Source organism: Schistocerca serialis, chromosome 11 (genome assembly GCF_023864345.2).
Source record: "Schistocerca serialis cubense isolate TAMUIC-IGC-003099 chromosome 11, iqSchSeri2.2, whole genome shotgun sequence".
Taxonomy (NCBI): domain Eukaryota; kingdom Metazoa; phylum Arthropoda; class Insecta; order Orthoptera; family Acrididae; genus Schistocerca; species Schistocerca serialis.
In genome coordinates this window covers 191,301,545-191,445,723 of record NC_064648.1, presented here as the reverse complement: position 1 = coordinate 191,445,723, position 144,179 = coordinate 191,301,545, and the positions used below count along the sequence as shown (strand labels likewise).

The 144,179-nt window shown below is 40.9% G+C and overlaps 1 long non-coding RNA gene across 2 annotated transcripts; it reads left to right on the top strand.

The window, feature by feature from the left end:
- Window positions 1-24,857: 24,857 nt before the first annotated feature.
- On the top strand, window positions 24,858-142,471 carry LOC126427075 (uncharacterized). 2 transcript variants are annotated; one of them, XR_007576522.1, is made up of 5 exons: window positions 24,858-25,063; window positions 25,172-25,296; window positions 50,157-50,268; window positions 138,814-138,963; window positions 140,260-142,471. It is a non-coding gene; the product is annotated as an uncharacterized LOC126427075 (long non-coding RNA). The 2 variants fall into 2 exon arrangements; XR_007576521.1 differs by lacking the exons at window positions 138,814-138,963; window positions 140,260-142,471 and adding an exon at window positions 52,131-52,996.
- The last annotated feature ends 1,708 nt before the right edge of the window (window positions 142,472-144,179 follow it).

Genomic DNA, 144,179 nt, shown 5'->3' with positions numbered 1-144,179 from the left:
AGACCCTAAAATTGAGAAAAGAGAAGCATCTGTATAAATATTAAGAGCTCAGACGGCAAACCATTACCGGTCAAAGAGGGGAAGACTGGTCAGTGCAGGGCATATATACACAGTTTATGTCAGGAGACAAAACTACAAGATAATACTGTTAACCCAAAAGAGGAAGTAGGTAAGCATGAAGGAGGAACCTTGATACTTCAAGAATTTCACAGAGCACTGGAAGACCTAGGCTGAAGTAAGTGCACAGGAGTAGATCACGTCTCCTCTGAATTACTGGCAGCCTTAGTCAAACCAGTAAGAGATAGCAAACTGCAACAAAAATGGTTCAAATGGCTCTCCGCACTATGGGACTTAATTTCTGAGGTCATCAGTCCCCTAGACTTAGAACTACTTAAAGCTAACTAACCTAAGGATATCGTAAACACCCATGCCCGAGGCAGAATTCGAACCTGCGACCATAGCAGTCGCACAGTTACAGACTGAAGTGCCTAGAACCACTTGGCCACAGAGGCCAGTAGCAAGCTGGAACAATTCCATCTGTTATGACTTCAGCTCCTGAAAATATCTGGATTTTCCCCCCTTTGTGAATTTCTCAAATTTTGTACTTTCTCTAAATAGTATACATGTGGAAGGTGTTCGGATTCTCCAAAACATCAAATCATTTACCTCTTAGATTGATTGTTCAAGATAATATTTTCAATGTGCTTATTCTAATACTGGTCATAGCTTTACTGAGACCTCAGCTAAACACAGACAAAAATTCTAATACATAACATAAGAAAAACAAACTAATGTATTCCTGGATACAGTGATAACATTAGGTTTAAGGACTAGCAGTTCAACTTCTAAGTAGGCCTAACGTTTCCCATATTCTGTTAGACTCATTAATTTACAAGATATTCAATATCAGAAATAGCTGCATCTTCACTTGCAGACATTGCCTTGGGGCTTATAAAACTCCAACCTCTGTCTTCATTTCTTTAGGCCAGAATTTTATGTACTAGTTCACATACTTCATTAATAGATACATTAAGATCCCTAAATTGCCATATTTTTCATAATTTAAACTGCTGTCAGTTGTTATAGCCCATTGTTTTCTTCAATCCAAAGATTGGTTTGATGCAGCTCTCCATGCTACTCTATCCTGCGCAAGCCTCTCCATCTCCGAGTAATTACTACAACCTACATTATTCTCAATCTGCTTAATGTATTTCTCACTGTCTCCCTCCACAATTTTTACCCTCCATGCTTCCCTTCAGTAGTAAATTGGTGATCCCTTGATGCCTCAGAATGTTCATACCAACTTATCCCTTCTTCTAGTCAATTTGTGCCACAATTTCCTCTTCTCCCCAATTCTATTCAGTACCTCCTCATTAGTTATGTGATCTACCCATCTAATCTTCAACATTCTTCTGTAGCATAACATTTCGAAAGCTTCTTTCTCTTCTTGTCTATACTGTTTATCGTCCATGTTTCACATCCATACATGGCTACACTCCATACAAATACTTTCAGAGAGCACTTCCTGACAAATCTAAACTCGTTAACAAATTTTGATTTTTTTGTCCTCAAATGGGCAGAAATGGAGCACTAAGCAACAAAAATAACTGCTACTAGTTCCTCTGCTATCAGCAGATTTTCATAATCATTAGATATTTAATGTAATTGTGTCAAACAACAATATGCGTACACACATAGTAGCATGTATAAAAAAAATTATGCATCAGTAGGCAACAGGAACAACATTGCAACTTTCACACATTCACCCCATAACACTGTTTACAGTGCCTGGGTTGTTGACAGTAAAGCCGGATTCACATGCAACGCAAGTATTGAGACAGCTAGTGGCATACTGCAGTTGCAAGTGAAAACTGCCACTTTCTGTGGTGTAACTTTTCTTGTGCCACAAAAGTTCAACTTGGTTGTATATTGTTACCCCAACTTCCTTCTACCACTGCTCCCTGGTGGCTGTACTTCGAAACACAAGCTTTGTCACAGTTTGCATGGAGCAATTATGAAGTACTTCATTTGACTTCAATGTGTTCCCATTTTATTACTGAAAAAAAAAAAAGTTAGAGAACAGTGGCCAGTAGGTTCTGGAACGAGAACAGTAGGACAGAACTGTGTGTGTGGGCACGTGCATAGAGGGGACAGGGGGGAGGCATCTGCAATATTTGCAAACCACTAACGTAGGCCTATCCCACAATCTTCAAAGATGTTGGGTGGATAAATAAAGTTAATTTGTAGCCAAAAAAGTGAGTCATATAAACCGAGACCAGCCACTGGATAAGTTGTGGATTATTTGTGTGAAATAGCTGCTGTTAAACTGAAGATTGATTATTTTAAATGCTCACATCAACAAATGAAATGAGATCCTAAACTCTTGGAAGAGTGCCAACGTCTGCAGATGATATTTACATACCAGCTGTTCATTATGTTGCCACAGCAGACAGAATTCTAATTTTCGAGCATTATTCCTTTTATAAAAAAAGTGTTTGGGGCTCCTGACTTATTTCTGGATCTAACATTTGGGTTTGTGTTCCATGTATTTACCATAAATTGTCACAACTATAATGTCATAACATGCACTGTAAGTTTAATATCGATCCATATGATTTCAGTTTGCAACAGTAATATTTTGAATCAAGTTTACACATTCAAAGCATCAATGCGAGAAGTACACTAAGAAGGATCACAAATTTCTTGCAAAAATAATAAAATACAATTATTTGTATCCACCAGAACTAGACAATAAGTTACTTCAGGACAATTTCAAAATTTATAAAAAAAATTGGTAAGAATCTGCAAAGCCAAGAATATGCACAACTGGCAATTTAAATTTATTTCTGGAGAAGAATACTAAGGCATGTGATAAATCACTGCCAATCTATAAATAACCAACAAACACTATTCTGTACATATAATACAAAGACAAACCTAGAAATAGCATGAAGCCTAGAGAAGGTGCCAGATAGGTGTGGAAATGTCTTGTCATAGAAAAACATTGTTTTTCACAGAAAGAACCATTTATTCTGCTAAAGCTGTCAACAAATTTGAAGAAAAAATATATTTTTGCACTGCTGATCACATTCAACTGTTTACTCATCCTCAAAGGACACTAACATGTGTTCATATGTTTAGTATTACACGGTCTTACAAAGCACCATAAAAACAAATCAGAAATCACAAAATACTGAAAGCATCAATTTTATAAACCACACTAAAAAACCATTCAGCCTGACGTGGACATTCTGATTTCTAGATTCACACTGAAGAACAGTTCATTTTACCTGATTAATAAAAGCCGAATATCTTTAGCTAACAGACAAAATTAACTTTAATGTTCTGCAAAATGATTAATGTTTGATTTGCAAATAAGGTGGAAATAAAACGAAACCAGAAAACAAACTAGTAGTCAAGCACAATTACCTCAGTCACAGAAGACCATTGTTTTCATATGAAGTGAAGCTCTACAGAAAATAAAAACAGAAAACAGCAACATCACAAAATCAAGATAGGCCCGAGCTCACTTGCTCACTCAACTCAGCAGACAAACTGCATTTCTACATCTGTTAACTCTTAACTAGGCACGTACATACAAACGAGAATTTCACTGTACAAAATGTATGCGCCACAGCCCGTCTTTCTCTTAGGCCTCGATGTATGTAAATTACATTACTGGCCAGTAGCAGCCTTACGTCCTTTCAGATGTACGATATTGGTGAAGTGCTTGTTACATTTAAACATTTGCTTGGTGTTAGCTGACACAGGACATGGGATGTTAGGATAGACTGGCACGGAGAGTTGCATCAAACCAGTCTATGGATCTGAAGAGACACATCTCGCTCCAGCAGTTAATGCAGCACATTTTACATCATCACAGACTGCCATAGTTATGGGATAACACTTGCTGAACTTACACACATCACATATTCGACTACAATTCTCGAATCGAGAACTTCACAACATATCTGCTACACTTTGGCACAATCACCATAAATCCAACCCCCGTTCCCTATCTCCAATAGTACAATTTACTACAATCACCAAAAATTTAAATCGTCTAAAAAGCAGATGTAACGGTGGACAAGGAATGTTATACCATATCCTGCACTACAGCGCATTTAAAATTAGTTGCAGCTTGACGTTTGGCTGACCAGAGGGGGACACGACGCCGTTTTCCAGGTAACACCAATGGCGAGGCGGTTTTCCCTGCCGTGCCGGCAGCAGTCCGGCTGGTAAAGTGCCCCGGTTGCCAAAGCACAAGTAAAAAGTATTGAATGGCATCACACAGTAGATTCAGCAGTGTCAGCTCTTATTAAGTCTTATTTTATGGCACTGAAATGTTGTGTAGTCCTGTATTCTGAAGAAGTGTTTTGTATTTAAATTATAATAAATAGACACCCTAGCTGCAAAGAGGCGTTGATATATTTCATTGGGGACATGTTGAAAAATGTGTGCCCCGACCGGGACTCGAACCCGGTATCTTCTGCTTACATGGCAGATGCTCTATCCACCAGAGCCACTGAGGGCACAGAGGATAGTGCACCCGCAAGGACTAATCCCTTGCACGCTCCTCAGGAGACCCACTTTCCCAACATGTCCACACGAATGCAGTGGTGTGGACATGTTGGGAATGTGAGTCACTGTTCCCCGGTCAGGAAACACTGTGCTGCAAAACATTCCTCGGAATGACAACAGTAATGGGCAGAATGCCATACCACACTGCTGTTATGCATAAATCTCCAATAATGCAGTGGAGGGAAGGGATGTTTTGCTCTGTGTACAAAGAAATGTTGCCCGAGATAAAGTTGAACGTAACATGTATAAAGCAAAGTTAATGGAACTCTTAGTGCAGTATAAGTCAAAACTTCACACTACCAGGTCGACGAACTGGCTAAACGTGAAGGGCGTAGTTTAATCGGGCACCCTCCGTATCATGCCCGTGTAAATCCGACAGAGTATATGGGCCTAAGTGAAAAGTACACTGGCAAAAAGCAACAGGAAGTGTACGCTCACTGACATTGAAATGCTGACAAAAGAAGCCACTGCAAATGTTACACAACAGGACTGGTCTTGAGATGTCAGCCATACCAAGGAGGTAGTTGAGGGAACACTGATTCATGAAGGACTGTGGCAAGCTTTGAGGAATACGTAACTTCTCTTGTTGCCCTGTTAAAATCTGCTTCTTTTGTCAAAACATACCAGAGTGTAGAAATATTCATGTCACTAACTTTCTAATGCATTTGAAATTGTGACAGAATCCTGAGGTAGTGAATTATTAAACTAACAACTGAGTGCAAATCAGGTCAATAGTTAATGAAACAGCCCATGCTCAGTATAAAAATAAACAGTAACTTCTTCAGCTATACTGTTGCAAAAACAGCAGTTCTCGTTTCACCAGCTATCAATGGCCCTAAGTAATTACATTACATCACTGAAAAATCTGTAGTCGCTTTAATATCGTGGTAGATATGGATGTTTTGCATATTAATCATATGGCAAAACACTCATCTTTGCGTGCTGTCATTTGCCAAAATCTTGAGATATGAGGAATTTGTGAATATTTCATTCTACTTTTTTCCACCGACACCTGAGTTCGTGACTGAGTACTTTACATATATTGCATTTCCAGACAGCTTTCCTTCAAAATTTAAGAATTAATTCAATATATTGTCTACATTTAATACGTAGCAACACGCAACCTAACACACACAAAAAACAATTTCATTGCGGGACCTATTTTTCGCTGCAAACTAAGGATTTCTCTCTGGAGTTTACCTACTATGGGTATATCACAATAATTATGCCACCAACAAAATGATAGGGGGTTCACCATGAAGCCGATGAATTAAACTACAAGATATGCGAGAATCAGTTTTTTGTTACAGAATAGTTTCTTTAAAGTAATTTTAGAAAAATCGCAGATCCATCGGTTTGCTGTTCACACAAGTGAAGCGAGTCTGCCAGGTTACACACTGAGAAGGCCTGACAATATACTGTCGTCACCTGCCGATGCGCGCCGCACATGCTGGCAAATGCGCCTCCCTCCTCCACTCACTCTGTACTGAACTGTTAAAAGCCGCAACTCATTTTAAACGCACTATAACTCTTCCCCACATAACAAGAAACTGACTGCAGACAGCCTCATACCAGCAACACAATGCTAGCAGCTGGTATCACCTGCAATCTGTCAATGTCTCAGCTCCAACAAATGAGCCATTTACCAACCAATTTCAATAAGTATTTCTACCAACACCATTACATCGAGGTCTACAGTGAACAGCTACATTGACCAATAGGGGCAATGGCAGTTGATCTGTGGATATCAAACAATGACAAAAGGGTGAAATTTACTAATCTTATTCTGAGACACAGATCCTGCTAACTAAATATCTGCTATATTAGAGAATACATTTTTGATTAATTCCAAATGTTTTACATATATGTGTCCTCAATTCTTGTTACATCACAATTCCTGCTTAACTTCAAGTAGCACCTATTTACATTTGCACTTTCCAATCTGTTACCTCATATGTTACTATATCAATAGCAAAACATAGCAGGGACATTTGGTTCCCACAAGAGTTGTGAATCGTAGTAGAGTGAGATTATATCAGGCGAAAAGGGATGTGAGTAGACTGTGGCCTAACTGTAGAATATGTACCATTTTTATACTACCTGAATAACTACGAATTTCAACAAAGTTCTCACTACAAGTAACCATTCTTAAACAAAACCTAGCACACATGGGACACTACCACATCCTGCCCCCCCCCACCCCTCAATCCAGCAACACCGCATCCAGACATATTCGTGATAGTAATAATACTAGTAGTAACAGAATAATCTGTAGTCTAGCCAAATGTTTTTGTTTGTGCCATATTTAACACATTTTTCGTTACAAAAGAGTAAATTGCAAATTCAGGAAACCCATATTAAACACTGGATATGGCTTGACGAATATTTTTACGCATAACACGGGTCGACAGAAGCGTCCGATCCCACGCGTTGGCTTTGACCCGTGACGTAAGGGTGTTGTGTGTGACGTCATGACGGCGCGGAGTTTGGTTTGAGTGTGGCTGTCTCCAGTTCTGTTTTATCTTATTTTATTTACTTTTCTGATCTGTTCGTTCTATCCCGTGAGATTTTTTTTTTAAGACAAAAAACACTAATCAGCTACTGAAGCATCTTTATCTTCTAAGGGTTGCAGGGGTTACGACCCCTGGGGAGGTGGGTGGGTATTCATGCATGGCTCTCTTCACTTACACGTTGTAGCTACGCAAGGCGTCTAAATTTGTTTATATTTAGTTTGCCCCCCACCCAAAACACCCCATTTCCCGCGCTTGTCCCGTTAGTGTCATTAGGCTGCTTGTGGAAAGTGTGTGTGTCTGTTTTTGTTTCCGCCATATTTGTGAGGTCATGGGTCACAGCAGACGGGCGGGGTCGGACGCTTCCGTATTTCCCATAACACGTACACACACTGCACAAACTACAAAAATTCAATGGAGTCCATTACATAACATTTACTATTATTGTCTGTCTTATGAAACAAAAACTATTTATGAAAGCAATGCCTTACTGTAAACGCATTACAGCTAACTTCATTCTGTACATGAATAAATGAATTCTTAATCTTTACGAAAATCCGCCTAGTTCACATATTCAACCTCATTTCCGCTTAAGCGAAATTGAAGACCACATGCTGTTCGAAACCACTTGGCTGTAAAATTAATGATACCGATTACAAGTTTGCAAGGAAGGCCAACAAAATAACTATTGTTACCTACAAAAAAAATTCCATCAATATTACCTTTTCCGTATCCTACTATCAGGACGCACAACTTCCTTGAGCTGACATACATCACATCATCTATAGTAACTATTACGAGCGACAAAGCGCAAACACACTGTCTCGTTAATGTACCATAATCTTGCAGCGGACGAATCTATAATGTATTTCATGCAGAATACTAAAGTAAGTTCTCGCATCAGAGAAAAATCCTTTGTAGTACGACTACAAAAATTAGGACTCAACTGTTTCGAGCCGGCCGGTGTGGCCGTGCGGTCTAGGCGCTTCAGTCTGGAACCGCGTGACCGCTCCGGTCGCAGGTTCGAATCCTGCCACGGGCATGGATGTGTGTGACGTCCTTAGGTTAGTTTGGTTTAAGTAGTTCTAAGTTCTAGGGGACTAATGACCACAGATGTTAAGTCCCATAGTGCTCAGAGCCATTTGAACCATTTGAACTGTTTCGATGACTGACCAACTCAACCACCAGACAAATGAACGGCAAACAGTAACTAATTTTCGGCTACTCAAACCGAGTCCCAGAAGACAAACGAACACCGATGACTACGAAATGACAGCAGTGCCGGCAGCACCGCGAATTGTTTCAACTTCTTTCCGGTATGGTCGAACTTATAGGTACATCTTTGGTTCTTTGTTGCGGCCTAACTCTTAGTTTTTATTGGAATTTGCGCAGCTGAATAAGTATTAAGGAGAAAAAAAGGACATTTTACTAATAACTATATTTGCACATTCAAACAAACAAAATTTACAGCGAACACAACAGAATAATTAGCGCACACAAAGAGTGTTAGACAAAGTCAAAGAGGTCTATTTTACACAGTGCACTTTGCGCCGTCACACACGAAATATATTGTTCACACAATTCCAACACTCCTCCTTGAACTTATATTTTGTGTGTTGCTTCCACAAGATAAGCCAAATAGTCCCACAATCTTCTCAAACGTCTCCCTTTCCAAGGGTTTGGTCAGAAGGTCAGCTAACATGTCTTCTGTGCACAGATAGTCCACGGCAATGTTCTGTCGCTCTATGTGGTCCCGAATGAAATGGTGCCGTATATCAATATGCTTTGTCCTAGCACTAGTAACATCATTTTGAGCTAGGTTTATGGCTCCCTTATTGTCAGAGAAGATGGTTGTAGGTTCCTCAATTAAATTGGGTTCTATTTCACTTACTAATATTCGTAGCCATAATGCTTCCGGTGTGGTGTAAGATAGTGCCATATACTCGGCCTCTACGGTGCTCAATGCAACCGTTTTTTGCTTTTGACAGGACCATGATGTGAGGCCCCCCATTAATTTAAAACAGCAGCCAGGGGTGGAGTATCTGTCTCCCAATTCACTCCCCCAGTCCGCATCGCTATATCCCTCTAGTTTTGCATTATCATGTCTATGGTATTTTAACTCATAGTTTGAGGTTCCTCTTAGGTATCGGAATATCCTCTTTACATCTTTCCAGTGCTTTTCCTTTGGGTATCTGCAATATCTGCTCACTGCATTGGTGGCAAAAGCAATGTCGGGTCGTGACGTTTGAGACAAATATAACAGACTCCCTACTGCTGCTAAATAAGGAACATTCTTGTCACATTCCACATCAGTCTCATTTACACTTAACTTCATTCCTACTTCCATTGGAGTACTTATGGGTTTGCAATCACTCATGCCAAATTTCTTTAATATTTTTTCCGTGTATGATGATTGACTTATGCTCAATTCTTGTCTTTCTTCATCCTTAGTAATCTGCATACCTAAATAACGTTTGACTTCTCCCACATCATGCACCTTAAACTTGGTTTGCAGCTGTTCCTTGAAAATTCTCATTTGGCCTTCACTTTCAGTCAGGATAAAGAAATCGTCCACCCATATCGCCATTATTATTATTTCTTCTTTTCTCCCTTTATAGTAAATGCTGGAATCTGCCTTGGATTGCTTCATATTCATATTTATTAGAGTTTCATGTAGACATCGATTCCAGCAACGTCCACTTTGTTTAAGTCCATAAATACTTTTTCTCAAACGCCAAATCTTTTTACTTTCTGATCTGGTTTTTATGGCTTCCCTTGGTGGAATGACATATATCTCCTCCTCCAATTTCCCATTTAAATATGCCGTTTTAACATCCATGTGACGAATTATTAAATTTCGTTTTACTGCCAAGGCTAAAAGATATCTCAATAATGCATACTTGACTACAGGTGAAAAAGTTTCTTCGTAATCTACCCTTTTTTGTGAATATCCTTTTACCACAAGTCTTGCTTTGTATTTTGGTGAGGAGCTTTCAGGGTTCTTCAAATTGAATACCCACCTTGCCTGTAGTGGTTTCTTATCTCCTGGCATATCTACCCATTCAAAGGTTTCGTTCTGATATAAAGATTCTAATTCTCTCTTCATCGCTTCTTTCCATTCTTGAGAGTTTGGGCCACTCATTGCTTCTTCTGCTGTTCTTGGCTCATCATTAAAAGACTGTGCTGTATACATCTCAAAATATGGATATTCCTTCGGTTTTGGTACACGAGAAGAACGTCTTACATTGTTTTCTTCATTTTTTTCATCCTCTAACTCGTTGTCATCATAAATTGTATCCATTTGTCCTTGGTTGTCGTCTTCCTCTTCTTCACTTTCTATTTCCTCACACAAGGTTTCACCTTCTGAACTAGGTGCAGTTGACTTAGTGGTTTTGCTCTCTTTTGAGTCCTTTCTATTTTCAAAGAATATTACATCTCTACTTGTGACAATCTTTTTAGTCAATGGATCCATTAATCGGTAGCCCTTTGAATTTTCACAATAGCCTACAAAAATATACTTTTTAGTTTTCGGATCTCATTTTCCTCTTAGCTGTTTTGGAATATGTGCCATTGCAACACACCCAAAAACCCTTATATTGCTTAGATCAGGTTTCTTTCCTATCCATATCTCATTAGGGGTTCTATTCTTTAATGCTTTTGTAGGTGATCTATTGTTCAAATATACAGCTGTTGACACTGCCTCTGCCCAAAAATCTTTGGATAATTCAGCGTCAGTCATCATGCTCCTTGCTTTCTCAACAATGGTCCTATTAGCCCTCTCAGCAACCCCATTTTGAGATGGGCTGTACCTTATGGTAGTTTGATGCCTGATTCCCTTTTCTGCCAGAAGTTTCATCAATTTCTGGTTAATATATTCTCTCCCATTATCAGACCTGATGATCTTGATCATATTTCCCATCCACCTTTCAACCATATTGCAATATTCCTCAAAGATATCTCTCACTTGGTCTTTAGAACTAAGAAAATAAACATGAGTATATCGTGAGTAATCATCAATAAACGTAAGAAAGTAATTACTCCCACCTATGGATTCACACTCCATCGGGCCACATACATCTGTGTGGATTAACTGTAAGACTTCTGTGGATTTACTCTTACTAGTCTTGAAGGGTAACCTTGCTTGTTTTCCCTTTAAACATGCCTCACAAGGATCCTTGGACACACTAAAATTCTGTATTCCCTTTACCATATTCTTTATTATAGACAAACTCTTTCTATTTAGATGTCCAAGCCTCCGGTGCCATAAAAAACCTTCTGCTGAATATACTGAATCACTAACATTTTTATGTTTACTGTCAATGGTATCCAACTTAAAAATACCCCTTTCGTTTCTTGCTGTAGCTATAACTTCACCACTTTCACTGATTACTCTTGCACCCTGCATGTCAAAAGTGACTGTATTTCCTTTCTTGACAATTTCCCCTGCAGACAGCAGGTTAGTTGCCACATTTTTCACATAATGAACATTGTGTGCTGTACCCATATCTGATTCACCATTTACACTTGCATGTAGATCTAGTTTCCCAGCCAGGTAACACTGGAGCTTGTTGCCATCAACAGTAGATATTCCCATATGAGTCTTATCTTTGATGTCATAAAGAAGTGATTTATCTTTAACAATATGCACAGATGCACCTGAGTCTAAAATCCATTCCATATCACGATTGCTCATCCCACCAAAAGAATAAAAACATGAGAGTGCCTTACCTTTGTTATTGGACCTTCTCTCTGGGCTATCAGTAACATACCTCTTTTGCTGAGTGTCTGATCTTGGGCTTACTTTTTCTTTGCACTGAGACGCAATATGTCCCATCTTCTGACATTTATAGCACCTCACCAATTTCTTCTCTTTGTTTTTTGAGTAGAGAGCAGATGCACCTTCCTTCTCCAATGTACAACAGCTTGGAGCACTCTTTACGTCCTGCAGGATTTTCACCTTAACACTGTCGCCTCTGATTTGTATACCCGACCTTTCAAGTCCCATAATCATAGGTGCATACCTTTTGGGCAGTACTGCCAACAGCAATGTTCCTATCCATTCGTCAGCGATCTCGAATCTGATGTTTCTCAGTCGGTTCGACGTGGTTGTTATTTTGCTAACGTATTCGTCTACACTCTTACATTTGTCCAGACGAGTGGTAATTAACTCGCGTAATAATCCTACTTTTCTCGTAAGACCACCATCCTCGAATGCACTTCGTAAATTGTCCCAGACTTCTTTCGTTGTAGCAGCTTTTCCAACGTGAACATAATTCACCGAATCAATCAGTAATATCAATTTTGATTTTGCTTTCCTATCCTTACTTGAACAATTCTGATCTGTGAATTTCATTGTCCCATCTACCACGTCCCATAGGTCGTCTAAACGTAAATACACTTCTACTGCGAACTTCCAGGTTGCATAGTTTTCGCGACCTAAAAGTCTTTCAATCTGTGGAATTTGTGCCGCACTCATTCTTAACGGTAACTTGCTTTTTATTGCCGTAAAGAACACCGAAAAATAATGCGGAAAAAAACTGCGATCGTCTTGTAAGGATAACTCGCACTTCACGTAAATTGGAACTTTTCCAATACTTTCTCCCTACCATTTTATTGATATACTTATTCCAAATGCACACTGGGCCCATAACCTATTGGAATTTGCGCAGCTCAATAAGTATTAAGGAGAAAAAAAGGAAATTTTACTAATAACTATATTTGCACATTCAAGAACAAACAAAATTAACAGCAAACACAACAGAATAATTAGCACACACAAAGAGTGTTAGACAATGTCAAAGAGGTCTATTTTACACAGTGCACTTTGCGCCGTCACACACGAAATATATTGTCCACACATTCAAACAGTTTACCAGTGAGAGTATTGGATGCATCATGCAAATTTAAATACATGTCTCCTGACAGCATTTACCCTGCAATATTAAATCACGACTTTATATATATATATAATATACTTTCAGTTACAATATAGCCTCGAAGATTTAGTTCCATTTTAGCTACTTCCACATGTTATAGACATTTCACATTTCTCTCATAACTGATTTCAGTTGCTTATTAAAGAGTATTTTGACTGCTTCACCAGGTACACTCATCGTTGGTTTCACATTCATCTGTCTAGTGTAATAATTTCTCTATTAGGAGCCATAGTACTGAGATATCCAATTTATAAATGGAAACGTATTTTTCTTGCTGCAATCTTTATTTGCCTATACTCCACTACAGTTTCGCCTTTTAAGGAATCTTCAGTGGATTTATTCTCGAACTACACAGTTTTGCTTTTATACACGATACTGGTTGACCAGAAAATAGTAAGCAACACAATTTTTACATTAATGAATTGCTGCTTACAGTTGTACGTATTTCCAGCCGATATCTACGTCTCCTGTCATCTGATCACACTAAATGAAGTGATTGTTCCCCTAACGTATAACGAGGGCAGATAAAATGCAGATTTTTGGCTGGAAAACAAATTTGTTGGTGTGTCTTTAATCCACAACAAATATATACTTATTTGTCTTAGAAGTTAGAAAGTCTTTTTCTTGCGGTATCTACGTATATTTATGTTTAGACGCGTTTTACATGAATACATATTTTTGTGTCATATTTGCTACTGTAGGGTCTTGTACCATGGGAAGCAAGGAGAGGATGTTGCTTGGTAGCTGGTGTCCTCTTTCTATAACACAACTGCACACATATTTTAACAAGGTTCTTTATTCATAAGAAGAAGGAGCTCTTTAACCAAGTTGTTGTGGTACAAGCTCTTCTGTAATAATTCACATTAGCCTCACTGCTGGTGAAGTACAAGTCCCACTATAAATGGTAATGTAAAATGGCAGATGCGAACCAGGATAGTGACTGAGCTAGTAACTGAGCTGGTTGTGACTGACTGACTTGGTTGGCCGTCTGTGACTGACTGGGCGCGGCGGCGATCTAAATACTGACGGTCGAGAGGACTTTGACGGCGCATTGCTGGCGAGTCTGTTTTTCCCCTCTCTTCTGTTAAGTGCGCTTGATTCATCGCCTATTATCGATCTTCTTGCAAACTCTTTGCCGATCGGTGTGCTGGCGACAGCTTATGCCAGCAACACATAGTGTGTGTGTTGTCAAAATTCGGTGCTGGAACAAGACTGCGGCACACTCAGTGACAAGGTCTTTTTAATGATAAGTGAGATGATAGATAATTCATCACGGTAGCAGTATATGACAATAACTTCTGACCAAATAAAACACATATAGCACAGTAAAACGTGCCCAAACAGTCGCATCAATATGTGATCAAAAGTATCCGGACACCTGGCGCCCTCCATCGGCAATGCTGGAATTCAGTATGGTGTTGGCCTACTCTTAGCCTTGATGAGAGCTTCTACTCTCGCAGTCATACGTTCAGTCAGGTGTTGGAAGGTTTCTTGGGGAACGGCAGCCTATTCTTCATGGACTGCTCCACTGAGGGGAGGTATAGAAGTTGGTGGATGAGATCTGGCACAAAGCTGGCGTTCCAACACATCCCACAAGCGTCTATAGGATTCACGTCAGGACTCTATGCAGGCCAGTCCATTACAGGGCTGTTATTGTCATGTAAGCACTCTGTCACAGGTCGTGCTTATGAACAGTTGCTTTATTGTGTTGCAAGATGCAATTGCCATCCCAGAATTCATCTTCAACAGTGGGAAGCAAGAAGGTGCTTAAAGCATCAGTATAGGCCAGTGCTGTGATAGTGCCACGTAAAACAACAAAGAGTGCAAGCCCCCTCTTTGAAAAACATGACCACACCACTACACCACCGCCTCCAAAATTTACTGTTGGCACTACACACGCTGGCAGATAATGTTCACTGGGCATTCGCCATACCCACACCCTGCCATCGGATCGCCCCATTGTGTACCGCGATTTGTCACTCCACTCAACATTTTTTCACTGTTCAGTCGTCCAATGTTTATGCTCCTTACACCAAGCAACGTGTCATTTGGCATTTGCCCATTTGATGTGTGGCTTATGAGCAGCCGCTAGGCCATGAAATCCAAGTTTTCTCACCTCCTACTTAACTGTCATAGTACTAGCAGTGGATCCTGATGCAGTTTGGGATTCCTGTGTGATGGTCTGTATAGGTGTCTGCCTATAACACATCACGACCCTCTTCAACTGTCGGCAGTCTCTGTCAGTCAACAGACGTGGTCTGCCTGTACGCTTTTGTGCTGTATGTGTCCCTTCACGTTTCCATTTCACTATCACATTGGAAACAAAGGATCTAGGGATGCTTCGGAGTGTGGAAATCTCGCGTACAGACGTATGACACTGGTGACACCCAATCGCCTGACCACGTTCGAAGTCCGTGAGTTCTACAGAGAGCCCCATTCTGCTCTCTCATGATGTCTGATGACTACTGAGGTCGCTGATATGGTGGCAGCACAATGCACCTAATATGAAAATCGTATGTTTTTTGGGGTGCCCAGATACTTTTGACCAAATGGTCTACTGTACCCCTACCTGGTGATTGCACAGACGTGTACTTTTGAGTCCAAACCATCATAAAAGTGCCAAGTGATGTTCTGTGATAAACTGTCCTGAGCATCTTTTACCTTTTGTTGTAATCTGGCAATGGTTATTCCAGGCTCTGGAGAATGAGTAAGTTATTGCAATTGACTAGAGATGAGGGCAGTTGATGCACATGACGAAGAGCACATTGCACCAAAGCACTCATACATTATCCTGCTGAAAAGGCACATCACCTTCCTGTCGAAGAAATGGTCTATGCCTGTGCAATGTATTGGGCACTGGTTACTTTATCTTGCAGAAACACCAGATATGACCACTAACTTAAGTGATTGCCTCTCTCCCACCACTACCATCAACTCTGGAATGAGACGTATGTGTCATAGGTGAAGCACTCTAGAATAGGCAGTTCATCAGGTGTACAGCAGAAGTACGTCCATCGCTTGCATGTAGACAGAACCTACTCTCTAATCACTGAAGACAACAGCTCCATTCCACTCTACAGTCAACACTTTAACGACACCAGAGTGCTGGTAGCCATGATTAGTGGTGTCATGGAGGCTGTGGTATCCTGGCCAAAGATGCATGTGATCTTAATCCTGCTGCAAGCTGATGGTTCCCAATTATCCCTGACGACACAGCAGATGCAACATGAGCCCTGATTTCGATCCTTCATGATGTTCGGCCGGCCACCACTCTTCACTCAATGGGTCGACACTGACATTCATCTGTACTAAGTGAAAGTCCAGAACATGGCCTACAGACGTGGAAATGTTCCACAGCCCACTGATGAAAGCAGCGACGCATTACGAATACATTGTGCCCAACATGTGTAGCAATCTGTCCATCCATCTTCCTGCTGGCTGTAGCTGTTCAGCAAGAGTATGCCCTCTTTGGTGAGGTATGGTTGTACGCCAGAATGAATGTTTCAAACACTTTTCACCTCTAAACTCGACACAGTTATTGCATGCTTAGTCAGAACCCAGCGTCCTCAAATAGCCCTACCGAGCATCAAGAATCTCTAACACTACAGCCGCTCAGAATGCACATCTTATACGCTGTGTGTCTGAACACAGTTCTTGAGAGTGTCGGATTTTTTTTTCTGGCAGTGTATTATGCTGCACAAAGCCTTCCGTACATGACCATCTGTGCCATATTCTTTACAATTGCCTCACTGCTCTTTTATGAACTGCAAATATTCTGTTTTAATTTGGCAACATGTAGACTGCACTGAAGAGAATAGTTTGGGAAACATATGTCCACAGAACATTTTTCAGATAGCTTTGTCATAAACACACAGGCACGCTTGTCTAACACGTTTTTCAGAATATTGATTTAGTTCAATTATCAAAGCACTGACTAGTGTAGTGACATCGACGTTACACTGTTGCTAATTGGAAAAAAAAGTAGATCATCCACTTTCAAACTGTTAGACGTATCAGTGGACATATTAACACAGCCCATGGATGCTTCTGTTACAGGTACTATTCTTGTAGTTGATGCAATGATAGCATACTCGTTCTGAAGTACTTGTGCAGCGTTCTCTGCCTCTTGAAATGTCCTGAAACAAGTTTTTAAGCCTACGGTCTAATAACGTCACCAGCATATTAACAGTCAATGTGTTAAATGATTTCACTCTTTCACTGACTAATCAAGGAATCCAGAACACTTTGTCCTTCATTACTTGTCAAGTTGCTTTACAAGTCCGAAAATTTTGCAGCGACACCTCATATAAGAGGTAAAATTAAAGAAGCAGTGATGTACAACTCCCCCGAGATTGTTGTTGCTGCTATTTCAAAAGGTTCAAAAAGATCTATTATATTTTGTACAGCTAGGTAATTTTCTGCTCTGAGGGCAGTGCTTTTGAACTTTCATTGTTCACAATGCCAAGCTCACTTCGTACTTCCAAAATTCTTTTGAGCATGTGGCATGAGCTGTTCCATCGAATCAGCACCTCTTGCATCAGTCTCGCTTCTTTTTTGTTTGCTCTTTTTTGAACGTTGCACAGTTCGTCATTGGCTAGTTTAGAGCTATGAAGGAAAGTCACAATAGCCTTTATTTTCAATAAAATTTTGGAAAACGTTTCTGTTTAGAAACAATCTTCACTGTTACATCTACATCTACATCTACCTCCATACCCCGCAAGCCACCTGACGGAGGGTACCTTGAGTAGCTCTATCGACTCTCCCTTCTATTCCAGTCTCGTATTGTTCGTGGAAAGAAGGATTGTCGATATGCCTCTGTGTGGGCTCTAATCTCTCTGATTTTATCCTCATGGTCTCTTCGCGAGATACACATAGGAGGGAGCAATATACTGCTTGACTCCTCGGTGAATGTATGTTCTCGAAACTTCAGAAAAAGCCCGTACCGAGCTACTGAACGTCTCGCTTGCAGAGTCTTCCAATGGAGTGTATCTATCATCTCCGTAACGCTTTCGCGATTACTGAATGATCCTGTAACGAAGTGTGCTGCTCTCTGTCGGATCTTCTCTCTCTCTTCTATCAACCCTATCTGGTATGGATCCCACATCGGTGAGCAGTATTCCAGCAGTGGGCGAACAAGCGTACTGTAACCTACTTTCTTTGTTTTCGGACTGCAATTCCTTAGGATTCTTCCAAGGAATCTCAGTCTGGCATCTGCTTTACCGACGATTAATTTTTTATGGTCATTCTATTTTAAATCACTCCTAATGCCTACTCCCAGATCATTTATGGAATTAACTGCTTCCAGTTGCTGACCTGCTATATTGTAGCTAAATGATGAAAGATCTTTGTTTCTATGTATTCGCAGCACATTACACTTGGCTACACTGAGGTTCAATTGCTTTTCCCTGCACGATGCCTCAATTCGTTACAGATCCTCCTGCATTTCAGTACAACTTTCCATTGTTACAACCTCTCGATATACTACAGCATCATCCGCAAAAAGCCTCAGTGAACTTCCGATGTTATCCACAAGGCCACTTACATATACTGTGAACAGCAACGGTCCTACGACACTCCCCTGCGGCACAACGGAAATCACTCTTACTTCGGAAGACTTCTCTCCATTGAGAATGACGTGCTGCGTTCTGTCATCTAGGAACTCTTCAATCCAATCACACAATTGGTCTGATAGTCCATGTGCTCTTACTTTGTTCATTTAACGTCTGTGGGGAACTATATCAAACTCCTTGCGGAAATCAAGAAACACGGCATCTACCTGGGAACCCGTGTCTATGGATCTCTGAGTCTCGTGAACGAATAGCGCGAGCTCGGTTTCACATGATAGTTTTTTTCGAAACCCATGCTACAGCGTAGATTTCTAGTCTCCATAAAAGTCATTATACTCGAACATAATATGTGTCCCAAAATTCTACAACTGATTGACGTTAGAGATACAGGTCTATAGTTCTGCACATCTGTTCGACGTCCCTTCTTGGAAATGGGGATGACCTCTGCCTTTTTCCAATCTTTTGGAACGCTACGCTCTTCTAGTGACCTACGGTACACTGCTGCAAGAAGGGGGGCATGTTCCTTGGTGTACTATGTGTAAAATCGAACTGGTATCCCGTCAGGTCCAGCAGCCTTTCCTCTTTTGAGCGATTTTAATTGTTTGTCTATCCCTCTGTCATCTATTTCGGTATCTACCATTTGTCATCTGTGGGACAATCTAGAGAAGGAACTATGATGCGGTCTTTCTCTGTGAAACAGCTTTGGAAAAAGACATTTAGTACTTCGGCCTTAATCTGTCATCCTCTGTTTCAGTACCATTTTGGTCACAGAGTGTCTGGACATTTTGTTTTGATCTTCCTACCTCTTCGAAGTAAGGATTTTCTGCCAAGTCAGTACATAGAACTCTACATTTAAGTTGATGCAGTGGGCAAAACAGGGTGAATGTCGAATCCTTAAAATGTAGACAGATTTTTCGTAATTGCAGTGTTGTCTGTAACCACTACTATTGTCTTATCATGGGTATTGTATTCTAGTAAGATTTGATCTGAAAATATGTAATGTTAATGTAACCTGCAGGTATGTCCGAAATTTTGCATAATATTGTCAAAAAATTTCTTTCTTTAGCGTCTTGTTATCTGAAAAATTACTTTCATACGTAAAAAATAATTCACATAAAAATTTGGCCAATATATTATTTGTCGATGTTACATCGAGCTTCAGAGTCTTAGAAGCATGGGGAAAACAGGAAGAGCAAGAGGAAGAAGAAGGTGGTCGTAAGGAATAGGGATGTGACAGGGGAAATGTTCACCGTTCAGCTACGCAATGTTGCTACCTTAGGTGTGCATGCTTGCTCATGAAGTGCAGCAGTTATGGTATAAACTGGACATTGGAATAACAAGGCTGAAACTGGGTTGAAGAGATCAAGGGTGGCTCCTTCACTCATGTTTTTTCTCTGTTGAGTTGACACTCAGTACGAAACAAAAGGGCCATCACTCTACTGCAGTGCTACAGCCACTACATCACAGAGATCGGTAGCACTTGTGATCTTAGTGCAGTTGACATAAAGCATGTAGCTTGTAGAAGTTTTGTTGGGTGTTTTGCCTTTCGTCGGGGGGAAACACACGGAGCGGTATAAAGAGCACGGTATTAATGAAGGATATGGTAAGGTGCAGCGAGAGACCGATGTATTCCTATAATATACCCGCGTTGCTCGAATTATACACTTGACAGAACCTGAGAGATAGCGTTTCGTCAGCTTCACTGCAGTGGCGATACGACAGCTTCCATTACTCAATAGCTCAGAGTTTACCATTACCACTGGTAAGTTTCGATTCGTTAGTAAGGCTTATATTTACAACTTGCTATGGTTAGTCTTTTATGGCAAATATATGTGTTAATTTTTGATGCCATTTTATAAACACCGAAAGTTTTAATTCTTTCCAATTCGCTGACATAAGGGAAACACTTCCACATAAATCGCCACAAAAGCAAGTTGTTTATATACTCAGAAGACAGCAACATTGTAATTGTAATGCCACTGCAGCTGATTTTTCTATGCTATATTAACTTTGGTTCAGATCGTGTTGGGGTTACCATTCATTTCTCACTTGTTAGTCTGCTATTGCACGAACTCTCAAGAGAAAACTATGGGCGTGGAAGTAACAATATTTTGAGAAAGCGCATTGCAGAGACATCTATGTTCAAATGTGTTGTTTATTTGTAGTAATGAATAAGAAAACATACTAAGCCTGTTGTAACACAATTACTCAATGATCTGTTGCAGCTGGCAGTGTCTAAACAGAACACAAATACACGATAACGTCAGATTTCTATCGACAAGATTGGCGAGTGTAGTGGGGGCGGGAAGGGGACGGGTGAAACTGCCAAGAAATATCTTACAAGTTACGCCGACTTGACTTATACCGACATGTACCGATCACAAGAACGAAACGAAACTCAGCATGGCATTGACAAGTTAAAGGAGGAAACGTTTTTAAAAAATGTTAGTTGCATGTGCATAGATTATGCCTTGTGTAGCCTGTAGTTTTTGTCACTTTTAATATGGGTGAAACTAATTTTTCGTTTATTATAGAGTGGCAAGTCAATGGCAGTATGAGTTATATGTGTCGCTTTTCCACATGTCTGTTATAACACTAAAAAATTACATTTTGTAAGGGCTTACTCCGATTTATTTTTTATCGCTTCTTATAGTTTTGAGATCGGTAAACATTTAAGTGTGGTTTTTATCCGCTGTCTAAGGCATAAACAATTTTTTTCAAGCATTGATGGTCGGAAGTTGTGTATGGCAGAATGTAGATAGCAGTCATTTGTGCATAAAGAGAACCAAGTTCTTTTTTTTACATTTGAACTGGCATCGTACAACTGTCTTGTGTTAAAATAATTGGTTGTAGAGGTTTTCGATGTTTTTGGTTGCACCTCTTGCACTTGATCTAGCTCACAACTCGATCCCTTCCCTTTCGCTTCTATTGCTAATTCATGGTTCCTAGTTTTCACCATGATTTCTTTTTAGTGGTCTCTTAAATTAGTCCTATTCGCTGATCATGTTTATTATCTCAAATGCAGATGGTACACTTTACAAACTGACTGTTATCCCTCGCTTTCTTGAAAAAATTCCACATGGATTATTGATTTTTACGGTTCATTTTCAGAACAATAAGACGCAGCTCTTACATAAACAAAAGCGCGGAATTTCCTCAGCCAACAGAGACTGTCGCTGGCACGCAAAAAGTACTGATCGCTTCATGTCGGCACCATTCGGAAAACTTCTTCGCTACTGTGCTCTTTGTCTCACTGCTGCCGACAGAGGTTGAACAGTTGTGGCACTATAGTTGCATGATCAATAATAATGTTGTGTGGCGTTTAAATAACGAAGTGAGTGACGAAGAAGCGATTGTTGGCATATTGTGGTCGCCCCCTATGGTACCTCGTAGAGCGAGAAGCTTAAGGGATAGAATTCTTTCTCGTGACGTTCGAAAAATTATTCATCAGGTTGCAGAAAGATGTAAACACGAAAAATGAAAAAAAATGGTGAGCTTATTCACCTGCTGCACAAATTTCAAACAAGGGGTTTCAGCATTAACGAGCAAGAGCTTAAGAAATATATACAGGATTTGGAGCTTTGCAAAAACAGCCGTGGACATTCAGTCAACTCTTGGCAAGAAGTGATTAGTTTTGTCTCACATCCACTAAAACATTCACATTTCGCCCGAATTACTTATGAATACGCCCTACAATGCTGTGAAAGCATATAGCATGTAAATACAGCTGTATATTTTAATGTTTGTGTCCAGCCATCACTTTACGTATTAATATGTACAACTGAAAACACTTGTAAGTGCATTGAGGACTCAGAAACAGAAGAGGGCAGTAGCAGGTGTGTTTACTTGATAACGACAATAATTGTATTTGTTTTAAAATGCATTACACGTTACAATCAGAAACACTTAAAAAATCTTTAAAATGTCATATTTTCCTCTACTAACTGCGTTGTATTACAACAGCATTATTTACATTTGTATTCCATTTTACAAGTAAGTAAGCCCACACATTTGAAGATGAAAATCAGTATAACGCACATTCACAATTACGTGTTATTTAGCTGTGTAGTTTTCGCCATAAGCATCTGATCGGTACGAGACACACGACCATGAGTTGTCATCATTGGAAGACAAACAAGAAAATTAAAATTCCCTTTTTCACGAACCCCTCTCCCACAGCGAACAATCCATTAACAACATAGCTTATAAACAACTTAGACTGGCTTAGGCGCCATCGTATTTGTTGTTGATTAAATAGCACCATACAGTCTACATTTCCTCTGCACTCCAAACGCCATGGAGGTAATAGGAACCAACAATTTTTCAGGCGCCAATTACATTATAAAAGATAGGACTAACGATAGTTAAACCAGACTACCGATAGCGCATATACTATCGATTAATCGATAGTCTGACGATGTAAGTAACACTGTCGAATGTTAAGATCATTCCCACCAGGATATTATGAAGGTATTCGTTACTCATTAGCTTGTTGTCGAAACGAACGGATAGGATTTTTGCAGACATAGGTAATTCATCTTTGGTCGCAAGTCCCCGTGGGATGGAAAGAAATGAATTAAATGTTATCAAGGCAACAGAAGAGTGGAAATTTGATTATTCTTTTTCTTGTGCCGCAGTATCTTTGTACACGTATGTTTGCGACAGGACCAAATGTGCATTTAAATGCATGCTTGTAGAATGTATTTAATGCGGAACTCTTAAAACTTGCCCACAAAAAGTCCAGGTCTAGTTTAGCAGGGGATACAACCCGTCGGCTTTGACCAATGGCTTCGGAATTGGCCAGAAATCATGTATTATAAAGATGAAAGAGCTGAGAAGAATGTTCAGAAACAAAGGAATGCAAGACAGAAAGACTGTACTTCACATATATAAGGGCTAGTAGTATTTTCACGTTAATGATATCGCGTGTTTGTATCTTAGTATTTCTCCGCAAAATACAATGGAAATACATGAATGAAATATATTACTAGCAAAGAAGACATCAAGTTACATGTACGTCAGTTGTATGTCGAAACTCTTTCGAACTGTATTGCTTAAGTGCAGTACGGGATACAAATTTAGCGTACGTCGATTTCTTAATTTCAACTAGCATTGCTGTCCTGTTGTTCACTTGAACTATGTATCCCCTGCTTCACTAACCATAAATGAAAAACCCGATACAAATTAAAAGCTCATCCGAAGTGTGTTGCTTAAGTACAGTACGGAATACGAGTTTGTCATAAGTCGATTTCCTCGTTTTCACCAGCATTACTGTCCTGTTCTTCACTTGAACGATGTATCCTCCTTTTCAGTAAACCCTAAGTGGAATACAGGATACAAATTGTAGATGTGTTGTTTATTTAGTCTATTACTAACAGTCTTTTCTTATGTACATATCAGTACCACTGATGACAGAAGGACCTACGTATGTAATATATGTATACCAGACTTCCGTTGACCTCTATATATGTACACTGGTGACGAAACGGTGGAAATAGACGTACGCTACATTCGCAACTGTACCTCAATTGTACTACACGGAGACAAGAAAACGACACATGTACAATTTGTATCCCGTACTTCACTTTGGGGTACAGTTTCCTTGTTGCCTTGGAAGCTAATGGTATCCCATTCGTTACTTGAGCTATATAGCTATACGCAACATTTGTATCTTGCTCGCCAATTGACATATATAGTGTCAGTTAAAGGCGAAGTGAAGGATGGGATACAAATTTTCGTTGTGTCGTCAGTGTTAATGCGAAGTGAAGTACATGATAGAAATTTTAGTTGTGCCGGGGGTTTAGCCTTTAATATAGCAAGTACACATTCGAAAATGTCGTACTGATACTAGTGCTGGGAAACGAAAGAAGATCGACAGCTGAGAAATTTCTATTACGTACTTTACAACACGAAAATACACATATTGGTGGAATAAAACAGTGAAATATGTCAAAATAGTGAAATACAGTGAAAGAAGCAAATGGAAAAGTGAACTTACCACACGGAAATATCGAGGAATAACCGAAGCTCACCTAGACAGACAGTAACGAAAGTTCCATACCCACAAACAAACAAGTCCATTCCTATAAACGAAAATAAGACACTAAAATTTTTTCTACAATAACAAACTAATACTCCAAATTACCTCAATATCATTACGAATAATTATTTTAATGTACAATGATAGCGCTTATCCGGGACACAGAACTGTTTTATTATCTATGCCTCGAAGTGAAGACATTACTATCTCTGACTAATGCATGACGATTGACGTTATTGGTCAAAGCCGACAGCGGACAGATTATATTCCCTGCTTCATTAGACCAGAAGTGCTACGCTCGTGACTGGCTTGACGATAATTTACGTCTTGTAAGCGTGTGTGGTCGGATGTGCTCGATAAAATTCAAAACAAAATTGTGATACTTAAATGTCTACTGGCAATTTATAGTTACGGCAGTTACATGAATTGGTAAGAATCGTGAATGATTTGTCATAACACACTAATTTGTGTTAAAATGTTCAGTTTACTTGGTGTATGTGGTAATGAAGATTCTAGTGCCTCTTCTTATGTCAACAGTTCCTGTGAACACGACCCTATTCCAGGAAGTGAACATTGGTGAACGTTAATTATTAGCCCATTTGTCGCTTCCTCGTGTTGCCGGGAAGGAAGACCCACTGGTTGATTTCGCTCCTGTTTATAAGGTGAGAACGCGTCCCTTTTCATTCGTTATTTTTTTCAACGTGTTCCCTAGCTCCCATCGAAAATGAGTTCCATCAGGGATGCAGAATGGACGAGATATATGGAACAAAAGCATGAGAAACCTAGAAACTGTCTGTATACAGTATTAACAGTAAGCTGACATAATATTTGAATGCTGTTCACACATATGACATCAAAACTTGGTCGAGTAAATTAGAAAGTGACTAGTGCCTATATACCAGTACTGTGAGCAAATCAGCAAATTCCTTAAGCTTATCAAGTAGTTCACTGCATATTTCATATTGCTAGTTTAATATTTGCGTGACAACACAGGAAGATAATCGTTGGCTTACAAATTTAGTTATCAAGTCACAATTTTGCAGTAGGGCAATTCCATAGTTACGGGTGTTACATGTACACACCTTAAAATTAGGAAAAATAATGTAAGGAATAATATTTATTGAATTTAATACTGAAAACTTTTAAGGCTTACATTATATTTCGTGTGACAAATGTTGATACTGGAATTGTTTTATTATTCTCCTGGTTATTAATCAAAAAAGTAGTGTTACGGGTGTTACCAAAAGTAGACCTGGCCCCTGTTATGAGTTAGGGAACTCTCTAATTTCTGCAAACTTGATGAAGCTTTTATTCTTGTAAAACAACTGTTAAGAGGTATTGCCCCAAATTTTATTTTGAAATATAAATTTTTATTTTTTTGGACATCATAACTCAGTATATATATTTTTTTCTGTTACGGGTGTTACATTAAATGTTACGGGTGTTACATAGATGCATCAGATTTGATTCTTGAGGAATAAATCTACCTCTTACAATTGCATCAAAGTAAAAGAAGTACTGTAGTTTATTTGGAATAAAAGTATGTGCTTAAGAAAACATATTTGAAGGATAAAGCTATTTATCACACAAAAAATTTTGTTACAATTTTATAGTACAACTAGGCCAAGATATCATTGCTTACATTAACCTAATTTTGTAGGCCTAATAAATTTATGACAAAAATGTTTTCTTATTATTGATAGGTTTAAAAACTTCATTTAATAATCTTTTTCAGCAACATCCAACTCAAAATTGAACTCAAAGTACGAACGGTTACCTTGTTGTTTGATTTCTGGTGTTACCTTAGATAGTACTTGACTGAATTTCACAAAACAAACATCAGTTTCATCTAGTTTAAAAAGTGTTTTAGTTTTTCCTACTGACTTCAGAAAGATTATTTTCACATCCTCCTCTTCATCAACCTCACTCTGGCAGATTCCCAAGTAACAGTACTGACTTTTGGATAGGGTTGGCTTCTTTTTATCACTTGCAATGTCAACCAAGACAAATAACCCAAATTTTAAATCAGACTTTTCAATTTTATTAGTTAGGCTTAACTCACAAGCACTTCCAATATTGTCTTGTGATTCAGATAGTGAAGCAGTCTCCTGATCAGAATCATCAGAACTGCACACTTCATAGAAGTTTATGCATCTTTTTGCATGTAATGTTTTAACTTTGGCGTCGTCAGAAATAATGACACCCTTGTCATTAATGACTCTGCTGTTTTTGAAACCAGCAAATCAGTTGTGTTATAAGGCCAAAAGTGATGTCAGCCCTGGATTTGAAGAATCGCTTGTAAATTTTTCCACCTTTCATCCAAAATAGGAATGTTATGCTCCTATCTTATCAACCCATAGTACCTTAAATTTAGAAAAATTCTTCAGAGTGTAGTCATAAAACTCAATTGTGTTGTTAATAATAATTTTCCTAGATCTAACAGCATGTCCACATGCTCCTCTTCAGCACACCTCCAATGCCATCCATGGCGCCTTTACCATGTGAACTGGCAAAAAAATTCCACTAGACTGTCAATCCAAAGTCTCTCTCAAAATAACATAGATTGGACAAAGTATATTTATTTTTGAACTGCCCAGCACAGTACATTGTTAAACATAGGCTCTTATGAATGACTAGAATTTGCCTCAATAAGCAGTTTACTGGGCCTATGTAAAATTTAAAACTGAGGTTATAAATATTGTTCTTGGAAAAGTTATAATGGAAAATATAAACTATATGTAAAGAATTTTGGGCTTAATTAACTTTTTAGGAGAACATCAGTTGAGTCAGGTTAATGCTCTAATTAACTTTTATAATGTAGGGTAGTGCTTAAAAAATGTATGCAGAGGAATAAAAATTTTAGTTTTCATGCTTAAAACTGTTTTCATATGTAATAAACATAGTTAAAAACTTTTTTCATTCATAATAATACCCTTTGGTTATAATTTAAATGTAGGGCCTAGGCCTACTAAAGATGAAGGTGGCATTAAACCTTCCAATTCAAATTACGGGTGTTATGCATGTGTTAAGTAACACCCGAAACGAAAATTAGTGACACCCGTAACAGCTCTAAGAGTGTTAAATAAGATTTCAAAATGCCATGTAATGGTATGATATTGTAAAACATGTGCATAACCTCACTTTTACAGAAAGGTATTGTACAGAACAAATTTACTAGATTACAAATTAAACTTTTGTATCATTTTTGTTACGGGTGTTACAAGCTGCATATATGTTATAAAACTAACAAAATAAAGAAATGCAATTAGCTTACTTCAACAAAACTAATTATTATGAGCTATAACAATGTTGACTTCAATATTCTTTGCAACAATAGAACAATCAGCCATAGATAACACAACTAATACTCATCTGGAAATAGCATAAAGCATACCTCTGTGGTGCCATAGAGTAGTGCACTTTAAACACTTAGTGAAGGTAGAAATTTATTTTTTTCATATTCATGATTATTTTGCAATGAACAAATGTACTTTTAACTTGGCATTTTTAAGGTTATATTTGTAATATTGTCATTTTAATTTTTTTGTCACAAAGTCTCTTTAACATGGAATGACCCAGTACATTATTACCAACACTCCGATGAAATATGTGATAGCAGTAGTTGGACTTGCGTATTCTATCAGGACGTGCAGTATCATCTTGGTACATAACTTCAAAGAGTTTGTATTTGTCATACATCCGTTTGACTTAAAATTAGTTGAGAAATTAACAAGAATGGTTCTTAGTTATGCAAAGTTCATACACATTTTCCTGTTTCCAGTCACTTTCTGTTGCTAGAGAAAAGTGACAAGTGTCGTGAAAACCTCAGGTTTCTGGTCATTTGGAAATATCTAAATACCATGGCTTTTTGTCGTTGCTAGAAGACATTCTTTGAAACGGTGTATTGTCTCAGCATTGACACTCGCCAGTAAGGTGGAGCTCTTTGTCACTAGTATACACAGGTGCATGGCAGAGGGTACCTCCTACCTTACCAGGTATCAGGCCTTCTTCCTATTCCAGTTGTGATTGTGGGAAGAATGCCTGTTTAAACACCTCTGTATGCACTGTAATTGATGGGCTTATCTCTTTGCTGTCCCTAAAAAAGCTGATGCAGTTTGTGCTCTAGTACATTTCTCATATTCTGATAACTGGTTGTTAACTAAGCTTGCGTGTGCCTAATTCTTTATTTCCTCTACAAATCCACCTGCCTCGAGTGTATTGTGAAATGGTCCACTGTGGAAAAGGTAGCTAAAAATAATTAACATAACCCAACATTATGGTGAACATTCTTTGTTTTATTTATTGGTGGATTATTGTTGCAAGGGTGTTGTACATGTACAGCAGTGCAGTTTAAGAACAACACCGTATAGGTTAGAGAGGCAGTTACGTTCTTACTGGTCTAGTTTCACAAGGATGGGGCAGGTGACTGGCCTTAGCCTAATAGACAAAACGAGTGTTCACATTACAAAAAAAAGCAATTAGGACCATTTTAAGTAGAAAGACCTAACTGCTTCAAGAAGTTAGGTATCTTAACTTCATCATTGTATATATACAAAACAATAATGCACATGACAAAAGGTAGTGAGGACTGGATTACAAATGCTAGTGTGCACACCCACAATACAAGAAGGAAGAATGAAGTACGGAGCATACCCCACCGACTGGCAATGCTAGAACAGGACCCCAGTACTCTGGTATCAGTCTACTAAGAAGTCTGTCTAAAAAGTGCAACGTAGTGTACTTGACAACTTTCCGAAGAAACTTACTCTCACATTGAAAAAGTTTGTTATTCATTATCAATTATGTAATAAAAGCTAAAGGGGTAGAAAAATAAGTGATAATGAATGTTACTACTTTGACACGTCCTGTATTACATGTACATTTACTGTACACAATGTAATCTTACAGGATCAGATAAAATTCAGTTAAATTCAATAGTAAATTGCAGAGCTTGGGAAACGAAGTGTCAAGTTCTAAATTTGAATGAATGAATGTACCCTTAAAAGAAAGGAAGAATGTGTGTGTGTGTGTGTGTGTGTGTGTGTGTGTGTGTGTTTCATTTGTTGTTTTAAGGAATTTGTGTACCATTTACTTTACTGCAGTGCCGTAATAAATAAGACACTTACGTCAGGTTTGTCATTCTTTTTGCTGGGGGTAACACTAATATCGTATTTTTCAGTTGATCTGTATAGGATACCAGTGTTAAGTGTCATTTTCTGCCCATCAGTTAATATTCATGTGACCGGAAATGAGATACTGTGTTTGTGGTTTCCTCCACAATAGGTAATGTCATCTGACCTACAGGATACCAATGGAAGAGTTATAGTTTTCTTCGCAATACTTAATTCGTAGATGAACTGAAGTACACGATACCAGTGTTAGGTATGTTCTTTTGGCTGTTGGTAATACCAGTGTTTGGCTGCTTGCTTACTTTTTCCTTCGTGGCTAACACTGGTATTTTCTTCCTCAGTTGAACAACAAGATATCAGTGATTAGATTAGATTGGTACTTGTTCCATAGATCATGAATACGACACTTCGTAATGATGTGGAACGTATCAGATTAATAAAAGGTGTCAATACAAGATATTACATTACACAAAATATTACATGACACTTAATCTTTTTATTTATTTATTTTTTGTGGCTGTTGGGGAAATTACCCACTTACTATATCCAAAATTCATCTACTGAGTAGGAGTTGCCATTAAGAAATTCTTATTTCCTTTTACATGCTATATGGCTATCTGTCAGACTTAAGATGCAAAGACTTTTGTGGCAGCATAATTTACCCCCTTCTGAGCCAAAGTTAGACTTAACCTTGAGTAGTGAAGATCATCCTTTCTCCTAGTGTTGTAGCCATGTACACTGCTATTACTTTTGAATTCGTTCGGATTGTTAATAACAAATTTCATAAGTGAATATATATATATATATATATATATATATATATATATATATATATATTGTGAGGCCACAGTGAAGATCTGTAGCTCTTTAAATAAGTGTCTGCAGGATGATCTCGGATGAGCTCTAGCAATTATTCTCATTACACGCTTTTGTGCAATGAACACTCTTTTACTCAGTGATGAGTTACCCCAGAATATGACGCCATACGAAAGCAGAGAATGAAAATAGGTGTGGTAAGCTAATTTACTGAGATGTATATCGCCAAAATTTTCAATGACCCTGATAGCACAAGTAGTTGAATTCAAACGTTTCAGCAGATCTCCCATGTGTTTTTTCCAGTTCAACCCCTCATCAATGCATACACCTAGAAATTTAGAATATTCTGCCTTAGCTACCAATTTCTGATCGAAGTCTGGAGTTATTGTGTCATTCCATTTACTGTGTGGAACTGTATGTATTGTGTTTTGTCAAAGTTTAATGAGAGCCCATTTGCAGAGAACTACTTAATGATTTTCTGAGAAACATCATTTACAATTTCACCAGTTAATTCTTGTCTGTTGGGTGTGATAACTAGAGTTTATCATTGGCAAAAAGTTCCAGCTTTGCATCTTCGTGAATATAGAATGGCAAGTCATTAATGTATATTAAGAACAGAAGACTCTTTAAAAATATCATCATTCCCATCTGTTAATTTTAAGGTAAGGTATAGAAGACTGGTAATAATTGTCATGGTCCAGTCTTTCATACCACCTAACAGTGATTGGCTCCAGGGTCTTATTTATGGTTTGAGTTCAAAACATATGTGACCAAAATTAATTACATTAAGAATTCCTATTGGAATTTTATGCTTGTGAATTTGGGTTCCAATGTCTGGTGTGGTCAGTAACTGGAGCACCTTCTTCCAGGAATGAGAACCAGTAGAAATTACAGGCGCAAATAAAGGGCAAAAGCTATAGAACCTGTCCAGGCAGGCAACTTAATGGCTGCCACAGCCAAACAACTTAGTGTGCCAAGGGTTGGTTTACAGAAATGTCAGATTCCACCCATCTGCTTTGACCAATGACGTCACCAATATGGCGGAAATGACCATTCACGACAACTCCCATATTGCGACCATGACGTCATTACATAAAAATGACAAACACAAAAATAGATCAAAAAACCATCAAATACATATTCCTCCAAAAGTATAATGAAACTAACAGGACAAGCGAGGGAACTTGGGGGTATTTGGGTGGGGGCAAACTAAAAATAAACACACGCTGCTAAACTGAACGACAAAAACAGTAAAATAAAACAACCACAACCTTCCCAAAATCAACTAAAAACACTGGAATCAAACACTTCCCTTGACCTATATAGGTCAACAGCAACTACTGACACAACATAAGTCTCAACTTTCACCACCACCACACTTAATCCTACAAAAAAAAAAAAAAAAAAAAAAAAAAAAAAAAAAAAAAAACTTAGAAAATTAAAATTGACCAATTCTCTTGACCTGTTATCCCTAAGACATCTCCACATATAGCTGTCCCTTAGCCGAGACACCAGAACTTTAGTAAGCCTGATTTCTTCACGAGAAACTGAACACTTCACAACATCAGCCAACAGGCCGAATAGCTGAAGTTTTATTGGAGACAATTCACTGTCCCCCATCATCGACGACAACCTAAACTGTTCACCTTGTCAGTCATATCAACACCTAGCAAAGACATAAACAAAGCGATTTACAAAAATTCACACACGACTAACAAAACTACAATAACATCGACATAACAAAACCAAAATTGTTCACTCACTGAAAAATATTCCGCTGAAAGCACAGTCACAACCGATACCACACATATGCAATGCTACCATGCAAATGAACCCCATATGCCGCATAACACGCTAACCGTAAACACACTACCAGAGAGAACCATCGACCACAACAATGCGCTGCCTATAAACACACACACTGAACCAAAAGCATGACCTAATACACAACACATAAACACACCACCAGAGAGCATCACCAATCATATCAAAACGAAACACATGCAAGCACGCCACTCTCACAAACTAAACTCTGCGCCATCATCTTTGTCATGGGTCAAAGCTGACAGGTGGAATCGGACACTTCGGTTAACCCCCAAGGGTGACAGTGCATTACAAAGTGGCAAAAGTACCAAATCACGAAGTATCAGTCCTTATGTTGAACTGACTGGGATCAAGAGAAATTGGTGTCAAGTGGCTTCTATAAACAGCAATAGTGCGCTACCTGGTAAGAAAATAAATGTTCTTTGGGCAGTTTCAGCAAATAAGGAAAGGGAACACACAAAATCTGTCATCACTGTTTGAGATGGTTTATTTAAATCAGGACCAGTTTTGTACGTATGCTGATATTCAAATGACTGTACATTCAGTTTCATGTTGTGACGTTCGATTAGATTTAATTGTTCACTGTTAGATGGAATATCCGTATCACAATTGAGCATTTCTCACCAAAGTATTCACTTGCACCGCCATATTCAGATTTCCACACATTAATGCCACTAAAAATGTTGTTACCTGCAGACGAGACATAAACTCACACATTCAAAATGTGTACTACATTTGAAAACAGAATTTATAACCTATAAGGTATGATTACTTAAAGATAGGCGTAAGACTGAAAATGGCTGCGATCTAAATAACCCACCTTTGATTGTGGCTGGTAGCAGATTTTATTCAACATGAGCTGTGCCCAGCATGCGTTGCGATGGCTCTTTTTCTTTTGGAGTATGTACACATGTGAAGCACACACATTTGCATGTGCAAAATAATGAAAGACGAGGATTCTTTGTGCAGTAATTAAATTTGAAGTTTGTTGGTATACTTTTGAACACAGAGCATTTTTGTCTTTGTCTTTCGCAATAACAATTTTTTTGGCAGACACTTTTGAGTGTGCGACATATAATTGACTCCAGAATGAGATCTTCACTCTGCAGCGGAGTGTGCGCTGATGTGAAACTTCCTGGCAGATTAAAACTGTGTGCCCGACCGAGACTCGAACTCGGGACCTTTGCCTTTGCCCGCGAAAGGCAAAGGTCCCGAGTTAGTCTCGGTCGGGCACACAGTTTTAATCTGCCGGGAAGTTTCATATAATTGACTGTTCGAAAAGCCTACATGTACCTAAAACGACTGACTTGGGATTCAATGGTCATTACGAATGCAAGATGAATAGGTTGCTCCAGTCTTTTGAAATCAAATGGCACGCTTCCTTTTTGACTTGCCATTCAGGATTGTTGCTTTGATGACATTTGGGATTGGTATTTTGACAATGAGCCTGGTTCCACTAGACAACTGTCATTTCTTCTCTCTCCAAAACCCTCGGTGAAGGTTCGCTAGGGATATTGTTACTGCCACAATTTTTCCAGGCAGCAAGCAATAAAATTACCAATCTCGATAGATGGTCCTTCAGGTGCTAGAGATAAATCAGAGGTAGGCAACAAGAACCTCGTAATTCTGTTTCATTAAATTTTACAGATGATGTGAAGAGGTTCTTAAAAAAATAATATTAAGTGAAATCAAACAATGGAAATTCCAGGTAGGAATATAAAGTCTCGGAAGAGAGATTGCTACTTACCATAATAACACACTAAGTTGCAGACAGGCACATTTAAGGGGAGGTATAATGGAAAAAAAAAATTGTTCCCACATTTTCAGATTTTTATCTCTTTATAAAATTTGCAATTTTCTGAATAAAATGATTTGTGTATCACTTATAAACTCACGTGGGAAGTATTTTATTTTCTAAATATAATGTACACTAGTTAAAATTTGTATGTGTATTACTTAAAGATGTAACAAAATCGGTAATTTTTTTTATATGGAAGGCTATGGATTGCTGTTATAAAGGTCATGTCCAGAAGAGGATGGGCCTATCTGTGCTTCAACTACATTACGAGGTTTGTCTGGAAAATACGTATAAAAGTTCAAGAATGTCTTTGTTAAAAGTTGCAGTCACCACCAGGTGGGACTACTGCTGTAATCAATCCCATCAACGCTCAGTCCGAGTCGGAGCACTCTGCGTGTGCGGCAGCTTGTTGTGACAGTCACCCTTTTTCACCTGTCGTCGGCCTGGAGCTCTCTCTGAGGAACAGCACGTCAACATCAAGTTTCTTGCAAAGCTAGGCAAGAATGGCTGTGAGATTTTTGAGTGTCTGAAACAAGTTTACGGAGACAAGTCTCCGAAGGAACCGACCGTGAACAACTGGTTAAAAAGGTTCCGGGATGGCCGAGAAGTAGTGAACGGTGGCCCTCGCCCGGGACGCCCGTAGACATCGAGTTCCGATGCAAATGTTGAACGAATTCGGGCTCGTGTTCTTAAAGACCGTAGATTGATGGTCAGAATGATTGCTGACGAGCTGTCAATCCCCAAAACAATCGTTCACGAAATCCTGGCACAAAAACTTGAAATGAAGAAATTGTGTGCGAAAATCATACCGAAGCTCTTGATGCCAGAACAGAAAGCGAAGAGGGTCGAGTGCTGTGAGGATTGGTTGGAAGCAGAGGAACGAGGGGACTTCCTCGACTGAGTCATCACTGGAGACGAGTCCTGATTTTACGAATTCGATGTGGAGCTCAAATCTCAAAGCGAGGAATGGAAACTAGCTGGAGAACCGAGAGCAAAAAAGTTGCGAAAATCGAGGTCCAATGTGAGGACTATGTTGATTGTTTTCTTTGATTCTAGGGACATTGTTTACAAGGAATGTGTCCCTCCCGGCCAGAGAGTGAAGGGACATTTTTACGTCAAAGTTATGACACGTCTCAGAGCTCGTGTGGCTGGAGTTCGACCGGAGTTGGCAAAAGGGGGCAGATGGATCCTTCATCACGACAATGCGCCCGCTCACACGTTGCTCATTGTGCGCGAGTTTTTGGCCCGAAGCTCAATCACCGTGACAGACCACCCACCTTATTCACCCGATTTAGCCTCGTGTGACTTCTTCACGTTCCCGAAATGCAATATGGTGCTTCGGGGGTGGCACTCGGGAAATGTGGAAGCCACCGAGCCGGAAGCGACACGGCAACCGAACGACAACACAACTGAAGACTTTCAGCAATGTTATCAACAGTGGAAACGCCGTTGGCAGAAGTGTATCGCTCTCAGGGTGGGCACTTCGAAGGAGACCATATTGTAATACCTGAATAATTGTAAAATAGTTATTATTCAACTTTTATACGTATTTTCCGGACAAACCTCGTACATGGCGAGTACCACCACAGCCTGCAAGACGGGAAGCCACAGAGAACGCCAGTTAACGTGAGACGAAACAGAATGTCGAGGTTTGGAGTCTTTCTCAAACTATTGAGTAAAACAGATTCTCTCTCGTCTAATCACCTCATTCGGCAGGTTCGTAATGAAGTAACGTCTGTCATTTTGTTAAAAACCAGAATTGTGATGTTTTTATATTAAGTAAACTATTGCAAAAAATTGAATAGTTTGGATGGGAAAACAAGGATTGCTATGAATTTGCGTTTTGTTTGTGTTGCATACTTTCTGCAAACGAAACGCAGCTAATGTATTGAACTAGTCTTTAAACTTGGGAGGAGATCTCGGCAAAATGGATTGTATGAAATGGACTTGGTTCAGATCGTGCCACAACATCTCACCTGTATCTTACAAACGGTTTGGGATATAGAAACAAAATTTTGGCAAAGGATAGCATGCAAAGAGAAGAGTATTTTTCCATATAGTTAAAATGCAAAACTTCCTTATCTTCATGATGTTTAAATAACTACAGATTTTTCAATAAAATAATATAAATTTTTAAGGGATGTTGGTAGGTGGGGACAAGTGAATTGTTGTGGGGTTTTGCAACAACGTAAATAAAGAAATTAAATGTTTCATGATGGACTGTTGTAAGCTCTGCTGTGTTTTGGTAAAAGGAGCAAAAGGAGTTAGGTACTGTCAAAACCAGCTGTCATATTTTCCCTGCCATGACAGTACAAAAAACAAGATGTGTTGACACCATCTTAGAAGACGAGTCATTGAGGATTGTACCTTATCTGGTACATTACATCAGTGGCAGACAAGGGGAGGGGGCTGCAAGTGGAGGGGGGCTGGGTTGTCTGTCTGTGGATGGAGGAGAGGGGGTGTCCTGATATTTTTTCTGAAAGCAGGTTGATTTTATTCAGAATTCTAGTACACCCTATTATTCCCCACTTGCTCAGCTGCAAAACACTATTATTCAACACGATCTCCATTCAGTGTGACAACCTCGTGTCACCTTACTGGAAGGGCCTATAAGCCCGCACGGTACAACTCTACTTGTCGACATCGGAGCCATTGCCTCGCTACATCCGTGTACCGCTTCCCGTGAAGTGCGTCCCCAATCGGACCAAACGGACGGAAGTCGGAAGGTGAGAGATACGGACTGTAGGGCGGGTGAGGAAGAACAGTCGAATGAAGTTTCGAGAGTTTCTCTCAGGTGCGTGGGCTTGTGTGAGGCCTCGTGTTGTCACGGAGATGGAAACAGTCCGTTACAGATGCCATTTTGAAGGCTATGTGTAGTGCTGCCAGCTATTGGAACTTCATGAAAATATAGGGGCTGAAATTCCGTGATGTCCTTCCCCAAATTCTGAATTCTTTTCAACCGATATTGACTGAGAAAAAGTGTTGCATTACTTATTGAACACCCCTTGTATGAGTGGAACAGGAAAGGAAATGATTAGTAGTGGTACGAGGTAAGCTCTGTCATACGTCATACCGTGTCTTGTGGCGTATGTATGTAAATGTAGATAATGAGCTGGATGCAGCTATTCTGCAGGAAACATTTTGATGACTGTACCATCTACACAGCTTTACTGTAATTACAGTTAAGCCAGTATAGAAGACACGATTGTGGAAGTTGTGGAACCCATCTTAGCTTTTTATTTATGTTGGGAAAGACTGCAGAGGATATGTGAAAATATATTCCACAACACCTGGGAAAAGATGGTCTGGATATTGCAGTGAATGGATGAAGGTTAACATGATGCCATGTCTGTCTGATGTACATGGAGAAGTGAAACAAACAATTCAGAAAAGTCAATCCACAAGCTGTGTTCAGTCTGTGTCAATTGTTTCTTAAATCTCTGTGGAGTTCGTGCATTCGCGTCTATTCCTGTTTTGGAACTGTAGAGAATTTCATTCTTTTTGTCATCTACTTATAGATTCGAATTACTTGTAAGGGAAAAAAAAATAGGGGACAGTTTGAAATAATTGCCTGGTATTTGCTGGAGTGCTCAATACTATTGTCAGTCATAACAGGAAATGTGAAAATAATTGTAAGCCCTTTGGAAGGTATGAAAGATCCATCTATGGCAAACCTTAATAGATGTCAGAGTTTGCTCTTTCCAGCTGCATGTGATATTTATCTTTATGACCTACATCAACTTTAGACGCACGGCACTGGAGGAAGTAAATTTAGTCCGACAATATGTGCAGTACCCAAAAATGACTTTGGATTAAAGACTTGTCAAATTTAAAACCCCGATTGAGTTTTTAGTGATGGAAAGAACTGTTACAGACAATGCTGTTAACTTTCAAAAAATTACTTGAGAATGTGCTTACAATGTTAATGTAATGAAAGTTAGATGATGTTATTTCTACTGAAGAAGACACCTGTAGTGACACTGAAACCCAGCCATTGCTTATTACAATAAACTTTATGTAACCAATTTGCTGTAAACATCATTTGTTGCAAGTTTATACACACTTGGTGCCGTCAGCCGTGTTTAAAATTGTAACAGTTCTGTCACTTTTTGCTTCAAAAAATGCAATGATATGGGCATTAACATTGACAAACAAGGAAGGGGGAAGGTAAATAAAAAAATACCATGCGAACTAGCATCATGATGCTACACGCAGGTCGACGATATAAAGTCAGTTTGTAGTAAAAATGTCTGTTACTGATAAATCGGATATATGCACAGTATGTGACAACCATTTTCTAAGCATTGCTGGTGATTTTAAATAAAAATATATTTTTTGCAGGGAGTCGTATAATACTCTTGGCAAATGCCTTTCTGAGGTTGTTGTCTGAAATACTCAGTGATACAGACAAGGGGGAGATTTAGTCAATAATTAAATCACTGAAGACTAAGGACTCTCCTGGTTATCATGGAGTGCCTAGCAGACTATTAAAGTACTATGCTGCACATGTTAGCCCTGTACTTAGCCTTATTTGTAATTTTTCCTTTAGGAATCGTCAGTTTCCTGAACGATTAACGTACTCAGTAGTAAAGCCGCTTTATGAAAAGGGAGAAAGGAATAATGTAGAAAATTTTGAACCTATTTCTATGCCATCAGTGTTTGCTAAAGTTATTGAAAAGGCTGTGTATGTAAGGATAATAGATCATTTTTTATCACACAGTTTGCCATCAAATGTATGGTTCGGCTTTAGAAGTCCTTTAACAACTGAAAATGCTATATTCTCTTTTCCCTGAGGTTTTGGATGGGTTAAACAAAAGGTTTCAGACGCTAGGCATATTTTTTGATTTAACAAAGGCATTTGACTGTGTTGATCACACAATATTGCTCCAGAAGTTGGACCATTACGGAATAAGGGAGTAGCTCACAATTGGTTCACCTCTTACTTTAGCAACAGGCAGCAAAACGTCATTATTCACAATGTTGATAATGGCTGTGATGTGGGATCTGAGTGGGGTAGGGTCAAATGCGGTTTGCCCCAGGGATCAGTGTTGGGGCCACTCCTGTTACTTATTTATGTAAATCATGTGCCCTTTAGTATTAAGGGTAACTAAAATATTTGTTTGCTGAGGACACTAGCTTGGTAGTAAGGGATGTTGTGTGCAACACTGTCTCAGTTTCAAATAGTGCAGTTCATGACATAAGTTCATGGCTTGTAGAAAATAAACTAATGCTAAATCACAGTAAGACTCAGTTTGTACAGTTTCTAACACAAAATTCAACAAATTCTGATGTTTTAATTTCACAGTATGGACATAAGATTAGTGAAACTGAACAGTTCAAATTTCTCTGAGTGTTCAGATAGATAGTAAACTTTTGTGGAAAGCCCACATTCAGGATCTTGTTCAAAGACTAAGGGGCTCCGGAACGCCCTATACTTGCAATGTTAAAATAACGCTTATAAATTACATCTTTCCTCACAAAGTATTGGAGTAGGAAGTTGAACTTTTTACAGATTATTTATTGGAATATGGGCTACAACTTAGCACAGGGATTTTACAAAATTTTAGTTCAGTTATTAAAGATGATTTTTTTCAATTGTAATGAAAATTCACAACATTTTTTTGCAATTTATTTATATATTCAAAAATATACAGTTTTTTGGAAAAAGGCTGTGTCAAATTATGCAGAAGGTACTGTGTAACGTTTACTGAAAGTTTGAAACAAATATGTTTGGAAGATCCTTAGAAAACATGTAATTAGTATGAGAAAATAAAAGTTTTGGGAATCGAGCGACAAAGATTGGATTAACTTTTTAGTGCATTCCAGGTCCATAGGACGGATTATCTTCATCCTCTGCAAACTCCTCCTCCAGCTTCCTCTTGTTCCTCCTCCTGTTTACTCTTGCTTGTATTTCTAGACTCTTTACAGCCCTGTCTGCAGCCCGAAGGTGTTCCTTGTCTAAAGCAAGCATCGCTCGTTGTTGTGTTCGTAGATTTTGCTACCATTTTCTTCAGTTGCAGTTACTGCAACACTGTTCCAAAAGGTGGTCATGTATGAACACTTATCACATTTCAGTTGTATTTCACTAGCAAGTCCTACGTGCTTTATTATGGAGAGTTCCAGACCAACTTCACTACAATGAATACATCTTACACAGTTTGCAAAAATTCCTTTGAGAACCGACATATCAAATAATTCATTCACATCCGATTCGCCCATAAAACATTCATATTTTTCACTCATTGAACCAAGCTTCTTCTGTGAAGTATTTTCTTTCCGACTTTGACTGCTATGGGCAGGTGTACTTGAGAGGTTAGGTTCACCCACTTGGTTATCGTCTTTATTGTTTACAGTAATAACACATACCTTTGGCTTTCCAACATTTCTCCTTTCCTTAAAAGCCTTCAGAGGATTTCTAATAACTTTACTTTTACTCATTATTATACTTCAACAAAACAGAGACTCAAGAAACAGAATTAATTACGAATATTTTCGAGATAACGACAGAGTAAATAAACATGAAACAATCGACAATCACACCAGCGATATATATTGAACCATCACAGGTTAGCCACAACACATACTTTCTCACATCACTAAAATGTACCTGATGAACACGGACGTTAATAATACCATTTGACAGCAGTTTAACAGCGCCACAGTGGGTCACGCCCATGTAGAACACATTTCAAAAAAAAATTTAAAAATAGTTGTACTCTTCGGAATTGAATAAATTATATATCTATTAAAAGGTAATAGTCTGCAGATTCAGAAAACGCAAAAAAGTAAAAATTGAACTTTTCATGATTTTGAGCCTTTCCGGAGCCCCTTAATGTTTCCATTTTTACTATTGAAATGGTATCCAAAGTAAGTGAGCATTCAACACGAAAATTAGTCTACTTTGCTTATTTTCATTCGCTTATGTCGTATGGTATTATATTTTGGAGTAACTCTTCCCATTCTTCTTGTTAACAATATTACCTTATTCCCAAGAATAAGCAGCTTTCACTCTGTTAATACTCGGCAAAAATAAAACCTGCATTTGCATTGGACTTCCTTAACTCTTGTGCGGAAATGTGTGCAGTATACTGCTGCACCCATTTTCAATAAGCTACCACAAGAATTCAAAAATCTTAGCAGTAATCCACGTGCGTTCAAGTCGAAACGTGAAGTTTCCTCATGCGTCACTCCTTCTATTCTGTTTAGGTTTTCCTTGAAAGCTTAAGCTGATTCTTGTTGTATTGTTGATTGCATTTACGTAAACTTACGGATTGACTTTTTTCGGTTTCAGAAACATTTTATTTTTATGTATTATTACTTTTGTTGTAATTTCATGTACTGATATGTTCCATGACCTTGGAGATTTGCTCCTCAATTTGGTCCTATGGAACTTGACTTGTAAATAAATAAAAATAAATAAATGCTGGATTATCAATTCAGGAAGTTCGTCAATCATCGATTAAATGCATTGACAGAATTATAAAGAAAATGTTGCAATGCTATTTAACCATGAAAAAATGGCCAAACTGTTCCAAATGGTTGAAACTAAATTTATGCTTGAAGCTGCTGATGTTCTGGCTGTAGCACTGGAGTATTTGGTAGAAATGTAAGAGATTGATAAGGAGCATGTGCTGAAAGAAATAAAGAGATTTTAGGCATCTCTGTACAAATCGATAAGTGTGTGGAAGTTGCTCTTAGATTGATGGCCTAGGAAACCTTCAAATTTATAATTAGATGGGACTTCCACGAATCATTACTCTGTGTGTCACTTACAGTGCAATACTTCTGGATCATTTATCTCTGTCGCATCATCCGAGAGCAGTTTCTCTGAAACTAATGATGAATCTAGAATGACTAGCCAGTCGAGCCATTTTATCAATTGAAAGGAGATGAATTTAAATGACATAATTGAGAATGTTGTTAAAATGAAGGCACAAACATACGTACAATAGCAATATTTATAACAACTAGTGTCTTGTACTGTGGTTACCAAACTGTTACTGTAATTTTACAGGCTTTGTTTTCAGGCATCAAAATAAAAGGTAATTTTCTTATTTTGTTGCTCTCTACCTGATAATTGCTGTGCTAAATGCTGATATACACTGCGAGTTTCGACCGATATCTTTGAGTGTGTATATTACTGTTGAGGCCAGTTCAGTTCAGTTACGGTAACATAAATATGTGGATGCTGGATACCACATTTGTATGGAAATGACATCTGTTGGACTCAAATGGTTTTCAGCTTGCAGGGATAGCTTGTATATTAGAGAAAGAAGAGAGAAGTGTGAAACAGTGCAGTGGGTCCAAAAAATGTTATTACGTGGTACAGAGGGGATTTCTCACTCTACAAAGAGCCTGAGGAAGAGGAATCTGCATTTTATAAATATTTTAGAAAGTTGAAACACAATTTTTTGTTAAAACAGACTGTTGTGACCTGCCATCACACCCTGTGAGAAACAATTTGTTCAAGGTTAAGTTTAGTTACTGGTTCGGTGCAAATTTTTGTGCAATAGTGATATTGTCCTCAATACCTTTCCCTTCAAGATTTAGAAATTTTCTTTACATTGTGTCTTTGGCTTTTAATAGTTAAACTTCATTGCAGTGAACTAGTGAAACCACGTAAATGTTGACCACTGATGCTTCCAAAACTGTTTCACACACAGTCCAGAGCGCTATTTTACAGTAAATAAGCCTGCCACAAATATGTATGTAAACAAGACTCTGATACATTAGTTGTTGTTATTGTGGTCTTCAGTCCTGAGACTGGTTTGATGCAGCTCTCCATGCTACCCTGTCCTGTGCAACCTTCATCTCCCAGTACCTACTGCAACCTACATCCTACTGAATCTGCTTAGTGTATTCATCTCTTGGTCTCCCTCTACGATTTTTACCCTCCACGCTGCCCTCTGGTACTAAATTGGTGATCCCATGATGCCTCAGAACATGTAAACCAACCGATCCCTTCTTCTAGTCAAGTTGTGCCACAAACTCCTCTTCTCGCCAATTATATTCAATACTTCATCATTAGTTATGTGATCTATCCATCTAATCCTCAGCATACTTCTGTGGCACCACATTTCGAAAGCTTCTATTCTCTTCTTGTCCAAACTATTTATCGTCCATGTTTCACTTCCATACATGGCTACACTCCATACAAATACTTTCAGAAACAACTTCCTGACATTTAAATCCATACTCAATGTTAACAAATTTCTCTTCAGAAACGCTTTCCTTGCCATTGCCAGTCTACATTTTATATCCTCTTTACTTCGACTATCATCAGGTATTTTGCTCCCCAAATAGCAAAACTCCTTTACTACTTCAAGTGTCTCATTTCCTAATCTAATTATCTCGGCATAACCCGACTCAATTCGACTACTTTCCATTATCGTCATTTTGCTTTTGTTGATGTTTATCTTATATGCTGCTTTCAAGACACTGTCCATTCCGTTCAACTGCTCTTCCAAGTCCTTTGCTGTCTCTGACAGAATTACAATGTCATCGGCGAACCTGAAAGTTTTTATTTCTTCTCCATGGATTTTAATACCTACTACGAATTTTTGTTTCCTTTACTGCTTGCTCAATATACAGGTTGAATAACATTGGGGAGAGGCTACAACCCTGCCTCACTCCTTTCCCAACCACTGCTTCCCTTTCGTGCACCTCGACTCTCATAACTGCCATCTGGTTTCTGTACAAATTGTAAATAGCCTTTCGCTCCCTGTATGTTACCCCTGCCACCTTCAGAATTTGAAAGAGAGTATTCCAGACAACATTGTCAAAAGCTTTCTCTAAGTCTACAAATGCTAGAAACGTGGGTTTGCCTTTCCTTAATCTTTCTTCTAAGATAAGTCGTAGGGTCAGTATTGCCTCACGTGTTCCAATATTTCTACGGAATCCAAACTGATCTTCCCCGAGGTTGGCTTCTACCAGTTTTTCCATTCGTCTGTAAAGAATTCGCTTCAGTATTTTGCAGCTGTGACTTATTAAACTGATAGTTCGGTAATTTGCACATCTGTCGACACCTGCTTTCTTTGGGATTGGAATTATTATATTCTTCTAGAAGTCTGAGGTATACTACACACAAAATACTTTGCCATTGTTGCAGCCAAAATGCTGCCTCACTGTGAATGTTGTTCTCCAACATGGAATTAATTGGCTGACATTCATACGCAGCTGGAAATCGTCCCGAGTATTGTCAAAAGATAGGCAGTTGCTGCGAAGCGGTGCGTCGGGAGAGCTGCCGAGAGCTGTGTACCTCCTATACTGGTACCGGAGGTACCTCAAGTACCGTCCTCTCCTGTAAGTCGAGTGTCCTCTGCAGAAAGTACAGGAGCTGCCATTACTTGTGCACTCAAATGTAAGTGGCACGTCAGTGGTAGATCTGGGCCTGCTGTACAACGTGGAAGGGGACCGGGGAGGACTCGGGGTGTCGTACCGATCCCCGTAACCGACGAGTTGGAGTTGAAGTTTTTCACTGAAACTGGAACTGACTCTGTGGGACTCACTTCACCTGTTTGTGGGGAAACCTGTTTTATCCGAGTCAGGAGGAGGCAAACGCAAAAGTGTAGGGGTCTACTAATTGTAGGCAGTTCGAACATACGGCGAATGATGGTACCACTTGGAGAAATGGCTGCAAGAATCGGGAAAGGACACCGGGAGCCCTCAGTGTGTCTGCCCGAGGGTGTTATTCAGTATGCTGAAGAGCCTATTCCAGAAGCCATTGAAGGGACAGCATCCAACCGACTGCACGTTATCCCACACTTTAGAACAAATGCCTGTCCGGGCTCTGAGGTCATTCTTGGGTCATTCCAGTGACTGGAATAGACAGCTGAGAAGACCCGACTTGTGCTTAGTTTGTAATGGAGTTCACCAATAGAGCCCATTTTTTTGTGAGACATTATACGATAATTAAAGTAGTTTTCGAAAACTGATCACTTAGTATGATCATAAGGTAGGTCTTGCGATCAATTCAAATTTGGAAGTATATTTAAATTAAAACTTTTATTATTTCTAAAAGTTTGACTTGCATTATTTATATGTACAATTTTCTCACTCTTATTATTATTGTCACTGAATTATCCTTTATGCTATTTGATATTTCACGCAACTTCAAACTGTAGTATCAATAATCGATACAGAAATTGTAAGTTCTTTGTCGATACAACTCTGAGGTCATTGGTCAGCAACGTGATTTTGGCCACTCGCGTTTTGGCTGCGGTCGAGAGTTGTTGTTTTTGTGTGTGTTTCTCGATAAATATGTGGTATCCACAGTGCACGTGGTACTTTATTTTTGTGATCAGAGATTTTCTAAACAAAAATAGTGGACTCCTGCTTCGTGATTTCGGTCGGTCTGGTAATAGTCAAAACCCACACCTTTTTCATGTGGAGCAGCAAAGGAATCGATCGTCGCCTAGACGACGAAGCCACGTGCACGGTGGCTATTCGGCAGCGTCGAGATAAGTGACATCGTGATTATCTCTACAGATTACTTTACATCTGTCAGCCACACCGTGACGGTGTCTTTACGGGAATAACTTTGCATCGTAGTAGTGAGGGTCCGTGATAAGTTTTAACGAAGCTCACAATTTGCTGCACTGTTCGCAGAACTGATCGTGGCCGCTCGTTTCAGAGTCGAGTGGATGACTGAACCGGAGACTCTGAAGATTGTGTGACAAGCTAGGCTGTCACTTCCTGGACCTGTGCTATAGGGCTGAGAACTGCAGGGTCCCCTTAAATGAATCAGGTGTGCCCTATACGGCAGAGGGCAGTAGTCAGGTCGCAGACTGTGTGTGGGGTGCGATTTTTAGATTAGACGGCTCTCCGTCCAGTCCAGACAGTGATACTTGTACGATACAGGGAAGTATCAGTGTAAGATAGAAAGAAATGTCTCCCGCAGGTGAGAGTATTAAAATCTTAACGGTTAACTCTCGAAGCATTTGCAACAGTGCCAGAGTTTGAAGTGCTCGTGAAATGCGGTGAAGGTTGCATAACACTAGGTACAGAAAGCTGGTTGAAAACTGAAATTGATGGCGGTTAGATTTTCGGGAAAAATTTGAGTGTATATTGACAGGATAGGCAGATGGGGAATGGAGGTGGTGTATTTGTTGCAGTAGAAAAGAGTCGTATCGACTGAGATAGAAATTGAAACTTCATATTGTTGGAGCGAGGCGCAGTATCGATGGTGGGTGTAAAATACTTTTATCCTTCTGTCACCCACCAGACTCGTCTCCTGATGTAACAGAAACCTTCAGAGAAAGCTTCGGTTCACTTGCACGTACGATTTCCCCGATCTTACTGTAATCGTCGGTGGAGACTTTAATCGTCAGTTAATTGGGAAAATTAGTTCTGTTTCTGGTGGGCACGATAAGACGAGCTGTGAAAATTTACTAAATGCCTTAACTGAAAACTACTAGAACAAATAGTTAGGGGCACCGCTCGTGATGGAAATGTGTTGGATCTATTGGCAACAAGCAGATCTGACTTCTTTGAGGATGTCAGCATCGAAACTAGTATCAGTGAGCGTGATGCAGTTGTGGCGACAGTGAGTACCAAAGTAAAAAGGACAACTAAAACAAGCAGAAACTAGATAAAAAATCAGTCGTGTCATATCTCACTGAAGAACTTCAAACTTCCAGCACAGTGCAGGAGTGTGTACAGGAACTACGGGTAAAGTTTAAAAGAACAGCTGACCATGTGCTGGATGGATACGTACCCAGTAGAACAGCTAATAATGAGAGAGAACCTCCACAGTATACAGCTACTGTGGAGAAACTTCTAAAGAAACGGAGTTTACTATGTAATAGGCATAAAACAAAGCGTCGGGCTACAGATAGAGAGATGCCGAATGAAATGTCAGCTGTTAAGAGCAGTGTGTGATGCCTTCAGTGACTGACAGCAGAATGTTGTAGCGTGATATTTCACAAAACCCAAAGAAATTCTGGTCATATGTAAAGGCTGACACCAAAGTTGTGTCCAGCCCCTAGCAAAAGAGCCAGGGACTGTAATTGAGGTTAGCAAACCAAAAGCTGAAATGCTTAACTTCATTTTCAAATGTTCTTTTACAAAGGGAAATCCAGGAGAATTACCCTAATTTAATACTTATAACACAGAAAAGGTGAATGGAAGCGAGTATTAATGGTGTTGAGAAAAAAATCTGAAATCCTTAAAATTGGACAGCTCTAGTGCCCTATGGAATCCTTCTGATTCTATACTGAATTTGCTGCTGAGTTAGCCCTCTTCTTACTATAATCTATTGTAGATCTCTCGAACAAAAGAACTCTGCCCAGTTCTAGGAAAAAAGCGCAGGCCACAGCCGTGTAAAAGAAGGGTAGAAGTGATCCACAAAACAACCGTCCAATATCCTTGACGTAGGTTTGTTGTAGAATCTTAGAATGTATCCCGAGTTCAAACATTATGAGGTATTGTGAACAGTGTGACCACCTCAATGCCAGGCAGCACGGATCCTGAAAATGTCATTCACGAGTAACCCAACTCGCACTTCTCTCGCAGACGCACTGAAAACTTTTCATTGAGGTAATCGGGTAGTTTCAGTATTTCTCCACTTGTGATAAGCATTTGACTCGGTACCACAGCTCAGGGGTGTCAAGTGAAATTTGTGACCGAATTGGGGACCTTTTCGTGTGGAGGACACAGTGTGTTATCTTGGGTGGAGAGTTGTCATCTGATGTAGATGTAACTTTAGGTGTGCCCCAGGGAAATGTGTTGGCACCACTGCTGTTCATGTTGCATATTAATAACCGTACAGACAATGTTAATACTAAAATCAGACTTTCTGCAGCTGATGCAGTTATCTGCAATTAAGTACTATCTAAGATAAGCTGCATATTCATATATTTATTCAGTCAGATCCTGAGAAGATTTCAAAGTGGTGCAACAATTGTAAACTTGCTTTAAATGCTCAGAAATGTAAAATTTTGCAGTTCACATAACGAAAAAAATGTAGTACCCTATGACTATATCAGAGTATCACTGCTGGAATCGGCCTACTCGTACAAATACCTAGGTGTAACACTTTGTAGGGATATGAAATGGAAAGATCACATAGGATCAGTTGTAGGCAAAGCAGGTGGTGGGCTTCAGTTCATTGGTAGAGTACTGGGGAAGTGCAGTTGGTCTACAGGTGAGACTGCTTACAAACCACTCGTCTGACTGGTTCTAGAATATTGCTCAGGAGTGTGGGACCCATACCAAATAGGACTAGCAGGGTATGTTGAACGTGTACAGGCCAGCACGAATGGTTTCAGGTTTGTCTGATTCGTGGTAGTGTGTCGCAGAGACTGAAGGAACCGAACTTCGAGACTCTGGAAGACCGATGTGAAATATCCCGAGAAAGTCTACGAACAAAGTTTCGAGGACTCGCTTTAAATGCTGACCCTAGGAATATACGACAACCCCCCTACGTATCGCTCAAATAGGGATCGTGAGGATAAGATTAAAATAATTACTGTAGGTACAGAGGCATTCGATCGTCTCGCACTGTGTACGTGAACGAAATGGGAAGAAACCCTAATACTGGTACAGTGGGACGTACACTCTGCCATGCACCTCACAGTGGTTTGCAGATGCAATGCCTGAAGGTTTCAGTCCATTTCTTTATCGAACATTATAAATGCCTGACCACTTCCAGATATATTCCACTTAATACCGGTACTCTGGTTTTAACCATAGTATCTCTTCCGCTTAAAGTTGCATGCATACTGCCATCCATTTCATTGTAAAATATTAAATAATATAGCGGTATGTATAGAAGTCCACTTTAGAAATGTAGTATAGAGCAAGTAATGAAGTACACTCGTGTTCTACAATTCATAAGCTACCTCACTGCTTCAATTAATCTTTTGTCATTCATTATAGAATTAAACATTTTAACAAAATAAACAACAAAATGGAACAAATTATACCAAATAACAAAAATAACTAATAGAAATAACACAAAATGTGACAAAACAAAGTTAGGAGATCCATATGTCACTGTATATCAGAAGGAAATGCGTTTCTGGATCGTGTGATAAATGCGTGATGTCGGCCATCAAAACTTTCTTCCTGAGAAACCTCGACAGTGATTTGATGGCCAATGTGGACGCCGCCATTTGAAATGCATTGTGGAATGTTTAGACGCGACACGACGTGAGGTGACGTGATGGGCAGTGAAAACTGACCTTCATTAGAGCATTGACTACATACATTATCAATACTTCACTCTTTTCTGAAGCATCCGACTCATTTTGTACAGAGTGGACACTACAAGCACATAAATTTGTAACTCCGACTGGGGACCTTGTTTATTTTTGCTGCCCTAGGCCTGCAGTAGTTTAACTTGCCACTGCATCTCAATATATAAAAACCTTGAACTAATGGCAGTTTTCATACCAAGTGTTGATGGAAAAGCACATCAGCCTCACACTGTCAAAATTAACAGATCCAGTGATCTTTCTAGCGATTATTGAACATTTCTTGTCACTTCAGATTTTGGTGATGCCTGCTTTGCTCCAGACTGCCGAGCAGAGAATGATTGAATGTAGTGTGGCACTGTCAATTACTGACTTTTGCTTATCCCTTGGGTAGCTGCCTCATTGTCATCATATGTATGCAATTGGACTGTATTTGGATTTAAATACATATTACTAAAATGTATTCAGTGTTGAACTGCTGTTAGTGTGTGACAGTGGATGCAGATGCGTAGAAAATGCTGTGCGTGTACTTGGCTTGACAATATTTTATATCTTAGAAGCATGTCCAGTTGTTTGTGCTCAATAAAAACAGAAAACAAAAAATGTGATGATTACATGTTTACTGGCAATTCATAGTTAAGACAACTATGTAAATTAGTGTGAATCTGTGTGTGAATGATAATTAATGTGAAATCAATCTGTGTTAAAATGTTCAATTTGCTGTTAAGATGTTAATGATTCAAATATCTGTTTACGAACAGTTCCCTGCAGCACAAACCAAATCGGAGAAGTTGACGCCTGTGAACATTAATCGTCAGCCTATTTGTTGCCGCAATGGAAGAATCGCTGGACGCTTCGTTGCCGGTCGACACGGTAAGAATGGATCCCTTTTCATTTCGTTCTTTATTTCATTAATTTGTCCATTGTGATCCGTAGATTTCCTCGAGGCCAAATTCCAGGTCGCTGTATACAGCAACAAACTCGATTGGTACCCTGATGCATTTTTCATAATTTATGTGCAACATACGTGAGTAATACAAGGTGTAAAACTTTGCTTCTGCCATTTTTTTCCCCCGGCATTTGAGGCTTTAATGAAACAAATTGGTTACACACGTATCATTCAAAGTATTTTCCATCGCTGGCCACTACGTTCTCCCATCTTCCGGGCAGTGTACGAATCCCACGTCGAAAAAATGGTTCATCTTTTGAAGTGATCCACGAATTGATCCAATTTGTGACTTCTTTGTGAGATCTGAAGTGTTGGTCAGCCAGGCCGTGCGCCATTGATCTAAACAGGTGATAGTCAGAGGGAGCAATGTCAGGACAATACGGCGGGTGGGGTACGACTTCCCATTTTAACGTTTCAAAGTACGTTTTGACCCTTTTGCAATGTGGCGTCGAGTGTTGTCATACTGCAAAATCCCTTTATCATACCTCCCATTGTATTGTGGCCGTTTGTCTTCGAACACTCTGCTCAAACATATTGTGTTTGATAACGAGCACCTGTGATTGTTTAACTTGGTTTTAACACCTCATTGTACACGACACAGAGCTGGTCCCACCAAATGCAGAGCACGATCTTTGAGCTGTGAATATTCAGTTTGTCCCCAGTCCCAATGCGATGCAGAAATCCCTTTCGTTTTTTGCCTCTGAGGCAACTGTTCACAAACGCCATTCAGTCTCTCTCGGTTTCAGCTCACACGGGACTCCAAGTTCCTTCTTTCTGAATCGTGCCCATAGCCTCGAGACGTTTTGAATAGGCTCGCTGTGTCACTCCCACTAATCGTGCCAATTCTTCCCGAGTTTGACTCGAGTGTTCACTCTGCAGTGTCTCCAATTCTGCATCTTCGAAAACATTCTCTCTTCCACCGCTATGCCGGTCTGCGAAGTTAAAATCACTCACGAAACGTTCTTTCACTTATACCGTACATAATAGATAGCGTTCAATAAGACTAACCTGCAGTTCTCTTCATATTGAAACTAAACAGTAACACCTCCCGCAAATGACTAGAATTAGGCTCGTAAACTGACATTTTCAATCCAGAACAACTTTATGGTGCAGACACAAATCGACTAATGTTTGAACGAGGTTATGTTGACCGAGGGCCGAGCTAACTGCCTGACATCTGCGATCTGTTTCTTTCGACCACTACTTCCCATTGTCGCCACCTATCGGTAAACGGCAAAAGCAAAGTTGTACACCTAGTACGTATTGGAATACGTGTCGCAGACGTGTCTGTTACGATACAGCTTTCCTGAATTTACTTTGCAGTTTCAGTTATTGTGATGAAACGTGCTACAGATCACTCCTGTTACCACACACTATATCCCGTATTCACGTTCGTTGGCTTCGTTAACTGCAGTCAGATTAGACCTCGTGCTATGCAACAGATCAGTCTGTGCACACCACCGAAAAACACCTAAAGGTTCAACTGTTAATGACTGATATTCGAGAGGTGTGAACACGAACTTCTGTTCGGAAAGCCCGAGAGATTTTTGAACAAAGTCAAAGGCAGTAGTTCAGGAAGTATCACGTGTGGAAGGAAGACAGTATGAGGAGGAGAAAGGGTGGGTGTGGAAGGGGGGGAAGAGGAGTGGATGCATATTTCAGTAATTTGGTGGCACTTGATGTGTGGCATACCAGTCTTTTGTTTTACTTACAGCATCGTATCACAGGCCTGCGTTACATGGCATGAATCCCCCTCAGAGTGTCAATTACTACCTTCCTGTTGTAGGCTATGGCGAGCTGGAGAGGTCTTCAGCAGCAGCAGCAGCAGCAGTCACCGGCGGCCGCGGACTCGACCACACCCACCCGCAGCGTCACTCCCACCGCGGCCGCTTCACCACGCGCCGCAGCGGTCTGCAGAACTGCCTGCCTCTCGCTGTCCCTCACATCTCTGTTCACTCTGGGGACCGGCAGGAGATTTGCGGCGCCCTGCCTGCTGTATCCTGCCGCTATGTGGAGGCTGCCCTGCTGCCACTTGTTCTGCATGTTGACATCGGCCCCCGACTGCGGCAGAATTCCGCTGTACAGTGCGGTGGAGTGTAGCCGCATTCGCGCCGGTTGCTCGCGTCTGTTCCCCTGGCAGAGACCTCGAGGACTTTGGCCGCGTCTCCGTTCCCTGTGCATTTTGAATCTGCTTCTCGATGTCTTGCTCCTTTGCCGTATTATTTTCCACGGAAATGTGTTGCCGCAGTGGAAAATCTGAAAGTCTTTATAACCGTGCCAATTACGTGCTAAAAACCCAGTTGCGTGAGCAGCGTGTAAGACTTGACAACTTGGTCCAGTATGGGGAAGGAGATTTTGAGGCTACACAGAATTACTTGACAACATTTGTAGAACTGAAAGTAATGTCAGAGGGTGGTGTTCCACATTACATCTGACTTGGGAAGCACCCTACAAAATCCCCTGTTCAGGGTTACCTTTGCTAACCCAGAAAACTAATTTTTGGCAGGCCACGTATTTGAGGCATATCCTGTAATTTTAATGTGCGGAATTTCAAATTGAACTGTGGCCTCGGGCGTAGATCCTTAAGCGGGGATTTGCATATTATTTAATATGATTGAAGATATCTGAGTAAAACAAATTTTCATTTCAACATGTAAATGTATTCACTAAAACCATCTATTAACTTCACGTACAAAAATTGATTGTCAAAACTGTTAACAAGTCTGTTGGTGTTGAAATTCTGTTTAATGACTGAGTGTATAGCGGTGTTACTGGTTCACCTGTGAATTTACACACTGATAAACCACAGTGAAAACTCAAACTTTGAGATGGGATCAAAAAATACCTGGAATGCTGCAGTTGGATGTGCACGCTTTGTTGTTACGTGTTGTGGTACTAGGTGGTGTTGGTTAGGGGTATTCCACGTGGCTCAGGAAGCTGGCATCAGTTGGAGTTCAGTGGTTTGTTTGTTGTGCTCTGTTGTTAGTGTTTCTGTTCGCTTCCCTTGGCATTTAATGACACGGTTGACAACGAGCAGAGAGTCTGCATGAAATTTTGTTTCCTGTCGGGGAAAACTGCAGCAGAGACTATTGGGATGCTTCGGCAAGCCTTTAGTGACGATGCTTTGGAGAAATCGCAGGGCTAAGAGTGGTTCTCTTATTTCAGATCTCGCAAAACATCGACTGAAAAGTGCCACACTGTGGTTGTACTTAGACATCAAGAAATGATGAAAACGATTGCCACAATCAATCAAACTAGCAATTCTCAGAGGACCATTGACCAAATTTCTCAAGAAAGAAAAGTGTCACGGAGCACAGTCCAGTAAATCTTAACTGAAGATTTGCACACGAGACTGAGTCTGCAAAATTTGTTCCTCGCTCACTCGCAGGTGACCGAACAGAAAACCACGTTAATGTTTGCCACGGTTCGAAGAGTGAAATGCAAAACTGTCCAACTGCCGGATGAGAGTCAGTACTACGGGTACAATCTGGAGTCGAGGAGTAAAAGCGAGTGCGGAGCCAGTGGAAAACTCGAACATTGCCACGGCCCGAGAAAGCACGTCGAGTGCCGTCTGACATGAAAACAGTGTTTATCTATGTTTTTGATATGAATGGAATTGTTTACAGGGAGTGTGTTGTTCCAGACAGTTTGTGAGCCGATATTTTTATGAGGATGTGTTAGGAAGATTCGAAGGTGTGTGCAGTGAATATGGCCAGAACTGGGGAAAAATGGGAACTGGTTGCTCCAGCGAGACAATGCTCCAGCTGTCACAGCTCCGACAGGCCGACAGTCTGTGGCAAAACGTGACACGGTGCTTGTCCCTCGTCCACCCTCTCACCCAATCTCACTCTGTCGGACTTTTTTTTATTTTCACGGACGAAGCGAAGTCCAAAAGGAAACTGAATTGGTGATGTAGATGACGTCAAAGAAAACGCACTGACGGCTTCGAACAGTATCCTGCCACGAGAGTTCCAGAACTGTTTCCGGCAGTGGCGAAAGCATCGGGCTAAGTGTACCGTTGCACACGGATGATACTTTGAAGGGGACTAAAATACTGTAAATGTAGGGTTCAATAAAATGCAAAATAAAAATTCCAGTTACTGTGCCCCCTAGTAAAATCGCAATTACAGACAAAGTAGTGATAGAAAGCTCGGTGTGGAACCTCAGAAATTTGCATACGACACGTGACTGTCGATCTCGAGACGGGCAGTAGCGTGTAATTCCACAGTGCCGCTTAAAATGCTCGCCGCATTTGCAACTGTGGTGTTCCGTGCCGTCATCTGCTGACAAACGGGCCCTCTGTGGACGGCATTCGGTCAAAACTCTGAGGTGCCGCAGTTTACGTCCCGACTCGAACTGACAGGTCCCACGTGGAATTGACCGTGACCCAATTCGGAGGCATTGCGTGCTCTGCCACGACTCGATGCCTAGTCCCCGATGTGGCCACCGCCGGTACGGAATGGCTAGTCTTCGAAATTTTGGTATTCTGTTCTACACTGCAAGAAGTGCTGGATGCTCCCCTTCACCTTAAAGGCGAGACGAGGGGACCATTTTCTGCCCGTTTCCCCGAACGTAGGGATTGGAGGAAACGAACTCACCACTGCGGCTGCCGAGGAGGCTCGCTCCCTTCAGACTCTCGCTCCCTGTAGATTCCCCCCCCCCCCCCCCCCCCCCGTGTACGCTGTCCCCCCATTTCTGACCGGGAAGGCCACATGTCGGCAGGACTTTCAGTTGTTGAAAGTGAGGAGTAATGAACTACGTTCTGTAAAACGTTCAGTGTGTCCTTGGGTTACTTCCTTCCACCTGGGAGGGTCTGAAGGAGTAACCGTTATACAGCTCGTAGTGGAACATTCTACATTGACACGTGGCTTCTTTTCAAGATGCAAGAGTGCCCCCAGCTTGTCACAGATGTGGGACACAGACATCAGCATGAGGTATTTTGAGTGTGTGTTATATGTCGATAGGAGTGTCTATCTGGCTCTCCCGTAGGACTTGCCCTCTATTGTAACTGATAATGAGGCGAGTAATGTTTGTGTTTTAAGATTTTGTCTGATTTCCGGAAATTTTTCCCAAATATAGAATGTCAGATTTTAACGTGTCACCGAGTGGCTCGGTCACTGATTATTTATAAGTAGTCACCTAGCGACACACACCTGACTCCTTGTTAATGATGTCTTTACTGGTACTTCATCCACTATTTCATCTAGTTGTCGTGCAGCATCTCGTCGGGATTTTACTACGGGCTTTCCTGCAGCTCACATTATTGTGGTTGCCTTACAGTTCTCGAAGGGGAATGCAACTCGGTTTTCCATTTTATTGCCGTTTTTTGAAATAAGATTGTTCTCTGTGCTCGTCGGTACATCATTAACACGAGAGCACTGACGGCCTGGCTGTTCGGTGCCTTTAGTCGTAAATAGTCATCTCATTCCCACCTGACAGTGCAGTTACCAAATTAAAGAACACTGCGGCCCAACAGCAACTGCTCCCCCCCCCCCCCCCCCCCTGCCGCCCCCAACTGGAGAATCTCGTCAAAAATAGCGCATCACGTCTGAGGTCAGTCGCAAAATAACTCGCCCCTACTACTAAAAACACTCTCCTCAGCTTTGTGTCTGACGTTCACTCTCTGATATGCCAATCACGCGTTTTCTGATCTATGTTGCTGGCCTAGCACCAGGGTTTTATCTGCAGCATCGTATGACAGAACTGTGTTACATGGGACAAGTCACCATCACTGTACCGGGTTCCACTGTCTGGTTGCAGACCAGGGAAAGCTGTTCATTGTACTGGCCACAATCGCAAAGGTGGATAACACTTTGGTGCACCCCCCCCCCCCCCCCCCAGGGGGGAGGGGGGGAAATAACGTCATTTCCATGAATAAATTCATAAAACTAGTAGTTTATTAACGAAAGTGAACGTATTCAGTATGCCATTATTCAGTATGTCTTAACAATCAAAATGTCCAAAAGTGTCTCTTTACTTTTTAAAGGTGACATCGGAAAGATGTGCTCCCATTCGGTGTTCACACTCTAACAGCCTGTTACGAAAACTCTGCAATGCGCGGTGTAGGAAATCTTGGGGAGTGGCAGTGATTTCATTTTCAATGTTCTCCTTCAGTTCATGGATTGTTGCAGGACGTGTACGGTACACCTCGCCTTTAAGATATCCCCACAGGAAGAAGGGATCTCGCAGGCCGTGCAATGTCACCGTTACGTGAAATAATGCGTCTTCCAAACAATTGACGAACTGCTGCCATCTATTGTCGAGCAGTGGGTGACGTGGCTCTGTCCTGCTGAAACCACACGTTTTCGACGTTAAGATTAAGCTCGTACAGTCTCGGTGTAATGAATGTTTGAAGCATTTCAGCATATCGAGCGGATGTTACTGTCACTGCACTACCATCCTCACGTTCAAAAAAATAAGGGCCGATAACACCGTGACATGATTCAGCACACTGTATTGTGACCTTGGCGCTATGTAGTGGTCGCTGTTGAAACTCACAAAGATTGTCCTGTGCCCGATAACGAAAATTCTGTTTGTTCACGAATCCGTTCAGGTGGAAATGGGCTTCGTCTGATATCCATAAGTTACCAAGGAAATTCGCGTCCTCGTTGATTTTAGCCAATATCTGGCTACTAAACTCCACATGTGTTCGTGTAAGTGTTGCGCAATCTGAAACTTATAGGGATGGAAGTCTAATTCGTGCAGTATTCTCCGTAAGCTTCATCGCTTAATCCCTAGCGAAGATGCGTGCTGTCGAACGGAGTGGCGAGGACTTCTCTCGATTGCAGCCCTAGCAGCTGCAATGTTCTCTGGGGTACGTACCGTCGGAATGCCACCTGGAGGTTTCTTTTCAAGGCAGATCCTGTTTCTTCAAAATTACACACCCACGTTGTAATCGCATGCGCAGATGGGACGCGTCTGTGACGTCCGAGCTGGCAATGCTGTCCGAATGTTCTCTGTGCGGCAGTCGAACCATCACCATTTTTGTAAAACGCCCTCACAGCTACTGCACGTTCCGCACCAGTCCAGTTCTCCACGATTACTAAATGGCAATGCGTTCACATCAGTTGTCGAAAGTTTCGAACATCTGCCGGTGCTACAGTGCTGCCAACTGTAACGTTCAAAATTTCCCGTTCCCCTGCGCCACCCTGTACAAACATAAAAACAGTGCATGTGCGAGATATACCTAGTGGCGACGTTAGTCAGTTTAGGAATATTAGTGTCTCTAGAAGGAAGCACAATGCTTCACGTTCGGATTTTGTCGGTGGAACTGATAGTCTCTCTCTCTACATGTCTATCCCATATCTGCATTAAGTCATCAGCACTATAGATTGTAAATCACGAGACTGACTTCAAAAATATTGCACGAGGATATGAAAATTTCAAAATACCTTCAAAGAAGAAATCATTTACGGAGTGTGTCTGTCGACAAAATACACGTGTATTGACGGTGCCGATTGTGGACCGTGTGAGATTTACATTACTGCATTACGGATGGAAGGAAACTTGAGGGTCGTCTCAAACCGTTACTTCGAAAGTGTGAATTTTATGCAAACTCGATTCTTTTTCTTCGACTGACTGCGAAACTAGTGCCGTCGGCTGTGGGCAGCTAGCCGCCCCGTCTCGTCAGTCTTCCGTTCTCCAGACGTCCGGGGAGCCCCCGGGAGATCGGCTCGACGGCGGTGTCCGTCAGGCGAGAGTACGCGTGCCGTGAGGCCGGCACTGCACGGTCTGCCACGTCCTCCGGTGTCGAACCCCGGACCGATTAGTCTTGACGAGCCTCCTTGTGGAGAGGGAGCTCACAATTGTCTGCAGCTGGCAGTAGTTTTGCCCACTCCCACTTCCCTTCCCCTGCGGCAGCTCGCCCGTGTACACTTCACGGAGGAGATGGTGCCTGACGACAACCTCAGTGTCCAGTATGTGGTCACAGTCTCTGGCAAATTGTGATGCACCGGTCTGCAGCCGCACGAGTGCGAAGGCGGGGCTGTTAATGACAAGCGGTGCTCTTACCTTGCCGTATCTGGTAATCATTTTATGGAACGTAACATCAAACTGCTGAATTTCAGGTGGAATTTTATTAAATTTAATCAGATACAGAGTAAGGAAATAAACATTTGAATTTATTACATTCTTACACATTCGAATGAATATTGGAGGTTGGCTACGTGTGAAACCACTGTGGCAAATCTTAGAGATATACACGGTGAGTAGAAAACGTACGTCACAGCCTTGTGTGTGTGTCTCGCTTCTGACTTTTTCTTTTCTGTCGGCACCTGTCGTTTGAATCTGTCGGGGTGTGGTGTATTACGTGGTAAACCTGTCACATTTCTAGTACTTATTTAACCAGTTAAAACATTAACTCTAAATTCCTAGTCATAATCTCATACCGGTATACATCGCAACTGATAAATGGACAAAATACAGAAACAAATATTAATCGCGGCCTTCACGATTTTCTGTCAGTTGTATAGAACGGTGTCAGCTTTCAGTGCATTCTGTATTTGCACGATATGTGTTAGCTGTGTCAGGATAAGAAATTTGCTTCATGCTGCCGTCAGTCTCGTTTCTGTTCACGACAGAAACGTCATCTGAAGAATTGATCGTAGTTAAAAAATTGTCCTTCCGTTCTTATACAGGATATTCCATCATTCCTTACTGGCCAATTAGATTCCGTTCTACTGAGTTCTTCGTGCTTCATTTGTGCCAAACCTTTGTGGTCACACATGAAGGTACCACAACTGTGTATCCCATGTTGTTTCAGCTTTCTGCTAGTGGCAAACTTGTAAGGCAGTTGTCAGAAATCGTGTGGTAACCTTCCGTTTCCAGACCCTAGCACAAGTCAGGTACAGCTCTTTGCCCTAAATTATCCTCAGCTCTATCTATTTTTGCAGTGTACACTTAAAAATCACAAACTATTCATCGGCCTGAAGCCTTACTGTAAATGCGCTTCTGGTGGGTTTTTTGGGCACGTATTATTTATAAATAATACTACCTTTGAATGTTGCCTTGCATTCGTCAACTGCTTGATGTGGTCAAACGTAGCTCTTACTTTATAAAAGTATACCATAATTTGTAGACTCTCTTCGTGGCGTCATGTTATCGTTGTTGAAATGGATGTGTGTTAGTAGCCCTCCAAAACTTTTTAGGGGCATGAGTGAACTTGTACAGTTGTCCCTCAACTCTTTACAGCAAGACCAAGTGTCACAGTAACTAAGGGGGCATTTTATTCCCACTACAATATTATTTGCTAGAAAAACACTTTGTTTTTGGTTACACGTGTGGCTTTTTAGGTAGCATGCAAGTTAGTTTGAAGTGTTAAATGTTCAATCAAATCATAACCGAAAAACAGAAAGCAAATTATGCTGTGCCATGTTGCTACCTTCATCTTCCAATTTGCCCATTACACCAACATAAACATTGAAGTTGGGACACTTTGTACTACCACAATAAATTTTACTCCATGTATTAGTGGCAAGCGAAGACAAAGGCAAGCCATCACCACTGCTAAAACTATGATGATCATAATCACTTCACTCTCAGAAATGATTAGGTCTCCCATTTTTTATATTTTTTCTGATCAGTTTTACAATGATTTTAGGTGTGTTATGTTGCAAATTTATACAGAAAGAAACAAATTTCTTGCAAATTTGTCATTTGTTCCATGAAATAATTCTGTAGTAACGTTTACTGATAATATTTTTGTTTAGTGATATATGATAGCCTGTGTTCATTTACACAGCAGTCTAGCACACATAGGGAAAGTCTACAACCTAATTGTTGTTGTTTTCTGACATACTGCTAATAATAATAATAATAATAATAATAATAATAATAATAATAATAATAATAATTACTACTCGTGTTGGCATTTAGTCCCGCCACGTTAGACGAGTAACCGCCGAGGACATTTTAATTCGGGTCCTCTACCGCACATCTTATACTGCCTGAGTCGCCCGTTGACCTGGAAAAAGGCGATAACCAGGGATAAGGTAGAAAACAGGCAGTTTTATGGGTAACTGCTGTGCGGTCTGCCAAGGGGCTCATCGTATCTCCCGCAGGAGAACTTGGATACTAGTTCACGCGTGAACCGACACCTCTGACTACTACCCCAGCAGCTACCCCATGGCTCCCTTTAAAGGGGTACTCGTTTTAACAAGATTTCTCTTGTCACATTGACGAGTTACTGTCAGAGGTCGCTTGCGCAATCCTCTACCACACATCTCCTGCATACCAGAAAGTGCCCGTTGCCCGTGGGTTCTACCTATTGAGGCGCGGGATTGGGTAGCTTCCGGCAGTTTTGTGAGTAAACGCCGTGTGGTCTGCCAAGGGACATCGCCGTTACCAAACAGAGTTCGGATACTAGTTCATGCCACCACGTGAACCGACACCTCAGACGGCTATCCCAGCGTTTACCGCTTGTTCGCATGGTCTTTTACCACCACGCTACTCGTGTTAGCGAGACTCCTCTTGCAGCGCGTGACGGGTTTCCGCCGAGGTCGCCGACGCGATCCTCTACTGCATTGACGATCTGCCAGTCTCGCCCTTTACGACCTAACTCGTGTGAGCTAGGGATCGGGTAGAAACGTGACAGTTCTAAGGGTCGTTGCCATGCAGTTGACAGGGTAACATCGTGGCCAAATGGCTCTCTGTTACTAGTGATTCCCACGTTAAAGAACGTGGCCCGACTCCTCTAACGATGGCCCTGGCCAACAACCCTTCAACCGTGGACTGGTCTGGCATCACCTGTTCGGCATATTCGGTAGCAACCCTCCACTACAGAGGGCCCCATAACAGTCTCTTATTCAACATATTCGTGACGGTCTCCCACCATATGAGACCGGACCTGGTTCCAACTCTTGTCTGCCCCCCGACGGCAGAAAAGGGGACTTACTACGAGGTCGGCCTGTAGATCCTGCGTGGCACTGCCTGTTCAGTATATTCAGCAGCAACCCTCCACTACAGAGGGCCCCCAGAGAAGCCCACGGGGCCTCGGTCCGGAGCTACCTATTGACATACATTCGGCAGCTACCTCCTATTACGGGAGGCGTTCCCCTATCCGCGTAGCGTGGCCAGCGCTCGGACCTGGTTCCGACACTTAGGTTGCCCTTCGATGGGTCTTACGGCCACAAGGTCAGTCCTCAGGTCCCGAATAATAATATGTGTAGAAGAACTGAAGACTCTTTTACTTCATCTATGTTAAACACACTGCATAGTAAAATTAGGACATTTATACATTATTGCAATTCTGAGTCTTAGTCTGCACGTTTTATTCTGTATTTTCAGCACTACACTTAGTTTTCTTTTTCCTTCTTTCAGGAAAATTAGACATTTTTGCGCATAACAGTTCGCGACTGGGAATGTTCAGTTTAGCTCACGGTTCTGTTGCGAACTAGGTCGCTCTTTTAGTTCGTTAGCTCCCATCTCGATTTCCGGAAAGACAGTTCACTCGCTTTGGTACCGCTACTGCACACGCTCTTTTATTTGTTATGCTGGTCTTTTAAATAATGACCAGTGGTACCAATGCCTGTATTATCACAGTTTTATGTCGAGTAATTAGACTTAGGAAGGGCAAATAAACTAGTTATTTATACAAATGGGTAAAATGGGGTAGTAAACCACTTTACTTTATGTACAGTGCACTTGTAGTATTTTAATTTTAAAAAATATTTATTTATTTATTAGTTCAGTGTAGGAATATTACTTACAGAATATGCTAAATGCTTTTTTTTAATCTTCTTCTTCTTCTTCTTCTTCTTCTTCGCGGATGGATCACTTAGGACCACGCGTAATCAACATTTGTTGGCCTTTCTTTTAGCCCAGTATTCCTTCATAAACAACGAATGGGCTAGCTTTCGTTGTGTAGACCATGTATGTCAGTTAGGTTTTTCTCTCTTCTTCCTCAAAACCCTGTGTGTTTGTGATTTTTCTGATTTCATTTCTATCATGTAGATTTGGAGACCCTAAATATCTGAGGTCTTTTTCCGTCTGTTTGTACCAGTTCGGTCTTGTAGTTTTGTTCTTTAAAAATGTATGGATTTTGTGCATTAACCTGTTTGAGTCCATTCTTTCTAAGTGCCCCATGAATTGGATTCTTCTCATGTGCTTTGTGTCTGTTATTTTGGAGATATTTTTATATATTTCTGCATTGGGTTTTGGATAATGTACCCCATCTTTAGTTCTTGGTCCTAGGATTTTCCTCATTATCGCACGTTCTTTCACTTCTAATTCCTCTTTTAGTATTCTGTGTTGAAAGTTTAGTGTCTCAAATGCGTAGAGAGCTTCGGGTCTAATTACTGTTGTATAGTGTCGTATTTTGCAGTTCCATGAGACTTTTTGTTGTAGGTGTTTTTTGTTAACTGAAACGCCGTCTCCATTTTCTGGACTCTTGATCTGACAGATTTCTTTTCATTACAATTTTCTGCAATCCATTCACCTAAATATTTAAATTCTTTTACTCGAGAGATGTAGTTATTACCAATTTTGAGATCAGAGGGCGCATCTTTGATGTCAGTCTGAAATTTTGTTTTTTCAAATGAAATTTGTAATCCTATTTTAGCTGCCTTTTCTTGTAATAATTCTAGCCGTTTCTGTGCATCGGTAATGTCTTGTGCAATCAGTGCCACGTCATCAGCAAATGCTAAACAGTCTAGTTCTATGTCGTACTCCTGTGTCTATTTCAAATTCTGTGCTTTTTTTAAATAAAAATACACTTTCATAAATAGACTTTTTTAAAGTTTTGGAAATAACCAACAAAAATATTTCTACTTTAGCTACAGGTTAAGTACTATATGGCACAAGCAATAATACTTTCATCATTAACAGAAGAAACACTAACACTTGTAATTTGCTACCGAACAATTAGACATAGAAAAAATAACTATGACCGACTGAGTGAGATTGTATTCTAAAGCATACATTTTGTGCTTTGCATTATCATTCTTTAAATAATCAGTCTTCTAATTTTCAAGTGAAATATTACAAAAATGTACATATTATTATGTAAAAACATTAATTTGGAAACTTTGTTCATTGATAATGTTATTCGTTCATTAAGGATTTTTTCCGTAACAGAAAAAACGCGTTCACAGGGCACTAATGTCTCTACTATGCAAAATCTCTTTAACACACATGCATGTACATGAGGATGTAACTGAAGACGCTCGTGCCACCACTCGAGCGGATCTTCTTTTCGATCTAAATACTCTTCGTTGAGGTATTTATAGAGTTCGCGAATACCGGCAGCAAGTTGGTTATCTGGTCTAGTGATTTTTCTTATTTCTTGGTGATACTCGTCCCATATAGTCTTTTTTTTATTTTCATTACTGCTGCTACTAGAATAAGACGCCAAAGGGTCACTAGCAGTAGGATCAGCCACTAAAATATCTCGATTCTCCCTCTGAGGTAACTGCACTCTACCAACTTTATTCTTGATTTCTAAGCACGTGATTTTTTTTTTTAAAGCCAACTGCGGGCTTTCTCTCCGTCTCGCTGTTGTCCGTCGGTCTTCGGAAAAGAGCAAACGAACTAAGGAGCTAGGTTATCCGTGAACTGTTTCGTGTACTTCGCCTGTGGGAATGCTCTCTCGAACTAGTTCGTTCACGAACTACATGAGATTAATTCCAAATAACATTTGTCCTATTGATTTGTCAGCAAGTACTGTTTCACCTTATACCAGCATCCAGAGATGAGGTGTCCCTTGAGTTTTCTTTTGAACATGCTTAGTTGCTTGATGCTCTTGATACTAGGTGGTAGTCTCTCTGTTTAGAGGTGCTGTACACTTTACCATTAGAAGTATTCTCTCATATATGTACAGACTTGGTACAGTTAATATTTTAAATTCCTCAAATTTGTTTTTGCAGGATTCTCGAGGCATTAGTTGAGCTGTGCATGTAATGGCTTTCTTTTGAAGCTTTAGGATTTTTTTATTCATGGACATCTGCTGCATCACCTCGTGTTGGGGTACAGTAAAATATGTGTGGGAAGGAAAGTCCATAGTACATATTAAGCAAGGTTTCTGTGTCCACTGTACAGCAATTTTTTTTTCATTACAAATATATTTGTACTTATTTTGGAACAGATCCTGTCAGTGTGGTTTCCACATGAGACATTTGTCCACATCTACACCCAGAAAACTGTTACAGTCCACTGATTCTAAGTGTACACCCCAATACACTCTGTAAATTCCTCTGATCTGTTGGTTTTGTTTGTTTCAAAATTTGTAAACATAGTCGTCTTCCTGTTGACCAATAAGTCAGTATCTGTAAAATACCCTTCTGCCATTTGTAAGTTTTTACTGGCTCTTTTTTCCAACTCCTTCACGGAGTCACTACGTACTAGTGAAGTTGTCATTGGCATGCATGATCACTTTATTTACAGCAGTGGGCATATCATTGATATAAAGATAGAGCAGAGATTGTAGTACTGAATCCTGACCTACTGCACAATTTACCTGCAGAAAATCAGAGTAAACATTTCTCTCTGTATTTCCAGATTTTTATTTTATTTCAGTACACTGTTGTCTGTTTCCAGCAGCTTTCTCTCTTGTGCCATAGCAGTCCAGATTCTGTAGGAGTTTAATGGCAGACACAATCAAAGGCTTTTGAACGGTCTAAATAGACACTAGATACTTTCTTTTGATGATCCATTGCCTCACTGATGTGTTTTACAAAGTTTGTCATCTGTAATCACTGCTTTTACCATTTAGACAAAACAGGTGTGACGGTTATTGGCCGACCGTTTCCACGGTCTCTTATATCCCCTCCTTTGAAAACTGGCACATCCTTACTTCAAACACTTTGGGAATACTCGTTGCTTTATTACTAAATGTATCAGGAATGCTATAGGTTTAGCAACATATCTAGCACAGTGTGTGACTGTTTTTTCTGAAATGCCATCCACAAGTCCTGTATTTTTATTTTTTAGTGCTACAATTTTTCAAGGTTCATCTGTAGGAAGGACATATCAACTCTCAGCCACATTTTTAGGACTTCCCAATCTTTTTGATGCTGATATGTTTTGTTTTAGAAGTTTCTCCAGTATAGCTATATAGTGCTGGTTGAAAATATTGCACACTATTTGTGGATAGGTCACTTATTTCCCTTCTCTTGTCAACTATATTTGTATTTTTCAAGGCATCCGATTCTTTTCTGTTTCCATTAATGTACTTGCAGACTGTTTTAGAGATGTTAGATTGTATTTTAGATTTTTTGTGGCTTGCCTTTGCTTCTCTTATCATCCCAGTGTATGCTTCCTTCTATACTTGTAAGCCTCAAGACTGACCTGACATTTTCCTTTCTGATATGTTTCAAAGAGTTAAATCAGTTCATCTCTTGCTTTTTAATTTTTGTAGTAAACATTTTTTTTGTGTGGTGTAACCCTAGTAGTTCTGTATATTTTAGGACAATCTGTCCCTATGTAGTGTCGTAATTCAAGATTCCCAGCTCTTTTTTGCACTCTGTTCTATGTACACATCGTACCACGCTATTCTTCTAGCAAAAATTCTAGCCTGCTCAGATTTCTAAGGTTAGTTTGTCTAAATTCAGCCACTTCCTTTTTCCTCTGTTTTTATGTGATCTCGCAGTTAAATTGTTTGTCCAAAATGGTCTGCAACAACAGTAGTAATAACCTGTCTGTAGGTATATTTGACAGATCATGGTCTATTAATGTGCCAGATGTGTCTGTAAGCCTTGATGGATTTGTCACATGAAACTGGAGGGTGTCTGTCCTTACGATGCCTTGAAAACTCCTTGTGTAGCCACTGACTTTAAGGATATCTACAGGGTGAGTCACTAACTGTTGCCACCATAACAACTCAAAGTATGACAGGAGCTGAAAAGTTTGTGGGACAAAAGTTGCCTGGGGCAATGGGGGCCATAATATGATGTTGGTTTTTTGTTGCTAGGTGGAGTTGTCATAGATATGAAGGTCAACTTTGCCATTTCAAATGGAATGCTATAGTTTGGTACTTATTTTCTGATAGTGGCTTTCGAGACAAATTCAATGGTGTGGAACAGTAAGGTCTTTGGAGATCAATGAAGGTCACAAAGTTGGTACGAACGTCCATTTACAGAAGGTGTTCAAAGCGATGACCGTCGGTATCAATGCAGTGCTACAATCTTCATATCGTGGACTGAGTGGTATTCCTTATCACACAGTCACAGGGGTTCGAGCACATTGTCGGCCGCTGTCGAGCACTCGGAACACGTGGAAAGTTCGTACTCGACGTAAAATGTTCGAATTCAGTTTTGTGCGCGAAAAGCGTTGTGTTGTTACGGAACACTGGCACAAGACTGCCGAATCACGTAAGATAACGGTAAGTTATTGTTCGTACCTGATACCAGCATTTGTGGCTGTGGGAATGCAGGAGCACTCTCCTGTCGAGTACTGCTGGTAGGTGTGTGCGGGAACTGCGTCGAACTATTGCGAACACAACGTGGATAGTTGGAAAACTGTGCCGACGCATCCGTTGGTCAACTTAGTTGGCACGTGTGTGGTGTAATGGGCGGCAAGCGATCCACTGTGTACTGCTCGACGGTACAAAAGTTTGTTGTAGCACTCGCGCACAAAATTCGGGGTCACCAGTATGGGTTTTACTGTTGTAAGACTGCTGAATTCAATGGTGCACACTATACCACATGTAATAAACACTATTTTATTTATCAGAGGCACACACATACAGTAGATACATTCGTGATTCTCTGTCCACGTGTGTAAACTTTCGCGCCCGGCAACAGAATGCCGCAAAGAGCTTGGCGAAACAGATATTACACGTGACTCAGTCGATAGTCGCCACACGTCTCTCTCCGTAACAGTCAGAGATAATGAACTAGAGACAGGGTAACCAACTTATGGGAACACAATGGCCAAAAATGTAACCACTGGCCATTACAGGCCTCCATTCCCTTCAATATATTCAGCATAAGGTTAATGGCCACATTTGTGCAAATATCCCTGAAGAGGTGAAAAAAACAGTGTACCTTCATATCTCTGACGTGATCCCACCTAGCAACAAAAAACCGACATCATATAATTGCCCCCGTTGACCCGTGCAACATTTGTTACACCAACTTTTCGGCTAATGTCATCTTTCAGGAGTTATCCTAGGTGGCAGTACTTGGTGACTCACCCTGTGTATTTGTCACCAGCTAGTATTACATAAGTGTATTGATTCGTGAGTTTAAGCAGTAGCATATCAATTTCCAGTGAAAATCTTTCAGTGCATGAAGTAGGTGGTGGATATATTCCTATTACAAGGCACCTTTCCTCGAGATTTTTACTCAAAGCAAAATTCTGTGTAGTTTATCCTCCAGGGAGTGCAATTCCTCTACTTTGCTGTCTACATATATTGCTACTCCCACACTTCTGTGTACAGTTCTGCAGTAATATGCTACATTTTTATATCCCATTAGACTGAAGACATTTAGTTCATTCTCCTTCAAACCGTGCGCAGTCATTATGAAAATGTTGGGCACTTCAGCAGGTAAAAACACTTCCAATTTTCTGATTTGTTGGATGCACATTAAATATTTGGATGCAGTATTTTTAAATTGAATTTCTTTGAATCTATTGTTCTACTTGTTATACTGGTTTTTCCCTACCTTTGGGAATAAAAAGTTTTGGGCCTTTTGTGAGGGCTTCCTGTTCCCTGTGGTTCTCAACATTGATCCAGGTGCTACTTCTGCTGTCAGAAGATTTGCAGCTGATGTTTGCACTGCTTTTGCTGTTGATGTTGGAAATACTACTTCCCTGGACACTGGTGTGATTGCCGTGTAGTATATAATGTGTGTAAATGCAAAGAGGTTGGGCAGAGATGTCAGTCTGCTTGTGTCTGTGTATGTGCGGATCGATATGTGTGTGTGTGTGCGCGCGCGAGTGTATACCTGTCCTTTTTTCTCCCTAAGGTAAGTCTTTCAGCCCCCGGGATTGGAATGACTCCTTACCCTCTCCCTTAAAACCCACATCCTTTCGTCTTTCCCTCTCCTTCCCTCTTTCCTGATGAAGCAACAGTTTGTTGCAAAAGCTTGAATTTCGTGTGTGTGTTTGTGTTTGTTTGTGTGTGTTTCGACCTGCCAGCATTTTCGTTCGGTAAGTCACATCATCTTTGTGTGTGTGTGTGTGTGTGTGTGTGTGTGTGTGTGTGTGTGTGTGTGTGTGTGTGTGTGTGTGTGTATATATACACTCCTGGAAATTGAAATAAGAACACCGTGAATTCATTGTCCCAGGAAGGAGAAATTTTATTGACACGTTCCTGGGGTCAGATACATCACATGATCACACTGACAGAACCACAGGCACATAGACACAGGCAACAGAGCATGCACAATGTCGGCACTAGTACAGTGTATATCCACCTTAAGCAGCAATGCAGGCTGCTATTCTCCCATGGAGACGATCGTAGAGATGCTGGATGTAGTCCTGTGGAACGGCTTGCCATGCCATTTCCACCTGGCGCCTCAGTTGGACCAGCGTTCGTGCTGGACGTGCAGACCGCGTGAGATGACGCTTCATCCAGTCCCAAACATGCTCAATGGGGGACAGATCCGGAGATCTTGCTGGCCAGGGTAGTTGACTTACACCTTCTACAGCACGTTGGGTGGCACGGGATACATGCGGACGTGCATTGTCCTGTTGGAACAGCAAGTTCCCTTGCCGGTCTAGGAATGGTAGAACGATGGGTTCGATGACGGTTTGGATGTACCGTGCACTATTCAGTGTCCCCTCGACGATCACCAGTGGTGTACGGCCAGTGTAGGAGATCGCTCCCCACACCATGATGCCGGGTGTTGGCCCTGTGTGCCTCGGTCGTATGCAGTCCTGATTGTGGCGCTCACCTGCACTGCGCCAAACACGCATACGGCCATCATTGGCACCAAGGCAGAAGCGACTCTCATCGTTGAAGACGACACGTCTCCATTCGTCCCTCCATTCACGCCTGTCACGACACCACTGGAGGTGGGCTGCACGATGTTGGGGCGTGAGCGGAAGACGGCCTAACGGTGTGTGGGACCGTAGCCCAGCTTCATGGAGACGGTTGCGAATGGTCCTCGCCGATACCCCAGGAGCAACAGTGTCCCTAATTTGCTGGGAAGTGGCGGTGCGGTCCCCTACGGCACTGCGTAGGATCCTACGGTCTTGGCGTGCATCCGTGCGTCGCTGCGGTCCGGTCCCAGGTCGACGGGCACGTGCACCTTCCGCCGACCACTGGCGACAACATCGATGTACTGTGGAGACCTCACGCCCCACGTGTTGAGCAATTCGGCGGTACGTCCACCCGGCCTCCCGCATGCCCACTATACGCCCTCGCTCAAAGTCCGTCAACTGCACATACGGTTCACGTCCACACTGTCGCGGCATGCTACCAGTGTTAAAGACTGCGATGGAGCTCCGTATGCCACGGCAAACTGGCTGACACTGACGGCGGCGGTGCACAAATGCTGCGCAGCTAGCGCCATTCGACGGCCAACACCGCGGTTCCTGGTGTGTCCGCTGTGCCGTGCGCGTGATCATTGCTTGTACAGCCCTCTCGCAGTGTCCGGAGCAAGTATGGTGGGTCTGACACACCGGTGTCAATGTGTTCTTTTTTCCATTTCCAGGAGTGTATATATATATAGATAAGTACAGGTTCATCACACCAGTGTCCAGGCAAGTAGTATTTCCAACATCAACAGCAAAAGCAGTGCAAACATCAACTGCAGATGTTCTGACAAATCTTGCTTCTAGGGCGGCAGCATCCTTTTCTTTGCTACGTTTGTAGAACAGTTCACTTGACTGCGAAAGTAGCTTAACCTTCCTTTTCTGTTTAGGTGCAGGGCACGGCTTGTGTAATTACCACGGTTCATTTCCCTAAAGTCTACCGATTGTACGTAGTTAAATTTGTCGCACAATTTTTTAGCTCACGATTGTACAATTTCACTTCATTTACACAGGACCATATTGGCAGATCATGTCGCACTGGAACAGTTGTGATGACGGCATTTGTATTAAACAATTTCGTCAATATGTTACGGAAAGATTGCAGGGCAGTCTTGCTTTCGTTTGTATATACATCGTTTCCGCCACCAATAATTAAGAAGTGATAACGTTTTATTTGTTGGCTTGCATCTGTTCCAATATTTTTGACCATTACATTTAACTTGGCACCAGGCTTTACTGTCACTGAATGTTTTGAATGTGTTACTCACGCATAAGCATGTGGAGAGGTCTTTTGTGCGACTATTAGTGTACATTACGAGACCTTTTGCGCATTTTTGTATCGAGAAGTTCATTTTTGAATTTTTTTTTGGAGTATTTTAGCTTTTTTCCTGATTTTCTACACCGGTTTTATCATCGTAGTCAACGTCAAGTGCTGAAAATTTCACTGGAACTGTACTTCTAGTCCGTGTGATAATTGGTGCCTTGTCGAATGCAATACAATGACCATTTTATAGTGCGTGCTCTGCTACCGCTGATTTGTCTGGGTACCGTCGACGTAAACAACTTAAGTGTTCTACACAGTGCCGTTCAGTGGTACGCACAATCTGTCCGTTATAGAACTGTCCACACCCACGTGGTATTTTATACGCTCCTGCTATTCTCAGGCCTACGTCATCTTTCACGGGCCTCAAGATTTGTCTGATTTTTGCTGCAGCCCTGAAGACAGAATCTATTTTATGCCTCTTTAGGAGTTGGCTCGTCTTTCCTGTTATTGAGTCGCAGAACGGCAAGAACGCAACCTTCTCAGTTCTCCTCAGAGTAGTCTTTCTGCATACACATTTTCAGAAAGGTAGCTTGCGCAATCTGGCGGTTGTTGCAGCTGTTTTTCTCGAATACTTCTCGCGAGTGGTTCGGTTCCTTCAGCAAGATTTTCAGAGTCTGAGACATCCACCACTTGACAATGGCAGAGGAGTATTCGGCCGAAAGCTCGTGGCTTTGTCGCAGCTGGAAGCCCGAGGAACTTTTATTACTATTTCCAGTAGTCACCCTTCACATCATACACTATATGTGTGGCAACAGTTGCTTTTCTCTTCATGATAAATCTAAAACCAATAATTTTTCCAATTGTTTTGTTCCGTGGTGCACAATGCGAAAATTTGAGACTGCTAAACTACTTAGAAAGCTGAAAAGGAAGCTTTTGCTTTCACCAAGAACACCTGTCACTGCTTTCTCTGCGAGACCCAGACTTGTCAGTACCTTCTCACAGATTTGCCGAATTAGATTTCTCCTTACAAGAAATCAGTTAACATTGCACAAGTTGCCCATCAGCGTACACCACAGTGAGAGGCAACAGTAACAAGACACCTCAGAATAGGGACATCTGTGCCGATATGAAAATGCACACACCAATTTCAAAGTGCTGGGAAGAGAATATGGTGTAGGAGTCTTGAAAATTGCTTTAAAGTATACCACACTGGAAGTTTATTGAAAATGATCGTGTCTATTTGGAACGTAGTGAAGTTTAAACGTTAACGATTGCTACTCCGGAGCAGTTTCGACAGAGCTCGGCACTCCTGTGACAGTGAAACATTTGATCTACTACCGGCAGACTAAGTGTAAGAAACTACCGTTTCGAAAGCTCGAGGCAGTTGACGGTAGTAGTTCAGAAAGTCTCACCTGTGGGAGGAAGATCAGTATGAGGAGAAGAAAGGAGGGGGGAGGAAGATTTGAATAATTCGACGACACGTATTTCACAGTGTCTCGGAGTTTTACTTGCTTCGTCTCCAAACGGTAGGACAGGTCCGTGTTACACGGGACGAATCCCACTCGGTATATCTACGACTGCCCCCCCCCCCCACCCCCCCGCAACGGCAGCTTCGCGACGGCCGTTTCGCCACGTGCGGCGACTCGGCAGAGCTGTCTGCCCGCTGCCATCCCGTGCGTCATTGTCTGCACCGTAGAACAGCGGGACAGTTGCGGCGTCCCGTCTGCTGTATCCTGCCGCTGTCAGGAGGGGCGTCTCTTACCGGTTGTTCCGCACACTGGCTTCGTCACCCGACTCCGGCAGGCAGTTTACGACGACGACGTCACCGTCCTGTGAAATGCGGTGTAGCTGTTTCCACACTGGCTGTTAGCGTCCGTTCCCTGTGCCAGGATGTCTGAGCAGTTCGGCCACGTTTCCGTATTCTGCAGCTTCGTGCATCCACTTCTCGGTTGTGTGCTCCTTTGCGGCACTGTGGCAAGTGTGGAGATTTATTACTTTCCACAGAAAGCTGTTTCCACAGTGAAAAGTGGCAGAAATCATTAACTACACTAATTGAGTACTATAAACCCAGTTGATCAGTGAGCAGTGTGTAAGGCTCGACAACTTGTTCTAGCGTGAGCAAGGAGGTTGAGGTTACACAGAATTACTTGACAATGTCTTCAGGACTGAAAGTAATGTCAGAGGATGGTGTTGCACATTAGATCTGACCTGGGAAGCACACGCCCTTCAAAATCTCGTTCGGGGTTACTTTGCCTTACCCATAAAACTAATTTTTGGCAAGCAAAGTCTTTAGAACCCCTTCTTTAACTTTAATGCGCAGAATTTCTAGTTGAACTAAGGCATCTGGCATAGATTCTTAAGTGGGGATTTGCATACGACTTAATGTGAGTGAAGGTATGTGAGTAAAACAGTTTCATTTAAATACTTAATTTTATTCACTAAAACCATCTATTAAATCGGAATATGAATATTTGCTGCACATCAATAAGTTTTTTCGTCTTAATCCGACCGAGACTAGCTAATTAGTGAGTAAAGCTTCTGCTCTCGAGAGACAAAAGCTGGTAGAAAACAGTTACAATTTTAGTACCTTCATTTTCTTATATATTTTCTGTGCCGTCGAGCACTCGTACAGCTGCGACGGTATAATTTATATCTGAGGGAACGAGTGTAGCGCGGTGAAAATCAAAGTCCCGCTACACCGTTTTCGGGACGTAGCGTTTTGGGGAAATGGACACGCCGCTGCAGCTGCTGAGGCAGCTCGCTCACTTCCAGTGTAAACCCACCCCCCACCCCCCTACCCCCTTCCCTCCGCCTGTGGGCTGTCCTCTCGTTTGTGATTGGTAAGGCCACATGTTGGTGAACTGCTCGGTTGCCGAAAGTGAGGAATAGTGAACTACATTCTGTGAAATCTTCAGTGTCACCGTGGTTTACGTCCTTCCACCTGTGACGCGGCTGATAGTGGGACATTGTCCACTGACACGTGGCTTCCTCTTACGATGTGAGGGAGCCCTCAGTATATCACAGATGGGGGTCACAGCTATCAGTAAGACATATTTTAATTGTTTCACACGATGACCTGAGGGTCGATCAGGGTCCCCCACAGGACGTGCCCTCTATTAAAACTGATGATGAGGTGAGAGTTGTTTGTGTCTTAAGGTTTTCGCCTGGTGTCCATAATTCATCCCCAGATATTGGACATTTTTGTGTGTCGCAGAGGGGCTTGTCACTCACTATTTATAAGTAGTCACCCAGCCACAACCATTTGCCTCCTTTTTAACAATGTCTTTACTGATATCTTATCCCCCTGTCAACTAGTTGCCCGCTGTCACTTGCCGCGATTTTATTACGAGGTTTTCCGAATCTCACCGTATCGTCATTGCCTATCGGTACTCGTAGTGGAATGCGACTTGCCATTTCTTACGTAGATTTTCACCGTGCTCGTCAGTGTATCATTAAAACGAGGGTGCTGGTGACCTTGCTGTTTGGTGTCCCCAGTCGTAATGAGACATCCCCTTCTTGCCAGACAGTGGTGGTCACCAGTTGCCAAATTAGAAAACACAGCGTCCCATTAGGGAGGATCCACGCACCGTTGTTGTTTCTGTGACTTTGTCCAAATTCCCTCACAAAACAATGGTCCGTATATTTTCCTCAGAATTTTTCTTTCCTGCTTTTCAATCTCTCTGATCTTCGTACGATCACAAATCACTGTAGTTTCTGCAGCATAAGGTGCTTCTGGTTGGACTTCTCTGTTGTAATGCCTTACTTTCGCATTGACAGGAATAGGTTTCTTATTATAGTGATTCCGAGTGAGCTTATACGCTTTTTCAAGTTTGGAGATTCTATCTTTATTGGCTATTGAGTTCAGTCCTGACGGTTGGATTCTCTCTCCCAGATATCTCAAGTGGGCAACTTGTGCATCTTTCCTGTATTGCGTAGTAACGGGGAGATTATCTACAGGTTAGTTTTCCATATATTGTGATTTCTCATAGGAGATTTGTAGCTCAGTTTTCTGAGAGATTTCTTGTAGTTTTTCAATGCAAGTTTGGCTTCCTGTCTATTCATTAGAATGGCAAGATCATCTGCAAAAGCCAGACACTTTGCCCCGATTCTCTGCTCTTACGTAATCCCGAGCTGACTTCCTTTTATTTCCTTTTTCCCGTGTCCTCGCAATTTTTTCCAGAACTGTGTTAAATAGAAGGGGGACATTCCATCTCCTTGGTAAACACCAGTATGGATATGAAATGCTTCTGATGTTTCTCCCATGAATTTAACTTCGGAGGTTGTATCAGTTAATGCCTGTTGAATAATTGACCCTGTTTTCCTGTCAATCCTGAACTCCTCTTAAGTGTAGAATAATGTTTGCCCGTCTATTGAATCGTAAGCCTTCTTAAAATCGGCAAAAGTTACCACAGTATCTCTACGTCTTCTCATTTGCAAAATTGTTTTTAAGTTCCGTATCTGTTAGATGCGAGATCGACCTTTGAGAAACTCTGCCCGATACTCCCCTATTAACTGGTCCGCTTGTTCTTCCAGTCTGACAGGGCCTTTGAAAGAATTTTGTACATTACAGGGAGCAGTGAAATTCCCCTGTAATTATTTGGATCGGTTTTTGCACTTTTTTGTGGAGAGGGTGAATTAATGCACATTTCCACTCTGCGGGTATGTGTTCAGTTTCCCAAATATTTGATATAATTCTGTGGGTTGCTTGTGTGAGATTGTCATTTAATTGCCATACTTCTGCTACGATTCCTTCTTCCCCTGGAGACTTGTCGTTCTTAAAAGAATTGATTATTTCCTTTACCTCTTCAAGTGATTCTGTCTGATGGTCGCAGTTGAGAAGTGAGTGAAAATATTTAGCTAAAATTTGACAGTTCTTTTTAGGGATGGTTTCCAGTGATCCATTGGGCCGGCAAAAGCAGATTGGGTGGTTGATACCCTGTTAGGTTTCCTTTGAAAATTTTGTAAAAATTTCTGGTGGTCTTCTTGATAAATTCGTGTTTAATTTCTTTAAGCTGGCTTATATCATATCTACATTTTTCTCTTCGTATTGCCTCAGATGAACTCTTCTGCATTCTCAAATTCCTGTCATTTTTCTGTAGTCTTGTTGCTACTGAAAGTTTTCCAAGCTTGTATTCTTTCTTCTATTGCTCGATCCCATGCACTGTTCCATCATGTGTGTTTTCTATTTCTTGGGGGTGTGCCAAATTTCATAGTGTTTAGGGCAGTCTTGTGATTTACAATCCACTGTGGTGGTCATTTAATGCAGATTGTTTGCCCATATCAACAAGCGGTGTTCGGTGAATCGTAGCCGACTATGGGGCACATACGTTGGTACGTGCACAATAATCACAACGTTGATATTGACCGAGATAATGAGGCAAGTACATGGTTTTTTAAATGGGACGCTATACATTTTCTTTTCAATCATTCGAACGCTCTGGAAAAGACGCTTATAGTGATGTAACGCATGTTGCTATTGTGATTCAAACGTTGCTTACAAGACGGTGGGAAATATTGTACGATCGAAGATCGAGGTGGTCAGAAGCGGCCGCAGACTGTAAACACGCATCACGCGGGCCTAGTTGCCGTGCTCTATGCAGCATGCACGGCCTCCGCTACGTAGGTAAAGCCTCATCTGACCTCTTCACGATACACCATAGGTACAAGGGTGGCAAGTCGTGTTTTGTATTTAACTGTGGCACGTGCTAGCTAATTGCATATCAAAAGGGGATTATGAGAACTATGCCAAATGCATGGACATTCCCTGGCTGAAATGAATAGTTGTTGTGTGAACATGGCAACCGCTTTGTCACGCAGTTTCTCATCCAAGCTTTGCCCCCTTCCTGCTTACATGTCACACCTGACACAAAGTATGCCGCTGATCGTGTTATTGATGGATGCGTCACGGGAAACTCTTCACCGGGTGACGCCTCAGTGTGGGGTAACAAAGCGTCTGCTGTGAAACTACTGTTTCCACAGATAGTATTGGACATTAGAATTAGAGGAATGCACATTTGATAAGATAAATTATAATTAGAGAGAATGCACATTTGATAAGATAATCATTTTATTCACATTCATATGCTAACCACCTCCCACGAAACAATACAACAGAAGGACTACCTATGTGGTACACACATTGTCCACACGTTACATTTATACTTGAAGGATGTTACTGGTCATAGACGTATATTGTTCAGTAATACATTGGTAAGTACTGATAATCTTAACAATTCATAGTGTTCTTAACAAAACATGGCGTTGTACTTCACTTAAGGGGACACAGTGGCGAGGGAACTCCCATAAGGAATCAATGCTAAAACGAGCAAACGTCAGGTACACTTTCTGAAGTAACTAATGGCGATAAAGACCTGAAACTTTTGTACAGCTGAAACATCATTCTCAAATCACATAAAAAATGGTTAATGTATTTTATATATTTCATGAGTAATCATTTTTTTGTTCTATAAGACAAAAAATTAACTTTTCTAAACACCTCGGAGCTTGTAAATCTGTTCTTGTTATCACTACTGGTCTATTTTTTTTATCTAATTAATCATCGTTGTATTAACAAGAGATACTGTAAGTGTGATGTCTGTAGCATTCATAGTTTTTTGAGAAATGTGTACCAGAAGGTCAAAAAACGTAGTTTTGAGAAAAATGGTATTAAAGTTTTACATGCAAGAAAGTAATGTACATTGTCATACAGACGCACTTTTAAAACATTCCAGGGCTATACTGTGGCTCAGCCTCTTGATCTTTATCTTCTTTTCTTCTTTTCTTTGATCTTCTGGCTATCCTGTCCTCCTTGGTAGCACTTCCTGCAGAAATATCAGCATAGCGGATACAGTCCATGTCAATCTTTTTCAGTCCCCTTTCCGTATTGATACCATCCTTTGTTCCCAAGAGTCTTAATACATAAGTCTTCTTTGACACACCAGCATTGAAGCACATCACTGCATCATGAACACCAAATTTTAGTGTTTCTTTTCTAGCAAAAACAGTTTTTGGTAGCCTTGTCCAAATGACAGAATTCAAACTTTCATTTGGGTTTTGAGTTTTTCCATGGAGACACTTTTTCAAGAGCTCTTGTTAGCTAAGGTCTCTGAAAATGGGTTTCACAGCTAGCAGGATTTTTTTCTGGAATTGAATGTTTGTGCTTGTAGCTGGAAGATGCAGCTGGGTTGTCGAATTTGCACCAGCTGGCAGGTCCCCGTGGGCAAAGGTTATGTTGTGGTTCCTCATCTGTTGAAATTTTATGAAAGAATATAGCCCAGATGGCTCTCCTCATTGCTTCTACATTGTTGCAGTTATTTCTAATGGCCATACCATAAGAAGTCTGGACCCTGTCTATTTCAGCCTTTGTCAGGCCCACTTTACCACCTAACTTTTTTTCCTTACATATCTTCAGAAGTCGTGATCCCATTCTTTTCTGTACATGTCCTATACATTCCAGTTTATTAATTTTGACTCTAGGCCCATAAGGTTTATCTTCTACCACTTTCTGATAAGCCTTACTGTCCCCGTCCCCAAGGTAGTCTGTATAGAGGATACCTCTTGATTGCACAGACCTTTTGAAAATGTTAGCAACACCAGCCACTTCCGTGCCTCCACTAGAATTGTCATAGACCTTTTTGCACACATGTTGTATAGTGGGATTTTTGCTACAGATGTCACAGAACTTAGTAATAATTTCAATATCCAGAACCTTCCCAGTATCAAAAGAAGTTGCTGACACAATACCATTTAGGGATGTATGCCCACGTTTCTGGCAACTGCCATCAAAACCGGCAGAAATTTGCCTCGGGTCAGATTTCGTATCATTCAACTGAACTGCTTCTTTGGCTGCTTTCAGCATTGTGAATTCACTTACCTCAGCTACAACTGCACCAATAGTCTTGTTGTAAACGTCAAACTTTCTTGGAGGTGCAGGAAAGAACAGCACCTGCACAAAGGACAGCACCTGCACTTCGCCCTTTTCCAATAGACCTGAGTGCATACACTAATCTTATACTGTTTTCATAGAATCTGCTTCTTGTTACGTGGGATGACATTCTATTGGCAGTACAGCTACATTCCAAACATGTCAAAACTAAATTACAAACAATTCCCTTAGTTTTCACCACATCTTCGTGCAAAGTAACATTTCCACCACAGTTTTTACAATTTGTGTGTTTTTCGATAAGTTCACGTAATAACCTCACGGAGATCAGAATGTTTGTGTCGGTAACAACAGAAACACTGTTCACTCCACATATTGCATTGTCACGCATTTGAGAGGCACTTGGAAAACCGGCAGCACCTAGAAGCTTCTTGCTTGAAGCACGGACTCTCGCACTGACTTCACTTTCCATATTATTTTCTGCCCTCTGTTCAAAAGTAGCAGTTTGGCGGTTTATTTTTACATATTTATTTCCACGAAACTTGGGCTTGTATTCAAACTTCCTCATTCTACCCATTGTGTTATAACGTTTCACAAAATCATTACATTTGTATCACCAAAACGTAAACAACTAGGATGAAGAAACTGACAAACGATAGTCGACAAAGCAGACAGGCTGGCAACATCAGAATAACAGTTCTCTCGTGCAACCCAAATAAAGAGTATTTATACCCGTGGAACATAAATGATTGTTGTACTATAGTCAGTGCTGACTACTGCGCAAGACACAGCAAAAATGGACCTAGTGCAAGTTACTGTGCTTCACGAACAAATTAATAACTCCGAATCTAATAATCAGATTTGTATGAAACAAACGGCATTTTGTAGACAAATAATTGGAGCATAGATTAAGACTAAAAAAAATTCGATTTTTTTAGCCTGTTCGCGACTGTCCCCTAAGCATGTACTTGGATGGTTTACCCTCGACTGCAAGACATCTGTAATCGATATTCAAGAGTATGGGTAACAGATGAAAGGTCAGTGGACGATACGGCGGAGCAAGCTGTGACAATTAGGCGGCGCGTCATCTGGCGTTGTTGTGGCTTCGTGGTAGACCGCATCTTTCAGTGTTCCACACAAAAAGAAATAAAGTGGAGTCAAATCAGGGGAACTGGCAGGCCATTGTACTCAGTATTCCGTCCAATCCAGCGGTCAGGAAATGTCTCATTTAATATTAGACTTGAAACAAGTGAGGAGTGAGCGGGACAGCCATCACGTCGGAACCACATACACACGCGCTCCTCGAGCGGCATCTCCTCTAGCAGAACGGGTAGAATGTTCCTAAGAAAGTCTCCATACTTATTTCAGTTCCTTACTCCTGTAATGAAATAAGGTCCTACGGTGTAATTTCCTCACATGCTGCACCACACGTCGACGCGCCACGGCCTTTGGTGCTGTAGCTGACGCAGCCAGTGTGGGTTCTCAGCTGCCCAGTAGTGCACGTTGCGTAAATTTACATTCCCGTGATTAGTGAACGTCGCTTCGTCGTTGAAGAGCACACGTCCGAACAACGTATTATCATCTCGCAGGTGTCGCAGAGCAAACCGACAAAATTCCATACGACATTCGAAATCGCGTCCTTAAAGTGCCTGATGGAGTGAAAGGTGATACGGGTGGAACTTACACCGGTGCAGAATGCACGCGACACTCGCCTGGCTGACCCCACATTCCACGGCAGTACGTCTCGTGCCGCAATGAGGATCGATAAACGTCGTGGCCAGAACAGCCTCTTCGTGGTCTCTGTCGGTTGCAGTCTTCTCCCTCCTCCTCTGTTTGCTGTTAGAGCTGCCTGTTCGCACTAGTGTAGTAATGGTTCTTGCAGTGGCCCGGCGGGTAGGACACTATCAGGATACGTATCCCTGTACCGTCGTAAGGTTTCGAAAGCATTTGTACGACATTCGCCATACAGAAGTAACGTGTGTAACTTCTCCTGGTTTGTGTACATATCTGGACGTAATGTTCCAGCAGCAACTACGTCTGGATAAGAGACGCATGTCCTACTGCTTCAGCATCGCACGACCTACTAGTTGTATGACGCGGCCTGCTTTCCGGGTTGCGCGAGGCGTGTTTACAGTCTGCAGCTGCTTCCGACCGCCTCGACCTTCAATCGTACAATATTTCCCAGCGTCTTTGAATCACAATAGTAACGTGCGTTACATCACTATAAGTGTCTTTTCCAGAGCGTTCGAATGATTGCAAAAAATGTATAGCGTCCCATTTAAAAAACATGTACTTGCCTCATTATCTCAGTCAATATAAATGATGTGATTATTGTGCATGTACCAATGTATGTGCCCCATAGTCCGCTATGATTCGCCGAAAACTGCATGCCGATACGTGTGCGTGTGCGCGCGCACACACACACACACACACACACACACACACACACACACACACACACACACACACACACACACACACAATTCAAGCTTTCGCAACCCACTGTTTCTTCATCAGGAAATAAAGAAGGAGAGGGAAAGACAAAAGGATGTGGGTTTTAAGGGAGAGGGTAAGGAGTCATTCCAATCCCGGGAGCGGGAAGACTTACCTTAGGGGAAAAGGACAGGTATACACTCGCATACACACACACACCTTTTTTTCCCCCTAAGGTAAGTTTTTCCACTCCCGGGATTGGAATGACTCCTTATCCTCTCCCTTAAAACCTACATCCTTTTGTCTTCCCCTCTCCTTCCCTCTTTCCTGATGAAGAAACCGTGGGTTGCGAAAGCTTGGTATTTGTGTGTGTGTGTGTGTGTGTGTGTGTGTGTGTGTGTGTGTGTGTTTTTATTGTCTATCTACCAGCGCTTTCCCGTTTGGTAAGTCACATCTTTTTTAAAGTTTCACTATATCATCAAGACAGAAAAATTGGCATGGAGTGTTTCCTTACACAATATCCATGCATGCTGACAGTGCTGATTGTGGATCATGTCAGATGTGAGATTTACATTAGTAGAATATGGATGGAAGAAAACTTAAAAATTGTCACAAACTGTTACTTTGAGAAGTGTTTGAGAGATGTGCTACTTAAAAGGAGATAGGAAAGTAGAATTTTATACTAATGTGATTTTTGCTTCAACCAACTGTGAAATTACTGCCATCGGCTGTGGGCAGCTGGCCACCCTGTGTCGCAAGCCTTCCGTTCTCCGGGCTCCCTGGGGGGGCCCGGGAGTTCGGTTAGACGGCGGCGACCGGCAGGTGCGAGGAGCAGTGCCGTGAGCCCGGCACCACAAACTCTGCCGCGTCCTCCGGGGTCAAACCCCGAGACAGACTTTCCTTCACGAGCCTCCTTAAAGAGAGGGAGCTCGCACTTGTCTGCAGCTGCCAGAAGTTTCGCCCATTTCCTGTGCCCTCCGGGACCTTGGCCGTGTACACACGACGGAGGAGGTGGTGCCTGACGGCAACCTCTGTGTCCAGTATGTGGTCACAGTCACTGGCAGATTCTGCTGTGTTGTGCTGCAGCGGCAGGAGTCCGAACACGGGGCTCCCGACTGCCGGTATTATAGAGTGCCTTCATCTTGCCATCTCCGGCAACTGTTTGAGGCTCAGAGCACAAAACCACTGAATTTCAGGTCGAAATTGGTCATATTAAATCAAATATGCAGTAAGGAAATGGAAAATTACCATTTATTACTTTCTTCATACATGTGCATACTACTTAGGGGATGGCTTCAAATGAAGAAAATACACAATGCATAAAAAAGACAATATATCCAAGATGGACTCGACATAATTATGGAAAGGAATTAAAAAAAGTCTTACCTGTAACAAAAAACTCCATCGGGATCTATGAAGGGCTTTTCCATACCACAATGTTGTTGTTGTTGTTGTCGTTGCTGTTGTTGTTGTCTTCAGTCCAGAGACTGGTTTGATGCAGCTCTCCATGCTACTCTATCCTGTGCAAGCTTCATCTCCCAGTACCTTCTGCAGCCTACATCCTTCTGAATCTGCTTAGTGTATTCATCTCTTGGTCTCCCTCTACGATTTTTACCCTCCACGCTGCCCTCCAGCACTAAATTGGTGATCCCTTGATGCCTCGGAACACGTCCTACCAACCGATCCCTTCTTCTGGTCAAGTTGTGCCACAAATTCCTCTTCTCCCCAATTCTATTCAATACGTCCTCATTAGTTACGTTATCTTCTCTGTCCTTGTTGTGGTAGGCTCGGATGTGGCTCGCGAATCCGAATTTCGCTTTGAATATCCTGTTGCATGAAGCACAGTGAAGTTGACCAGCACAGTTGTAAGTATACGTGTAGACAGGCTCGAGCTGAGATTTTCGGAGCTCTTTTAGCATCCAGGTTGATTAGACGCTTTTGCTCGAATTGTTCGATGCTCTTATGTACAGTCGATCGCCACTCCGATCGGCGCAGTGCTAGCTCCTCCCAACGGTTGCTCGGAATGCCACAGGCTGCGAGGTGGCGTTTAATGGTGTCTTTATATCGCAGGTGTTGACCACCTTTCCTCCTCTTCCCGCACGAGAGCTGCGAGTAGAACACCGCTTTAGGTAGCCTACTGTCACCCGTGCGTACTACGTGACCACTCCATCTCAGTTGGTGTTTCATTATTAGAGCTTCAATACCAGCCAGTTTCACGCGGCGCAAAATCTCCGTGTTTGGGACACGGTCTTCCCATTTGATGCGCAGAATTGATCTCGGACATTGAAGATGAAATTTATCTAGCTTCTTAATGTCAGCTTTGTAACAGCACCAGGTTTCCGAGGCATAGAGTAAGGTGGATAATACTACTGCTTTGTAGACTGCAATGTTTGTTTGTAGTTTGAGATCGTGTGATTTCCATACTCGGTCATTAAGCTTACCGAAGGCTGAGGCTGCGCTGGCTATACGCACTGCGATTTCCGTTGTCAGGCTGTTGTCACTTCTAATTTGGCTTCCCAGGTATTTGAAATTTGACACATTTTGCAAGGGTTTGTTATTTATCTCAATACTGGAGTCATCTGCGTTAAGACCTCTGTGCCTGTTTGAGAACTTGCGTCTTAGTGATGCTAATGGCTAAGCCAAATCTTCTGCAGGAGGCATTTAGCAGATTTATATAAGGCTGAAGAGTTTCACAAGAATTAGCCATCATGCATACATCATCCGCGTAGAGAATCTCTGAGATGGATAGTTTGGTTATGCGACTTTTTGTTCTGAGGCGAGAGATGTTGAAGACACTTTAGTCTGTCCTTGTGTCGAGACTAATTTGATTACTACAGGCTTTGGTCACGTCTCTCATAACAACTGCGAAGTAAAGTGAGAAGAGTGTGGGAGCCAGAACACAGCCTTGTTTTACACCACATGTCACGGGAAACTGTTCTGGGACCTTGTCCTCATGGCGGATTTTTGTACTGTATTGGTGAACACACATCAGATTCTTCAAAATTTGGAGCTTTGTAAGTGTCTGCAATAATACTTAGAGGCTTGTGTTTCCATTTTGTATAGTATTTAGCTGTCACCATTAGGTTGTCTCTCAGATTATCTAACTCTGGGTTGTTTCCATTGCATAAAATGTTTGTCAGTACTCACCACATGTTTGTCTTCTTCAGATGTGGTGTGTCATATATATATATATATAATCATTCTTATCTACTTTGCCTACTCCAAAACATTTTGCTTTTACTTACTTTGTAAATAAAACAGCCTTCTCTTGCTGCAAATTATTTTTCCCAGACACGGTTCGCCATTTTCTTGCTCTAAGGCATCTTCAGGGAGATCTATAACCGTACAGTTTCATTATTTTTAGATTATCAAACTATTATATTCCCCTCCTTTTATGTAAACAAGTAATTACTTAGTTTGCTGTGATTTGTTTTTCCTCTCATCTGTTCTGGAGGTCCCATTAACCCTTTATTTCTGAAACAAAAGCACAATTTTGTATTCTGAACTTTTTCACACTGTTCACTATTTTGCGTTTTGTGGGACATGGCTTTTAATAACTGATACATAATCATCATCCCTCAAACTGTCAGAAACTTTGCCATTTTCAGTTATGTCTAGAAACTCTTAATATCTAACTAACTAATAGACTTTAGGTTAATTTAAACACTTTGCTGGAATCAGTAAAATTTAGGCTTTCTTTCGGATGCAGTCTTATAGCTGAATTCTATCTATTAGCTCACTCGAATTTTACTTAATATGTATTGCACAATATATGTCATTGTTCATAACTTTTAATAGGATGCATTTCCAATAAAACTAATTAGCTCATTACTTTCAGAATAGTCATTAGAATGTACTGAAATAAGATTTTACTAGGGGAATTTTATTTAAACTATTTCTGAATTCTGTGCCTAAAGGCTGAAGGCCACAGAATCTGTAGTCAGAATGAAAAAAATAAGTAAATAAATAAACGTTCATAGCTTAACTAAGTTACTGAAGGAGTGTAAAACCAAAACAGGATAGCAGTGGGCAACCCTGCTTCGTTACACGTGGAGGGCATCCCTGGGCCAGAAAGACAGAAGTCAGAAGATGAGAGATCCGGGCAGTAGGGTGAATGGAGGAAGCCCACTGAAGTTTCAAGAGTGGCTCTCGGGTGTGCAGGATCCTCGCATCGTCACTGAGAAAGAGAGGTTCGTTCGCATTTTTTGTGGCGATAGACCCGCTGAGGTTGTTGTTCCTTCAATTTCCTGAGGGTAGCGCAATATATTACGTAGTTCGTTGTAGTGCCACGAGGGAGGATATCAAACGGAATATAACGCCTTCAGTTTCCTAGAAGGCCGTCACCATAACTTTACTGGCTGTGGGTGCTGCTCTGAACTTTTTCTCTGGAGGACAGGTCGTGTGGCACCACTGTGTGGATTGCCTTTTCATGTCCGGTCGAAAGTGGTGAACTCATGTTTCATTGCCTGTGATGACGGTAGACAAAAAAGTCACATTCAGACCTGTAACGTACGAGCAGTTCCGTACAGGAGGTCCTCTCTAGTTCCGTACAAAGGGTCCTTCTTTGCTCTTTACAGTCTTCTGTTAGACGGCTAGTAACCCACTGGGCACACTCCTCAGAGTACCCCGCCTGGTGGATGAGTGTGTCGGCACTACCAGTGAAGACGTCCAGTTGCGCACCGAGGTGTTAGATAGTGATCTGTCGATCTCCTCGAATGAACGTCCGCACGTTCAGACACTGCAGGAGTCACTGATGTGTGTGGCTGGCCGGCACACGGGAGACGGGACGTTTGCGTGGCCTCGTCACGACGACGACAGACGCCTCGCCCGACGACTCGCCGTGTGCCTCTGCTCGTTGCCGGGTCTGCGTAGACGTTCCCCGAGTGCCTGTGAATATCTGCAATCATCTGGTTTTCACCGGAAGTGACTCTGTGACAGATCTCTGCTCGGAGCACGCCTCCATTACGGACGCCATTTTGAAGGCTGTGTTTAGTGCCACCACCTGTCGGATCTTCGTGCAACTACGGGGACTCAAGTGGGAATATTCCACAGTTTCCCATAACAGTCGGCACGTTTTCAACTGAAATTGGCCGAGAAAAACATGTGTTGCGTTACTTACTAAATGCCCCTTGGATAAAATACAGGTGTGCCTAATGGATTAATACAAGATACTAAAGTAGTTACGAAAATACACCGCTTCTCCACAGTATCAGTAATATATATTAAAACACTTTTAGGCGATGAAAATTAGTTATCCTAAAGATTCTACTTTACAAATAGTTTTTCAAATATAATTTTTCATTAAATAATCAGAATAATATTATGTTTCAAAAATGCGTTTAGCTTTTTCATAAAGGTATCTATAGTTCGTAAAAACTAAGTGTACACTGTCATTAAATGATGTATTTATTTTGTAACAACTAAGTACTCCCTGTCATTTACTCGTGGCATATTTCGAAATTATTAAATTTTCCTAACTATATAAGCATCTTTTGTTTATATTGTGTTTCAGAAGTTTGTAATCATAAAAATGTAAGTTCATTTAGATTTATCTGTACTCCTAAAAGCAGAAACTGCTTTATTTATGTTTTGAGTAAAAAGTTTGTTGACACTTTTGGAATGAACATGGTTTAACTTTTGAGTTTTGTGTCAAAAACAACACTTCAGTAGACACTTCTTCTGAGCTTTTTCTAATACTGCTAATAAACTGCGCATTTTGTGTTAGTTTCCCCATATGGACCTTCATAGAAAACATCTCTTCAATTCTAGGAGATGAACAATGTAAGTTTTTATTGTTGTAATAAATAAGCATGTGCAATACACCTTGTGCAATGGTAGTGTGAAGGATTTTCACTTTGTTATTTAAGAGCCAAAGAAAATACAACAACCCTGAATCGTGGACAGCACGTATACAATCATTTGTTACATTGTTATTCATCAAACTTTTATTTAACGTTGACACTGTCCAAGCAGGACAGGTGTGTACTGAAATAGCAGTGACAAATGCTAGAAGAGTACAGTATTAAAATACCAAACTCCAACAATGATTTTTACGTAAAACTGGAAAGACTGACATTACAAGTATGATCAAACAGTGCCAGTTCAGTGTTCAGTGTCCAGCGGACATGGGACAAAGCAATCTGAGATCTTTTTATTTCCTTAAATTCATTTTTGACTAATTACTATTGATAGTGTATGGTCGATAAGGCCTTAGCCACGTGTAAAGGCAAACTATTGATATATATATAAGAATAATCTTCGTTGATCCATTATGGATCGTGGGACAACAGCTGGTGTGAACTTCTTGGTAAAATAATTTACCAACAGCAGTGTGTATTGTACGAACTTATTTTATTTTATGAACTTGTATGTGCTACCAGTTTCGGCATTATATTGATGCCATCTTCAGGCCCCACTCGTCATAGTCGTAAAATCGCTATACACGGAAGGAGCCATGTAACTGGATCTGTGAATAAATTTGTCCTGCAACAGCTCTTGATGGCCATGCAACAGTCTGTGTCGCATGGCCACCAAGAGCTGTTGCAGGACAAATTGATTCACAGATCCAGTTACATGGCTCCTTCCGTGTATAGCGATTTTACGACTATGACGAGTGGGGCCTGAAGATGGCATCAATATAATACCAAAACTGGTAGCACATACAAGTTCATAAAATTTCTACAATACGTACAGCTGTTGGTAAATTATTGCATCAAGGAGTATATCAGAATAATCTGCATTTTCGGAAAAGAGAAAGGTTGGCCCTCGGTTTAAAGAAATATAGCACCAGATCTAATTTTGTGCTTAGTTTTGCATATGTTATCAATTCCCTAATTTATTTTGACCATTTAATATCTTTTGTTATAGGGTGAAATCAGTAATTGTTCCTTGACTTAGACTATGTTGTCGACTTATAAACAAATATAAATTCTATACTAAGAGCCAGTCATGACAAAACTCTACCATCTGGTGAGCACAATGTATGAAACAGGTGAAATACCCTCAGACTTCAAGAAGAATATAATATAATTCCAATCCCAAAGAAAGCAGGTGTTGCCAGATGTGACAATTACCGAACTATCAGTTTAATAAGTCACAGCTGCAAAATACTAACGCGAATTCTTTACAGACAAATGGAAAAACTGGTAGAAGCCGACCTCGGGGAAGATCAGTTTGGATTCCGTAGAAATGTTGGAACACGTGAGGCAATACTGACCTTACGACTTATCTTGGAAGAAAGATTAAGAAAAGGCAAACCTACGTTTCTAGCATTTGTAGACTTAGAGAAAGCTTTTGACAATGTTGACTGGAATACTCTTTCAAATTCTGAAGATGGCAGGGGTAAAATACAGGGAGCGAAAGGCTATTTACAATTTGTACAGAAACCAGATGGCAGTTATAAGAGTCGAGGGGCATGAAAGGGAAGCAGTGGTTGGGAAAGGAGGTTGTAGCCTCTCCCCGATGTTATTCAATCTGTATATTGAGCAAGCAGTAAAGGAAACAAAAGAAAAATTCGGAGTAGGTATTAAAATTCACGGAGAAGTAAAAACTTTGAGGTTCGCCGATGACATTGTAATTCTGTCAGAGACAGCAAAGGACTTGGAAGAGCAGTTGAACGGAATGGACAGTGTCTTGAAAGGAGGATATAAGATGAACATCAACAAAAGCAAAACGATAGTGGAATGTAGTCATATTAAGTCGGGTGATGCTGAGGGAATTGGATTAGGAAATGAGACACTTAAAGTAGTAAAGGAGTTTTGCTGTTTAGGGAGCAAAATAACTGATGATCGTCGAAGTAGAGAGGATATAAAATGTAGACTGGCAATGGCAAGGAAAGCGTTTCTGAAGAAGAGAAATTTGTTAACACCGAGTATAGATTTAGGTGTCGGGAAGTCGTCTCTGAAAGTATTTGTATGGAGTGTAGCCATGTATGGAAGTGAGACATGGACGATAACTGGTTTGGATAAGAAGAGAATAGAAGCTTTCGAAATGTGGTGCTACAGAAGAATGCTGAAGATTAGATGGGTAGATCACATAAGTAATGAAGTAGTGAACAGAATTGGGAAGAAGAGGAGTTTGTGGCACACTTTGACTAGAAAAAGGGATCGGTTGGTAGGACATATTGTGAGACATCAAGGGATCACAAATTTAGCATTGGAGGGCAGCGTGGAGGGTAAAAATCATAGAGGGAGACCAAGAGATGAATACACTAAGCAGATTCAGAAGGAGGTAGGTTGCAGTAGGTACTGGGAGATGAAGAAGCTTGCACGGGATAGAGTAGCATGGAGAGCTGCATCAAACCAGTCTCAGGACTGAAGACCACAACAACAACTAATTATAAAACATTTGGAAGACAAACCACTGGCATTCCTAAAGTATTTTTTTGGCTCCATTTGAAAACCTGCTATCAAAGCCAGCCCTTATTTATTTCCAAAATAATTACCAGGTTTGTCAAAAGTATTGCTTGTATAACTATATCTGTTAATTTCATTATTTAAACAATGAAGTAGGGCTAGTAGAAGAAACTGTTAAAAAGAAAGAATTTAGATATATTCAGTTAATTGAATGAGTTATGTTTGAATTGTAATTTCTGTAACCTAAACATCGAACACTGTGTAGCTTCAGCTCCTATTATTGTGAGGATATATTAAGGCCCAATTTTTGGTCCAGAGACAGTAGGTCCACAGCCTCTTAGAATATTGGACAAAATGACTGAGTACTTTTAGGTGCTAATGTTAGAAATGGCATTTTTGTTTGTCTACCTAGGGGTATAGTGCTGCTGCCTCCATTACACAGAATGTCACTCACGTGCAAATTATCCCTTTCACTGTTTTACTGAACAAAACAATCTACAGAGATACTATGGTTCCACAGAGTTGTTACTGTTTTTGATTACATTGCATAGCCTATACAGAGTTGTCAGTTAAAAATCTTATTTTAGCTCTAATAACTACAGAATTATGCATCAAATTTTGTGTGTCTGTGGAAATACATATTTATAAAAAATAGTTGTCATATGAACAAGAAAGAGTGACCTTTTTTCCTCCCTAAGGTGAGTCTTTCCACTCCTGGGATTGGAATGACTCCTTACCCTCTCCCTTAAAACCCACATCCTTTCGTCTTTCCCTCTTCTTCCCTCTTTCCTGATAAAGCAACCTTGGGTTGCAAAAGCTTTAAATTTGTGTTTGTGTGTTTTTTTTTTATTGTCTCTATCAACATACCAACAAAATCTAGAGCTGCAGTAAAAACAATTATGACTGATGCCGACCACCTTTGTATCCTGTCACATATGTCAGAAGTAAGTTTGGTGGAGAGTGTTTGAAAAAATATTTCCTGTCACACTAATGGCATGTCACATTCGTGTTCCCACATCTCGTGGAGTCTCTCAGTGGAGCTGACGAGAATATTGAGAACTCCAGTCGACAGTTCCGAGTGTTCACATAAGCTAATAAATGCAGCTGTGCCTCGATGTACAAAAGGAAAGAGCGTGTGTGGACCGAAGTTCCAGCATTAAAAAGCTGCAGCAGCCAGTCACATAACTGACACTAAACATCAGTGTGTGAATGGCCGGTCGCTCTGTAAGGTTTCAGTGTGAGCTAGTACTGCCGACCCAAAGCCCGGAACAAATGACGCTGTGACTTCTCTTTGAAGTCGCTCCCTACTCACCTAGCTTGTCGGTTAGAACTGGTACACATTCCACGGCATACGACCAGTAAGATTGTAATTGGTCTTCAAAAAATAAAATGTTGGAGCAAATTAATCATGTTAAACATAAGGTGCTACATCACATAGGAATACATCCACAATGTTAATGAAATATTAAATTAATTTCCATATGTGGAACAACTGTTAAAAAAATTTCAGAAGGAAACGGGGAACCAGCTGCAGATATACAGAAAGAAAGCAGGAGATCCCGGGTTCGAGTCCCGGTCGGGGCACACATTTTCAGCTGTCCACATCGAGGTATATCAACAACACCTGTTGGCAGCTGAGGGTTTCAGTTAGTCATCATTTATCCCAGGGAAAAGCTGCACGGTCATCTGCAGTATCTGCTCTTTCGAGAACAGTTACTGTCTTCATATATATAGTTTTGTGAACAGTCGGAACGACACAAAATTGGAAACTGCCAAAACACTGTAATTCATAACTTAATTGAAACTTCACCAGTGTTCAGCAATATTTTTCATTATTTAACAGAGGTGCTCATCAGATCCAACTACACCAATTTTATTAGGCTGACCAGAGATCCTGCTGCCCCGAGAAAATCATTTGGGATACAATTGTCCTGGTTTTTAACTGAGAAACAAAATGAGTGCAATAATTTATTTCTCACTTAAGCACTCGTGAAAACTAGTTTCCTACTAGTAGAACATTATAGAAATGTATATTTTCACAATATATAGGCCTACCACATTTAACTAGTCTTATGCCTGAAGACAGAGTAAGAGATGCTCAAAACAAGTGGGTTCTACCTACCCTCATCTCTAACTTACTGATCGTCCACTTTATGATCTTCAAAAACAAGCAAACTCAAAGATCACTTAAACCATTTGTGCTAATGGAACTGCAGCCATATGGAAGTTAATATTGAGTGATGCAGTGTGTGTTAGCAGTGCATTTCGAATATCATTTAGCACGTCCGCAGGCTCGACTCGACCGTCCGCAGTCAAACGATACGTTAAATTTTTGTAAGAAGTACATAAGGTAAACATAACCGTAGTACTGAAGTTACGTATAAACCCAAGTGTCCCGGATTTCTCTTAGAAAACTGATTATCCTAAATGTTACTGGAGATGGAAAATGCACTAACAGCACTGCACCAGTACCGAGCCTCGGCTACAGAAGCGAGGCACGAGTGGTGGCGACACAGGCGGGACGTCCCGGGCAGTGCCGGTCCACCCGTGTGGCTGTCCAGGAATAAATAACCAAAATGAAGGAACACGTACACCGTGTGGGTAGACAGAGGTCCCAGCAAATGCTCAAAATTATAAATGCCCTGGGAGAAGTGTTGGGGAGTCATACCACCCCGAGTGCAGTAGAAGACAATTTGCCTAATACGTGAAACAAACTAGAGCAATCACCACCACCGATACGTCACCTGCCAGTGCCACCCGAGCAGCACGCAGCGACCACAGCCGACCTCCGGCATCGGTGGCTCCCCGCAATCCAAATGTCGGCACTTGTTGTACAGGAAAATACCCCGTGTGTAAGTATAGTACGTATGGCTGCTCTGATCTGAACTTGATGTGAGACAATAGACTAATCTGCATTGTGGGGTAGATGCGATATTTTTTATATTCCAATTTTAAGTTGCGTGTTGGTTTTGGCACGTGTGCAGAGCAGCAAATAGTGACACCTTTCCATTAACTATAATTAACTTTTCAATTCCTAAAAATTTTGTCAGACCGTTTAAAGAAATTGTGAGACAAGTCTCGTCCAGTGTCCATCCTTCCACAATTTCGAATTTAAGCCAATAATAACTTGCAAGGAGTTTTATGATACCTTTAAAACCATTACAATTACACATGCAGTTCTTGACACAAGGAATAACTGTACATTATTGAAATATTCATAAATATAATAAAATGTCTGATGCAGCTTTCCACAATCTTTTGATTTTAAAGCTTTTATTGCATTTCTGTCTCCAGTAATATTGATGTACTTGAGCCCCAATAGTACCTCTGTAAAATAATGAGAAATGCAGAGAAAGTTCTATTCGACAATGGTCAAGTTGCAGTTTAAGGTATGAATTACTGCACATTTCTGTAGTTATGAACTTTGTTACTTTGCTCTTTTTGGCAATTGTGAACAAATCCAAACCTTTTTGCAGCAGTATATATTGTTTTAACAACATTTTATTTAACAGTTATACAATCTTTTGTAAGTTAAACTTTTCATAATAGAACTTTTGTTGAATAACTTCTACTTGTGACCAATGTTGGCTAAGTGCCGAAACTACGTACTCATTCATTTTGTCGAGCAACTACCTTTAAATGAATATTATGAGCAAAGTATCACTAACAGGTAAGAAACTGAAAAGTCTATTAGCCATGAATGGAAATCACTAAGACAGGATTGTCATTTCATGTCTCACATGAAAACTGACACACATTAATGGTGTTGCAGTTGTCACTGTCATCATACAAATGACTAGGATGGGAATTTAGTATTTTTTTGTACTGATGTAAGTGTGCAAACTTGTTACTCTGATTATTAATGACTTTAGATGTTAAAGTTTCAGAAATAGTTTACGATTTATTCCACAAGTCTACACAGAAGGTCCAGGTGAGAGATGAGGTAGGAGCTCTTGTGAACAAAGATTAGTCAACGAACGGAGAGACTCTGCAGTCTACAGGGTGGGCCTTAACACTGTAGCTGGAAGCTCTTCCAGGAGAGCTGAGTAACAGTGCCGACTGTGTAGCGAGCTCATCTGCAGCATTCAGCATTCCTTCTAAGCCCATAATGTTTTAACTGAAACCTTTATTCATTAATAAAATAAGTAGTTGATACAATTTGTCTCTCACCAGCCACTTCAGGATTTACTAGACTCCATCCCCTTAACAATTCATTTCCATTCAATTAACACAAGAGAAAGACTATTGCCCAGTTAATAACTCTTCATGACCTATCTCTATTGAGATGATGATGTTCTTGTTGTCTTCAGTCATGAGACTGGTTTGATGCAGCTCTCCATGCTACTCTATCCTGTGCAAGCTGCTTCATCTCCCAGTACTTACTGCAACCTACATCCTTCTGAATCTGCTTAGTGTATTCATCTCTTGGTCTCCCTCTACGATTTTTACCCTCCACGCTGCCCTCCAATACTAAATTGGTGATCCCTCGATGTCTCAGAACATGTCCTACCAACCGATCCCTTCTTCATGTCAAATTGTGCCACAAACTCCTCTTCTCCCCAATTCTATTCAATACCTCCTCATTAGTTATGTGATCTACCCATCTAATCTTCAGCATTCTTCTGTAGCACCACATTTCAAAAGCTTCTGTTCTCTTCTTGTCCAAACTATTTATCGTCCATGTTCCACTTCCATACATGGCTACACTCCATACAAATACTTTCAGAAACGACTTCCTGACACTTAAATCTATACTCGATGTTAACAAATTTCTCTTCTTCAGAAACGCTTTCCTTGCCATTGCCAGTCTACATTTTATATCCTCTCTACTTCGACCATCGTTAGTTATTTTGCCCCCCAAATAGCAAAACTCCTTTACTACTTCAAGTGTCTCATTTCCTAATCTAATTCCGTCAGCATCACCCGACTTAATTCGACTACATTCCATTATCCTCGTTTTGTTTTTGTTGTTGTTCATCTTATATCCTCCTTTCAAGGCACTGTCCATTCCGTTCAACTGCTCTTCCAAGTCCTTTGCTGTCTCTGACAGAATTACAATGTCATCGGCAAACCTCAACATTTTTGTTTCTTTTCCATGGACTTTAATACCTACACCGAATTTTTCTTTTGTTTCCTTTACTGCTTGCTCAATATACAGATTAAATAACATCGGGGAGAGGCTACAACCCTGTCTCACTCCCTTCCCAACCACTGCTTCTCTTTCGTGGCCCTCGACTCGTACAACTGCCATCTGGTTTCTGTACAAATTGTAAATAGCCTTTCGCTCCCTGTGTTTTACCCCTGCCACCTTCAGAATTTGAAAGAGAGTATTCCAGTCAACATTGTCAAAAGCTTTCTCTAATGCTAGAAATGTAGGTTTGCCTTTCCTTAATCTATTTTCTAAGATAAGTCGTAGGGTCAGTATTGCCTCACGTGTTCCAACATTTCTGCGGAATCCAAACAGATCTTCGCCGAGTTCGGCTTCTACCAGTTTTTCCATTCGACTGTAAAGAATTCGCGTTAGTATTTTGCAGCCGTGACTTATTAAACTGATAGTTCGGTAATTTTCACATCTGTCAGCACCTGCTTTCTTTGGGATTGGAATTATTATATTCTTCTTGAAGTCTGAGGGTATTTCGCCTGTCTCTTACATCTTGCTCACCAGATGGTAGAGTTTTGTCGGGACTGGCTCTCCCAAGGCCGTCAGTAGTTCCAATGGAATGTTGTCTACTCCCGGGGCCTTGTTTCGACTCAGGTCTTTCAGTGCTCTGTCAAACTCTTCATGCAGTATCGTATCTCCCATTTCATCTTCATCTACATCCTCTTCCATTTCCATAATATTGTCCTCAAGTACTTAGCCCTTGTATAGACCCTCTATATACTCCTTCCACCTTTCTGCTTTCCCTTCTTTGCCTAGAACTTGGTTTCCATCTGAGCTTTTGATATTCATACAAGTGGCTCTCTTTTCTCCAAAGGTCTCTTTAATTTTCCTGTAGGCAGTATCTATCTTACCCCTAGTGAGACAAGCCTCTACATCCTTACATTTGTCCTCTAGCCATGCCTGCTTAGCCATTTTGCACTTCCTGTCGATCTCATTTTTGAGACGTTTGTATTCCTTTTTGCTTGCTTCATTTACTGCATTTTTATATTTTCTCCTTTCATCAATTAAATTCAATATTTCTTCTGTTACCCAAGGATTTCTACTAGCCCTCGTCTTTTTACCTACTTGATCCTCTGCTGCCTTCACTACTTCGTCCCTCAGAGCTACCCATTCTTCTTCTACTGTATTTCTTTCTCCCATTCTTATCAATTGTTCTCTTATGCTCTCCCTGAAACTCTGTACAAACTCTGGTTTAGTCAGTTTATCCAGGTCCCATCTCCTTAAATTCCCACCTTTTTGCAGTTTCTTCAGTTTTAATCTGCAGTTCATAACCAATATATTGTGGTCAGAGTCCACATCTGCCCCTGGAAATGTCTTACAATTTAATACCTGGTTCCTAAATCTCTGTCTTACCATTATATAATCTATCTGATACCTTCTAGTATCTCCAGGATTCTTCCATGTATACAACCTTTTTTTTATGATTCTTGAACCAAGTGTTAGCTATGATTAAATTATGCTCTGTGCAAAATTCTGCAAGGCGGCTTCCTCTTACATTTCTCTCCTCCAACCCATAATCATCCACTATGTTTCCTTCTCTCCCTTTTCCTACACTCGAATTCCAGTCACCCATGACTATTAAATTTTCGTCTCCTTTGACTACCTAAATAATTTTTTTTATCTCATCATACATTTCATCAATTTCTTCATCATCTGCAGAGCTAGTTGGCATATAAACTTGTACTACTGTAGTAGGTGTGGGCTTCATGTCTATCTTGGCCACAATAATGCGTTCACTATGCTGTTTGTAGTAGCTTACCCGCACTGCTATTTTTTTTATTCATTATTAAACCTACTCCTGCATTACCCCTATTTGATTTTGTATTTATAACCCTGTGTTCACCTGATTGAGAAAACACAAAAACTCCCAGTTCCATACACGGATGTCTCCCAATACGTAATACCAAAGAATAACCAGCACACAGTGTCTATTAGAGTTATGAGTCAATTGTTGGCAACCAGTTGCACACTGCCAATATATTTTATTAGCTCAGTTAATAGTCCAGGGAAGAAAATGTGTACTGATGCAGATGTTTAAGATTTTTCTACAATCTGATAGAATCCTACAGGTAACTACTCAGGGCATAGTAATGGTGTGGGACAGGGAAATGGAAATAAAAGTTCAGTGGAGAGTGGTTACGGAGAGAACTATTTACAAGTTACAGTAGTATAACTTCTGATTCAAAGCATACCAAAAGACCACTAATTTGTGGGAATGACACTCCATAGAGATAATCTGAAAGCAGCCAAGACTAAAAAGGACAATCCTCTGACTATTTCTATGCTGGACTGTAACTGGTTTCCTTTTCTGCATTGGGTACTAATAGTGTTAATGGGGTACATTGAGAGAGTTCACAGAAGAACAGCACGTTTTGTATTATCACAAAATAGGGGAGCGTGTCACAGACATTACACAGGATTTGGGATGGACACTGTAAAAACAAGGCATTTTTTGTTGCAGCAGTATCTTCTCACAAAATTTCAATCACCAGCTCTCTTCTTGTCCGAAAACGAAAATATTTTGTCGCAAACCTACACAGGAAGAAACTATCACAATAAAATAAGCAAACTTAGAACTCGCATAGAAAGATAGGCGTTAATTTTTTCTGTGCACTGTTGGAGAGCGGAGTAAGTTAAGTGTCATTTGCAGAGCACCCGTGTAGATACAGATTTATAAGATACAAGCATTGCATTATTTATGTAGTTTAAATACTCACATTTAACATCCAAATAAATGTTTATTTTCCAAAACTGAAGATTTGAAAAAGCGCCACTAATTGCTCCAATCAAACAAGAGTAAAGAGATTTGGCGCAGTGCTTAATCTGAAGGCCACTCCCATTTGTAAGACCTATTGTTATGCATGTGCGGCATTTGTTCCACATTCACATCTCTTTCTGAATTCCTACCAAATTACTAAATTTAGAAATTTATGGCTGTAGAGGTATCAAACAATTACATTCTTTTGCCATATCTAAATGAGTGGTGACTATTCTTAGCTTGAACATTTTTTACTTCTACTGCTTCGTTTCATGTGTGTTACTGCTCTGTGATAAATCCACAAGGTTTAAACATCAGCAGTTTGTTGTCGGTCTTGTGTCGATGTGGCTTACAGAATTAAAATTGTCAATACTGTCCGGCTGTTTAAACCGTTCATTCCCATGAAGCCTTAAGTGACAACAGTCTCGAAGCAATAGACATAATGACCCGAGTCAGACAACTCACCGTTTCAATAATATTCACGTTGTGTGCAGTTAGTAAGCAAGTGGAGCTTCCACAAATGTATCTGTCCCAATAAATACTCAAGTACTTGTTGTTGTTGTGGTCTTCAGTCCTGAGACTGGTTTGATGCAGCTCTCCATGCTACTCTATCCTGTGCAAGCTTCATCATCTCCCAGTACTTACTGCAACCTACATCCTTCTGAATCTGCTTAGTGTATTCATATCTTGGTCTCCCTCTACGATTTTTACCCTCCATGCTCCCTCCAATGCTAAATTTGTGATCCCTTGATGCTTCAGAACATGTCCTACCAACCGATCCCTTCTTCTGGTCAAGTTGTGCCACAAATTCCTCTTCTCCCCAATTCTATTCAGTACCTCCTGATTAGTTATGTGATCTACCCATCTAATCTTCAGCATTCTTCTGTAGCACCACATTTCGAAAGCTTCTATTCTCTTCTTGTCTAAACTATTTATCGTCCACGTTTCACTTCCATATATGGCTACACTCCGTACAAACACTTTCAGAAACGACTTCCTGACACTTGAATCTATACTCGATGTTAACTAATTTCTCTTCTTCAGAAACGCTTTCTTTGCGATAGCCAGTCTACATTTTATATCGTCTTTACTTTGACCATCATCAGTTATTTTGCTCCCCAAAAACCAAAACTCAGTTACTACCTTAAGTGACTAATTTCTTAATCTTAATTCCTTCAGCATCACCAGATTTAATTCCACTAAATTCCATTATCCTCGTTTTGCTTTTGTTGATGTTCATCTTATACCCTCCTTTCCATTCTGTTCAACTGCTCTTCCAAGTCCTTTGCTGTCTCTGACAGAATTACAAAGTCATCAGCAAACCTCAAAGTTTTTATTTCTCTTCCATGGATTTTAATACCTACTCCGAATTTTTCTTTTGTTTCCTTTACTGCTTGCTCAATATACAGATTGAATAACATCGGGGAGAGGCTACAACCCTGTCTCACTCCCTTCCCAACCACTGCTTCCCTTTCCTACCCGTCGACTGATATAACTGCCATCTGCTTTCTGTACAAATTGTAAATAGCCTTTCGCTCCCTGTATTTTGCCCCTGCCACCTTTAGGATTTGAAAGAGAGTATTCCAGTCAACATTGTCAAATGCTGTCTCTAAGCCTACAAATGCTAGAAATGTAGGTTTGCCTTTCCTTAATCATTCTTCTAAGATAAGCCGTAAGGTCAGTATTGCCTCACGTGTTCCAACATTTCTACGGAATCCAAACTGATCTTCCCCGAGGTCAGCTTCTACCAGCTTTTCCATTCGTCTGTAAAGTCCTTGAGGGAAAAAATTGTTTCCCCCCAAAAGACTCAGTTGCACAGATTCTCCCATTAGGAAATGGACACACCTGCCCTGCCAGTGTGGCAAGTGAAGAAACCGCTACCCGGTGCCACCGTATTTCACATTTCGACGGCACGTCGTGCCCGCTGTATCTCTGCTTTGACAACTGCCAGCACTGGCTACAAATATGACACTGCAGTTCCTTTTCTAACCTGTACACCGCGCTCTCAGCACCAGTCTCCCCATCTTACACGCGAAGCTGGCTTGACTCTCAAACCGATACATCGGTCTCTCGTACCCGTCACTCGTTGCGAACATCGACTGTCTCTGCACTGCGAGAAACGAAAATCTTTCAGAGTCTTCATTTTAATGTGTGCCATATGTAAAGTAACATTCAACAATTAGCTCAACTTTGTCATTTTAGTGATAAAGTATATTGCTCGGAAGGCAGTGTGAAATATTGTGCCTATTAACGTTTTGCTTTCAGTTGTTTTCTTTCGGATTTTCTTATTTTATAGCATTGTATTATGTGCAAGAAACTTATTTTTGGCTATAGCACGGAGTGACTTTCTAAGACAAATAAGACTTCTTCAGTTTATCCAAATTTTGAAGCTCAGGTGCAAATCTGTTACGATGTGGGTGAAGTGGAACACTGGAATGATGACATTTTTGACAATTCCGATTTTGTGGTGGCTGATGGTCACTACGAAACACAGGGATACTAACAGAGAAAAGGGTTTGTTGGTAAAAGGGGCTGTTGTGACCTGAAACTTCGTGGCAGATTAACACAGGTTGTCGGTCCAGTGCTAACTCGGAACCACCATCAATATCAGAAACAAAACCACCACCATCAGCTGATTCAGCGCAGCCGTCACCAGTGGCAGAAAAACCAGCGTCGACTGAAGCGAGACAGTCCTCATCAACAGCAACAGTAGGCATAGTCACAACATTAGCTGACAATGCACCATCGGTCATGGCAGAACCACTGCCACCACCACCACCACCAGCAGCAGATGAATCAGCATCATCACTAACCCCAGTAACAAGACCAAATACTAACAGGGTGAGTAAACGGAAAACAGTGCTTCCCTCCCATCTAAAAGATTTTTTAGTGGTAGGTCGAAGGGGGAGGAAGATCTCGAGGTAAACAGACTCGGGCACAGATTAGACAATTTTAATGTCCTTCACTGGAATGTACAGTGTTTATCTGACAAGCTGGAAGTAGTGGAAGGTGTCATAGAGACTTATCACTTAGACGCAGTCTGCCTCGTAGAACACTGGTTAAAGCGGGATGAAATAGATCTATACTGCACTGAGGGCTACACCCTAGCTGACAAATATTGTAGAGCTAATAGAAATCATGGTGGGTGTGTTATATTTCTAAAAAAAGGGATTAAATATGAACCGATAGCAAAAGTTGAAGCCTTCTCTCTAGAAATGTTATGTGAAATTGCAGCTGTTAGGTTAACAGATTTAAATTTAATAGTTGTAGCTTTGAACTCAAATAAGACTGGAGGCAATTCAACAGACGATTTTGTTAACAAGTTAGTGTCTTTATGTGAGACAGTCTGTAAGTGTAGGATACTAATCTGTGGAGATTTCAATTTGAATTTTCAGTTGTCCACTATCTATAACTCATATGTAAATAATTTATTAAATTCTTTTGGTCTTTATATTACAACCACTGAAATAACAAGGCCACATTGTAAAGGTACCGGTACCTGTATTGACAATATAGTTGTATCAAATGAGTTAATGCATCTCCAGTCAGAGGTAATTAAGGTCGACTGATTGATTGATTGAAATCAATCGATCGACCTTTGCCTGATGTGGTAAAGGGCTGTACTGACTGAGCCAACTGGCAACTCCTGACCTGTGCTCCTCACAGATTTACTTCCGCCAGCATCTCGTCTCCTACCTTCCCAACTTCCGGCAGAGCCAGTTTGTCAGTTGTCTGGATTCAGGAGTACTACTCTTGCATTTGTCTCGAGAGAGCTTCTGTGAAGTTTGGAAGGCAGGAGACGAGGTACTGGCAGACGTAAAGGCAAAGGTCTCTAGTTCGAGTCTCGGTCTGGCACACACTTAATCTGACACGAAGTTTCTCCACTGCAGAGAGTGATAATTTCATTCTGGTAGGACCAGTTCCACAGATAATTACTCTTAGCAGGGACAGTCTTTCATAGCAAAAATAATTTGAAGTGAAAACATTCAGAACTGTTTTGTAAGAGCAAGAAAAAACGCAACACAACATTTTTCAAAGGAGGAACGCTTGGACTACAAGGAAAAGTTGAATTTTGGTACAGATGCCATCCAGATCTCAAATATAGAGGAATCATCCAAAGACACGTATGTAAACCAACTGACAGAATGGAAAAGAGTAAGTGTATGAGGTACTGTGCATAATAGGAAAGGAAATCGGCAAATAAATGCACCAACCGAGGTCAGACAATTTGTCTGGAATGTAGTAAAAAGATGGGTGTCCACTGTGCAAAAGTTGTGCCAATTAAAACCTTCAGATAATTTGATTTTACTTACATTTACACTTTCTGCATTCTTTCATTTAATTCTACACCTACATGTATACTTGGCAAACCACCATGAGGTGCATTGCAGAGGGTACGTCCCAATGTACCAGTTATTGGGTTTCTTCACTCTATTGATGCATGGAGTGCAGGAAGAATGATTCAGTGCCTTTGTGCACATGGTAATTTTTCTGATCTTATCGTCATGATCCACATGTGAGTGATACATAGTGGATTGCAGTATATTAAGTCATTTCAAGGCTAGTACTAAGTGATTACACTCACAGTGATTCATATACATGTCGATTAATGTGAACAACGAAGTCTTTATACAGGGTTGCCACAACTTTCCTGAAGCGAAATTCCCTGATTTCTAGAGAAATTGTTGTGTTTTTCCCTGACATATTCTGAGATCTCAAGGGTAACTAAAGACATAAGTTGAGAAAAAAGTAAGCACTTCTGTATTTCTCTCCTATCTGAGCAAAAATCTGAAGTACTAACATGTACATCTTTTGTAACGAACTGTTTTTAGATGCAGAAAGCAACCCAAATGGTATGTGTGTTGCATTAAGACCATTTATTTTATTTCAATAAAACATTTGGCAACAAAAATACACATTTCCTTCAAGTCACATGACAAGAGTTAAAATACCTTCACTGATTTCAAAAATAATCTCAGAAAAATGTAGGCCTTTAGAAAGAAGGGTGAAGGGGGGAAGAGGTGTGTAAATCAACAGTACAGGGTGCTCGCCGAAAAGATGTCGGTTGTACTATATTTGTTGTTATCAGGTATCACCACAGTGTCATGTCTTACTTTATAGGTATCGTGTAATCTTTCTTAGAGATACCTGACTACATAGCATACAAACCACCAGCAACTGCCACAGTTTTCTCATCGTTCATACTTTCTAATACATTAAACTACTTTCGTGGTGGCAAAATATATTAGAATTAAAAAAAGGCTATAAAACACTGCACCGTACAATGTACTTGCTGTGAGACGGTCGAAATCTGTCGTGTGGGGCCTCTCACCCACCGAGGAGCCCCAGTCCTAGGTCCACGGATAAACCACAAAAATCTGCCCCATTGCACCACACCCGGACCCGTGGCTACGTCGGCGAGACTAGATCCGACGGCCAGGGCTCGCACGTCGGTGGGAAATGACGCGCTTCGTATCGGTAGGCCTGATCCGTGAGAGATGACCGACAGAAATGGCCCGCAGTTTTGGCCCGTCCCGGAAGTCCACTGGTCGGGCCAGCTATTCACTCGGACACCGTGTCGACGAAATGAGACCGCAGTGACCAGTCCGTGCAACAGATAGCGTGCGCAAAGACTCTGAGAGTCGGTACTGGTGGGGACAGGTAGCAACTCACTGCGGAGATAATCACCGAGGTGCAGGCAGGCACGCAGTAAGGACAACCGCACACTCTCAACTAAATTTCCGGCCGTATTCCTCGTCGGAAAACGAGAGCGCACACACAATCACTCGGAGAACTCGCGCGCACACGTGACCACCACCTCCGACCGCCGTGTCGACGGTCTCCGAGAATCGGATCCGAACGAACCACTGCTCACGCCTGCCTGCCTCTCGTTAGCAGCTGCTAGGCTGGCAGCACCAACTGCCTCTGCCTCCTGAGGGAAGTGGTAGGAGGGGGGAGGAAGGGGAGAAGCAGTAAGAGTGAGGGGGTATGGAAGAGGCATGCCATCCCACTAAACAAACCATTCATCTACTGAGACAGAGGCGAGAGGTCTATTCCCCTCGACACATTTGAAATTCCTGATATCCAGAACTTGTGGCAAACCTGTTATATGTGCTAAATAGCATTTCATCTGCTCTTAATATTAAATAGTTTACTATTCAACTAATGTATCAGCTTATGTAGTTATCTGATAAAAGTACCGGCTGATCAAAAAGTCAGTATAAATTTGAAAACTGAATAAATCACGGAATAATGTAGATAGAGGTACAAATTGACACATGTGCTTGGAATGACATGGGGTTTTATTAGAACCAAAAAAATACAAAAGTTCAAAAAATGTCCAACAGACGGCTCTTCGTCTGATCAGAATAGCAATAATTAGCATATAACAAAGTAAGACAAAGCAAAGATGATCTTTACAGGAAATGCTCAATATGTCCACCATCATTCCTCAACAATAGCTGTAGTCGAGGAATAATGTTGTGAACAGCACTGTAAAGCATGTCTGGAGTTACGGTGAGGCAGTGGCGTCAGATGTTGTCTTTCAGCGTCCCTAGAGATGTCGGTCGAACACGATACACTTGCGACTTCAGGTAACCCCAAAGCCAATAGTCATACGGACTGATGTCTGGGGACCTGGGAGGCCGAGCGTGACGAAAGTGGCGGCTGAGCACACGGTCGTCACCAAACGACGCGCGCAAGAGATCTTTCACGCGTCTAGCAGTATGAGGTGGAGCGCCATCCTGCATAAACATCGTACGTTCCAGCAGGTGTTTATCAGCCAGGCTGGGGATGATGCGACTCTGTAACATATCGGCATACCTCTCACCCATCACGGTAGCAGTTTTGCTGTCCAGCGCCATCTCTCGGACATTTTGTGACCTTTGATTTTATATTTTTTATTTTTTAATAAAACCCCATGTCATTCCAAGCATGTGTGTCAATTTTAACCTTTCTATCTACATTATTCCGTCATTTATTAAGTTTTCTACTTTATACTGACTGATCACCCGGTATTATGAGGATTGTGAGATGACTCATCTTTCTACTTACACACATTTAAGAGATGTTTTGCATTAGTGTTAAAATTGCATTCAATTCATATCGTCCTTACTTCAATAGACCTGTCAGATTCAGTGATATCAAGGATGTCTTCGAGTGTGTAATGTGATGCTGCAGTGTCTGCAGTTCGCAGAAAAATTCAAACATTCATATTCACTCACTTCGAAGATTTGCTAGAGCGCCAGGTCCTGCTCGTGTCAGAACCTTACGAGCAATCGAACATTGATTTCTGCACTACGATTTGCAGTCTTACAATCGTATCGTTATAACAGCTCTGGAATTTGGCATGTTATCTTCATTATGTTAGTTGTCAAAATGTATTTTGTATGTTAAGCAAGTTGGCAAACTGATTCACATTTCACAATTATTTCCGTCCGGTGTTTGAGAGTAATTTTCATGACGTCTGTAACTTCCAGTAACTGAACTGTTTGTGGTTGTCCATTACTCATCTCTCGATATCGAATATAATGATCAATTGAAGAATGTGTTATGTCCAATCTGTCGATTAACCTTCCAGCGACAGTCACAATATCCCACGACAGTACGCTTTGTCAGCCGTATTTACATTTACTGTTACAAAATTAGATCAACAAACCAGGCAGCCTGGGGCATTGTCAGTAACCTGGCGTAATTCCAGTAGATTAGTGTCCTATATGCTGAAGTTTGCAGCAACTCCATATCTTGTAAGAAAGTGTTGGCAAAAGTACGGGTACCTGTATCCTCGTCACTAACCGTCGGATTAATAGTCACGGTGTTCACAAATACAAACAGTTACACGCAACGTTGCCAAGTGACTTCACATTCATTCTCAACAACTAGTTCTGAACCTTACACAGAGCCGGCCAGTACTGCCGTGTGGTTCTAGGTGCTTCAGTCTGGAACCACGTGACAGGTTCGAATCCTGCCTCGGGCACGGATGTGTGTGTGATGTCCTTAGGTTAGTTAGGTTTAAGTAGTTCTAAGTTCTAGGGGACTGACGACCACAGATGTTAAGTCCCATAGTGCTCAGAACCATTTGAACCTTACACAGATTGTAAAATATGTTTTCCTTTAGGCCACCTGTAAATCAGACAATCGTGCAAGTTGTTTCTGATCAATTTGGAACTCGATCAAATGAAATTGTAAATTGAAACTTAGTGTGTGATATGTGGTTAGTCTCCCTTCACAACAAACTATATGCGAGGCAAGTCACTTTCCTTTTTGTGACAAATCCAAGACCAATAATTTTTTCAGCTGTTTTGTTCCATGCCGCACAGCATAAAACTTTATTTACCATTGCTAAAATTTTTTGAACAGTTGGAAAGGAAGCTTTTCCTTTCACCAGGAATATCTGTCACTGCTTCATGTGCAAGACCCAGACTGGTTAATACCTTCTCACAGATTTACCAAACAAGATTTCTCCTTACAGGGAATCAGTTAACATTGCTAACTGGTAAGTGGAGTACGCACTCTGGTGCACGCTGCTTCACCGGTGGTAACCTGACCACGTACTCCCCAGCTGTCTCTCGCACTGGTATAAGCTGACGGGCAACAGTAATTCGCCACCTAAGAATGGGGATGTGTGTGCCGACATGAAAATGCACACACAAATGTCGGGCTGTGTTAACACAAGTGCTGGACACTTCTGGGAAGAGTATGTGGATAAAGAGTCTGGAAGCTGGCTTCAGAGTATACCACACTGGAAGTTTATTGAAAATGATGTGTATTTGGAACACAGTGAAGATCGAATGTTAATGACTGCTACTCTGGAACAGTTTCAATAACGCTCTGCACTCCTGCACCAGTCAAACATTTGATCTACTGCCTGCGGAAGGAAGACGAGTATGAAGAGAAGAAAGAAGGGGGGAGGAAGAGCAGGTAAATATTTGAATAATCCAATGACGCACGTTTCACAGTGTAATGCACCTCTTTCACCGTGGGACAAATATTAATTATTATCAGTAGTAGTATATTAAGCTACAAATTATCATTTTAAACCTGTGTGGTCTCCCTGGCGTGCCTAGTCGACCACAAGTCCCCGTCACGCTGTTGACTCTAACAGAGTACATACAGGGTTGAAGTCATGGACAAAGATAGGTATCATCACAATTTGAATTTAGAGTAATATAACTTTGTTACCTCTATTGGTCGCTGTTGCACGCTTGTCGTCCAGTGATGAATCTCGCCATCCACTGTTTGTTAAATCAATTTGAGGCCCAGCTTTGTGTATTTTGCTGCATAAGAACTGACACACAGTTAAACTTCCAACTTTTATTTTCTAAATGCTGATCACGACAATATTCAATAATTTTCAATGTTACAGCTTTTCCAATATATCATTTCGTTCCGTCTGTCATTGACCATCTCAAAGCACGCGTATTACAAGACGTCTCCGCACCAACTGCCCATTGTCTCTACACCCGCCAACCACCAGCTCCTGTTCACAGAACTTACAAACTGTGCAGTACTGCCAACCTCGGTTGTATATCGATTTTTTACACATCACACGTATACATATATGAAAAACATAGTATGAAAAATGAAAAGTGTTTTAACAGTTTTGTAACAAAATAATAATATTTCACTTTATGTTTACGTGGTTAAAGTTCACCTGCTCCTTCGAGTCGATTGACGGCACCGCACACCTCGCCAGTCGGTGGTATCGGTAGTTTCAGTAGTCCGTTACATTACAACAGATTTTACTTGCTTCAGTCTCCAAATGGTAGGACAGGCCCGTGTTACACGGCACTAATCCTGCTCAGTATGTCTACGACTGCCCTCCTATTATATGCCAGGGCAAGTTTGAGAGGTGTCCTAGCGTAGACGGCAGCACACCGTTCCGCCCCTAGCCGCAACAGCAGGTTCACGACAGCCGCTTCACCACACGTGGCGGCAATCTGCAGGGCCGTCTGCCCGCTGCCGTCCCACGCGTCCTTGTCCACACCGTAAAACGGCAGGACTCCCGTCTGCCGTGCCCTGCCGCTACGTTGCCAGTTGTTCCACGCACTGACGTCGCCACCCCACTCCAGGAGGAAGTTAGGGTCCAGACGTCGCCACCCTTTGCCATCCAGTGAAGTGCGGTGTTGCCGTTTTCACACTGGCTGTTGACGTCCATTCCCTGCGCCAGGATCTCAACCAGTTCAGCCACATTTCCGTACTCGGCAGCTTCGTGTATCTGCTTCCTCGTGGCACGCTCCTTTGCGGCACTGGCAAACATGTTGTTGTTGTTGTTGTTGTTGTTTTTGCGGTCTTCAGTCCTGACACTGGTTTGATGCAGTTCTCCATGCTACTCTATCCTGTACAAGTTTCTTCATCTCCCAGTACCTACTGCAACCTACATCCTTCTGACTCTGCTTAGTGTATTCATCTCTTCGTCTCCCCCTACGATTTTTACCCTCCACACTGCCCTCCAGTACTAAATTGGTGATCCCTCCATGTCTTAGAACATGTCCTACCAACCGATCCTTTCTTCTAGTCAAGTTGTGCCACAAACGCCTCTTCTCCCCAATTCTATTCAATACCTCCTCATTAGTTATGTGATCTACCCATCTAATCTTCAACATTCTTCTGTAGCACCACACTTCGAAAGCTTCTATTCTCTTCTTGTCTAAACTATTTATCGTCCATGTTTCACTTCCATACATGGCTACACTCCATACAAATACTTTCAGAAACAGATTTCCTGACATTTAAATCTATACCCCATGTTAACAAATTTCTCTTCTTCGGAAACGCTTTACTTGCCATTGCCAGTCTACGTTTTATATCCTCTCTACTTCGACCATCATCAGTTATTTAGGTCCCCAAATAGCAAAACTCCTTTACTACTTTAGGTGTCTCATTTCCTAATGTATTTCCCTCAGCATCACCCGACTTAATTCGACTACATTCCATTATCCTTGTTTTGCTTTTGTTGATGTTCATCTTATACCCTCCTTTCAAGACACTGTCCATTCCGTTCAGCTGCTCTTTCAAGTCCTTTCCTGTCTCTGATAGACTTACAATGTCTTCGGCAAACCTCAAAGTTTTTATTTCTTCTCCGTGGATTTTAATCCTTACTCCCAACTTTTCTTTTGTTTCCTTTACTGTTTGCTCAATATACAGATTAAATAACATCGGGGACAGGCTACAACCCTGTCTCACTCCCTTCCCAACCACTGCTTCCCTTTCATGCCCCTCGACTCTTATAACTGCAACCTGGTTTCTGTACAAATTGTAAATAGCCTTTCACTCCCTGTATTTTACCCCTGCCACCTTCAGAATTTGAAAGAGAGTATTCCAGTCAACATTGTCAAAAGATTTCTCTATGCTAGAAATGTCATAGAGATTAGTTATTTTCCACATAAATTTATCATCACAGTAGACAATGGCAAAATCGTCAGCTACACCAGTTGAATGCTATAAACCCACACGATCAGTGATAAATGTGTATTAAGGTTTGAAAGTATGCTCCAGGGTGGGGAAGGAGATTGTGAGGTTACACAGAATTACTTGACACTTTTAGAACTCTAAGAAACGTCTGACGGTGGTGTACCACATTAGACCTGGCACAGGAAGGATAAACCGCACATATGTATAGAGATTTGGCAACCACTCCTCTGGTACAAAGTGCTCTCTGAATTTCACCAGCCTGTCGCGTAGCGTACGAGAAAGCCAGCCATCTAAAAGTCACAGTAACACTACCAATTACGGCAGTGTGTCATTGCACTCCTTGTCAGTCTTGTCCTTCGTGCAACCCTCCCCCCGAAAACTCGTTGCTATGACAGATGATGATTAATCTTAAATAATAGTGAAAATACACCTGTGGGGAGGTACTGTCAAGTTCTACTGAGGAGACGAGACAAAGTTATCATTTTTCTGTCGAGACACCTGAGCAAATCGTGCTCAAGTTATACCCCAATACACGATTTATAGATAAATATTCATTCTATTGTGATCTATTAGGTCAACTATACATGTGTCCAAATATACCACAACTAGCTGACTCAGCAAACTCTGTTCCGCCTTAAAGACAATAAATAATCAGATTTTGGATGTTAAGTTCAATATTTTATTAGGAAATACATATAAAAAATTAAGTATTTTAATGATTCTTTATTCTTTGGTTTTTGGTGCATAGCTTCCACTCTTCAATTAAGTACCTTGTGACACGCGACATTTTTTGTTTTATTATCTGGCGCAAAAACATACGACGCAGGTGGTCTTCCGACCCGTGAACATGCCACATATAACTGACTGTGTAAAAAACATGGATATTCCAGATTTAAACCACAACATCCATCGCTCCAATGCAAATGCAAGGATACAAGCAGTAATCAGTGCTGCAGTCGTACCTAAATGCTGCTCGATTCAAATCGTCACGCGATAAATCTCTTCTTGTGCGTCGAAAATTATCTGCATGTTGATCTCTGTTGTTCGCTCGACGTTTTTGCGCATTGCCAACCGAGCCGCTTCACGGGCTGACTCACTTTGCTCTCGTGATTGAGAAGCACGGAGTCGAGCCGTACTAACGCGACACTCTTCACGGGCAATTTGTTGTTCTTCTTCAGTCCTTTCATTCGCAATGTTTTGTATCCTTCCTGCATTACGGCTTTGTCGAGAAATACTCGATCGTCTCGGTCGCGGCATTGTTAATGATAATTCAAAGAAAATACAAATTATTTCTTTAAATTTTTAATTAATGATATATACTGATACTTAACCATAGACGTTTAGCTGTCACTTGCGTTTTGTTATTCCATGCCAGGTCCGTTTTTGTTATACCACCTTTTATAGCAGTCGAACGGGATAAAAAGTATCCTATGTCCGTCTTCTGGTTTGCCTCAACGATACAGATAACCGTACCGTAAGTGCAACCACAATAGAGGGGTATCTGTTGAGAGGCCAGACAAACGTGTGGTTCCTTTTCAGTAGTTACAGGGGCAACAGTCTGGATGATTGACTGATCTGGCCTTGTAACACTAACCAAAACGGCCTTGCTGTGCTGGTACTGCGAAAGCAAGGGATAACTACAGCCGTAATTTTTCCCGAGGGCATGCAGCTTTACTGTATGATCAAATGATGATGGCGTCCTCTTGGGTAAAATATTCCGGAGGTAAAAGAGTCCCCCGTTCGGATCTCCGGGCGGGGACTAGTTGAGGGGACGTCGTTATCAGGAGAAAGAAAACTGGCGTTCTACGGATCGGAATGTGGAATGTCAGATCCCTTAATCGGGCAGGTAGGTAGAAAATTTAAAAAGGGAAATGGATAGGTTAAGGTTAGATATAGTGGGAATTAGTGAAGTTCAGTGGCAGGAGGAACAAGACTTTTGGTCAGGTGAATACAGGGTTATAAATACAAAATCAAATAGGGGTTATGCAGGAGTAGGTTTAATAATGAATAAAAAAAAAAAAAGTGTGGGTAAGCTACTCTGGACTCTGACCACAATCGATTGGTTATGAATTGCAGATTAAAACTGAAGAAACTTCAAAAAGGTGGAAATTTAAGGACATGGGACCTGGATAAACTGAAAGAACCAGAGGTTGTACAGAGTTTCAGGGAGAGCATAAGGAAACAATTGACAGGAATGGGGGAAAGAAATACAGTAGAAGAAGAATTGGCAGCTTTGAGGGATGAAATAGTGAAGGCAACAGAGGATCAAGTAGGTAAAAAGACGAGGGCTTGTAAAAAATATTTGGGTAACAGAAGAAATATTGAATTTAATTGATGAAAGGAGAAAATATAAAAACACACTAAATGAAGCAGGCAAAAAGGAATTCAAACGTCTCAAAAATGAGATCGACAGGAAGTGCAAAATGGATAAGCAGGCATGGCTAGAGGACAAATGTAAGGATGAAGAGGCTTATCTCACTAGGGGTAAGATAGATGCTGCCTACAGGAAAATTAAAGAGACCTTTGGAGGAAAGAGAGCCACTTGCATGAATATCAAGAGCTCAGATGGAAACTCAGTTCTAAGCAAAGAAGGGAAAGCAGAAAGGTGGAAGGAGTATATAGAGGGTCTATACAGGGTTGATGTTCTTGAGGACAGTATTATGGAAATGGAAGAGGATATAGATGAAGATGAAATGAGAGATACGCTACTGCGTGAAGAGTTTAACAGAGCACTGAAAGAACTGAGTCGAAACAAGGCCCCTGGAGTAGACAACATTCCATTAGAACTACTGACAGACTCGGGAGAGCCAGTCCTGACAAAACTCTACCATCTGGTGAGCAAGATGTATGAGACAGGCGAAATACCCAGAGACTTCAAGAAGAATATAATAATTCCAATCCCAAAGAAAGCAGGTGTTGACAGATGTGAAAATTACCGAACTATCAGTTTAATAAGTCACAGCTGCAAAATACTGACGCGAATTCTTTACAGACGAATGGAAAAACTGGTAGAAGCCGACCTCGGGGAAGATAAGTTTGGATTCCGTAGAAATGTTGGAACACGTGAGGCAATACTGACCCTACGACTTATCTTAGAAGCTGGATTGAGGAAAGTCAAACCTACGTTTCTAGCATTTGTAGACTTAGAGAAAGCTTTTGACAATGTTGACTGGAATACTCACTTTCAAATTCTGAAGGTGGCAGGGCTATTTGAAAGGCTATTTACAATTTGTACAGAAACCAGATGGCAGTTATAAGAGTCGAGGGACATGAAAGGGAAGCAGTGGTTGGGAAGGAAGTGAGACAGTGTGGTAGCCTATCCTCGATGCTATTCAATCTGTATATTGAGCAAGCACAAAAGGAAACAAAAGAAAAGTTCGGAGTAGGTATTAAAATCCATGGAGAAGAAATAAAAACTTTGAGGTTCACCGATGACATTGTAATTCTGTCAGAGACAGCAAAGGACTGGGAAGAGCAGTTGAACGGAATGGACAGTGTCTTGAAATGAGAATATAAGATGAACATCAACAAAAGCAAAACAAGGATAATGGAATGTAAGTCTGGCGATGCTGAGGGAATTAGATTAGGAAATGAGACATTTAAAGTAGTAAAGGAGTTTTGCTATTTGGGGAGCAAAATAACTGATGATGGTCGAAGTAAAGAGGATATAAAATGTAGACCGGCAATGGCAAGGAAAGCGTTTCTGAAGAAGAGAACTTTGTTAACATCGAGTATAGATTTAAGTGTCAGGAAGTCGTTTCTGAAAGTATTTGTATGGAGTGTAGCCATGTATGGAAGTGAAATGTGGACGATAAATAATTTGGACAAGACGAGAATAGAAGCTTTCGAAATGTGGTGCTAGAGAAGAATGCTGAAGATTAGATGGGTAGATCACATAACTAATGAGGAGGTATTGAATAGACTTGGGGAGAAGAGAAGTTTGTGGCACAAATTGACAAGAAGAAGGGACCAGTTGGTAGGACATGTTCTGAGGCATCAAGCAGTCACAAATTTAGCATTGGAGGGCAGCGTGGAGGGTAAAAATCGTAGAGGGAGACCAAGAGATGAATACACTAAGCAGATTCAGAAGGATGTATGTTGCAGTAGGTACTGGGAGATGAAGAAGCTTGCCTAGGATAGAGTAGCATGGAGAGCTGCATCAAACCAGTCTCAGAACTGAAGACCACAACAACAACAACAACAACATTTCTGCCACGTCCATTTGCTGCACCAGCGTGTTGTTCAGAGGCGACGTGTGGAGTCACTGTATTTAGGGCAGCTGTTTCATCACATGCAATACGGTTCAGGAATACTAAATAAGGAAGCGTTTCTGGGTATAATATTCAATTCAAATCTAAACTCTACATCTACATTTATGTAGATACTCCGAAAGCTATTGAGCAGTGTGTAGCAGAGGGTACTCTGTACCACTACTAGCCATGTCCTTTGCTGTTCCACTCGCAAATGGAACAAAGGAAAAACGGCTGTCTATATCCCTCTGTGCGAGCCCCTCTAATCTTATCCTCGTGCTCCTTATGTGAAATGTATGTGGGCAGCACTAGAACCTTTCGTCAGCCGGTACTTAAATTTTCTCAACAGTGCTCTCAAAAAGAACATCCGCTTCGTTCGAGTGGTTCCTATTTGGTTTCCTGAAGCATCTGCATAACGTTTGCGCATCGTTCGAACCCACCGGTAACAAATCTAGCAGCCCGCCTTTGAGTCGCTTACAAGTCTTCCTTTTTATTTTTATTTATTTTTTTAAAATAATTTCGTCAGGTTGGCGCGAACGCAATCCCAGCTTCCAAAAATTATGCGCCTGAAGAACACTTCATTTTGTTTACATTTATTTATTTATTAACTTTACATCATTACAAAAATACATGAGAGAAATGTAATAGTGAGTAGCAGGTGAATATTATACAGAATCGAAATCCTTTAAAGAAAACGGAATGAAAACAAAAACAAATGAAATGTGTGACAAGTTATTCACAGAGTTCTTTTGGCAACAATCCTAAAAGAAATGTGTATTAGTTGTAGAGATGGGCAAACTGAAACACGTAACTGTTTCGAAACAAATGAAACAGTACAATGTAATGTTTCGATACGCTGTTTCGAAACAGTGAAACAGTTTGTGTTTTGTTATCTAATAAATCTACACATTTTATCATCTTGAATGTCTACTGTGTAAGTATGGACATACTTATACAGTATATAAACACAAATGAGGTGCGAGAGCGCTAATCATATCGCAGAAAGTATGAAACTATCACTTGGGCGTCTTGGCAGTTTCGTATTTCCTGCAGCCAATGCGCTGCTTTCGTGTCGTGTGACTTTCATACTTTTCGATTTTGTCTTTCTAGGTGTTTCGAACCGTTACTATAAATTCACCATGCTTGGCAGCCCTTCCCGTTCACCATTACACTATCAGTGATATGTCAAACAGATTGCTTGCAATTATACCTACATCAAATTTATGTGTATGTCTAATAATTGTCACTCTACGCCTTTTTTTATTCGAAATGTTGTAGGCTTACTTGCGTTTCTTAATATGATTACTGTACATGAACAGAGAAGCGTATGTTATAAAAAAAGTGTCATTTAACTGAATGATTTTCACTTATTTATTATTTTGAATGTGAATAGTATGCGTAGTTTTGTTGTTTGGTTAGTGTTTATAAAGCAGATGTTACGCCATTTCGGAATAGGACAGTCAGCCAGAAACGAAGCTTTATTTTCGGATATCTTAAGCTTCATGCTATTGCTTGTCAAAAAGATTTCGACACTCTTGAAAGTGTTTCACGAAGTGGTATGTTGTGTTTCAGTACCTGTGCCGAGCCCGAATTTCGCCCGACACAGAGCGGAATGAAACATCACTGTTTCGATACAATTAGTCCTTTCCAAGCACAAGTGGACTGAAACAGCCTTATTTTGAAACAACGATACAGTTTCTGTGTCTGGCTCGAGATCGAATCTGGTCCGGTTATCCGAGACAGGGGCGGAATGAAACACCACTGTTTCGAAACAGTGAACCACAGCCGTTCCGAAACACTGAAACAGTTCCACGTATCGATACACTGTATCGAAACATAGAAACAGTGGCCGAGTCTAATTAGTTGTGAATTTTAAACAATTTAAAAAAGTGTATCATGTAAAAAAGCAAAAGAAAATGGAAAAATCTAATGAAAAAGGGAAATAAATGGGTATTTCTAACAAGGATATCACTGTAACTGGAACATCCTCTGATGAACATACAGTAACGCAACAGATAAACATACAATAACGCAACAGATAAACTGTTTGGAAAACGTTTGCTGTACTTCGGTGAATGGTTCAGCCGTTGATGACCTTGTCACAGGTAGTCCATACAGGATGAAAAGTATTTAAACCGACAAACTCTGGGAGGTTGTAAGAGACATCAAAACAAATATTTTTCCCTAAAGTCATTTTTTCATACGAGGAGTATTTAAGGCAGTAGAGGAAGATTTCTCTGGCGTCAAATTAATTAAACCAACAAACACTTTTCCATTTTTTATGACCAAGAGACAACAACTAGGTAGCAGATGCGGCCCAATTAAACAATCCCCAACAACACCGACCCACATATTAACGAAGAACCGCACTTGATGAGCGCTAGTAACTGTGGCATGTGGGTTATCCTCACTCCAAACATGCGAATTGTGCATCTTGAAGACTACATCACTCTCGAACGTTGCTTCATCGGTAAACAACACAGAGGATGGAAATGTATGACGCATTTCACACTGTTCCAGATACCACTGCGAAAACTGTGCTCTGGGTGGATAATAAACTGGTTGCAGGTTGTGGACACGCTGTAAGTGAAATGGACGTAACAATTGCTCTCGAAGGACTGTTCTTACATTGGTCTGATTCGTCCCCGTGTTACGTGCAATTGCACGAGTGCTGATTGAATGATCCCGCTCCACATGCTGCAAGACAGCTTCCTCAACTTGCAGCGTTCTTACCGTGCGACGGTGTCCCTGTCCAGGTAATCTGCTAAGTGACCCGGTCTCATGCAGACGTTGGCACACAGCAGCAAAGGTCGTATGATGCGGGATACGGCGATTAGGATGTTGTTGTTGATAAACCCGCTGTGCAGCTCGTCCGTTGTGGTGCGCTACGTAGTACGCGCCAACCGTAACAATGTACTCACTCCAGGTGTATCGCTCCACTAGTAAACACAGACAATGCACCGCTACACTGGTGGACAGCAGTTGCCTACAACTGAAGAGCGTAATACGCCCTGTAACAACTGAAGATCGTAATACCGCCTCTAACAACTGAAGAGTATAATACGGCCTCCACCGATTTAAATAATCCTGATAGGAAAAAATGACATTAGGGAAAAATATTTGTTTCGATGTCCCCTACAACCTCCCAGAGTTTGTCGGTTTAAATACTTTTCACTCTGTTGTTAAATCAAAAACAGCGTAGGCAGTGTGTCCCTGTAGCCAGGCCGCGGCGTTGCTCTTCGCTCTTGGGTACAGTTTAAAATTTTAATCTGATGACGGACGCTCGAGCAGTACTCGAGAACTGGTCGCACCAGTGTCCTATATGCGGTCTCCTTTGTAGATGAACCACACTCTCCTAAAATTCTCCCAATCGACCAAAGTCGGCCAGTCGCCTTGCCTACCACATCTAACACGCTCGTTCCATTCCATATCGTTTTACGCCCAGATATTTAAACAACTTGACTGTGTCAAGCAGGACACTATTAATCCTGTATCCGATCATTGCCTGTTTCTTCTTCCTACTCATTGCCTGCTCTACTGCTCAGGCTACACTAGTATTTTGCTTTTTGCTGACTTTAACGTAGCCTTTTTCTTTAAATTCTTACTGTGCAGTTCTCTTATGTAGCAATTCCGATCAGGTTCATATACATGCAACACTGCAAAAAGCTAGCAAGAAGGGATACGAAATTCTAGAAAAAAAAAACAGTTACTCATGTGTACCAGAACTAAGAACAATAAGCTATTACATGGCCATTTTAAACTGCATAAAAAATGAACAAGGTTATTTGAGAAGCTGGGAAACTGTAGAACTGGCGCTTTGTATTCTTTTCTAGGGATAACAGAGGCCATATGACAGTTTGGTGGGAGAGCAGGGCTCTACACCTTGGCGTATGGAATATTTTTAATATCCTGGAAGATAGACGGTGACTTCTAAGAAGCCATAAAAAGTTCCAGTTACTGTTCTGTTAATAAACCTGCATAATACCGACTTTTAAATCATTTTCTTGAAAGAAATGCACCTGACTGCGCTATATTTTTAATTCTTCCCCTGACAGCTATTGGACGGGGGACCTGACCCCGAGTATGGATCCCCTTCTGTAGGTATCAAGAGAAAGCCATGTGAGAAGCTACAACCATAAAAAAAAAAAAAATAAACGGTGTGCTGCCAGTCCGTAATTTGCCAAACAGTAGCTTTCTGTAAATTTCGCCTCAGCTCTGCGCATGCACGTGTGGTCGCCACGAATGCTTAAACGAACCTAACCGTACACCGCCAATGCGACTCGTTTTCTGCCAGTCACGAACTGTATATGGCGATTAGAGACGGGGCTAAAAGCAAAGCCGTATCTTGAGGCAGCGTCTTGAGCTGACATCTGTTGGCAACACCGAGCAACACTGCAGTATTCGAGCGCTGTTTATTTTACTTCGCATTAACAAGTTTAGCAGGAAAATATTGGAAGTAACAAACATCGTCGCAGGTATATCATTTAGTTATTTCTAGTTTGCTAACAAAATAGCAATAAGCCCCCATGTCTTTTAATTATCTATAAAGGATGTACTTCACACCCATAAAGTTTCGTGGTAATGTGCTCTTTAGGTATGACAACGTCGCAATTTTGACTGCTGTTCGTCAACGCGTCTACGTTTTCTTCCAACTTTTGAAGGGCTCGGATGAAATAATCCGTGCCTAAGGAATACAGTAATAATAAAGGTTTCGTTGTCTGATATGAATCGTGGTGGGTTAGGTACACAGCGCGGAGTGATGTACTCATAATTTTCCATTTCAAATGCAGCCAGGAACTTTCTCGGTCGATCTATCGTCCACGGCTTGCTACACATATATATCCTTCTTGCAACACATCTTTATCACAGCCGCAAATTGCGTCTTTCGCATTGTTGCATCTTGTTTAATTTTTTGTATCGAATTTTAAAGCATACTTTCAAACTTGCTATTTTAGATCCTTACTGCGACTATCCTCCAGGTTTATGTGAACTAGATGTAAACAAAGTGAAAACGTATTACGAGTGCCACTAAAAAACAGTTTCAATGTTTTAGATACAGACAAAAGACCAGAAGATATTTATGCAAATGAAAACACAACAAAGAGTGCGTCTGTTATTACGACGAGAAAAAAATGAAAGAAATTTCCTGATGTAAACATACACCCAGAAAATGACACTAGTGGACTCCCAAACACTTTACGTTAAGAACATGGTGTAAATACATGTAGTTATGTGCAGCGAAGAATTAAACATCGAAATCAAAAGTAGATCACACAAGGAACCTAAAATGTTTGTTTTGGCAGATAGTCATGGCAGGGGTGTCGTAAATATACTAAGAAGCATACAACCAGACACAGAAATAACCGGTATCATTAAGCCTGGAACACCTCTCTGTGCAGTTGTAAGATCTTGCGAAAAAACAGTGACGCCTGGCAGTAACTGTGTTATAATTGGTGGCTCAAATGACTTGTATCATAATGAAAGCGAGCATGCAACGAGAGCTCTGAAGGAAGAAATACAAAAACTACCTCTTGTAAACTTTTATGTGGTCAGCCTCCCACTGAGACATGATTTAATACCAAAGTCATATGTAAAGACGGAGTTAACAGCCACAAACAGAAAGTTTGGGAAGATCTGTAAAAACTTCCCAAATGCTATCTTTATAGACATAAACAGTGATGTGAGGGAGTGTTTCCCAAGACATGGTCTCCATAGAAACACCAGAGGAAAGAGGGAAATGTGTTCGGAGATACTGAGGAAGATAAAAGGTGAAACTGCTGCGAAGAAAGCCACAATCTCACTTCCTGCAAAAACCGAATCAGTACAAAACAGGACACTGTCAAACTCAGACTTAATATCGACAGAGATAGCTAAACCACTGCAGTCAGTGTAAATCAGTGTGGGCCTATCTTCCCCAACAGGACCTGTGGGAGATGCTGTCACAATTAATAGTGAAGTGAACACAGATGCAAAAGCAAATGGCAGTTTTACAGTCACAGATAAAATATTAAAAACAAAAACTTCAGCAAAAACAAGATCACCACCTGAAAAAGCAGCAGTGTAGTGGTTAATAAAAAAAGATAAATGTGAGAAGAGAGACCGTGAAAAAGGGAAAGAATGAAAAGCAAATCGGACTTTGTATTACGGAAAAGCTATCGGACTTCGTTATTCGGAAAAGCTATTGTTGGGGTGGTCCTTGTGGCGTTTTTGAGCAAAAGTTAAACAAATTTTCACTACAAAAGTTATTGAAAAGAAACAGAGTATAACAGAATGTAACTGACAGGAGGAAGTGGCGTAGATGAGAGATCATCCTTTACCAGGTTAACTTATCTTCTTTCGGGCGGCGTCCACGTCTTCAAAAATCTCCTTCATTTAAGCGTGAAAAATCTGCTCCGAAATCTTGCAATAGGCCAGGGATCACTAATTTATACCAATTAAAATCATCTTGATACTGTATGCAATTTAATTCACTTTGCTACTTCCATCCACCGAATTTCTTAATAACTTCCACAATGTCTACACATTACAATCAGATCAAGATTAGCCATTAAGTTTTTACGTCAGCATCCGATCACCCCTGCCTTAAGCTACCGCTATCAAGAGACAATTGAAACGGAATAAAAAACAAAAAAGAGTTAACAATTTTAGTATTTTCTCTCTGCCGTCGAGCGCTCATACCGCTGCGACGGGATATTTTTATCTGAGGGAACGAATGTAGCGCGGCGAAATTCAAAGTCCCGCTACAGCAGCAACAGGCAGCCAAAAAATGTCTCTAAGGTCAAGAAGAGCAGCAATGCAGGAAAAGGACTTTCTGTGGTGTTGTCGCAGAACAATGAGAGTGCCCTCCCAAAATCAAACTGCAAAAACACCACCTACTAGGAACACAAAGCAGCCAAATCACCAGAAGGATTTTTTATTAACAAGAGGAAGCAAGAAACACGTAAGCAGAAGGCCACAGCACCGGTGTCCGAGTTACCTGCACTCACATCAAATGACAAGGACTCAAATATCGCACAAAAAAAAAACAGTGAACAAGGAAAATTGCAAGATAAACAGTCAATCGTGGGTAAATACATCTGCTAATAGGTATACTAACGTGTTAAAACTCTTACACCACAATGTTCAATCTCCAGAAAATAAGTTATTTCTGTTTGAATTAGTAAATCTTGAACTAAAAATTCATATCCTATGTGTAACTGAACACTCGTTAGACAAAGACCAGATTATGTCAACTATGATTCCGGGTTACAAGCTTGCCAGTTATTATTGTAGAAGCAATAGTAAATGTGGTGGAGCAGGTATTTCTGTAAAAGATTATTTAAAATTTACTGCAGTAGAAAGTTATCAGAGCTTGGCAAGAGACAAAGCCTTTGAGCTGTGTGTTGTGGATTTGACAGATGTTAATATTTTGGTTGTAACACTATATAGGTCTGGGGACTGGGAAATTTTCATTAAAAATTTTGAAAGGCTGCTAAATTTTATAAAGAGTGAGAGAATGAAAGTGGTTATTTGTGGAGATGTAAATGTAGACGTTTTACAAGATTCAAATTATAGAAATGAAATGTTAAATATAGTCAATAGTTTTGGTTTTAAACACACAGTCAATTCCCCAACTAGAATTACTGCCGATAGTAAAACTGCAGTTGACCAAGTTTTTATAAGACTATGTGACCTAAATTATAGCACTAATGTTATAAATATGGGTTACAGTGACGATGAAGCTCATCTCCTGTCTATTGAACTGAAATCAGACACTAAGTGTGGACTAAAAGCTAAAATAGTGGAACAAAGAGGCTTCAGTGATGACAACATTAGAGTGTTTAATTTTATGCTGTCAGGGGAAACATGGGACGATGTCTTTAGTAAAACTGAAATAAATAGCATCATGTTCGACAGTTTCCATAATATATACCCTCACTACTTTCATATAGCGTTTCCAGTGAAAAAAAGGAGGATTAAGATAGTAAAAAATAAATGTTGGCTAACGAAAGGCATTATAACTTCCAGTAGAAAGAAAAAAATACTTCACTGTCTTATTAAGCACAGAAATACTACTCCAGAATTCAGAAATTATGTGAAAAAATACAACCAAATATCCAGCAAGGTAATAAAAGAAGCCAAAAAACGAAAAAAATGATGAGTACTTCTCAAATGCAAACAATAAAATGAAAGCTGTATGGAAGGTTATTAGAGCAGAAACTGGTACAGAACAGTCAACTTTACAAAATATCTCTCCTCCAATTGAAAATAACAGACACTCAGATCCAAAACAGGTAGCTGAAAAGTTAAACATGTACTTTACTAATATAGCAAAGCAGTTAATCGAAAATCAGTATGACGATGGACCTGCGTGCCTACCAAATTATTTAAATGCTAGTGTTAAGTCTATGTTCCTTCAAACAGTCATGGAAACAGAGGTGAAACAAATAATAAGGTCACTCAAAATCAAATATTCATGTGGACTGGATGGTGTGCCAGACTATGTCTTTTAAAAGTAATCTGATAAGGTATTAAAACCTCTAATATATATATCCCCCCCATGAACCATGGACCTTGCCGTTGGTGGGGAGGCTTGCGTGCCTCAGCGATACAGATAGCCGTACCGTAGGTGCAACCACAACGGAGGGGTATCTGCTGAGAGGCCAGACAAACGTGTGGTTCCTGAAGAGGGGCAGCAGCCTTTTCAGTAGTTGCAAGGGCAACAGTCTGGATGATTGACTGATCTGGCCTTGTAACACTAACCAAAATGGCCTTGCTGTGCTGGTACTGCGAACGGCTGAAGGCAAGGGGAAACTACGGCTGTAATTTTTCCCGAGGGCATGCAGCTTTACTGTATGATTAAATGATGATGGCATCCTCTTGGGTAAAATATTCCGGAGGTAAAATAGTCCCCCATTCGGATCTCCGGGCGGGGACTACGCAAGAGGACATCGTTATCAGGAGAAAGAAAACTGGCGTTCTACGGATCGGAGCGTGGAATGTCAGATCCCTTAATCGGGCAGGTAGGTTAGAAAATTTGAAAAGGGAAATGGATAGGTTAAAGTTAGATATAGTGGGAATTAGCGAAGTTCGGTGGCAGGAGGAACAAGACTTTTGGTCAGGTGACTACAGGGTTATAAACACAAAGTCAAATAGGGGTAATGCAGGAGTAGGTTTAATAATGAATAGGAAAATAGGAATGCAGGTAAGTTACTACAAACAGCATAGTGAACGCATTATTGTGGCCAAGATAGATACGAAGCCCACACCTACTACAGTAGTACAAGTTTATATGCCAACTAGCTCTGCAGATGACGAAGAAATTGAAGAAATGTATGATGAAATAAAAGAAATTATTCAGATAGTGAAGGGAGACGAAAATTTAATAGTCATGGGTGACTGGAATTCGAGTGTAGGAAAAGGGAGAGAAGGAAACGTAGTAGGTGAATATGGATTGGGGGGAAGGAATGAAAGAGGAAGCCGCCTGGTAGAATTTTGCATGAAGGTCTCTACAATGCAATTTTTGTAAGGTGTGGTTGGTCAAACCACGTCATATGTTGTAGATGAAAATGTATTGCAATTGTGCGCATCACATATCGTGGAACAATGCGAGGGTGTTTCTCACTGTCTATGAATGCGCGAAAGATCTTGAAAAGTCATAACTGCTAATCGTAGTGCTCCCTAACTTCCTTTTTCGCACAAATCGGAGGCTCAGTATACTCGCTTAGTGTTGGAAACTCTGCCGAGTAGGCCAGATTTTCACTCTCCTAATTATTTCATTCCCTGTCCATGCAGTCGATAATCATTATCTTCAGTTCCCACAAATGAAAAAAGTCATTGTTAGGTTCAATGAATTTTATCTGTTTGCTGCTTGTGTGTAACTCTAGAGTTGTTCTATTTGATCTGAATCACATTTTGATGTGTAATTGATTTGGGAAACAGTTCTAAGAATCAACATCCTTTAATTGGTCTTATGATAAGTTAATCTTCAGAATTTGGTACGTTGCGGGACCAGGTCTGGAGAAGACGGCACGAGGTGTAATGGCGGAAAAGACACTTGGCCGACTGTACGTAGTGTACCGGAGAGGCGCGAGAGGGCAGGAGTTGCCGGCCACAGTACCAACTGCCGCAGACAGATGGCAGGTCGAGTCGCTGCCTGCAAAAGTTTCACATCCGCACACTGCACAGGTTACAGCTGACTGCAGTTCGTGACATGTTCGTTTAAAGTAGGAGATATTGGGCTTTCTCGTCTTGAATAAACTAACAATGCTGTGCTTTTGGTTGTACCTTCGAAGAGAAGAAGAGAGGGACGCAGGAAGAAGAAGAAGAATAATACGGCTGATGAACATCTGCAGAGCATACTGGCAGATTACAAAAGCAACTGCTTTGTGTAAAGTAAGTGCAATTTTCGCGCATTAACGTGGATTAGAAAATTTAAGATTCCGCACCGAGTATATCACGTAGTAGAGACCTGCAGTATTTTAACTTGTTAAAGTTCTTGACATAACTAGTAGTAGATTGTTGAGGTTAAATTCAGATGTACAGTATCGGTGCTTTCACAGGTGTACACTTGGAAAAACAGAAAAAAAATGTCATAACTGAGGCCCAAGACGGTTACGTTTCAGTTTGTGGTGTGCAAATCCTGAAGGACGTTTACCTATTTCTTTTTATTTTATTTTTTGTTATTTTTTTTTAAACTGTGTTCAGTGCATTATCACGGGAGTGACGAATTGAAACGAACAGGAAAAATGTAAAACGAAAGCAAACGGAATGAGAGCAGCATAATTAATTTCTCGTTATTTTACAACTGTTTGTGTAAGATGTTACTCCAGTAAACGATCTCAAGTGCAAATAGAACTTCAACATGTGTGTGAAATATTGCTAAAAATTAAACATAACAGAAATAACATACCAAGAAATGAATGTTACTTAAGAGGAGCAGCTAAGTTTTTAAATTAAAAATTAAATTGCGTTCGAGCAATACTGTAAAACGCCACAGATGAGAAGGTATTATTGTGTGTCAGCCGAACGTATGCAGATTGTGTGTTACTATCAGTAATATTCGTAAAGTTTTATTTTTTTGCAGATGAACAACGTTTTCATTGCTAAATATAATTGTAATGGACAGTTACAAAATTTTTGCACCTTTAATACACGGCTGACGTAATGAGATTAGATGATAATTGTTTCAGTGATTAATCAAATCGCTTTACTCCAGAGCCATTTTAAACCATAGGAACTAATGAATTTGTGACAGTTAAACCAGCGCTGCAGAAAACTCTTTTTGCCATAGTAAAACACTAATCGTACGCAAGGCTATTGCTGAGAGGAAGATGTTTTTGAAACATGCCCGTAGGAGACAGGTAGCATGGAAAAATTTGTTTTATATCTTCAGTATCTGCCACATTGTATTAAGTAACACTTTAAATAAAAATAAGTTTTTATTGTACTGTATTTTTTTAAAGGGGGCAAGAAGTATAAATAATTTCATCCAGTCCCATACAGATAGCCATGAAAAATAGTAATTGTGAAACTTTGATAGCTATAGAAACGCTTGCAATACTTCAAAAAATGAGAAACGTGGTGTACATCCAGTAGATAATTGATGCATGAATAGTTCCCCTCTTTGCTATTAACTTAAGCAAGCAATTATTCCATAATATACTAGTCTGCAGAAATACGCTAAAGATGTCTGCATTATTAATTTGTCAGAATATGTATATATCTGCAAATATTTTAGACACTCATTAAAATCCAGTGGTTTTGCTGAATAAGAACTTATACTGTCATAGGCTTCAAATAAATTTCCCATTTCCATTAACAATTTCTTGCACATCACTTGTTCAGCCTGAGCTGTGTCAATAAATATTTTGATTCGGGGTCCTCTTGTCTCCCTGCTCACAAGTTGCTAAATTCACTACCAGAATCAGATTCAAACACCCAAATAATGGTTCTAGCACTTTTTACCTGTCAGAATCTTCTAAGAAAAGTTCATTAAAATCCTCACAAACTAATGACTGATTCAACTTGTTTGGCAGAAAGCTCAACAATTCGTCTAGATTTCTCCTAAATCACTGATAGTCTCCTAGACCCCTGAGGAGTGTTATAATTAGAAGTGTATATTTTTGCTTTTGTGTTAACATCTTTCCCTTTTCCAAGTAAACTGTACACACACATGATGCTAGCCTGTAATCCCTTATATTTTAAGCCGGCCGCGGTGGTCTCGCGGTTCTAGGCGCGCAGTCCGGAACCGTGCGACTGCTACGGTCGCAGGTTCGAATCCTGCCTCGGGCATGGATGTGTGTGATGTCCTTAGGTTAGTTAGGTTTAAGTAGTTCTAAGTTCTAGGGGACTGATAACCACAGCAGTTGAGTCCCATAGTGCTCAGAGCCATTTGAACCTTATATTTAATTTCTGCATCACTGAGAGTACATGGTACTGAGAGAGGCAAAAAAGACACACCCGAAATTCATACACCTTCCTGACATAAAAGAAGCTCATCTACCTATTCATTCAGCATCCTAATGTTTTGACGGAACAAACTAATTTATATTTTCTGGTAACTATTCCATATTTGATGGTTCTACGCAGTTGTAATTCCTATCAAAGCTGTCTGTCTGTAATCTGATTCTAGCCAAAAGATGTGTTGCCTTACGCATCCTGCCAGATGCTCATCTAGTACCTCTCCCTAGCCACCCTATTCAGATGCAGGCGATAATCAGCATATCCACATCTGCAAGTTGGAGCGACAGTAACAGCACACGTGTGAGACATTGTTCCAACAGACAGCAGTTCACTCGGCACCCCGATTACACGGCTGACAGCTGTGTTAACTCACGGCCGGTCGTGGTGCTGCATTACTTCCACACTGTTACTGCTTGTATTTTCTCCAGACCAGCTTCCGTACTCTGCTCTAACTTGACAGTACTATTTAAGTGAAACGAGTCCAAAACTCATTCTAGACTTTGTGTTCCTTTCTCTGTGGCTTTGTGCATCTGTATAAGTTTTGTTACGTGAAGGACTGTAACAGTTGTTGAAATTTTCAGGCAGAATAGATGTACACAAGTTTGGTGGACCAAAGGCTGCAGTTGGACTCTTTACTGATGATTAGAAATGGAAAATAAGAGACAAACGAGGGAAGAACAAACACCTGTTTGGAATTCTATGAGGGTCAGCCAGCATGTGGGTTTTCTTGCCTTCGATCAGCCTGACTGCTTTTCGTACCTGCATTACTGCTACTTAAATATTGTGGTCGTCACTCCTTAGACTGACTTCATCACATCTCCAATCTAGTCCGTCATGTGCGAGCTTCTTAATCTCCGAATAACTACTGCAACGTTCGTCCATTTGAACTCACCTACAGTATTTGAGGCTTTGTCTCTCTCTAAAATTTTTACTGCCAACACATCCCAATTCACCGTTACTTTTTACCTCTCAATGTTTCATGTTAACGTGACTGCACTTATAGGCAGGGGGTGCCATAAATTTCTATCCTCCCAGATTATGTACCTGTTCATCTATCATGATCTTCTCCATTATCATTATGTATCATGATCTTCTCCATTACTGTCATTGGAGAACTTCGTGAGTCAGCAAGTGATAAACTGTTTATGATAGCGTAGAAGTTCCACGGCCATAATACATTGTTTTTATTTTATTACTTGATGTTCCAGTCTTTGTGATTAATTTTGGGATCCGCCACATTATCCATCTGGAATGATGCATCGCCACTGGTCGCAGTTGGCAAAACTAGTCACAAACGTGAAATTGGTAAAATAAAATGATAGAGTGTACGTGTGGGACGTTGTTCAAAAACATTTCCTCTTAATTGGTGGTTCAGTCTACCCACCTAATCTTTAGCATTCTTCTGCAGCACGACATTTAAACAGCTTCTATTCTCCTCTTGTCTATGCTGTTTATTGCTCACGATTCAGTTCCATTTAAGGCTACAGTCCAGACAAATATTTCAGGCATCAGGTTGATTTACTTGTCTTAATAGAGGTGTGCATTGTGTCAGGATTTTAGGGTAACCTGAGGCACCGTGTGTAAAGAAACAAACCACTATTTAGAAAATGGCTGTGTGGAGGCCACTAAGACTCGAACATAAATCCAAATATGCAAATAAAATAACTAAAGTGTAGTACCTCCAGTGGTCACGGTCTCCTTTCTGTGCCATATACATCACAATTAACTAGCAGTGAGTTATCTAATTGTTCAGCACCCCACATAAAGGTATTAAGTTCACAGTTGAGGACAAAGTAGGCACCATTGTAAACTTACTAGACCTGACCATTACAATAACAAGTAGTAGACATAAAATTGGAATTTATTGGAAGCCTACAACAACATTCCGCCATCCACAACTCCTCTTGTCATCCCACAGCCCCAAAATGGCAGCATTCTGGTATGTTGTCAAGAGGAACAGCAACCCAATTACAACACTCTGAAGATAAATGTAAACAAGAGATTGAAATAAACACCAGTGTAGCTGAATCCCTGAAAAACACAAATAGTTGCAAAAGAATCACAGCACACAAAACAAACATAAAATAAGACCACCTATACCGTACCATTTGTGGGTAGTATTTCATATCAGATTGCCAATGTCGTGATACGTAAAGGCATAAACATGTATTTTGTCTCATGTAACGTGATTGGGCAGAAAATTGTACATCCTTGAACAACTGCTGATGTACAAATGTCAAAGAAAACAGACAGAGTCCATCCTAATTGACAACATATACCAAAGCGTTTGTCATCTCTGGTCTTAACAGCAGCCTGCACCATTAGATTTGCAATGCACATTTCCAATATCTCTCTATATATCTCTCCGTCTCTGGCAGTCTCTCTCCGTCTCTGGCACAGTCTCTGGCACAGTCTCTGGCACAGTCTCTGGCACAGTCTCTGTCCCCCCCCCCCCCCCCCCCCCCCCGTCTACCTGCCATCACCATTGGTCCACATGCATCCTTCCTCAAAAACAGTCCACTGTGACGCAGATGGCTTCGACGCCCCACCTCCTGCTCACTTTCATTTTTGCGATTGACGGTGGTGGACCCCGGGATCCCAGTGGGGGCAGTTGTGTGGAAGCAGAGTCGAAATCCTGACACGCAGATCCAAAGAGCCCACTGAATTCGCCACAATTCTGGCCCTATATTCCTCATTCGCATCTTTTCTGAAGACCCCTCAACCGTAGATCGCCACCTTCAGAATGCGGTGCTCATCTGTTACCAGAACACAAAGTAGAGCCTTCCTGATACCTAGTCAGAGACTGTCATTACTACAGATTCATCATCTACAATGATCATTTAACTCCCAACTGCGAAAACCCTCCTACGTGTTCCCACTTGCCCTATTGGTTGGGGAATTGTAGGACGCCCCTAGGTAGGTCAGGGGTGCTCTACACAAAGGAAGCGGCTACTCGGGTAGCAGAGTACTTGTGGCGTGCACAGGGGGGTTTTTTAGGCTAGGCAGCAGTGCGAGGTGTCCTGATGAACACTCACCAGTCGACGTGCGGGCAGGGAAATCGGGACGCGCTCACTTTAAATACACTCCAGCTATCAAGATATTAGCAGTAAATTTTCAGAGTGTTCGGAATAAAGTTCCCAAATTTACTGCCCTCCAGGAAGCGTGTGGTGCGCAAATTATTCTCTCGGGACTGAGAGCTGGCTGAACCCTGAGATATGAAGTTCTGAAATATTTAGTGAGGGTCGGAATGTGTATCAGAAAGACAGATTAGACACCGTAGGAGGTGGTGTCTTCATTGCAGTTGACAAAAATATTGTGTCTACTGAGGTCAAAGTAGATTGTGAAGTTATTTGCACACGTTTAACAGAGCAAGGGGAAATAAAGTTAATTGTTGGGTGTTATTACCGGCCACGAGATTCCACCGTGACAGTTCTAGAATCATTCAGAGAGAGTCTACACTCTGTATCGCAGAAGTACGTGGATCGTGCTATATTAGTCGGAGGTGACTTCAACCTATCTAGTATAGACTGGGATGTCTATAGATTCATTACAGGTGGTACAGACAAGCTGTGGTGTGAATTACTTTGGAACACATTATCCGAAAACTGTCTTGAGCAGCTAAATCGACAGCCAGTGCGTAATGGAAATATTTTAGATCTGGCAGCCACGAACAGAACAGACGTCGATGGTGTCAGTGTTGAGACAGGGATTAGTGATCGTGATGTTGTCATTACGACTATGGTTACGAAAGTTAAAAAGTCGGTCATGAAGGGTAGGAGAGTGTTCTTACTAGAAAGTGCGGATAAGCAGTTGTTAGCATCCCACTTAGTAAATGAATCGACTTCATTTACTTCCGGTACGATGGACGTGGAAGAATTATGGGCAAATTTTAAACACATTGGACAAATATGTGCGGAAAAAGTGGGTTACGGGCGGAAAAGACCCACCTTGGTTTAACAGTGCAATTGGGAGAATGCTCAGGAAGCAAAGACAGTTGCACTCGCGGTACAAGAAAGATCGGGAGAATGATGACAGGCGAAAGTTAGTGGAGATTCTTGTTGCTGTAAAAAGAGCAATGCGCAAAGCATACAACCACTACCACCGTCGTACCTTAGCAAAAGATCTTGCTGAAAACCCAAGGAAATTCTGGTCTTACGTAAAATCGGTAAGCGGGTCGAAGGCTTCCGTCCAGTCACTCACTGATCAGTCTGGCCTGGCAACGGAAGACAGCAAAACGAAAGCTGAAATTTTAAATTTAGCATTTGAGAAATCTTTCACGCAGGAGGATCGTACAAACATACCGCCGTTTGAGTCTCGTGCAGATTCCCGTATGGAGGACGTAGTGATAGACATCCCTGGGGTTGTGAAGCAGCTGAATGAATGGGTTGAAAATAAATAAATCGCCAGGTCCTGATGGGATTCCAATTAACAGTAACAACAGTTCGTTGTTGGTGGCTACAGAGATGACAACTGAATTTTATGCAGTAACACTGTGTAATGATGTTGCTCGTGTATAATACACTTTACTAAATGTAGGAAATTCGTTTTGAGCTCTACAGTAATCACCAATCAATTCAGACCTTCTTCTGTGGAGCTGTAATAAGAACGTGGCTGTGAAATGTGAACCAGCTACACATCCCTCTAAGAGTCAAGCGGCAACTAACAAATTAACTGAACTGCCTATCAAAATCTGCACTGAAAGCCAGAGCAGTGGTGCATGTACACACAAAGCACACAACTGTGTTTTATTTCACTTGTGCATTCCTAAAATCTGGTTCCCGTAGAGTTACTCAGATCTACAAATAATGCAGCGTTTCTGGACACGTGTGGCATACAGCACTTCACCGTGCACTAATACAAGAGAGTATAACCTGATAGTTGTGCCCATAAATGTACGCCATGTCACACAGTCTTCAGGCGGGCAACATATGTTGTGATTTGGTAGTACAGAGGTGGTGTTGTTGTGATCTTCAGTCCAAAGACTGGTTCGATGCAACTCTCCGTGCTACTCCATCCTGTGCAAACCTTTTCATCTCAGAGTAACTGCTGCAACCGACATCCTCCTGCATTCATCTCTTGGTCTCAATCTACAATTTTTACCCTCCACGCTTCCCTCCAGTACTAAGTAGGTGATCGTCGATCCCTCAGAATGTTCCTACCGACTTACTTCTTCTAGCCAAGTTGTGCCACAATGCTACAGCCCTGTCTCACTCCCTTCTCAATCACTGCTGCCCTTTCATGCCCCTCGACTCCTATAACTGCCATCTGGTTTCTGTACAAATTGTAAATAGCCTTTCGCGCCCTGTATTTATCACGAGAATTTGAAAGAGCTTGTTCCAGTCAACATTGTCAAAAGCTCTCTGTGCCTACAAATGTTGTAAATGTAGGTTTACCGTTCCTTAACATAGCTTCTAAGGTAAGTAGTGGGGTCAGAATTGGCTCGCGTGTTCCTACATTTGAACAGAACCCAAACTGATCTTCCTGAGGCCATCTTCTACCAGTTTTTTCATTTGTCTGTTTTGCAATGGTGACTTATTAAAACGATAGTTTGGTGGTTCACACACCTGTCAGCACCTCCTTTCTATGGATATGGAGTTGTTATATTCTTCTTGAAGTCCGAGGATACTTCGCCTGTCTCATACGTCTTGCTCGCCAGATGGTAGAGTTTTGTCAGGGCTGGCTCTCCCAAGGGTATCAGTAGCTCTAACGGAATGATGTCTACTTGCGGTGCCTTGTTTCTACTTAGGTGTTTCAGTGCTCTCACCAATTCTTCACACAGTGTCATATCTCCTACCTCATCTTCATCTACGTCCTCTTCCATTTCCATAATAATGTCCCTGAGTACATCGCCCTTGTATAGACCCTCTATATACTCCTTCCACCTTTCTGTTTTCCTTTCTTTGCTTAGAACTGGGTTTCCATCTGAGATCTTGATATTCATACAAGTGGTTCTCCTTTCACCAAAGGTCTCTTTAATTTTCCTGTAGGCAGTATCTATCTTACCCCTAGTGAGATAAGCCTCTACATCCTTACATTTGTCCTCTAGCCATCCCTGCTTAGCCATTTTGCACTTCCTGTCGATCTCATTTTTGAGACTTTTGTATTCCCTTTTGCCTGCTTCATTTACTGCGTTTTTATATTTTCTCCTTTCATGAATTAAATTAAATATTTCTTCTGTTACCCAAGGATTTCTACTAGCCCTCGTCTTTTTTTACCTACTTGATCCTCTCCTGCCTTCACTATTTCATCCCTCTAAGCTACCCATTCTCCTTCTACTGTATTCCATTCCCCTTTTATTGTCCTCTAATGCTCTCTCGGAAACACTCTACAACCTCTGATTTTTTCAGATTATCCAGCTCCCAACTCCTGAAATTCCTACCATTTTGTAATTTCTTCATTTTTAATATATAGTACATAACCAGTAAATTGTGTACAGAGTCCACATCTGCCCCTGGAATATGTCATAGAACTTAAAACCTGTTTCCCAAATCTGTCTTACCACCATACAGGGTGTTACAAAAACGTTCCTCACACACAAATAAAGAAAATATGTTATGTGGACATGTGTCCAGAAACGCTTACTTTCCATGTTAGAGCTCATTTTATTACTTCTCTTCAAATCACATTAATTGTGGAATGGAAACACACAGCAACAGAACGTACCAGCGTGACTTCAAACACTTTGTCACAGGAAATGTTCAAAATGTCCTCCGTTAGCGAGGATACGTGCATCCACCCTCCGTCGCACGGAATCCCTGATGCGCTGATGCAGCCCTGGAGAATGGCGTATTGTATCACAGCCGTCCACAATACGAGCACAAAGAGTCTACATTTGGTACCGGGGTTGCGTATACAAGAGCTTTCAAATGCCCCCATAAATGAAAGTCGAGAGGGTTGAGGTCAGTAGAGCGAGCAGGCCACGGAATTGGTCCGCCTCTACCAATCCATCGGTCACCGAATCTGTCGTCGAGAAGCGTACGAACACTTGGACTGAAATGTGCAGGAGCTCCATCGTGCACGAACCACATGTTGTGTCGTACTTGTAAAGGCACATGTTCTAGCAGCACAGGGAGAGTATCCCGTATGAAATCATAACTGCTCCATTGAGCGTAGGTGGAAGAACGTGGGGCCCAATCAAGACATCACCGACAATGCCTGCCCAAACGTTCACAGAAAATCTGTGTCGATGACATAATTGCACAATTGCGTGTGGATTCTCGTCAGCCCGTACCTGTTGACTGTGAAAATTTACAATTTGATGACGTCGGAATGATGCCTCACCCGTAAAGAGAACATTTGCACTGAAATGAGGATTGACACATTGTCGGATGAACCATTCGCAGAAGTGTACCCGTGGAGGGCAATCAGCTGCCGATAGTGCCTGCACACGCTGTACACGGTACGGAAACAACTGGTTCTCCCGTAGCACTGTCCGTACAGTGACGTGGTCAACGTTACCTTGTACAGCAGCAACTTCTCTGACGCTGACATTAGGGTTATCATCAACTGCACGAAGAATTGCCTCGTCCGTTGCAGGTGTCCTCGTCGTTTTAGGTCTTCCCCAGTCGCGAATCGTAGGCTGGAATGTTCCGTGCTCCCTAAGACGCCGATCGATTGCTTCGAACGTCTTCCTGTCAGGACACCTTCGTTCTGGAAATCTGTCCGATACAACGTACCGCGCCACGGCTATTGCCCCGTGCTAATCCGTACATCAAATGGGCATCTGCCAACTCCGCATTTGTAAACGTTGCACTGACTGCAAAACCACGTTCGTGATGAACACTAACCTGTTGATGCTACGTACTGATGTGCTCGATGCTAGTACTGTAGAGCAATGAGTCGCATGTCAACACAAGCACCGAAGTCAACATTACCTTCCTTCGTTTGGGCCAACTGGCGGTGAATCGAGGAATTACAGTGCATACTGACGAAACTAAAATGAGCTCTAACATGGAAATTAAGCGTTTCCGGGCACATGTCCATATAAAATCTTTTCTTTATTTGTGTGTGAGGAATGTTTCCTGAAAGTTTGGTCGTACGTTTTTGTAATGCCCTGTATAATCAATCTGAAATCTCTTGGTGTCTCCAGGTCTCTTCCACAGATACAACCTTCTTTCATGATTCTTAGACCTCCATATTCACCTACTACTTTTCCTTCTCCTCCTTTTCCTACTACTGAATTCCAGTCCCCAATGAGTATTACATTTTTTTCTCCCTTAACTATGTGAATAATTTCTTTTATCTCATTATATATTTCTTCAATGCATCATGTGCAGAGCTAGTTTGCATATTAACCTGTACTACTGTGCAAAAGCTTTCACCCTGCTGTTTGTAGTAGCTTATCCGCATTCCTAATTTTCATTCATTATTAAAGCTACCCCTGCATTACCCCTATTTGATTCTGTATTTATGACCCTGTATTCACCTGACCAGAAGTTCAGTTTCTCCTGCCAATCAACTAACTAGTTCCCATTATATCTAACGTTAACCTATCCATTTCCATTTTTAAATTTTCCAACCTATCTGCCCAGTTAAGGGGTCTGACAGTCAACAATCCAATCCATAAAACCCCTGTTCTGTTTCTCCTGATAATGATGTTCTCCTGAGCAGTCCCTGATCGGAAATCCAATTCAGGAAGTATTATACCTCTGTAGTGTTTTACCCGAGAGGATGTCATCATTATTTAACCGTACAGCAAAGCTGTATGCCCCCAGGAAAACTTATGGCTGTAGTTTCCCCTTGCTTTCAGCTGTTTGCAGTACAACCACAGAAAGACAATTTTGCGTGATGTTACAAGGCCAGTTCAGTCAATTGCCCAGACTGTTGCCTATTGCAACTACTGAAAAGGCTACTGCTCTTCTTCAGGAACCACACGTTTGTCTGACCTCTCAACAGATACCCCTCTTTTGTGGGTGTGCACCTACAGTATGGTTATCTGCATCTGTTTCACGCAAGCCTTCCCTAATGGGAAGGCTTGCTTGATACAGATGCAAGGTCCAAGGTTCACGTGGGGGGGCGGGGGGGGGGGGGTTAGTAGTGCAGAGCTACATAATTACAATAGCTGACAGGAGTCATTTTGAACACAGTCGAGGGTCATGTGAAAACACTCGCATTCAGTTCTCTCAGGAAGTAATAAGGGTTTAGTTTATTTCCAAGACAGCAATCAAATTTTGTTTAAATAGTGTGCATACGGGTAACACACACAGTTTATTGATGTGCTACAGTGGTCTTGCTCTATGCCTTCTAATTGATTTCACAAACTGATGCCAGATATTTTATGAAACTGCCCACATTACCATTCTCATTTTGTTTCAGGGTATCTGCGCAAGTAGTTGCGCTGCACGAAAATAGCGATCTTCAGTCTCCTTAGATTTTGTTGGTGTGGATTGGTGTAGCAATTCCTCCTGATTCCACGTCGCTTGTGGTGGCCATAGCTGTTCCATTATTCAGTCTGATTCACCCAGAAGCCTCCATGTCATTTCCCTCCTGCAGCACTATTGGTGGAAACTGCTACAGCATCACTTTCTTGTCACGAGGTTGCATCTCTCTCAAATGTACAAAATAATGATTGGATCAAAAGCTCAGATTAGCAAAGGATGTTAAAGGAAGTAAGGCCTTGCACTTTGATAGGAACCATCCCGGCATTTCGCTGAAGTGATTTAGAGAAATAACGGAACATCTGAAATGGGATGTCTGGACGCGGGTTTGAACCACTGTCTTTCTGAATACGATTCCATTGTGCTATCCACTGCTCCACCTCGTTCAGCATAATTTAGATGTAGTAGTCAGTTTGGTCTTGTGGGTAGTGACGAAAAAAAAATTAGTTACGTAGTATCTGCACGTCACAATAAATGCACACGTAAAGTTCTGATATCTATGGTTCTATAACTTGTAGCTGCAGCAGTAGTACTAGCAGTTGCAAAAATTGCATTTCTGTAAATTATATTTAGCCTTAACAGCAACAAACTAAGATACTGAGATGTTTAATTGAATTGAGTAACCTGTACATTCCTGCTGCTGGTAATTATTAAAATCAGTGTTCAAACATACTGCCATCAATTAAAGATTGTATTTACTTAGTAGGTCACAAAGAGACATACACAAAGATGAAAACTTACCTGAGAGATACAGATACTGGGGCAGCAGAAGTGAAGAGACATACAAAGTTTTCACTTTGACACACTAAGTGCTGATTCAGATAGCAAGGTTGGATGGGATTTCTGGATGAATTATATTTTTACAGAATGACACTCCCATCTTGAATTAAGGTCATGAAGTATCTCATTTATGTGTTACATACAAGCCTTGCAAAGCACTAATTCCAAAAGCTGCAAAGAATCCACAACCTGGATGGTGCATAAATAACTCAAGAGTTCATGCATGCAATTAACTCGCAAAAAATGCGAGGGCAAAGCCGTTTCAGTAGGTTAAACATTGTAACTTATAAACTGGAATTATGTTAAATAATTGTTAATGAAGTTGAATACCTATAAAGATGTAAGTAATGCTCTTTTTGAAATTAAAGTTCTGATGGTAGCGTACAGCCAGCGCAAACAGTTGAAAATAATTAGCACCTAATAGCACAAGGGCAAGAATTTATTTGGAGACTGCTGTAGGATATACTATCAAGTACTGTATGTGGGTTGTTTATAATGCAAAAGGTGAACGTTGAATCCTTACAGAATCTGTTCCACATACAAGTGTCGTACTATCTTCTCACTTGTGAAACCTTGCTGATCTATCCGATTGCACGATTGAAGGTTTTAAACACACGTCCCCGTTCTTCCACGAGGAAGCCATTTTGCTAGCAAGTCCAAAGTTGGCAGCAGTGCAAGTCGAGATGCACTCCACTTTGCAGCGCTGGAGTCGTGGCGTGTTTACCAGGGCAGTACAGCCTCGTATAAAGGGAAGTACGGCCATCGTATTCTGCTGCGTTCGCCGCCATCCACAGTTGGCTGAAATCACATCTTGTAACATTAGCAGCCGTTGTGGGCCCAAGCATTGTGTGTGAGGCATGGGCAGTGTTGTGTATTTTCAAAGTTCTAAGTAGAATACTACCTCAGTGCTGTGCTTTTTGCTTTTTGTTCTGAGGCAGAAAGGGAGGTAAACTGTACAGAATTCCTTCTGAAGGTAGAGATGCAACAAGAAGGAGAATATGGCCGATGAAAACCAGCAGAGCCAACTGGCGGCCCACATGAGACTCTCGCTTCTGTATGGAAAGAACAGTTTTCATTCATTAGTGCAAATAATCTTTAGGTTTAACATTCGCTGTGTAACAGACTTGCTGTATTTCGACTCGCTTAGTGATCAGATTTGGTGTGTCACTACATGTGGTTCGTCTCAAACCGGTCACATTTGTTTGTGAAAGGTACGTTGTGTGCAAGTCTGTCTTTGTGGACAAACCATAGTGAAAGCTACACGTTTCTAGTTAATCTGTAATGTACTGACTGCTATAAAGACATATTTTTTGCAACACGAAAGGTGTAATAGGTAAACACGGATTTTCGTTTCGTATTCAGTGTGTAGGCCCAATTGTTGAAGATGGGAAGTACAGTATTTGGATGTTTTAATGTATGTTGTTGGCTATGGCTATGTGTACTTCAAAGATCAATTAACAGTGCCTCATTTTCAGTAAATTTTGTGAAAATAATTGGCGTGATACTGACGTGCCTCTGTAAAGTACCTGTTACTTGCATTTAATAGTGTAGGCCTACCGTTTCGACAAACATTGAAATAAATAAAAAGAATAGCATAGCTGAATTGTATCGTCAGTCGTAACAGTACAGTATATTTATAATTAACTCTTTTAATACGGCATCTTGTATATTCAACAGTCTCAGATACAAATACTACACTATGTGATCAAAAGTATCCGGACACATGCATGAAAATGACTTAAAAGTTACTGGCGCCCTCCGTCAGTAATGCTGGAATTCAGTGTGGTGTTGGCCCACTCTTAGCCTTGATGACACCTTCCACTCTCGCTTGCATACGTTCGATGAGGTGCTGGAGGGTTTCTCGGGGAATGGCAGCCCATTCTTCACGGAGTGCTGCACTGAGGAGGGGTATCGATGTCGGTCGGTGAGGCCTGGCACAAAGTCCGCATTCTGAAACGTGCCAAAGATGTTCCCTAGGATTCAGGTCAGGACTCTGTGCAGGCCAGTTCATTACAGGGATGTTATTGTCGTGTAACCACTCCGTCACAGGTCGTGCAATACAAACAGGTGCTCGATCGTGTTGAAAAATGCAATCACCATCCCCGAATTGCTCTTCAACAGTGGAAAGCAAGAAGGTGCTTAAAACATCAATGTAGGCGTGTGATACTGCCACGCAAAACAACAAGGGGTGAAAAATGCAATCACCATCCCCGAATTGCTCTTCAACAGTGGAAAGCAAGAAGGTGCTTAAAACATCAATGTAGGCGTGTGATACTGCCACGCAAAACAACAAGGGGTGGAAGCCCAGTCCATGGAAAACACCACCACACCATATAACACCGCTGCCTCTGAATTTTGCTGTTGACACTACATATGCTGACAGATGACGTGCACCGGGCATTCGGAATACCCACACTCTGCCTTCGGATCGCCACATTGTGTACCGTGATTTGTCTCTCCACACAACGTTTCTCCGCTGTTCCATCGTCCAGTGTTTACACTCGTTGCACCGTGCGCTCAACCTTGAAATCCAGTATTTACTGTCAAAAACAGTCTTGATCACAATTTATTTATTACGGTGAGTACTGATTGCTGGTAGTGATTTACCACCAAAAGGAGGTTCTTACTCATTGCTCTAAAGATGACCACAGTAGTGGTCGAAACCGGACACCGCAATAAATAAATCGTGATTGAGACTGTTTTTGATAGTAAATATTTGTAACACATTGACCACTGTTCACTCCCATAATGTACTCAAAAGTAACTTGAAATCAAAGTTTCCCAAGTGTCATAGTACTTGCACTGAATTCTGATTCTGATGCAGTTTGGAATTCCTGCGTGACGGTTTGGACAGACCCTCTTCAACTGTCGGCGGTCTCTGCCAGTCAACAGACGAGGTCGGCCTGTACGCTTTTGTGCTGTACGTGTCCCTTCACGTTTCCACTTCACCATCACATCGGAAACAGTGGCAGTAGGTGGCAGGACTATGCACCTAATATGAAAAACTGATATTTTTAGTGGTTTTTAGTGGTGTCTGGATACTTTTGATCACACAGTGTAGGCAGGCGTAGACAACGTGCATCGTACAATATTTGTTGTTACACAGGAAACCTAAACCTAATGAAAATTAAACTTGAATGAAGATACATTCCCTAAAAGATGTTAGTCGTATCATGTAAAATGAAATTGTTTCAGTTAGTTTGTAGATAGAATCTGAGTGTTACAATGTTTGTGTATAGCTACTGTACCTAACTCATACGTCTCTTGATTTCTTGCACTTTATGTAGTTACGAGTAGCATGTGCTGAGTTCTATTGATATTACAGATTCATATATTTTATGTTACAAAATATAGTTATAACGTATAGTCTTGATATTTTTATATCGCTTAAATAACGAAGTTGGTAACTAAACTGACTGATAGCACTGTTTGTGTTTACCAGAATCACTTTACTCCAGACCAGTTTGAACCGACAGACTTGGTGGAGTGGTAAAACGTAAACCAAATGCTGTGCCAACAATTTTTGGTGATCGTAAAGCTCCTGCCGAGAGGAAACCTGTTGGCCTACTGGAGAAACGTACTGAGGATACAGGTAACTGGAAAATAAAGCTCACAGCTTCAGTTGCTATATGCATACGTCATGCTTTCACTTGCTCCTGAATTATGACACTCTGAAAATCTCGTGTGACTGCTAACAGCTCACATTTGTTGTTTTTGATCAGTAGGACACACAGAATTTCCCTTCACAGCATTATGCTTGCAGAAAGTAGGCTTAGTTGTATCATAGTAATTGTCGTAGGAAACACTTTTGTCAGTTGAGTACAGTAAGCATATACCTTTTTAAAGTTGTTGTAAATGTGTTGCTTAGAGTTCCTTCTTTAGAAGTTATATTTTGTACACTCATTTTAACCCTGAGTTGTGTACAGAAGAAGACTAAAACATTTCATTTGCAACAGCTGTATATTTTTGAAACTGACATGTCCAGGGTCTGTTGATGGAAGGAACAAAATACTTCACCACAAGGTAATTTAGTGAACAGGACCACATCTCTCACACACACAGTCCACTTGTATTGGTATCTGATGAAATATAAAGTAATGTAATTTCTCGTACCTTTGTGCTATATCGTTTCTACTGCTTGCCATTGGATACTGTATATACCATATTTCTAATTTACAGTTAAATGTTATACACAAATGGGAAAACTGATGCTTTGATTTGTTACCACAGCTGGCTAAAGTTTCCTTAAAAGCCTGTGGTGTTTCCCATACCATTTGTGTTTTTCAGACTCTATATACAGAGCTTTGCATTTATTGGTAGTATGTAGCACAATAGGTGCTAAGGTGTCCAATGTTGTGGTTCGGTCTGGTCCTCATTATTTAATCTTTTATTGTAAATAATAATTACTTGCCCTTAAAGGTAATCTCCACTAAAACCCACATCAGGAAGTAACACTTGCCGCACAGCTCTTGTAATTTAAGTATTCAGTTCTCACGTGCTGCGTTATTATTGAAGTGTTGTATAGTGAAGCTCTTTTACATTCTATTGCCATCAGGTTCCTGTGATGCCTAGCAAAGAGCCTACAGGTTTTTGGAGACACTATAGTAGCGTTTGTTGAGAATTAAATACAATTGATCAACTACAATTGCACTGTAGGATATGACATTACTTTACCATTTCATAGTATTAAGAGCATACTGGGAATATTACCACTCAGATTGTCATAGACTTGCTTCAGTCCTTTGAAACTAAGATTTTGGCATCTTACGAATCTTTAAATTACATACCACAGCCTACTGAGAAACAATTACTGGTTACCTAAAAACATATTACAGTATTAAATGCTTTTTATGTTTGAAGATTGTAATATTGCAAATATGTGTTCCAGAGGTTGGAGAGCCTTCGAATGTGACCAATGACGTCAGTCCTGCAGCGAACTTGGACACGACAGAAGATGAAGTCACCACCCTGAAGAACCTAGCTTCAGGCTGGAACTGAAGCTTTCAAGAGAAAACTCACCCTCTCTCAGAAAAGGGAGAGAAGAGTGTCTTTAGAAAAAGACAGCCTCTTTGCGAGTCTGCACGGTTTATTCGGTGCAGATCAGTTTGTAGTATGAGTGAAGGGGACACGTTAGGGGGGCAAATGGTCAGTGGAAAGGGCTAAAAATTCGACCACCTTGTAGTAGTATGGGGTACAAAGTCCTGCTGGAAAATAAGTTACCATTTCCTTCAGATAGAACCCCAATATGTTCGCTACAGACCATAAAATTTAGACCTGGTGTGCCGAGGGAGCTCGTGAGTTTCCTGAAAGTCAAGCTTGCCCTCATGTTACCAGTGGAGATGCATCCTGTTCTCCTGATGGACGAGGTTAGTATCACTCACCATTGGAATGTGGTTGAGCATTGGCTGCACCATTGATAATGATACGACACCTCCACCAGATCTCGCCCTTGCAAAAACTATAGCTTCTAATGCATCAGTTGTTATGCTGGGTGGTATTACCTCAAGATGGAAACAAACAATAGGTTACCATTACACAGGGCCATCTTTTTCCAGTTCTCACCCCAGACATTACTATAAGCTTTATTAGGGAATCTTAGGCACTCGTACAATGTTCGCTGCATCGCGTCAGTGACGGGAGGGCAGAATTGAGCTGTATGGCGAGAATTTGGAATTGTTGTCGAAAGGTTTTCAAAATTAGTTTCTGCCAGTGTCTTTGTGATGATAATTGGAAACTAATTTTCCTCACAGATACACCACACATTTTGAAAAAACGAGGATTCACTTAGTCAATGGGCAATCGGTCTTCCTCTGACGAAATGTTGTCAAGGGACATGATCTGCCTTGTAATGAGGTACATATAAATCGTGTATAACAGTGGCTTGAGGTAGACAGTGGTTTAAGTCTTAAACTGGCACCAAAACTGTGTGAGGGATGTCTGAGGCCAAACCATTACGAGAAAATGAAAGTTGGCTCATCTACTGCCATAATTAACAGCCAGACTGCAGCAGCCAGTGAGTGTGCTGTAAAGACAGAGAAACTGCAGAAAAATACTTTAACCACAGCACAGTTGCTAAAGCACGTTCGTGAGTGGTCTTGCCTCATGACATCCAGAGCTCCAGTTATGCCTCTGAGTCGTTCTGATCAACAAACATACAGTGAGGCTCTCTGCCATCTTCAGGACACTCTGTGATTATTTGAAAACTTGAAAATTGGTCTGAACAGTGCCTGGAAACCAGTTCAGTGTGGTGTAGTTTTGACAGCTGGAGGTATTTTGGAATTGCAGAACACATTCCTGAATGAGAAGAAATTTAAATTTTTGCTAATAACTAGATATAGACAAGATACCTTGAAAAATCTGTTAGCAATGCTCCACTTCAAAAATCCAGTACCAACACTATGAGAAGTAAAATCGTCACTGAGGGTTATTACTCTTTCTCAGTTCTTTAATACTGTCACTGATATTGTGCTGAGGAAGTTGGTGAGCCACTTTGTAACATGGTGTGTGGTCACACTGTCAGGCAGGGTATGAAGTCTCATGCACTTTGTTAATTTTTCGAGGAGCGCCTAATAGCGTGCAAAGAAAATCTCTGTACCTGTGTGAACGTGCTTTTACATATGAAGTCCTTCACGGATACCTCACTTATTGAGCCATCAAGTGAGGTTTTCAGTGTGTTGCGAAAGGCAGAGATGTGTTTGAGAAGCAACAAGAAGAAATTACTCTCAGGTGAATTGTTGCTCTGTGATGTAGCCACTGCCGTGCCTGCATCAGTGAAGGAGAAAGTAGTTTTCCCAGCCTGCCACAGTGCACAGGAGAAAATAATTCACAGTTTCCTGGCAACAAGAATTCATCTGGTTCCAAGGGAGGGAAATAAAATATATCAGGGTGTAGTGACACAAAGCAGTAGAAGCAGGCCATGAGAAAGTTACTGCAGAAACTGTGATTTCCAAAATCACTCTTTAGTAAATGATTTGAAAAATTGACATTCAAACTTCATTTGGTTGCCATTTTCTCTTAAAGTGGTCTCATTATTGTTTCAATCACAGTGATTTTTATAAATTTTTGTTCTATGTTTCTTTCTGAGTATGGAGTATTTTTATTATATCGTATATTATTTGCAAGTAAACTATGTCACTCTCCAGGTTTCAGATTGATGCATATAAAAATAAAAACTTCACCTTTCGACCTGTGTACCTATTTGACTTCTGTGCTTTGCCACCAACTATGTTTCTTCCTTGTGCTTCATTTATGTCGTTTATTTTTTTCTCTGGATTTTAATAGGTTTTTATTCATACAATGTACCCATATTTTATATAATATTGTAGAGAGGAAAAAAGTATACATTCACTCAGTAAGAACATTAGCTTGTACTCTATACTCTTTTCTAGCTCAGAATGAAATAGCACATATGCAAAATCTGCTGAACAATACTTTTTGAAGAATACTTGTTTCCAAACACGGTAAAAAGTAAACGTCATTACAAGTAAATGTCGTGCATATTTTGTATTGTAACTGCTATTTTTATTTATTATCAAAATTTAGCGTTTTATGTTGAAGACTGGGAATATGTGAATGGAAATGCAGTCAACTGGGGAACTTTGCCCCCCATGAGACCATTTTTTGAAAATACTGCCCACAAAATATGTTACTTGTTGCAACACATGTTGTAGTTACAGTTACTGAGCATTTTTTATAGTAAAAATATAGACAAATTGACTGTTTGCTGTAATATTTTAATATTTATACTGATAAAGTTGCTCTGCTATTCTGGCTAAGTTTATGTCAGTCTTGGACAACACATTATTTTACCTACATAAAATACTCTGGGTAATTTTAAGCCATTCCAAAAGTAAATCGGTGGTTAATAAGAAGCCTAAATAAATTGTTCTATTTCAGTAATGCAGGTTTACTTTGAAATTTAAAGATATTTATATAGACCTGTTATTAACAGTTTTTAGGCTAAGGGGTTGTAAATGTAAAAATAACACATTCGTTAAGGATATTTTTGATAACACGTGTTACAAATAATAGTGCACACATTGTCTTCAAAGTAGAACAACACTTTCAGTAATACCATATATTAAATACATTCCATCAAACATTTTCAGATATTTAGCGTAAATGTTCACTGCTATTATGGACCACGCCCCTTTCTGGTAACAGGTATTGGGCGAGATTAAGCTTTTCTGTTAATACACTGTCTTTACAGTACAAGACTCCACCTTAGCTTTGAAGCCAAAACCTATTTCTTTTCCCCTTTCTTGATCCTGCAATTGCAACTTATTTTAAACGAGATATACTTGCATTACATATCTGCTACAGTGACATTTCCAGCGAATGATTTACCTTCATACAGTGTAATGACATATTTATGTGAAAGCCATACTCAAAGATAAATGTAAATTTAATGAACAAATCTATCAGCAAGCCTAGAACCATGTTCCCTTATTGGTAGTGACAGAAATGATGATTATAAGTTCCCTGTGAGACTGCTGTTTACACCTAATTCAGCTAACTTCGTGCTACTATCAGCAGCATCTCCAGGCTCATTATTTTAATTTCAATTTCTGAACACTGCAGCTAGAGTTTTTATACATTTACTTGGTTTTGGGTTTATCTTGGTCCCAATGGGAAAGGTTGCAGGAACTTGATTTAACCATTCAGTTAATTTCATTCATTTCTGGTCTTTTGTCTTATTTTACATTTATGTTACTTAGTTTCCAATCCATCTGAACAGCAAAGAAAAGTCAGAAGAGGTAATAGGATGGTTTAAAGGTAGTCTAATTACAAAATAGAAATCTTGGAGAC